This window comes from Osmerus eperlanus, chromosome 17 (genome assembly GCF_963692335.1).
Source record: "Osmerus eperlanus chromosome 17, fOsmEpe2.1, whole genome shotgun sequence".
Taxonomy (NCBI): domain Eukaryota; kingdom Metazoa; phylum Chordata; class Actinopteri; order Osmeriformes; family Osmeridae; genus Osmerus; species Osmerus eperlanus.
Window position 1 is genome coordinate 203,034 of NC_085034.1, and position 137,156 is coordinate 340,189.

Consider the following 137,156-nt stretch of genomic DNA (forward strand, 5'->3'; position numbering starts at 1 on the left):
ACTCATCCCCAGACTCATCCCCAGACTCATCCCCAGACTCATCTCCAGACTCATCTCCAGACTCATCTCCAGACTCATCCCCAGACTCATCCCCAGCAATAACTCCATCCCCACTCCCATCCCCAGACTCATCTCCAGACTCATCCCCAGACTCATCCCCAGACTCATCTCCAGACTCATCCCCAGACTCATCCCCAGAACTAACTCCATCCCCAGCCTCATCCCCAGCCTCATCCCCAGCCTCATCCCCAGCCTCATCCCCAGACTCATCCCCAGACTCACCCCCAGACTCATCCTCGTCCCCAGCACTAACTCCATCCCCACTCCCATCTCAGCCCATCCCCTCCAGTCTCTCTGATATTATCTATCTATCCATCAGTCTATCTGTGTGTGACAGTGTCCTTGTTGCAGACTCCACAGGACCAGAGAGACAACACAGGCCAGGCCAGGCCAGAGGAACTGGACATACAGGCCAGGCCAGAGGAACTGGACATACAGGCCAGGCCAGAGGAACTGGACATAGATGTAAGATGTCCTCTGTTCTCTACAGCTCCTCTACAGCTCCTCTACTCTAAAGTATGTTTGTGTTTAATCTAATCCTTATGTGTGTGTGTGTGTATCAGACCAAGCTCAGCAGACTGTGTGAGCAGGACAAAGCAGTGAGAACACAAGAGGACAAACTACAGCAACTCCACAGAGAGAAGGTAGGAGACCTTACCCACTCTCCTCTTCCTCCCTCTCCTCCTCCTCTTCCTCCCTCTCCTCTTTCTCCTCCTTTTCCTCTTTCTCCTCCTCCTCCATCTCCTCCTCTCTCCTCTTCCTCCTCCTCCTCTTCCTCCTCCTCCCTCTCCTCCTCCCTCTCCTCCTCCTCTTCCTCCCTCTCCTCCTCCCTCTCCTCCTCTTCCTCCTCCTTTTCCTCTTCCTCCTCCTCCCTCTCCTCCTCTCTCCTCTTCCTCCTCCTCCTCTTCCTCCTCCTCCCTCTCCTCCTCCTCTTCCTCCTCCCTCTCCTCCTCTTTCTCCTCCTTCCTCTCATCCTCCTCTTCCTCCTCCTCCCTCTCCTCCTCCTCTTCCTCCTCCTCCCTCTCCTCTCTCCTCTTCCTCCTCCTCCTCTTCCTCCTCCTCCCTCTCCTCCTCCTCTTCCTCCTCCCTCTCCTCCTCTTTCTCCTCCTTCCTCTCATCCTCCTCTTCCTCCTCCTCCCTCTCCTCCTCCTCTTCCTCTCTCCTCCTCCACCTTAACTGGCTCCTACCTCCCCTCTCTCCCCCCTCCTCCCTCCTGTCTCTGCAGCACACCCTGGAGACGGCCCTGCTTTCGGCCAGCCTGGAGCTGGAGCAGCACTCCCCAGGGCAGAGCGGCCCGGGGCAGAGCGGCCCGGGGCAGAGCGACCCGGGGCAGAGGGCCCTGGTCCAGCAGAGGGATGTGCTACAGAGCGGCCTTCTTGGAACCTGTAGAGAGCTGTCGAGAGTCACCGCTGTGAGGCTCTCTCTCACACACACACACACCTGCCTCACACACACACACATGTATACACACGCACACTCCCTGCCTCTGACGAGCGTGTGTGTGTGCAGGAATTGGAGCGCTCCAGGAGGGAGCATGACAGGCTGCAGGCTGCTGTCTGTCTGGCCAAGACCAGCCTGCTCAGCCAGCTGGAGACCCTGGGCAGCCCACAGGTACCACACACCTCACACCAGACACCTCACACCACACACCAGACACCTCACACCACACACCTCACACCAGACACCTCACACCTGACACCTCACACCAGACACCACACACCTCACACCACACACCAGACACCACACACCAGACACCTCACACCACACACCTCACACCACACACCAGACACCACACACCAGACACCTCACACCACACACCTCACACCAGACACCTCACACCACACACCAGACACCTCACACCACACACCAGACACCACACACCTCACACCAGACACCTCACACCACACACCACACACCTCACACCACACACCAGACACCACACACCACACACCAGACACCTCACACCTCACACCACACACCTCACACCACACACCACACACCACACACCTCACACCACACACCTCACACCTCACACCACACACCAGACACCTCACACCACACACCACACACCACACACCTCACACCACACACCAGACACCTCACACCACACACCTCACACCACACACCACACACCTCACACCACACACCTCACACCTCACACCACACACCACACACCACACACCTCACACCACACACCTCACACCACACACCAGACACCTCACACCACACACCAGACACCACACACCACACACCACACACCTCACACCACACACCAGACACCACACACCACACACCACACACCAGACACCTCACACCACACACCTCACACCACACACCAGACACCACACACCAGACACCTCACACCACACACCACACACCTCACACCACACACCTCACACCACACACCTCACACCACACACCCGACACCAGACACCTCACACCACACACCACACACCTCACACCACACACCTCACACCACACACCACACACCACACACCTCACACCACACACCTCACACCACACACCACACACCAGACACCTCACACCACACACCACACACCAGACACCTCACACCTCACACCACACACCACACACCTCACACCAGACACCTCACACCACACACCACACACCACACACCTCACACCACACACCACACACCACACACCACACACCACACACCTCACACCAGACACCACACACCAGACACCTCACACCACACACCTCACACCACACACCAGACACCTCACACCCCACACCACACACCAGACACCTCACACCACACACCACACACCTCACACCACACACCTCACACCACACACCAGACACCACACACCAGACACCTCACACCACACACCACACACCACACACCAGACACCTCACACCACACACCTCACAAACACATACCCATGCACTCATGATAAGTTGTGTGTGTGTGTGCAGACAGAGCCTCCCAGCCAGCAGCATGTTCAGATCCAGAGGGAGCTGTGGAGGATCCAGGACGTGATGGAGGCTCTGGCTAAGAACAAGAAGAGCAGTGACACTGGTGACCTCACATGCACACACACTGGTGACCTCACATGCTCACACACTGGTGACCTCACATGCTCACACACACACTGGTGACCTCACATGCACACACACTGGTGACCTCACATGCTCACACACTGGTGACCTCACATGCTCACACACACACTGGTGACCTCACATGCACACACACACTGGTGACCTCACATGCTCACACACTGGTGACCTCACATGCACACACACTGGTGACCTCACATGCTCACACACTGGTGACCTCACATGCACACACACACACTGGTGACCTCACATGCTCACACACTGGTGACCTCACATGCACACACACACACTGGTGACCTCACATGCTCACACACACACTGGTGACCTCACATGCACACACACACTGGTGACCTCACATGCTCACACACACACTGGTGACCTCACATGCACACACACACTGGTGACCTCACATGCACACACACTGGTGACCTCACATGCTCACACACTGGTGACCTCACATGCTCACACACTGGTGACCTCACATGCACACACACACTGGTGACCTCACATGCACACACACTGGTGACCTCACATGCTCACACACTGGTGACCTCACATGCTCACACACTGGTGACCTCACATGCACACACACACACTGGTGACCTCACATGCTCACACACTGGTGACCTCACATGCACACACACACACTGGTGACCTCACATGCTCACACACACACTGGTGACCTCACATGCACACACACTGGTGACCTCACATGCACACACACTGGTGACCTCACATGCTCACACACACACTGGTGACCTCACATGCACACACACTGGTGACCTCACATGCACACACACTGGTGACCTCACATGCTCACACACACACTGGTGACCTCACATGCACACACACTGGTGACCTCACATGCACACACACTGGTGATCTTACATGCACACACACTGGTGATCTTACATCAGGGGTGGGGAACCTTTTTTCTGCCAAGGGCCATTTGGATATTTATTAAATCATTCGGGGCCGTACATAATTATCAACTTAAAAATGTGCCTGCTATATTTGGTCAAACATTTAATTAACTCACCCCTAATGTGATGGTTGGAACTGCTTCTCTTTGGTGAGGTTTGTGATGTTAGCTGGCACGGATGCAGCCTGCTTTGACTAGGGGTGCATCGAACATTTCTTGGGGGGTATCATGGAAAGGGATCGTATTATTTTTTATATTGCTACCATTTTTGAGACTGCTTATCGATCTGAGTGTTAATCAGGCGCGGAGCCATACGTTGTAAACATTCGGGGCTTAGCCCAAACCAACAACGTATTCTGGGTTTGATTCGCTAGAAAGGAATTCCACACTTACCTTAATACGTGCAGAGCGCGCGAGCGACATTTTTTGGTACATTGGTACGCAACGCTGCGCGCCTCCACGGTCCTCTTCCACATATTAAAATAGTGCTGCTGCCAACGAATAATGCCCCTAATAACATGGTTCCTGCAGTGCCATGGCGGGCCGGACCAAATGATTTCGGGCCGGACGTTCCCCACCCCTGCCTTACATGCACACACACACACACACACACACACCCACACACACTGGTGACCTCACATGTTCACATGCACACACACTGAGGTCTCTGTCAGTGGTATGTATCTAACATCCTCTCTCTCTGGACAGGAGTCCTGGTCTCCAGCCTCAACAACAACAAGGTGAGTTCAACTCTCAGCCTCAGTCTGTGTGTGTGTCCACCTCTCTCAGAGCAGTAAGAGGTTGTGTGGTTAGGGTTATTAGGGTGTGGGTTATTAGGGTGAGGGTTATTAGGGTGAGGGTGGGTGATGTTTAGGGTTATTAGGGTGCGGGTTATTAGGGTTAGGGTTATTAGGGTGAGGGTTATTAGGGTTAGGGTGGGTGAGGGTGGTTAGGGTGAGGGGTTAGGGTTATTGTGGGTGATGTTTAGGGTTATTAGGGTGTGGGTTATTAGGGTTAGGGTGGGTGATGTTTAGGGTTATTAGGGTGAGGGTTAATAGGGTGAGGGTTAGGGTGGGTGAGGGTTATTAGGGTGAGGGTTAGGGTGAGGGGTTAGGGTTAGGGTGAGGGTTATTAGGGTGAGGATTAGGGTGGGTTAGGGTGAGGGGTTAGGGTGAGGGTTAGGGTTAGGGGTTAGGGTTAGGGTGAGGGTTATTAGGGTGAGGATTAGGGTGAGGGGTTAGGGTGAGGGGTTAGGGTTAGGGTGAGGGTTATTAGGGTGAGGATTAGGGTGGGTTAGGGTGAGGGGTGAGGGTGAGGGTTAGGGTGAGGGTTAGGGTGAGGGGTTAGTTAGGGTTAGGGTTATTAGGGTGAGGATTAGGGTGGGTTAGGGTGAGGGGTTAGGGTGAGGGTTAGGGTGGGTTAGGGTGAGGGGTTAGGGTGAGGGTTAGGGTGAGGATTAGGGTGGGTGAGGGGTTAGGGTGAGGGTTAGGGTGAGGATTAGGGTGAGGGGTTAGGGTGAGGGGTTAGGGTGAGGGGTTAGGGTGAGGGTTAGGGTTAGGGTGAGGGTGAGGGGTTAGGGTGAGGGGTTAGGGTTAGGGTGAGGGTTAGGGTGAGGGGTTAGTAGGGGGTTAGGGTGAGGGGTTAGGGTGAGGGTGAGGGTTAGGGTGAGGGTTAGGGTGAGGGGTTAGTAGGGGGTTAGGGTTAGGGTGAGGGTTAGGGTGAGGGTGAGGGTGAGGGTTAGGGTGAGGGGTTAGTAGGGGGTTAGGGTTAGGGTGAGGGTTAGGGTGAGGGTGAGGGTTAGGGTGAGGGGTTAGTAGGGGGTTAGGGTTAGGGTGAGGGTTAGGGTGAGGGGTTAGTAGGGGGTTCAGCTTCTCTAATCGCATTGTTGTTGTTGTTGTTGTTGATAGCCGGTGCTGTTACCGTGCCCCAGCCTACTCCGGGAGGGGGAAACCCCCGCACCCCCCCGGCCCCCCCTCCCCCAGTCCTATGACTCCTCCCAGCGCCCCCTCCCCCAGTCCTATGACTCCTCCCAGCCCCCCCTCCCCCAGTCCTATGACTCCTCCCAGCCCCCCCTCCCCCAGTCCTATGACTCCTCCCAGCGCCCCCTCCCCCAGTCCTATGACTCCTCCCAGCGCCCCCTCCCCCAGTCCTATGACTCCTCCCAGCGCCCCCTCCCCCAGTCCTATGACTCCTCCCAGCGCCCCCTCCCCCAGTCCTATGACTCCTCCCAGCCCCCCCTCCCCCAGTCCTATGACTCCTCCCAGCGCCCCCTCCCCCAGTCCTATGACTCCTCCCAGCGCCCCCTCCCCCAGTCCTATGACTCCTCCCAGCGCCCCCTCCCCCAGTCCTATGACTCCTCCCAGCGCCCCCTCCCCCAGTCCTATGACTCCTCCCAGCCCCCCCTCCCCCAGTCCTATGACTCCTCCCAGCCCCCCCTCCCCCAGTCCTATGACTCCTCCCAGCGCCCCCTCCCCCAGTCCTATGACTCCTCCCAGCGCCCCCCTCCCCTGGCCCCGCCCCTGGCTCCGCCCCTTGGTCCCTGCCCGGCCCCTCTCTGGTCAGACGACCGCAAGCCCAGCGCCAGGAATGGGACGCACAGCGTAAGACGCCGCAACCTTTCACCACTCAGCCTCTCCCCCAGCCTCCTCCCATTGGCTCATCATCCCCGCCGATGTGCCCCGCCTCCATCTGCAACCAATCATTTCATCCCAGAGCCTGTCCTTTAGCTCCTCCCTCTCTCCATCGCTGTTGGAGTAAGATGATGATGATGCTTATAGTGACGGTGATGATGGTGTTGATGAAGATGATGAAGAACATGATAATAGTGATGATAGTGACAGTTCCCTCATCTTCACTTGCCTCTGCTCGCTGTCATGTGACTCATCAGTCCTTGCGTCAGTCCACCTCTCGTGTGTGTGTGTGTGAGGATGTGTGTGTGAGGATGTGTGTGTGTGTGAGAGGATGTGTGTGTGAGAGGATGTGTGTGTGTGTGTGAGGATGTGTGTGAGGATGTGTGTGTGTGTGAGAGGATGTGTGTGTGTGTGTGTGTGTGAGAGGATGTGTGTGTGTGAGGATGTGTGTGTGTGTGTGAAGATGTGTGTGTGTGTGTGAAGATGTGTGTGTGTTCCAAGGTGTATCGTAACCCCCCCCCCTTCTTGCCCCCAGGGTACAGATTACCGCCTGTGTAAGAGTGAGCCAGAACTGACCACGGTGAAGGAGGAGGCAGGAGAGAACACGGGAGAGGACAGGAGAAACTCTAACCCCCCCACCGAGAGACAGGCCCCAGCCTCTAACGACCTCAGCCTCACAGCCTCTAAAGGTACTGACCTCACAGCATCTAATGACCCCAGCCTCACAGCCTCTAAAGGATCATGTATGTGAGGGTGTGTAGTGTTCAAGTATGAACTGTGTGCTGCCCCCAGCAGGACCCCCCCTCCACCCCGTGGGTGTGGTGCCCCCCAGGACGAGGTCCCCCCCGTCCCCCCCACAGGACCTTGTCTCCTCCTACGTCACTCTGAGGAAGAAGCCTGAAACTCATCACGCCAACGTGAGTCATAAAACCCCCCCTCTCTCCAACACCCCAGACCCCCTCATCTGAGTGAGTGATGCTAGCTAGCCCTGATGTAGTGAGTGATGCTAGCTAGCCCTGGTGCAGTGAGTGATGCTAGCTAGCCCTGGTGCAGTGAGTCATGCTAGCTAGCCCTGGTGCAGTGAGTGATGCTAGCTAGCCCTGGTGCAGTGAGTGATGCTAGCTAGCCCTGGTGCAGTGAGTGATGCTAGCTAGCCCTGGTCTAGTGAGTGATGCTAGCTGGCCCTGGTGCAGTGAGTGATGCTAGCTAGCCCTGGTGCAGTGAGTGATGCTAGCTAGCCCTGGTCTAGTGAGTGATGCTAGCTAGCCCTGGTGCAGTGAGTGATGCTAGCTAGCCCTGGTGCAGTGAGTGATGCTAGCTAGCCCTGGTCTAGTGAGTGATGCTAGCTAGCCCTGGTGCAGTGAGGGATGCTAGCTAGCCCTGGTGCAGTGAGTCATGCTAGCTAGCCCTGGTGCAGTGAGTGATGCTAGCTAGCCCTGGTGCAGTGAGTGATGCTAGCTAGCCCTGGTGCAGTGAGGGATGCTAGCTAGCCCTGGTGCAGTGAGTGATTCTAGCTAGCCCTGGTGCAGTGAGTGATGCTAGCTAGCCCTGGTGCAGTGAGTGATGCTAGCTAGCCCTGGTGCAGTGAGGGATGCTAGCTAGTAGTGGTGACCTGGTGCAGTGAGTGATGCTAGCTAGCCCTGGTGCAGTGAGTGATGCTAGCTAGCCCTGGTGCAGTGAGTGATGCTAGCTAGACCTGGTGCAGTGAGTGATGCTAGCTAGCCCTGGTGCAGTGAGTGATACTAGCTAGTAGTGGTGACCTGGTGCTCTACCTGGTGTGTGTAGGGGCACCCTAACCCGCGCAGCGTGGTGGAGCAGGCGAGCGCAGGAGAGAGGGAGAGAGAGAGTGGTAGGGCACGAATGAGCGTTGAGGAGCAACTGGAGCGCATCAGGAGACACCAGCAGGCCACAATGAGAGACAAGAGGAGAGACCCCTCCCCCCCTCCCCCCTCTACCTCGACACAGGTACTCCCCCCTCCACCTCAACGTGTGTGTGTGCAGGCTGGGTGTGTTGAGGAGTGTGTGTGTGTGCAGGCTGGGTTTGTTGAGGAGTGTGTGTGTGTGCAGGCTGGGTTTGTTGAGGAGTGTGTGTGTGTGCAGGCTGGGTTTGTTGAGGAGTGTGTGTGTGTGCAGGCTGGGTTTGTTGAGGAGTGTGTGTGTGTGCAGGCTGGGTTTGTTGAGGAGTGTGTGTGTGTGCAGGCTGGGTTTGTTGAGGAGTGTGTGTGTGTGCAGGCTGGGTTTGTTGAGGAGTGTGTGTGTGTGCAGGCTGGGTTTGTTGAGGAGTGTGTGTGCAGGCTGGGTTTGTTGAGGAGTGTGTGTGTGTGCAGGCTGGGTTTGTTGAGGAGTGTGTGTGTGTGTGCAGGCTGGGTTTGTTGAGGAGTGTGTGTGTGTGCAGGCTGGGTTTGTTGAGGAGTGTGTGTGTGTGTGCAGGTGTGCAGGCTGGGTTTGTTGAGGAGTGTGTGTGTGTGCAGGCTGGGTTTGTTGAGGAGTGTGTGTGTCTCGGTCTTTAGGATCTGGACGCTGCTCTGAGGGAGCTGGAAAAGATCAGAGACCAGACCAGCCTGGACCTCTCCACCCTGGACCAGGGTCCTGGGGCCGGGGCTGGGGCCGGGGCCGGGGCTGGGGCTGGGGCTGGGGCCGGGGCCGGGGCTGGGGAGATGAAGGTAGAGGAGGAAGAGCAGACTGAAGAGGGGAAGCTGCCATGTGGGGAGGAGGTCCAGTCTGAAGCCACCGAGAGCTTTATGTCCCACTCAGAGGTACACACACTCACTCACACACACACACACACACACACACACACACACACTCTCACACACACACACACACACTCTCACACACACACACACACACTCACACACACACACACACTCACTCACTCACTCACTCACTCACTCACACTCGTTGATAGGTATATATACCAAATATCAAATAAGGATCAGCAGGTGTTGCCATCCCATAGTTAACACATCTTCCATGAACATACTAGCTACCTAGCCATGAACAAACTGTCTAGGCTTTTCATAATAATACAAAAATAAAAACATAAAATGTAGAGTTGGGGGTTATCTGAGGGATTTAACCCAGGATCAGCCACCCTGGCCTGCACAGCCAGCCAACATCAACCCCTGAGATTCACTGACCTCCGGCACTATATGTTCTGAGATTAACAAATGTGTGTGTGTGGTGTGTGTGGTGTGTGTGTGGTGTGTGTGTGGTGTGTGTGTGGTGTGTGTGTGGTGTGTGTGTGGTGTGTGTGTGGTGTGTGTGTGTGTGTGTGTGTGTGTGTGTGTGGTGTGTGTGTGTGTGGTGTGTGTGTGGTGTGTGTGTGGTGTGTGTGTGGTGTGTGTGTGGTGTGTGTGTGTGTGTGTGTGTGTGTGGTGTGTGTGTGGTGTGTGTGTGGTGTGTGTGTGTGTGTGTGGTGTGTGTGTGGTGTGTGTGTGGTGTGTGTGTGGTGTGTGTGTGTTGTAGCAGACAGCGCCGCCCCAGGATGTGGAAATCCTCAGGCCTCAAACAGATCTCCAAAACTCTGCACACACCTCGACCAGGTAGGCTACACACACACACACACCCCTACCAGGTAGGCTACACACACACACACACACACACACACACCCCTACCAGGTAGGCTACACACACACACACACCCCTACCAGGTAGGCTACACACACACACACACACACACACACACCCCTACCAGGTAGGCTACACACACACACACACACACACCCCTACCAGGTAGGCTACACACACACACACCCCTACCAGGTAGGCTACACACACACACACCGCTACCAGGTAGGCTACACACACACACACACACACACCGCTACCAGGTAGGCTACACACACACACACACACACCCCTACCAGGTAGGCTACACACACACACACCACTACCAGGTAGGCTACACACACACACACACACCGCTACCAGGTAGACTACACACACACACACACACCGCTACCAGGTAGGCTACACACACACACACACACCGCTACCAGGTAGGCTACACACACACACACCGCTACCAGGTAGGCTACACACACACACACACCTCGACCAGGTAGGCTACACACACACACACACACACACACCCCTACCAGGTAGGCTACACACACACACACACCCCTACCAGGTAGGCTACACACACACACACACACACCCCTACCAGGTAGGCTACACACACACACACACCCCTACCAGGTAGGCTACACACACACACACACACACACACACACACACCCCTACCAGGTAGGCTACACACACACACACACACACACCCCTACCAGGTAGGCTACACACACACACACCCCTACCAGGTAGGCTACACACACACACACCGCTACCAGGTAGGCTACACACACACACACACACCGCTACCAGGTAGGCTACACACACACACACACACACCCCTACCAGGTAGGCTACACACACACACACCACTACCAGGTAGGCTACACACACACACACACACCGCTACCAGGTAGACTACACACACACACACACCGCTACCAGGTAGGCTACACACACACACACACACCGCTACCAGGTAGGCTACACACACACACACCGCTACCAGGTAGGCTACACACACACACCTCGACCAGGTAGGCTACACACACACACACACACACACACCCCTACCAGGTAGGCTACACACACACACACACCCCTACCAGGTAGGCTACACACACACACACACACACCCCTACCAGGTAGGCTACACACACACACACACACACACCCCTACCAGGTAGGCTACACACACACACACCCCTACCAGGTAGGCTACACACACACACACCGCTACCAGGTAGGCTACACACACACACACACCGCTACCAGGTAGGCTACACACACACACACACACACCCCTACCAGGTAGGCTACACACACACACACCACTACCAGGTAGGCTACACACACACACACACCGCTACCAGGTAGACTACACACACACACACACACCGCTACCAGGTAGGCTACACACACACACACACACCGCTACCAGGTAGGCTACACACACACACACCGCTACCAGGTAGGCTACACACACACACACACCTCGACCAGGTAGGCTACACACACACACACCCCTACCAGGTAGGCTACACACACACACACACCTCGACCAGGTAGGCTACACACACACACACACCTCGACCAGGTAGGCTACACACACACACACACACACCCCTACCAGGTAGGCTACACACACACACACACCTCGACAAGGTAGGCTACACACACACACACACCTCGACCAGGTAGGCTACACACACACACACCTCGACCAGGTAGGCTACACACACACACACCCCTACCAGGTAGGCTACACACACACACACACACACACCCCTACCAGGTAGGCTACACACACACACACCCCTACCAGGTAGGCTACACACACACACACACACCCCTACCAGGTAGGCTACACACACACCTCGACCAGGTAGGCTACACACACACACACCTCGACCAGGTAGGCTACACACACACCTCGACCAGGTAGCCTACACACACACACACACACACCCCTACCAGGTAGGCTACACACACACACACACACACCTACCAGGTAGCCTACACACACACACACACACACCCCTACCAGGTAGGCTACACACACACACACCCCTACCAGGTAGGCTACACACACACACACACACCCCTACCAGGTAGGCTACACACACACCTCGACCAGGTAGGCTACACACACACACACACACCCCTACCAGGTAGGCTACACACACACACACCTCGACCAGGTAGGCTACTTTGGTCCTCTCTGTTCCAGACAACCTTCTCTCTGTTCCAGACAACCTTCTGCAAATGAGGTCCTAGAGGAGAAACAGGAGGAGGTGGAGGAGGAAGAGGAGGAGAAACAGGAGGAGGTGGAGGAGGAAGAGGAGGAGAAACAGGAGGAGGTGGAGGAGGAAGAGGAGGAGAAACAGGAAGAGGTGGAGGAGGAGAACATTACAGTCTCTTATGACGACAGCAAACACAACAATAACATCCTGGTGTCTGGTGAGAGAACACACCTCACACACCACACACACACCTCACACACACCACACACACACACCTCAGACCCAGTCTAACGCACACAGCTCAATGACATTGTGAAATATGTAGAACCTAGCAGGCATCATTAAACCATGCTGCACTTAAATAAACTTAATAGGGGAATACCACCTGAGTGTTAATGATTGTATGTGTGTGTGTCCAGTGAAAGGCCAGCCCCCCTCCTCCAGTCCCACACAGCTCCCAGATGGGTCACACTTCATGTGTGTTTAGACGGTGAGACGTCCACATCATTTAGCAGATGTCTCTATCTAAAGCAGCAAACACCTAAACTGCAGATAGAGTAAAGCTGTGAATCTACCCCCACAGAGTGTTGACCTTGCTGACCAATGAGATGGGACTTTGGCAACAACATCCAAGATGGCTCTTACAGAACCAAGATGGCGTCTGCTCTCTGGGCTCCGTGTTTACACTCCTACAGAGTGACAACACATGCCTATATATCGTATACCATATTATACCAGACCATAGACCAAACCAGACTGAGAGACAGACAGACAGACCAGACAGACATGCAGACAGACAACATATTTTTACTGTGATGCCAATATCTTACCCACACAGATATAGAAAGATATAGAAAATTAATTATTATTATTGTTATTATTATTACTACTACTGCACCTGTTATTACAGGGTTATTGTTTCCAGTTGGTGTGTATATGTTAGGTGTTTGAAGCACTGAGGAGGACTGTACAGGGTTAGGGTTATAAGCATTTAGAGGCTCCTCTCCACACATGCAGCGCTCCAGCCTCTCCCATGCAGCGCTCCAGCCTCTCCCATGCAGCGCTCCAGCCTCTCCCATGCAGCGCTCCAGCCTCTCCCATGCAGCACTCTAGCCTCTCCCATGCAGCACTCCAGCCTCTCCACACATGCAGCGCTCCAGCCTCTCCCATGCAGCGCTCAAGCCTCTCCCATGCAGCGCTCCAGCCTCTCCCATGCAGCGCTCCAGCCTCTCCCATGCAGCGCTCCAGCCTCTCCCATGCAGCGCTCCAGCCTCTCCCATGCAGCGCTCCAGCCTCTCCCATGCAGCGCTCCAGCCTCTCCCATGCAGCACTCCAGCCTCTCCCATGCAGCACTCCAGCCTCTCCACACATGCAGCACCCCAGCCTCTCCCATGCAGCGCTCCAGCCTCTCCCATGCAGCACTCCAGCCTCTCCCATGCAGCGCCCCAGCCTCTCCCATGCAGCGCTCCAGCCTCTCCCATGCAGCGCTCCAGCCTCTCCCATGCAGCACTCCAGCCTCTCCACACATGCAGCGCACTCCGTGTGGTGACACTAGTGACTATCGGTGCTTCCTGCAGCTGAGGGCAGAACTTGAACCCTTTTCTATATTTTCACATATTTGCACCTCGCTGTTCCTTCACAGTTTGTAAGCTATCATCGAACATATTTTTTAATATTCCTGATATTATAAAGAAGTATTCCGTGGGCTGGTGCTTCCAGTAGGTGCCACTCGTTGCTTAAGGAGAGAGTTTTATATTTGAGTAAGACTGGGTTTATTTATCTGATGGTCAGTGACAGGGAGTATGCCAGTGGAGTGCTCAACTGCTAGTTAACGTATAGACGGACGTGTATGAAACGTAGGGTTGTGTTTTGTTCTGTCTAGTTTGAAGTTGTTGATCAGACTGCAGACTATAGAATATAAAAAGCAATAAGATGGATTTTTGTTACACCAGGACTTAGAAACATGTACAAATTGTAAAAAAAAGTTTGTTGTGTAAATGATGTACACCATAGCCTGACAAGAGCTGATATTATAACATTATAAAAGTTATTATTAGAGTCAATATGCAAATGTTCCTATCATCTGTTTTATATCATGAGAAATAAATTAAATGTTGACGTTCTTTATCCATTGTGTATTGGAAATGTGTCATGATGACAAAATACATACACACATCCCTTCTAAAGCACTAGGCTGAACAAGGTAAATTTCAGCTATTACACATGTCACTGCACTGTAGAGATGGTTCTTTACACCGTGTTGCAGTAAAATAGTTTTGTTTTTTGTTTAATTTACAAAAGTAGAAATATGTTTCACATGTCAAAAGGTTCAGCTTAACACGGTGATCAATACTATCACCGGACAATCCTCTCCAGTCGCCGAACCAACACGCTCTTTCTCTACCGTGTTTAAAAATCTAAATGAGGAACGAGTTGATTGTTTTTAAATAATCTTATAGTGAATGCCTGCTGTGAAAAAAGGCCAGGCTTGGCGCCTCTTCCGCCGGAATAAATAGTGCTTTTTCAGCATTCTGGATCAGTTTTCTGTTTGTTAGACCACGTGGAGAGGCGACAATGCGGACAGTCACGTCACGTTTCTCCTCCCCTTTCGTTCTCCCAGCCCGGTGGTGAGTGGTAGGCAGAGAGAGAGAGGAGAGAGAGGGGGGACGAACCACATTAACAACTTCTCTAAACAGCTACATTTGGTGCTAAAATTATGGCTGCGGCAACAACCGACGGAACCGATCAAGATAGTCCATATACTAGTGACCATAACGGTACCGGGGACACCGGGGAAGACGGTGAGAAGACACGGGGCCTCCCAGATTCGAAACAGGAACCGGGTGACAACGAGAATGGTTTAGAAATGGACGTTAACGACGGACACGGCGGCGGAGAGGAGCACGAGAAACCGTCTCCAGATTCCTACGCCTCTAAAGAAACGGTTTTGAGAAACGGAGAACTGGAAATGGGCTGTGAACTCTCTGTACCGGGGAACAGTCCCGAGCATGAGCGTCCATCGAGCAGCTCTGATCCCGTGGAGAGCTGGAGGGGGCTGAAAGAAGAACAAAGAGAGGAGAGCGTGCCCTCGCCTCCCTCGAGCGTGCCCTCGCCTCCCAGCGACCTGAAGACTAGAGACGATTGTACCGAGAAAAGCGATCACGGAATCAAGAGACGGGCCAGTTTGGAGATCTCGTCCTCGGATGGGGAACCACTGAGCCGAATGGATTCCGAGGACAGGTCGGTGGATTATTGATAAACCTAGAGAACGGTCAGCGGTTAGACCCCCCGCGGGAGGTTGCTTATGTTTACATTACGTTTTATTTTCCTTTTTCCAGTAGGATATCCCTTAATCGTCTCTAAATTACAACCCAAGTGTGGTTGCGAGCTTTCCAGTTCCGCGCAAGCAGCATGTATTGGTTTCCAGCGTCTTGATAAGAGTTTGTTCCGTTACAAAGCATCTGCACCCGGAGCTCAGCGGTGCGCTCGAGGTCTTTTGTTGTTCCGTAGAGATTTGACAAAAGTAGGGAATGGAAAACTCCCGGTGTCCTGACGTCGGTAGCTGCTATTCGGTGTGAAGTCTCAGTCTGTAGTCACGTTAAGGACGAAGAAGCCAGTTTCCCAGAAGGCAACAGCACAGTCATCAGCGTGTCTGATCAACTGAAGATTACATCCGTTCACACACATGCACGCATACACACACTAACAGGTAGTGCCTTTGTGGTCAGCTACGTGTTGGAAATGGATTGGGGAGTCGAAACATGCTAAAATTCTTACACACACACTCATAAATTGTCACATTGTGAGTCATACACAATGTGACAGATCAGATAGGAGGCTCCTGTGTGGCTGTCTGTCACCCCATCAGCACCTACACCCCCCCACTGACACAAGGAGGGAGGGGTAGAGGAGGGAGGAGGGAGGGGTAGAGGAGGGAGGAGTAGAGGAGGGAGGAGGGAGGGGTAGATGAGGGAGGAGGGAGGGGTAGAGGAGGGAGGAGGGAGGGGTAGAGCAGCTGCAGGGTTTCAATGTAACTGTTGTTCCCCTTCTGGCACCCAGCACCGAAGCAGCTGGAGACCTGGGAGGTGTGTGTGTGTTGGTGAGAGTGTGTGTGTGTTTAAGCAGACTAACACCCCCCTCCCCCCCAGTATCAGCAGCCCCCTGGTGGACCAGGAGAGCACCCTGTCCAGCGGGCGCTCCACCCCGGCCATGATGCACGGTGGAGCGGGGATTTCTGGGGGCAGCAAGGGCTACGCCTGCCTCTGGGACGGCTGCTTGCAGGGCTTCCTCTCCAGCCCCGACCTGGCGGAGCACCTGAGGGCTGCCCACGGACACACCCAGACAGGAGGGGTCAGTTCTGCTCCTGGCTCTCCTCCTCTCCCTCTCCTCCTCTCTCCTTTTCCCCAGTGCTCTCCTCCTTTCTCTCCTTATTTCTCCTCTCTCCCTCCCTCTCTCTTTCTGTCTCCTCTCTCCCTCCCTCTCTCTTTCTGTCTCCTCTCTCTCTCTCTCTCTCTCTCTCTCTCTCTCTCTCTCTCTCTCTCTCTCTCTCTCTCAATCTCTCTCAATCTCTCTCCTTTCTATCCTTTCTCTTTCACCTCACACAGACCCACACTGAGCAGTGTGTTTAACCTAGGTGTGTGTGTGTGCTACAGGTGTTTGTGTGTCTGTGGAAGGGCTGTAAGGTGTTCAACACGCCATCCACCAGTCAGAGCTGGCTCCAGAGACACATGCTGTCACACAGCGGAGACAAGCCCTTCAAGGTGACCCCCCACCTCTCGCTCTCTCTCTCTCTCTCTCTCTCTCTCTCTCTCTCTCTCTCTCTCTCTCTCTCTCTCTCTCTCTCTCTCTCTCTCTCTCTCTCTCTCTGTCTCTCAGGTTCATGAGTAGCACACTCTCACACGTTCCTACAATAATAAGTTTGAAGAAGTTGTGTTTAATACACAGTGTGTGTGTGCGCAGTGTGTGGTGGGGGGCTGCAGTGCCACCTTTGCCTCCCAGGGGGGACTAGCGCGCCATGTGCCCACTCACTTCAGCGCCCAGAGTTCCAAGCTTGCCAATCAGAGCAGGGGGAAGGAGGAATCTCCCTCGAAGGCGGGGCTTAACAAGAGGAGGAAGCTGAAGAACAAACGGAGGAGGTCCTTACGTATGTAGATACACACACGCACACACTAAACGCATGCACACACTATACACACGCACACACTATACACACACGCACACACTATACACATGCACACACACACTATACACATGCACACACACACTATACACATGCACACACACACACACACTATACACATGCACACACACACACACTATACACATGCACACACACACTATACACATGCACACACACACACGCACACACTATACACATGCACTCACACACTATACGCACACACACACACACTATACACATGCACACACACACACTATACACACACGCACACACTATACACATGCACACACTATACACATGCACACACACACTATACACATGCACACACACACTATACACATGCACACACACACTATACACATGCACACACACACACACTATACACATGCACACACACACTATACACATGCACACACGCACACACTACACACACGCACACACTATACACATGCACTCACACACTATACGCACACACACACACACACTATACACATGCACACACACACACTATACACACACGCACACACTATACACATGCACACACTATACACATGCACACACACACTATACACATGCACACACACACTATACACATGCACACACACACTATACGCACGCACACACACACTATACACATGCACACGCACACACTATACACACACGCACACACTATACACGCACACACTATACACACACGCACACACTATACACATGCACACACACACACACTACACACACACGCACACACTATACACGCACACACTATATACACACACACACACTATACACATGAACACACACTATACGTACGCACGCACACACAAAGACACACACACAGACGCACACACACATACTATACACATACACACACACACACCTGATTGGCTTCCCTCTGACATGTGACCCTGGTTGACCTGTGACCCTGGTTGACCTCTGACCTCCTCTCTCACCCCAGTCTGCTCTCTCGCTCCAGCGCGCCCGCACGACTTCTTCGACGCCATGACGATGGACGCCATCCGGCACCGGGCTATCTGCCTGAACCTGGCCACACACATCGAGAGCCAGGGACACGGACACAGCGTGGTGTTCCACAGCACGGTACACACACACACACATCGAGAGCCAGGGACACGGACACAGCGTGGTGTTCCACAGCACGGTACACACACACACACATCGAGAGCCAGGGACACGGACACAGCGTGGTGTTCCACAGCACGGTACACACACACACACACTCTCTCTCTCTCACACACTCATACACACTCCTGCTCCCGCAGACTTGTGTTTCATCCCTCTCTCCTCCTCCCTCATCCCTCTCTCCTCCTCCCTCATCCCTCTCTTCTCCTCTCTCATCCCTTATCCCTCTCTCATCCCTCTCCTCCCTCATCCCTCTCTCCTCTCCTCCCTCATCCTTCTCTCCTCTCCTCCTCCCTCATCCTTCTCTCCTCTCCTCATCCCTCTCTCCTCCCTCATCCCTCTCTTCTCTCCTCCCTCTCTTCTCTCCTCCTCCCTCATCCCTCTCTCCTCTCCTCCTCTTTCATCCCTCTCTCCTCTCATCCCTCTCTCCTCCCTCATCCTTCTCTCCTCCTCCCTCATCCCTCTCCTCCCTCATCCTTCTCTCCTCCCTCATCCCTCTCTTCTCCTCCCTCATCCCTCTCTCCTCTCCTCCTCCTCATCCCTCTCCTCCCTCTCCTCATCCCTCCTCCCTCTCTCCTCTCCTTCTCCCTCTCTTCATCACTCACCCCTTTCTCCTCATCCCTCTCTCCTCATCCCTCTCTCCTCTCCTCATCCCTCTCTCCTCATCCCTCTCTCCTCTCCTCACCCTTCTCTCCTCATCCCTCTCTCCTCTCCTCATCCCCCTCTCCTCATCCCTCTCTCCTCTCCTCACCCCTCTCTCCTCATCCCTCTCTCCTCTCCTCATCCCTCTCCCCGTGCAGGTGATAGCCAGGAGGAAGGAGGACAGTGGGAAGGTGAAGGTTCTGCTGCACTGGACACCTGAGGACATGTGAGAAACCCTCTCCATCATCCTCCTCCTCCACCCTCTCCCCTCCTCTCCTCCTCCACCCTCCTCCTCCTCCCTCTCCCCTCCTCCTCCACCCTCTCCATCCCTCCTCCTCCTCCCTCTCCCCTCCTCCTCCACCCTCTCCATCCCTCCCCTCCTCCTCCACCCTCTCTTCTCCCCTCCTCCTCCACCCTCTCCCCTCCTCCGCCACCCTCTCTTCTCCCCTCCTCTCCTCCTCCACCCTCTCCCCTCCCCTCCCCTCCTCCGCCACCCTCTCCCCTCCCCTCCTCCTCCACCCTCTCTTCTCCCCTCCTCTCCTCCTCCACCCTCTCTTCTCCCCTCCTCTCCTCCTCCACCCTCTCTTCTCCCCTCCCCTCCTCCGCCACCCTCTTTTCTCCCCTCCTCTCCTCCTCCACCCTCTCTTCTCCCCTCCTCTCCTCCTCCACCCTCTCTTCTCCCCTCCCCTCCTCGTCCACCCTCTCCCCTCCTCCACCCTCTCTTCTCCTCCTCTCCTCCAGCTCTCTTCCTCCACCTCTCCTCTCTTCAGGCTTGTTTAGTGTTGAAGTTGTATGTCCTTGTCCTCATATGGTGTGTCTACCTGCCCCCCCCCAGCCTGGCTGATGTGTGGGTGAGTGAGAGCGAGCGGCCCCAGCAGAAGACCAAGGTGGTCCACCTGTCCCAGCTGCCCCCAGACACAGCTGTGCAGCTAGCCCCCAGCATCTACAGGTATGCAGCTAGCCCCCAGCATCTACAGGTATGCAGCTAGCCCCCAGCATCTACAGGTATGCAGCTAGCCCCCAGCATCTACAGGTATGCAGCTAGCCCCCAGCATCTACAGGTATGCAGCTAGCCCCCAGCATCTTTAGGTATGCAGCTAGCCCCCAGCATCTACAGGTATGCAGCTAGCCCACAGCATCTAAAGGTATGCAGCTAGCCCCCAGCATCTAAAGTTATCGCAACCAGGTCCAGCGTTGGCCGACCGACGACCAGGCAGGTGCTGACAACTCAAACCCCCCACACCACAAGGGATGTGTGTGGGGGGGGACAGAGAGAGGAGAGCAGGGATTAGAGAATGCCAGGAGCAGCTAACAGTTACAGTCATAATAGAATGAGATCCCCACCGGTCAAGTGTGGACTGGTGCAGCAATTTAACAGAGCAAAAAAGGGGAATTTGATGCAACCCCACACACCAAGACAGCGACAGCCCCCCTCGTTTGGAACATGAAATCTGTTCCAGGGGAAGAGAACTCTAAAATAAGTTATACTTATAGAATAAGGATGGAAACAACCCGTCCCCCGTTGCCTCCAACTAGTAACATACTTACCTTTAACAGTCGTAGAATTGACTAAACAATAACGTTTTTAACCTAATTTTAAATGTAGAAACAGTATCAGGTATGCAGCTAGCCCCCAGCATCTACAGGTATGCAGCTAGCCCCCAGCATCTACAGGTATGCAGCTAGCCCCCAGCATCTACAGGTATGCAGCTAGCCCCCAGCATCTACAGGTATGCAGCTAGCCCCCAGCATCTACAGGTATGCAGCTAGCCCCCAGCATCTACAGGTATGCAGCTAGCCCCCAGCATCTACAGGTATGCAGCTATCCCCCAGCATCTACAGGTATGCAGCTAGCCCCCAGCATCTACAGGTATGCAGCTAGCCCCCAGCATCTACAGGTATGCAGCTAGCCCCCAGCATCTACAGGTATGCAGCTAGCCCCCAGCATCTACAGGTATGCAGCTAGCCCACAGCATCTACAGGTATGCAGCTAGCCCCCAGCATCTACAGGTATGCAGCTAGCCCCCAGCATCTACAGGTAACCCTGGGAGGCAGCCACTGGGTGTGTGTATGAGGGTGTGTTAGTGTGTGTATGAGGGTGTGTGACCTGAGACCAGCTGACCTCCTCTTCCGCTTCACAGGATGTTCTTCTAGAGACAAGAAGTGTCACATCCTGCTGCCCTGCCAGGAGAGAACATGAGCTGTCAAGCAACTCAACATTTTCCTTCTGCAATCCTTCACCCCTCCTTCCTTCATCTCTCCTTCCTCCACCCCTCCTTCCTTCATCTCTCCTTCCTCCACCCCTCCATCCTTCCAGCCTCTCAGGGTTCATGCCCTCAGGGGGGGTCACATCTCTCCTGGGGGTCAGAGGTCATTAGCCTGTCCACGGGCATCCTGATCTCTACGTAGAGAAAACTGTAAATACCTCTGAAGATTTGTAATATATTTTTATACCTGCAGATTTAACTGTAGATACGTTTGTATTTTCTCTGCTCTATTGTGTTTTTAATATAGATGTTTTAAAAGATTGCAATTGTACATTGTGATAGAATTATAGTTTTTGAATGTTTTTTTTAAATGTCACAGTGCCTGTGTACCATCAGATGATGATGATGATGGTGCAGAAGGGTTAGGGTTAGAAGAAGGCCAGTCTTCGTGTCTTTATGTGTGTGTGCAGGAAGTGTCAGTAATAAGGGTCCCAGAGCTGAGTGTGTGTTCTAGACCAGCATGTTGTAACAGAAGATGGACTGTACTGCAGAGCTGTGTGTGTGTGTGTGTGTGGTGTGTGTGTGTGTGTGTGTGTGCCGGTTTATTAACATTAACTTGACTTTTTAATAAAACAGAAAACAAGATGAAGATAATGGTGGTTGTGTCTGTCTCAGGTGCTGAAGCCTTACTGCAGGGGACAGGGTTTGAATCTGGCCTGGGCGTTTGCTGCATGTCTTCCCTGGCTCCCCCTGTCCTCCCCTGTCTCCCCTCTCCTCCCCTGTCTCCCCTCTCCTCCCCTGTCTCCCCTCTCCTCCCCTGTCTCCCCTCTCCTCCCCTGTCTCCCCCTGTCCTCCCCTGTCTCCCCTCTCCTCCCCTGTCTCCCCTCTCCTCCCCTGTCCTCCCACCCTCCTGTCTCTCCTCCACTGTCTCCCCTCTCCTCCACTGTCTCCCCTCCACTGTCTCCCCTCTCCTCCACTGTCTCCCCTCTCCTCCCCTGTCTCCCCTGTCGTCCATGATAATGCTGCAGAGCACCCGATGATCCACAGATCTGGGGTTTCCGCCTGGCCAGACTGCCTCCAACAAGCCCAGACACAAGCTCATCATCTCTCCTCTCCTAGGTTGGGCTGGGCTTGGTGTGTGTATATTTGTGTCTACCTGTATGTGGTGTGAAGAGTTTACAGCTTAATGACCACAGGTGATGAAGTGTTGTGACCCTCTCAGCATAATGCTGCTGGATGAGAGGGGGGAGCGGCTTGTTGTGGGGGGTGGGGGGGTGTTGTCATGATGATAACCATGTCCATGTTCTATTGATCCTCAACATTCTGAAGTGGTATTTACATTCCCCCCTGCAGGAACAAAAAGCTTCGACACAACAACCTTAATGCCTTCCTGACCTCTTTGCTATTCTGCAAAATATCCTAGGGGATTTAAGGTCTTGTCCTGTATTATTATTTAAAAATCCATCCCTGGCTGATTTGAGTTCATGTCAGCTTAAACAGCCAACACAGAAACAGCTAAATGTCAGAGAGATATGCACACATACACACACAAACACACACTGCTGTAGATCCCTGATGCATGGGTATAAGGAGGGTCAGGTGGTGTTGTCCAGTGTGTTTGGCAGGGACAGATCAGAGTGAATAATCAGCCATGCTTCAGCAGGCAGAACACCCTGAAGAGCTCCAGGGTTAGACACAATACTGAGTCTTCACAGGTCCAAACCTCCACAGTCTCAGACACAATACTGAGTCTTCACAGGTCTAAACCAGCACTTCTGTTAAATATGCTCTTTCCTTTTCTCTTTCTTCTCTCTCCACCCATCACCCCTTTCTCTCTCTCCGCTTTTCTCTCTCTCATTTTATTTGGGAGGGAGTGTGTTAGGGTTAACTCTAATCCCCCCTCCCCTACAGTAGACTGGGCTGGTCAGGGATCTAATCCCCCCTCCCCTACAGTAGACTGGGCTGGTCAGGGATCTAATCCCCCTCCCCTACAGTAGACTGGGCTGGTCAGGGATCTAATCCCCCTCCCCTACAGTAGACTGGGCTGGGCAGGGATCTCAAACCCTGCCTTGAAGATGTTTAATCATAATCTCCATAGTGGATAATTTTTTATAATTAAAGTTATTTATTTTATTTTTTTATGATGCTGAAATTTGGACATGGTTAATTTCAACCCAATTTTTTTTTTTGATTCCTCTGGTAGCAGGAACCCTATTGGTTTTGTTAGTAGGCCTATTATGATTCTAGTTCCTCTCTAACCCTATGGCAGAGAGGACACATCATTACTCCTTTTCCTCTTCCAGGATCAGATTTATGTCTGTTGATGTTCCAGTAGTCAGAACAGACACACCCCCATCCCCCCTTCACACCCCCATCCCCCCTTCACACCCCCACCACCCCCATCCCCCCTTCACACCCCCATCCCCCCCATCCCCCCTTCACACCCCCACCACCCCCATCCCCCCTTCACACCCCCATCCCCCCCATCCCCCCTTCACACCCCCACCACCCCCATCCCCCCTTCACACCCCCATCCCCCCCATCCCCCCTTCACACCCCCATCCCCCCTTCACACCCCCACCACCCCCATCCCCCCTTCACACCCCCATCCCCCCCATCCCCCCTTCACACCCCCACCACCCCCATCCCCCCTTCACACCCCCACCCCCCCCTCACACCCCCTTCACACCCCCATCCCCCCTTCACACCCCCATCCCCCCTTCACACCCCCACCACCCCCATACCCCCTTCACACCCCCACCCCCCCCATCCCCCCTTCACACCCCCACCACCCCCATCCCCCCTTCACACCCCCACCACCCCCATCCCCCCTTCACACCCCCACCACCCCCATCCCCCCTTCACACCCCCACCCCCCCTTCACACCCCCATCCCCCCTTCACACCCCCTTCACACCCCCATCCCCCCTTCACACCCCCATCCCCCCTTCACACCCCCACCATCCCCATCCCCCCTTCACACCCCCACCACCCCCACCCCCCCTTCACACCCCCATCCCCCCTTCACACCCCCACCACCCCCACCCCCCCTTCACACCCCCACCCCCCCTTCACACCCCCATCCCCCCTTCACACCCCCACCACCCCCATCCCCCCTTCACACCCCCACCACCCCCATCCCCCCTTCACACCCCCATCCCCCCTTCACACCCCCATCCCCCCTTCACCCCCCCACCCCCCCTTCACACCCCCATCCCCCCTTCACACCCCCACCATCCCCCCTTCACACCCCCACCACCCCCATCCCCCCTTCACACCCCCATCCCCCCTTCACACCCCCACCACACTCCCCACTGGATTCGACTCGGGGAGATCTGGAGTTCCCACGGAGTATTTTCCGCGGTGCTCGTGGGGTCTCTGTCGGTTATCCTCGCGCTGCTTGTCAGATTGGTTGACTGGTATGCGGAGCGGGGCGGAAGCTCGAGCAGCGAGTTCGACTCTCTTCTTCATTTGGCGGCAATCCGCGGTTTGGATGTGTTGTTGACAGCCTGGTGCGCGCTCTCTTCAGTTGTTACTCTCATATGTGCCTTCTCCTGGGCCGGGCTGTTCCTCCTCCTCGGCGGGGTGCTGCTCCGGAGCGCCTTGCTGCTCAGGCGAGCTGTCACTTGGCCAAAGCCGCTGCACAGCCTCTTCTGCACGGCGCAGACGAGCAGCTGCTGTCGTTCACCGCCACGGTGGTAGTCCTCGCCTGCCTTACCGGGGCGATTCTTGGTCCTCAGGCTCGGGCGCGGAGTCTCCATCATCATCTTCATCAGCATCATCAGGACCGTCTCTCTCGTATCTCTGAGGGAAGTTCGGACCGACTGGAGACCGTTCCTGGCCTACTCGGTGGGGGTCCAGGGGTTTTTGCTAGCGAGGTATGCTGACCGGCTTCTGCCGGTGTCCAGGCGGTACGGGACGGGGTGCTGCAAGTCCGTAGCGGGGGCGAAGGAGGAGGATATCCCCGTGTGCAGGAGGCGGAGGTCGGTCTCGGAGGTGTCCTCGGACATGGCCCAGAGTCTCAGCAGCAAGTCTCAGCGCAGCAGCTCGCTACCATGCATCGCCAAGGATCAGGTAGGATGTCCGTTAACAGTCCGGTAAAGCGCTTCTCGTGTGTGCTTTATCCGGGATATGTTTTTAGGTGGGTAATCATTGGCAAAGAAGGGACACATTTACTACGCACCAGAAAACGAACACTATTGGGACACGCGTTAAATGAATAGTTAGGCTGACTATTAATGTTTTTTAAACAATTAAATAATTCCTAATATGAATGAATTTGCGTTTAGATATTCAATTTGTACAGTGGAGCCTAGGTAGCCTGGCCATCTATATATAGTGCATCTTTTATTGTGAGGACTATTTCTCAACGCATCACAAAGACAACCACGACATTCCAAACCGGGCCGTTGTTCGTGTTTGTTCTCCGCCGTTGTTAACGGTGAAATAGGTCACTGTGCATTCGCGTGCTCGTGTTTTTGATAAGCAAATGTAGACCTCCTAAGCTCAGCCAATCAGAGGACACGCTAGACTGTTCGATGCGGAAGAGAAATGAGGCAGCGGGAACCGGCCCCGGGGCGGTGTGTGGAACACCGGTGTACACGCGTGAGAAATGACCCCATCCTTCAGGTAGTCTACGAACTCACCTGAGACACGCGCACCGTGCTCGTGCCGGGCTGCACCGACTCAAACTCGGTTATCCCCTCGCGAACGGTTGTCTTTCTGCTTCTGTTTACACAGTGTTTCTGGACCGCAGATTAAATGTGCACGCGCTGTACAGTAGTCCTCTGAGTAGTGAAGCGGAGGAAATAAATGACTGTTCCGATGACTGTATGTGTGTGCAAGCATGTGCGCGAGCGTTTGTGTGCTTGGTTTGCGTGTGTGTGACTGCATGTGCCTGCGAGTGTTTGTGACTGTGTGTGTGTGTGTGAGTGAGTGAGTGCTGGTCCACTAGGCTGTGTTGAGTGTGTACAGCTCCTCCTGGACCAGGTCTGCAGGGACATCTCTAGCTGGACCAGGTCTGCAGGGACATCTCTAGCTGGACCAGGTCTGCAGGGACATCTCAAGCTGGGGTCTAGGGTGGATGCCCACAAGGGACACACACATAGCCTTTATTTATCTGCATGAACCATCAAACATGTTCTCACACTAGCCACACTGCATATCTATCTCCACCTCTATCTACAGAAACATAGTTAGTCTGCCTGTGCTGATTGTGTTCTTCCCAGTGATGCAGTCTACTATGAAGTAGTGTTGGAAGATGTTGCGGTACGGTCTAGTATGCAGAGTAATCTCAGACTCACAGCAGTGTAGATATCTGTAAAATAATACTAGTAAATACTCGACAGGAAGTACTGGTGGGCATGCAGGAAGTGCTGTAGCATGTGTGTCAGGTTAGTGAAGGCATGTAGCATGTGTGTCAGATTAGTGAAGGCATGTTGCATGTGTGTCAGGTTAGTGAAGGCATGTAGCATGTGTGTCAGACTAGTGAAGGCATGTAGCATGTGTGTCAGACTAGTGAAGGCATGTAGCATGTGTGTCAGACTAGTGAAGGCATGTAGCATGTGTGTCAGACTAGTGAAGGCATGTAGCATGTGTGTCAGACTAGTGAAGGCATGTTGCATGTGTGTCAGACTAGTGAAGGCATGTTGCATGTGTGTCAGACTAGTGAAGGCATGTAGCATGTGTGTCAGACTAGTGAAGGCATGTTGCATGTGTGTCAGACTAGTGAAGGCATGTTGCATGTGTGTCAGACTAGTGAAGGCATGTAGCATGTGTGTCAGACTAGTGAAGGCATGTTGCATGTGTGTCAGACTAGTGAAGGCATGTTGCATGTGTGTCAGACTAGTGAAGGCATGTAGCATGTGTGTCAGACTAGTGAAGGCATGTTGCATGTGTGTCAGACTAGTGAAGGCATGTTGTATGTGTGTCAGACTAGTGAAGGCATGTTGCATGTGTGTCAGACTAGTGAAGGCATGTTCCCAGCCATGGTCTCGTCCACGAGAGGACGACCAGCTCAGCAGGGAGAGGAGGTGTTAGGAAGTCTGGAGAACACAGGTCAGGACTGATGTAGCATCTGCTGAGCTATCCCTGCTGAGCTAGAGAGGAACTTTGGAACGACAGATGGAGACAGACCGACAGACGACAGACAGACAGACCAACAGACAGACCGACAGACAGACAGACCAACAGACAGACCGACAGATCGATTTTGTGTTTTAGGGTCAGGTTCCAACCAAACCCAGAAGGACGTCAGATTCCTTATTGATCTTTAACCAGGTCACGGTTTAGGTGACAGACAGTGCACAAACCACACACACATACTGTCTCCTCCCCTAACCCTAACACACACACACACACACATACACACTCAACCTGATACATGGGTCAATATATTCCACTACACAGCTGCTGAAGGGAGGGCGATTTTATCATTGTTCCTCCATTGTGTAACTGTCTATTATCGACCTGTGTCACAGGGAAAGAGAGAGTAAGAGAGAGAGAAAAAGAGGGAGAACGAGAGGAAGAGGTTAAAGATGCTGTAAAGTTGAATTGAAAATGAGTTTTAAGTTCATCACACCACAGAAGAATGTGTTGTTAACTACCCATCCAAATTCGAATGAAAAACAAACAGACAAGTATTTTAAATTAGGCTTTGAAATCATGAGAAAATCAGCAGTCTTCTCTGCTTGAGACTGGGTGGGCGTGTCACCTGAAGGAGCTGAAGCTCCGCCCCCTCAAATGTATTGAATTTAGCAACAACAGCAACGCTAGCTAAATCAGATATCAGAACAGACCTACCTGCAGTCTCTGAGTGTTTTATGTGTTAATTACTTTGTCTTTGCATCGTACCAGCTGAGTAACAGAATGCAACCGTCTGTGATCTGACGTAGATAGGTTGCTGTGACGTAGATCGGTTGGGTTTTTGCCCCGCCTATACAAAACCTGAGCTAAAAATGGGAGAGAAACTGTTCAACAGTCTAACTCCACATTTCAGTGCAATTTTCATTTGCACATGCTTTCAGGAACTCACGTATATAATGTACTGAGAAGCAAATCATGGAATTTGCTTTACAGCATCTTTAAGTTGTGAAGGAGAAAGCTATTTGAGCAAAGCCTCTATTCTCTGATTGACGCATGTTTCCCTGAGAGAAACAGATGCTCTCCCTCCTGGCTGGTGAGGCAGAGAGGGTTAGGGTTAGGGTTAGGGTTAGGGTTAGCCTGTGTTCACTAATACTGTACAGGGTTAGGGTTAGGGTTAGCCTGTGTTCACTAATACTGTACAGGGTTAGGGTTAGCCTGTGTTCACTAATACTGTACAGGGTTAGGGTTAGGGTTAGCCTGTGTTCACTAATACTGTACAGGGTTAGGGTTAGGGTTAGCCTGTGTTCACTAATACTGTACAGGATTGACCTGTCACACTCACTGTGTGTTAGCATTTACATTTTACATTTAGTCATTTAGCAGACGCTCTTATCCAGAGCGACTTACAGTAAGTACAGGGACATTCCCCCCGAGGCAAGTAGGGTGAAGTGCCTTGCCCAAGGACACAACGTCATTTGGCACGGCTGGGAATCGAACTGGCAACCTTCAGATTACTAGCCTGACTCCCTCACCGCTCAGCCACCTGACTGCCTGGTGTTAGCAGGGTGTGTGTGTGTGTGAGCAGTGTGTGTGTGTGTGAGAGTGAGTGTGAGAGAGATGAGCTCAACCTTTCTTCTCCGGGGCGCCAGGTTTGCCGGACGCCCCAGGTTCGGAGTCTGTACTTTTTTGTAGCTTTTTCTCCGATATGGTGGTACGGTCATTTGCCATTTGCCAAACGAAATGGCATGAATTGTAATTTGTTTTGGGTTTGTGTCATTTCTTTCCAGTGGATGATACATCTTTCTTTTAGCTGTTTGGCTCTCTCTCTCACTCTCTTTCTCTGTCTCTCTCTCCATCTATTTTAATCTATCTTTCATACACCAGATGCCAGTGTAATCTGTAAGAAGCCTGTGGTGTGTGTGTGGGATGAATTGCCCAATCCAGTCTGGGACCCAATGAGTCCTGTTGGCCTGCCTACCCTACCCTGTAGTGGCCACGATGAATAGGAGGAGACAGGAGGAGACAGGAGGAGGTAGGAGGAGGTAGGAGGAGACAGGAGGAGGTAGGAGACAGGAGGAGACAGGAGGAGGTAGGAGGAGACAGGAGGAGGTAGGAGACAGGAGGAGGTAGGAGGAGGTAGGAGACAGGAGGAAACAGGAGGAGGTAAGAGGAGACAGGAGGAGACAGGAGGAGGTAGGAGGAGGTAGGAGGAGGTAGGAGGAGACAGGAGGAGACAGGAGGAGGAGACATGAGGTAGGAGGAGACAGGAGGAGACAGGAGGAGATAGGAGGAGGTAGGAGGAGACAGGAGGAGACAGGAGGAGGAGACATGAGGTAGGAGGAGACAGGAGGAGGTAGGAGGAGACATGAGGTAGGAGACATGAGGTAGGAGACATGAGGTAGGAGGAGACGGGAGGAGGTAGGAGGAGACAGGAGGAGACATGAGGAGGTAGGAGGAGACAGGAGGAGGTAGGAGGAGACAGGAGGAGACATGAGGTAGGAGGAGACAGGAGGTAGGAGGAGACAGGAGGAGGTAGGAGGAGACATGAGGAGGTAGGAGGAGACATGAGGAGGTAGGAGGAGACAGGAGGAGGTAGGAGGAGGTAGGAGGAGGTAGGAGGAGGTAGGAGACAGGAGGAAACAGGAGGAGACGAGGAGGTAGGAGGAGGTAGGAGGAGACAGGAGGAGGAGACATGAGGTAGGAGGAGACAGGAGGAGATAGGAGGAGGTAGGAGGAGGTAGGAGGAGACAGGAGGAGACAGGAGGAGGAGACATGAGGTAGGAGGAGACAGGAGGAGACAGGAGGAGGTAGGAGGAGACATGAGGTAGGAGGAGACGGGAGGAGGTAGGAAGAGACAGGAGGAGACATGAGGAGGTAGGAGGAGACAGGAGGAGGTAGGAGGAGACAGGAGGAGACATGAGGTAGGAGGAGACAGGAGGAGGAGACAGGAGGTAGGAGGAGACAGGAGGAGACAGGAGGAGGTAGGAGGAGACAGGAGGAGGTAGGAGGAGACATGAGGAGGTAGGAGGAGACAGGAGGAGGTAGGACGAGACAGGAGGAGACATGAGGTAGGAGGAGACATGAGGTAGGAGGAGACAGGAGGAGGTAGGAGGAGGTAGGAGGAGACAGGAGGAGACAGGAGGAGACATGAGGTAGGAGGAGACAGGAGGAGGTAGGAGGAGACAGGAGGAGGTAGGAGGAGGTAAGAGGAGACAGGAGGAGACATGGATAGGTATGGAGCCACCATAGAAGCTTCTCAAAGAGAACTAGTTTCCATTTTCTTAATGTTCTCATTTCACTAAACACTCAACGAGTTAACGCTAACATCAATACAACGTCAGTCATCCGTGTGTGTTTGTGTGTGTGTTTGTGTGTGTGTACGACTAACAGGCAGTGTTAGGAAGATGACGTGATGTGATGGTTTATGGCAGTAATGGGGGTAAAGAGCCACACAACAGTGTGTGTGTGTGTGTGTGTCGGGGGGGGGGGGGGGGCAGAAACTTAAGACGGGCCTGCCATTATCACGGAAAAGCACTTCACTTATCAAATGAGCTGTGTATGTGTAGTGTGAATGTGTGTGTACTGTGTGTAAGCATGCATGACATGCATTTGTGCTTTGAGGCACACATGCATACAACCACCCGAATGGTTGGAGGAACAGGAGGAGAGGAGGAGGAGGAGGAAGAGAGGAGGAGGAGGAGGAAGAGGAAGAGAGGAGGAGGAGGAGGAAGAGAGGAGGAGGAGGAGGAGGAAGAGATGAGGAGGAGGAGGAGGAGGAGGAGGAAGAGGAAGAGAGGAGGAGGAAGAGAGGAGGAGGAAGATATGAGGAGGAAGAGGAGGAGGAGGAAGAGAGGAGGAGGAGGAAGAGGAAGAGAGGAGGAGGAAGAGGAAGAGAGGAGGAGGAGGAGGAAGAGAGGAGGAGGAGGAGGAGGAAGAGATGAGGAGGAGGAGGAGGAGGAGGAAGAGGAAGAGAGGAGGAGGAAGATATGAGGAGGAGGAGGAGGAAGAGAGGAGGAGGAGGAGGAGGAGGAGGAGGAAGAGAGGAGGAGGAGGAGGAGGAGGAGGAGGAGGAGGAAGAGAGGAGGAGGAGGAGGAAGAGAGGAGGAGAGGAGGAGGAGGAGGAAGAGAGGAGGAGGAGGAAGAAGAGGAAGAGAGGAGGAGGAAGAGAGGAGGAGGAGGAAGAGAGGAGGAGGAGAGGGGAAAGAAACACACATCTCTGAATGTCATGATGGGTCATGATGAATCAGCTCTAGCTGGGATGCCTGTCTGCCTGCCTGCCTGCCTGCCTGCCTGTCTGCCTGTCTGCCTGTCGGTCTGTCGGTCTGTCATCCACCACACTTGTAGACCCAGAAATACACACTTCACACACTCACACAGACACACACACACACACATGTACTCTATACTGGGACTAGTTAGCATTAATGATGGTGTGTGTGTGTATGACTCATCCTACTGTCCCAGTGGTCACTATGACATTACATTTACATTTATGCATTTAGCAGACGCTTTTATCCAAAGCGACTTCCAAGAGAGAAACAAATACTGTAGAAATACTGTACATAATGTACCCTACTTTCGCTGTCATCATGTTCCCAACCATCGTGTCCTCACCTAGCCTGGAGAGAGAGCACGAGAGAGAGGGGAGGAGGAGGAGGAGAGATAGAGAGGGAGGGGGGAGGGAGGGAGCAGGAGGGAGGGTGTGGGGGGGTGAGCAATCTCTTTCATGGTGAAATACACTCCAGCATCCTCTCTCCTAGTGTTTAGACCAAGTCACCTGACCCAGCTGATCGGCGCTGTGTTCTAACCCCTGACCTCTCTCTGAATCATGGAAACTTGGATGGACGTCACACACATGTCTATCACTCTTTCACCCCCCCCCTGCACACACACACCCCACACACACCTATCACTGTCTCATGCTCACGCACCACACATGCGCACTCCCTTCTCTTTCTGAACCCTCCCGTTCAGAAAGAGAAGGTGGAGAGATGGATGAAGAGTGTGACTGGTCTGATGCACATGGATGAATAAAAGATGGTATCTTCCCAGTAACTCCCCCTGGGTAGTGATTGTGTGGGTGTGGTTGTGTATTTGTAGTCTGGGAGGGACTCCTGGACAGATGAGATGAGAGCAGAAGAAGTAGTGAGGAGTATAGAAAGGAAATTAGAGGAGGAGAGTTTTGCCAGACAGAGCTGTGGTGCTCTGGTCTGGGCAGGGAGGCTGTGGTGGTCTGGTCTGGGCAGGCAGGCAGGCTGTGGTGGTCTGGTCTGGGCAGGCAGGCTGTGGTAGTCTGGTCTGGGCAGGGAGGTTGTGGTGGTCTGGTCTGGGCAGGCAGGCTGTGGTGGTCTGGTCTGGGCAGGCAGGCTGTGGTAGTCTGGTCTGGGCAGGGAGGTTGTGGTGGTCTGGTCTGGGCAGGCAGGCTGTGGTGGTCTGGTCTGGGCAGGCAGGCTGTGGTAGTCTGGTCTGGGCAGGGAGGTTGTGGTGGTCTGGTCTGGGCAGGGAGGCTGTGGTAGTCTGGTCTGGGCAGGGAGGTTGTGGTGGTCTTGGCAGGGAGGTTGTGGTGGTCTGGGCAGGCAGGCTGTGGTGGTCTGGTCTGGGCAGGCAGGCTGTGGTGGTCTGGTCTGGGCAGGGAGGTTGTGGTGGTCTGGTCTGGGCAGGCAGGCTGTGGTAGTCTGGTCTGGGCAGGGAGGTTGTGGGCAGGAGGAGGGGTGAGGAGGTAGTGAGGAGACAGTATGGGACACATACTACCACACTACTAGTATTATTGGGACAAACTAATAGAATGGTTGTATGGGTGTTCTTCTTCTGTGGTTCTGACCACCAGGCCACAAAACTTCCAGAACTTCTTGAATCTGCAAAACTCCAGAACCTGTAGAACATGCAGAACTTCTAGAACCTGTAGAACCTGCCTCTGCAGGGGAGAATGAAGAACACCATACAGCTGTGCCCACTTCAACCCAAACCAACAATGTGTTTATTGTGCCAGACGGCCTTTGCTCTTTGACCGAGCGTATCCTAGAAACAAACTATGTTCAATATCAACACTTCCTGTCCTGCCCTCCTCTACAACACCTGGCAGCATCGAGGCAGGGGATTGGCTGAGGCTGCCTGGGTAGCAGGGCAGGAAGAGAGGAGAAGACAGGGGCGAGGAGAGGTGGAGGAGAGACAGAGATGGAGAGAGGAGGAGAGACAGAGTGGAGGAGGAGAGACAGAGAGTCAGAGAGAGGAGGAGAGACAGAGTGGAGGAGGAGAGACAGAGAGTCAGAGAGAGGAGGAGAGACAGAGTGGAGGAGGAGAGACAGAGAGTCAGAGAGAGGAGGAGAGACCAGGAGCATCATGACACTTCAGAGAAACAGTTCCAACCAGGTAGGGTCCTCGCAGCCTGGCTGTGTGTGTGTGTGGTGTGTTTTCTATGTGTGTGTATATGTTCTTTTATTGTGGTTCAAATGAGGTTGAAACCCATCGATCGTGTTTGGGGGGAGGTTGAACAAATGTGTCTAGATGATGGAGGGATGGATGATGGAGGGATGGATGATGTAGGGATGGATGATGGAGGGATGGATGATGTAGGGATGGATGATGGAGGGATGGATGATGTAGGGATGGATGATGGAGGGATGGATGATGGAGGGATGGATGATGGAGGGATGGAGGGATGGATGATGGAGGGATGGATGATGTAGGGATGAGATCAGGTGAGGAACATTCCCAAGGTTAGAAATACTGTAGATAGATATTTAACCTCCTTCGTCTATCTTTTTCTCTGTAGAACAATAGAACTATAACCCTAACCTTAACCCTATCTACAGAAACAGAGAGAAGAAAGAGCGAGAGAGGAACAAAGAGACAGGGAGAGGGAGGAACCGTGAGACTGTATGATCAGATGGCTGAGCGGTTAGGGAAATGGGCTATTAATCAGAAGGTTGCCAGTTCGATTCCCGGCTGTGAAAAATGACGTTGTGTCCTTGGGCAAGGCACTTCACCCTACTTGCCTCGGGGAGAATGTCCCTGTACTTACTGTAAGTCGCTCTGGATAAGAGCGTCTGCTAAAATGACTAAATTTAAATGTATGACTATGTTAAGCCTGTGTTCTGCACCTCTCTTTCACCAACCATCTCTGGAGGAGGGGGCCCCTCACTGAATTGCTCTTCCCAAGGTTTCTTAAATTTTTCTTCTCTAGTGAGTTTTTCCTTGTCTTCCTTGAGGGTTTAGGTTGGTTGAGGGCTAGTTCTATGGGTGTATGTAAAGACCTCTGTGACATTGCTTGTAAAAAGGGCTATACAAATATATTTTTATTTTATTTGATTTGATATAGAGAGGAACAGTGAGACAGAGGGAGAGAGAGAAAGAGAGGGATGAGCGTGTCTGTAGTGAAGGAGGTATGAAGGGCGATGAGGTTATGGTGTTCTGGCTGTGAAGAGGCTCTGCATTAAGATGCTTCTGTTGTCAGGAAAGCTTTCACCCCTAACCTGCCACACTCACAACATCACTGGGAGATGGTGGTTATGGTGGCGATGATAAAGATGATGGTGATGATGATGGTGGTGATGATGATGGTGAGCAGGGCAGGGGGGGCATGGGAGAGGAGGGGAGGGGAGAGGAGAGGAGGGCAGGGGAGGGGAGAGGAGGGCAGGGGAGGGGAGGGGAGGGCAGGGGAGAGGAGGGCAGGGGAGGGGAGGGGAGGGGAGGGGAGGGGAGGGGAGAGGAGGGGAGGGGAGAGGAGGGCAGGGGAGGGGAGGGGAGGGGAGGGGAGGGGAGAGGAGGGGAGGGCAGGGGAGAGGAGGGGAGGGGAGGGGAGGGGAGGGGAGGGGAGGGGAGAGGAGAGGAGAGGAGAGGAGGGCAGGGGAGGGGAGGGGAGGGGAGGGGAGAGGAGAGGAGGGGAGGGGAGAGGAGGGGAGGGCAGGGGAGAGGAGGGCATGGGAGAGGAGGGCATGGGAGGGGAGGGGAGGGGAGAGGAGAGGAGGGGAGGGCAGGGGAGAGGGGGGGAGAGCAGGGGAGAGGAGGGGAGAGCAGCTGGAGGGTGTGTGCAGATGGGACAGAGTTCGGTTGAGAGTGATCACGTGATCTCATTAGCACACTGAGTAAGCACAGCAGGGAGTGTGTGTGAGTATGCATGTACGTGTATGTGTGTGTGTGTGTGAGTGCTTGTACGTGTGTGTGTGAGTATGCATGTACGTGTGTGTGTGTTGATGTGTAGAGGGATGGTCTGCCTGCTTGGTTAATTTTATCAGTCTGGATATCTGAGAGCTATAGAGGGTCTGTTTACTGACATCAATGACATCATACTTCTATGCTGCACACATACAGTCAACATGCACACACAAACACACACACACACACACAAACACACAGAAGTAGTGTGTGGTTCAGAGCAGTGTGACGTAAACTAACATTGCACCGTCCTCGCTTCATGCCAACTTGACTCTGTTTAACCCTCTCCCCCCCCCTCCCTCCCTCTCCCCCCCCTCCCTCCCTCTCCCCCCCTCCCCTCCCTCCCTCTCCCTCTCCCCCCCCTCCCTCTCTCCCCCCCCTCCCTCCCTCTCCCCCCCTCCCTCCCTCCCTCCCTCCCTCTCCCTCTCCCCCCCTCCTCCCTCTCCCTCTCCCCTCCTCCCCCCCTCCTCCCTCTCCCTCTCCCCCCTCCCTCCCTCTCCTCTCCCCCCCTCCCTCCCTCCCCCCCTCCTCCCTCCTCCCTCTCCTCTCCCCCCCTCCCTCCCTCCCCCCCTCCCTCTCCCTCTCCCCCCTTCCTCCCTCCCTCCCTCCCTCTCCCTCTCCCCCCCTTCCTCCTCTCCCCCCCCTCCCCCCCTCCCTCCCTCTCCCCCCCTCCTCTCCCCTCCCTCCCTCTCTCTCTCCCCCCTCCCTCCCTCTCCCTCTCCCCCCCTCCCTCCCTCCCTCTCCCTCTCCCCCCCCTCCCTCCCTCTCTCTCTCCCCAGTCTCCAGGCACCAGTGTGATGGTGGATATCTCTGTGATGGGGGAGGCCCATGGTCTGGTCTCAGATCTGCTGGCTGATCCCTCGCTCCCCCCCCAGGGCCTGGGGCTCCCTGAGGGTTGTGAGCACCCTGCTGAGCACCCAGGTCCTCCAGCCCCCTGCCGGCCCCCTGGGCCCCCTGCCCCCCCGGTCCTTGGCTGCGACATGCGCTCCTGCCTCTGAGGAGGTGGAGGGGGGAGACAGGGCGGAGAAGTTGGCCCTGCCGAAGGTACAGCAGCAATGCACGCACACACACATGGCACACACGCACACTCTCTCTGTCTCTCTAACACACGCGCACACTCTCTCTGTCTCTCTAACACACGCACGCTCTCACTGTCTCTCTATCTCACACGCGCACACTCTCTCTGTCTCTCTAACACACACGCACACTCTCTCTGTCTCTCTAACATACACGCACACTCTCTCTGTCTCTCTAACACACACGCATACTCTCTCTGTCTCTCTAACCAACACTCACGCCTTCTCTTTCTCTCAAACACACACACAATCATAAACAATATCAGTCTGAAATATTGATGTTGGCGTGTGTATGTGTGCATGTGCACGTGTGTGTGTGTGCATGTCTGTGTGTGCACATGTGTGTGCATGTGTGTGCGTGCACGTGTGTGTCTCTGTGTGTGTGTGTTGCAGCGACTGAGGCGGAGCTTGCCTCCAGGGTTGCTAAGGAGAATCTCATCGTCGTGGACAACCACCACCTCAGCAACAGGCCTGCCCACTCTGGAGCCTGGTACAATCAGACGAGACCACTGCAGCCCCAAAGACATCCCTTCCTGCAGGTAACACACTCACACACCCTCACACACACATCTTTAACCAGACCCAAACTACTGTGTGTATGTGTGTGTATATGTATGTGTGCTTGTGCTTGTGCCAGTACTAACAGTGATCTGTGGAGCAGCTCAGGGAAGACACGCCCCCTGGCTTCAGGGAAGACACGCCCCCTGTCTTCCTCCTACTCTGGCTCCGCCTCCAAACACATCTACAACAGACGGCACGCAAGAGCAGGTGTGTGGGTGTTAGTGTGTGTGTGTTTGTTTGTGTGTGTGTTTGTGTGTGTTACGGCTTTAAGATCAATTCACAGTTTGAAAGCACATGTGCACAGTTTGAAAGCACATGTGCACAGTTTGAAAGCACATGTGCACAGTTTGAAAGCACATGTGCACAGTTTGAAAGCACATGTGCACAGTTTGAAAGCACATGTGTATCCCATGAACACATTTTCTCTCTCCAGGTCACCCTCCCTGCCTGTTCTCCCCCCTGGCCTCCCCCTGCTCCGCCCGCCCCCTACAGGGGACCCCAGTGTCCAGCCCCACAGCCAGGAGCTCTGTGGAGCTCCCTGGCCCCCCTGCTCGGGCCCCCAGGCCCCCCCGCAGGCCCCTCACGCACAGCCTGAGCGCCCCCAGCTCCACCACACCTCCCTGGAGCCCCCCACCTCTCTGTAGCAGGTACACACACACACACACACAGAGACACACCTACACACACTCTGTGTTTGGAGTACAGATGAGATGTCCTGACTGGTGTGCGTGTGCGTGTGTGTTGCAGCTGTGGTCGTCCCTTCATCCAGCAGGGAGAAGGGCATGAGGAGACTCCACTCAAAGGTGGGGAGTACATCCCCCCACATCCCCCCACACACCCCACATCCCCCCACCTCACCCCACACACCCCACATCACCCCACACACCCCACACACCCCACATCCCCCCACCTCACCCCACATCCCCCCACATCCCCCCACACACCCCACATCCCCCCACACACCCCACATCCCCCCACCTCACCCCACACACCCCACATCCCCCCACACACCCCACATCCCCCCACATCCCCCCACACACCCCACATCCCCCCACCTCACCCCACACACCCCACATCCCCCCACCTCACCCCACACACCCCACATCCCCCCACATCCCCCCACACCCCCCCACATCCCCCCACCTCACCCCACACACACCCCACATCCCCCCACACAACCCACACACACCCCACATCCCCCAACCTCACCCCACACACCCCACACACCCCACAACACCCCACACACCCCACAACCCCCCACACACCCCACACCCCCCCCACACACGCCACACACCCCACATCCCCCCACACACCCCACAACCCCCCACACACCCCACACACCCCACAACCCCCCCACACACCCCACACACCCGACAACCCCCCACACACCCTACATCCCCCCACATCCCCCCACACACCCCACACACCCCACATCCCCCCACACACCCCACATCCCCCCACATCACCTCACACACCCCACATCCCCCCACACACCCCACATCCCCCCACACACCCCACACACCCCACATCCCCCCACATCACCTCACACACCCCACACACCCCCACATCCCCCCACATCACCCCACATACCCCACACACCCCACATCACCCCACACACCCCACATCACCCTGGGTCCCTCAACTAAAAGGATCCGTAGGATTTTGGAATCTTGCAATAAGATGTGCAATCAGTGATAATCTGCCTCCCCTCCCCCCATCCAGACGACCCTGTCCTGGCCTCCTCGGACTACGACAGCACCTACGAGACCAACCACAGCGACAGCAGCGACTTTGCACTGACCGAGGAGGAGGGGGGCAGGCAGGCCCCCAGGGACCCCGAGGGGGGCAGGGAGGCCCCCAGGGACCCCGAGGGGGGCAGGGAGTTCCAACCCGAGGCCCTGCTGGGCCCCCCGCTGCCCTCCCAAGAGGTAGGTGTACTGGGGCTGTGTTGTTAATTGTAGATAGGGAACCACATTTCCCCTCACTCCTACACCTCCCTCCTCCTCACCCCCCAGGACCCTCCCCTCTTGGCCCCGGAGCTCCTGGTGATGTCAGAGCTGGAGCCCCTGATGAGCCAGCTGACCCGCTGGAACTTCCCCATCTTCACCCTGGCGGAGAAGACTCACGGCAGGACTGGACACATCCTCTCTCAGGTTAGCATTAGCCAGTTAGCAAGGAACATTTTTGCCACTCAGCATTAGCAATGATAGCATTAGCTAGGATAGCCCTTTTTGTTTTTGTTTTTACTTTACAGGTGATTTTTTTTCATGTCAGCTAAGTAGCAATGAATCCAATGAGAACAATTCTTGTTTTGACAGATGTGTGTGCGTGTGTGTGTGTCTTGCAGGTTTCATACAGGCTGTTTGAGGACACAGGTTTGTTTGAGATATTTCAGATCCCTGTGAGAGAGTTCATGAACTACTTCACCGCACTGGAGAACGGATACAGAGACATTCCCTGTGAGTCACACACACACACGCACACGCACACCTCCAAGCCTCCACATAGACACACGCAGAGGGATACACACTAAATGTATAGAATTCCTTATCCATCCACCAGGGGTCTGTACAGCACAGCAGCATCCTCCCTCCTCTCCCACCTGACTGTTCTGTGCATGGGCGCTCTCAGCTGGTGTGTGGTGGTACTGCAGCGTGTGCATGGGCGCTCTCAGCTGGTGTGTGGTGGTACTGCAGCGTGTGCATGGGCGCTCTCAGCTGGTGTGTGGTGGTACTGCAGCGTGTGCATGGGCGCTCTCAGCTGGTGTGTGGTGGTACTGCAGCGTGTGCTCTCATTCCCAGACCATAACCGTATCCACGCCACTGATGTGCTCCATGCAGTGTGGTACCTCACCACCCAGGCTGTGCCAGGACTGCCTTCCCTGCCCCAACACACACCCTGCTCTGGTGAGGAATCACACCACACACACAAGAACTGGAGGACTGTCTGTCTGAAGATGTCAGTTCATCTGTGTAAACTCACCCCCCCCCCTTTTTTTTACTTCCAGATGGTGAGCCGGCCTTGATCTCCCCCTTCCATGGGGGCTACCTGGTGTCCAGGATGACGTGTGGTGGCCCTGGCCCCGGCTGCCCCGGCCCCGGCCCTGGCCCCGGCCCTGGCCCCGGCCCTGGCCCCGGCTTCCCCGGCCCCGGCTCCAGGGGCCTCTCAGGTCTCATTCCGGCGCTGGAGCTCATGGCGCTGTACGTAGCGGCCGCCATGCACGACTACGACCACCCTGGTAGGACCAACGCCTTCCTGGTCACCACCGGCGCTCCCCAGGTGAGGGGAAGAGACGGGAAGAGACATGTCTTCCTATTTTTATATATCTATTTTATATTTTTATATGATACATATTGTTTAGTTGTTTAGTTTAGTTGTTTAGAATTAGTTCCCCCCACAATTACTTAGACTATTGTACATTTCTACTCTTATTTAAGATCCGTATATGTTTATTGTGTGCACCTGCTTGCCACAGTAAACTCCTTGTTTGTGTGAACTCACATGGCAAAAAAAAAAAATTGTGATTCTTGTTGTGAACTAACATTTCTATCTCCCCAGGCCGTTCTGTACAACGACCGATCGGTCCTGGAGAATCACCACGCCGCCTCCGCCTGGAGCCTCTTCCTGTCTAGGCCAGAGTACAACTTCCTGTCCAGCCTGAGCCACGTGGAGTTCAAGCGCTTCCGCTTCCTGGTGATCGAGGCCATCCTGGCCACCGACCTGAAGAAGCACTTTGACTTCCTGGCAGAGTTCAACGCCAAGGTATTAATATAGTGATAATAATGTCTCATTCTACACGAGGGTTAGGTTTAGACGACTGTACACTAGGGATGCAACGATTAGAGATTTTGATGGTACAATTTAGTCTGCGGAATAATCACGATTTCACAATTATTATGCATAATTTTATTTCACAACATTAGGGATGTATAAAATCACAAGAACATTCTTAAATTTGAGGTTTTATTTGACAACATTTCTTTGATGGCTTATGTTTTTAATAGTTGCTTTTCGAAACCGAAATCATAGTTACCAAATAATACAGTACCAAATAAATAAAACATAATTATAATCGTAAATTATTGAATCAACTACTTTTCTAGGTGCGCTTCTCAGGAGTAAATCCTAGTGCGTAATTGAGACGAGGAGCCTAAAATAATAACGCAGACTAGGCTACTTATCGTAGAGTGCATTATAATGTTTGTGTGGTGAGTTTCGAAGTTTAAAACAATATATTTTTGAAAAGTAGCAAACAATAGTTGCAAAAAAAAGGTTGCTAAAAAGGTTTCTAAAAAGGATGACCTTTTGTGTTGTGTGTGTGAAAAAAACAAATCCAAAGGTTTTTAAAAAACAAATCTTACAAAAATCTTCCAAGGGTTGAAAAAATAATTTTGAAAAAAAGTTTCAAAAGGGTGATTTTTTTTCAAAAAGAGTTTTGAAAAGTTAAAACAATATATATATTTTTAAGTTGCAAAAAAGGTTATAAAAAACGATATGATGTGTGTGTGTGTGTGTGTGAAAAACAAGTTTTGAAAGGTTTACTAATGTATCCCAATTGGCTATATGCACACGACAGTGATATGTTTTTCAGGGAAAAATAGGCCAGGTCTAGAACTTCTGGTGAACTTAGAAACATGACTTTTAATAACCAATAAATGTCACAGTTAGACTACTGAGTATTTGATGTCTGGCTCGGGGCTTCCCCTACAGGTGGGGGAGGAGGGCTGCTCGGGGATCGACTGGACCAATGAGAATGACCGTCTGCTCGTGTGTCAGATGTGCATCAAGCTGGCTGACATCGACGGGCCACTGAAGAGCAGGGATCTGCACCTGCAGTGGACCGAGCGCATCGTCAACGAGTTCTACCAGCAGGTACCTCTAGAACCCTCACAGTAGATGAGGTGGCCATGGAGACAGGAGTCCCATTTGTCCTACAGTGTGATGTCATGTTCCTCCACAAATAGCCTGACAAGTAATTCACCGTTACCTGGCAACAGACGCACTCACTCCGAAGTAACAGTGCCTCTGATGCTCATGTTCATGTTGAGGCCTCTGAGTGGCTGGGATGACTTCATGTTGAGGGCCTCTGAGTGGGATGACTTCATGTTGAGGGCCTCTGAGTGGATGACTTCATGTTGAGGGTCTCTGAGTGGCTGGGATGACTTCATGTTGAGGGCCTCTGAGTGGGATGACTTCATGTTGAGGGCCTCTGAGTGGATGACTTCATGTTGAGGGCCTCTGAGTGGGATGACTTCATGTTGAGGGCCTCTGAGTGGGGGGCCTCTGAGTGGGATGACTTCATGTTGAGGGCCTCTGAGTGGGATGACTTCATGTTGAGGGCCTCTGAGTGGGATGACTTCATGTTGAGGGCCCTCTGAGTGGGATGACTTCATGTTGAGGGCCTCTGAGTGGGATGACTTCATGTTGAGGGCCTCTGAGTGGGATGACTTCATGTTGAGGGCCCTCTGAGTGGCTGGGATGACTTCATGTTGAGGGCCTCTGAGTGGGATGACTTCATGTTGAGGGCCTCTGAGTGGGATGACTTCATGTTGAGGGCCTCTGAGTGGGATGATTTCATGTTGAGGGCCTCTGAGTGGGATGACTTCATGTTGAGGGCCTCTGAGTGGGATGACTTCATGTTGAGGGCCTCTTGAGTGGGATGACTTCATGTTGAGGGCCTCTGAGTGGGATGACTTCATGTTGAGGGCCTCTGAGTGGCTGGGGATGACTTCATGTTGAGGGCCTCTGAGTGGGATGACTTCATGTTGAGGGCCTCTGAGTGGGATGACTTCATGTTGAGGGCCTCTTGAGTGGGATGACTTCATGTTGAGGGGCCTCTTGAGTGGGATGACTTCATGTTGAGGGCCCTCTGAGTGGGATGACTTCATGTTGAGGTAGCATGTGAGAGCTACATTAGCATGTTGAGAAACATCTCAACATTTTCTTGTGTATGTGTGCGTGCGTTGTGCAGTAGGTGTCTTGTGTGTGTCTGTGTGTTGGTGTTTGTTTTTTGTAAGTAGGTGTGCATTTATGTGTGACAGAATGTGTTTTTATATATATATATATAAAATTGCTGCTGAAATGTCAATGCTGCAACTAGCTTGTCCATGGAGGAAGAGAGAGAAGGAGGGAGAGAGGAAGATGGTAGAGAGAGAAGGAGAGAGGTGGGGGGAGAGAAGGAGAGAGGGAGGTGGGGAGGAGAGAAGGAGAGAGGGAGGTGGGGGGGAAGAGAAGGAGAGAGGGGAGGTGGGGGGGAGAGAGGGAGGTGGGGGGGAGAGAGGAAGATGGTATAGAGAGAAGGAGAGAGGTGGGGGGAGAGAAGGAGAGAGGGAGGTGGGGGGGAGAGAAGGAGAGAGGGAGGTGGGGGGGGAGAGAAGGAGAGAGGGAGGTGGGGGGGAGAGAGGGAGGTGGGGGGAGAGAAGGAGAGAGGTGAGGTGGGGGGAGAGAGGGAGGTGGGGGGGGAGAGAAGGAGAGAGGGAGGTGGGGGGGAGAGAAGGAGAGAGGGAGGTGGGGGGGAGAGAGAAGGAGAGAGGGAGGTGGGGGGAGAGAAGAGAGGGAGGTGGGGGGGGAGAGAAGGAGGAGAGGGAGGTGGGGGGGGAGAGAAGGAGAGAGGAAGGTGGGGGGGAGAGAAGGAGAGAGGGAGGTGGGGGGAGAGAAAGGAGAGAGGGAGGTGGGGGGGGAGAGAAGGAGAGGGAGGTGGGGGGGGAGAGAAGGAGAGAGGGAGGTGGGGGGGGAGAGAAGGAGAGAGAGAGGTGTTGTTGCTGTGGAGGATATGTCATGTGACATCTTTCATTCATACACAGACACACACAAATGCACACACACACACACAATCACAGACACACAACATGACTGCAAGTCACTCTTCCAAAATGTTTGTCTTACATTTAGCAGACGCTCTTATCCAGAGGCGAACTTACAGTAAGTACAGGGACCCTGAGGCAAGTAGGGTGAAGTGCCTTGCCCAAGGACACAACGTCATTTTTGCACGGCCGGGAATCGAACCAACAACCTTCCGATTAATAGCCCAACTCCTAACGTTCAGCCATCTGACTCCTTTAACTTGTAGATCTCCCAATACTTACACCACTTTCTCTCCATGTGTCTGTCACACACACACACACATGCTCACACATACGCTCTTCCACACACAAATACAAATACACAAATACAGTCCTCCTAACTCATAACCCTAACCCTCCTAACACAGTAGAAACTCACATGCAATCAAACCTTGACACATCTCTCTCTCTCCCTCTCTTCTATCACCCTTATACTAACCCCCCCTCTCTCTCCCTCTTTCACGCTTATTCTCTCTCTCTCTTTTTCCTCTCACTCTATTCATCTCCCTCCCTCCCTGTCATCCTTCACTCCCTCCCTCCCCCTCCCCCCTCCCCCCTTCCTCCCTCTTCCTAAATAATGAAGCTTCAAAGTGGGTCAGCAGTCTGATGAGAGGAGAGGAGGAGGAGGAGAGGAAGGAGGAGAGGAGGAAGAGAGAAGGAGAGGAGGAGGAAGAGAGGAGGAGAGGAGACTTATAACTGCAGGAGTGGGTGCTCAGTAAAACAACTCTGATCTACACAGGCTTCACTGTGTGTGTGATATGCACCATGCGTCAAGAACTCTGGTAGTGCAGCAACATTGATCTAAACCCAGCCTCTAAAGTGTGTGTATTCATGTCTACAGTATGCGTGTATGTCGTGAGTGTGTGTGTGTGACTGTGCATGTGTGAGTGTGCATGTGCATTTGTGAGTGTGTGTGAGTATGTGTGTGTGTGTGTGTGGTGGGTGTGAGTGAGTGTGCAGGATCAGGGACAGAACCCTTAGAGATGGGCTGCAGTCAGCAAGGTCTCCAGTTGCCATGGTAACCAGCAGGAATGGCATCAGTAGACTGTACTGAAAGTGAGTGTGTGTGTGTGAGCGTGTGTGTGTTGAGGCCTGCATGAGGAGCAGTATTTTCCTACCAGATGTGTTCTCCCTGGGTCCTGCTGCTGCTGAACATCACACACCTGATTACCCAGGAGCCTTTGCTGCTGTGTAGACGAGCATTCTTCTTCCTGACTGAAGGCATCCCGGTGGATAGCAGAAGTAGATCAATTTGGCCTCAAGTTTGTGACATAAATGGTTGTCATCCTCACCTGTCTTCCCATAATGCACGTCTCCAGGGGGATGAGGAGGCCAGGCTGGGATTACCCATCAGCCCCTTCATGGACGGCTCCGCCCCCCAGCTGGCCCGGCTGCAGGACTCCTTCATCAGCCACATAGTCGCCCCACTCTGCTCCTCCTACCACGCCGCCGCTCTCATGCCTGGACACTGGCTCAGGGAGGAGCAGGAGGAGGAGCAGGAGGAGGAGCAGAAGGAGGAGCAGAAGGAGGAGCAGAAGGAGGAGCAGAAGGAGGAGCAGGAGGAGGAGCAGCAGGAGGAGGGCACGTCAGAGCACGATGCTTCCACAAGCTCAGACAGCTCTCGTGAGTTCTACTTCCTTAAAATCCAACCTCTCTAACATCCAACCTCTAACATCCAACCTCTCTAACATCCAACTTCTCTAACATCCAACCTCTCCAACATCCAAACTCTCTAACATCCAACCTCTAACATCCAGCCTCTGACGCGTGTGTGTTGTCCTACAGAGGCAGGAGCAGGTGTGAGCAGGAGGAGGAAGAGGAGAGGGAGAAGGGGCAGGAGGGTGTTCTGTCCAATTACCCAGCAGCTCCTGCAGAACCACCAGATGTGGAAGAGTGTCATCGCCATGGAAACAAAGGAGAAGGCGGCGAAGGGGGAGGAGCTTAGCTGCATCAGCAGTCCTGCCGAGCCAATCACAGCCATCCGTGAGGAGGAGGAACCAACCAGCAAAGAGGAGCCAATAGATAATGAGAGTGAGAAGGGGGGGCTTTTGAAGGAGGCGGAAGTGACCGACCAATCAGAGACCTCGGGGAGAAAAGAGGAGTGAGAGTTTGCCCTTTGACCCTCCTGAAACAGGAGGACATTGCCTCAATGGCCTGACCTCAGTCGCCAGCACATCACTTAGACACAACACTATAGAAACAAGGGAGAAATGTGCCTATAAATACCTGGGGGGGCACATTAAATACCTGGGGGGGCTAACCCTAACCACAGGATTGTGTGATGGAAGGAAGGAAGGAGGGAATGGTATTTATTCTATCAGGTCTTTTTTAGATGCTCTTTCTGTTCCAAGGAGTAATACTGCAATATGGCTCACAACACCCCCCCCCCCCCCCCACACACACACACACACACACACATTCTTACACATAAACACAGCATTTTCACACACACAAGACACACACATGCTTACTACACACAAACACGTATTTGTCATCTCACACAATGTTTGCTCATGAACCCATGTTTTGTGTTTGCCTCTACAACACGCCTCTACGCCCCTCTCCTCTACTCTCTTCTTCCCTCTCCTCTCCCCATTTTATTGCTGGTTATTGTTTTGTCATTTTGTACAGAATATATGCTTTACATGTACTTTTTATTATTATTATAATTGTAACAACTACAACAGAAGTCTTTTAGATAAACTTTATTTGACTGTTTTGTAATTTGAACACAAATACTGTAGCCAGTTCACATCTTGACCAGCAGGAAGTGCCTGCTAGTCTAGCAGTACTGATAGGATGTTCTGAGATCATTAGAAAGTGTCATACAATGTTGTTGTTGTAATATGTGAAAAACATGAGTTATCAATCCTAATGCCTCTTTTTTTGGTTTGATTGTCTACTCTGCTCGTTAACCACCCCTGAGGGACTGGATGTACGGGGCGTTACTCCATGAAGGATGAGGTCGTGTGGCGTCACCCTACACTCTCCTGGGAAGTAATCTGATGGATCAGAAAGAGGGTGAGAGTAAGGGTGAGGGTGACAGAGTGAGGGTGAGAGAGCGAGGGTGAGAGTAAGGGTGAGAGAGTGAGGGTGATAGTAAGGGTGAGAGAGTGAGGGTGTGAGGGTGAGAGTAAGGGTGAGGGTGCTGAATGAATGCAAGTGAAAGGGACAAAGACTAACCCTAACCCTAACGGAACACCAGATTTAATCAACTGAACTGTTACAAAAAAGAAAGTATTTATTATCGGCAATTCACATTCAACCATATGTAAATAAAAGCTGCAATGTGATGTGAAAAAGAAAAAAAGACATTGATATAAAATATTCATCGTTTTTTTGTGTGGAAACTCTTGAGGAGTGGTCTACAGTAGACTCCTGCTCCAGACCCCAGGGTACAAGTTTGTGCCCCCTTTGTACAGGTTCAAGCGTGTTGGTGGCATAGACAAACACAGCATTACACATGGAAGTGCTCACAGCAGTATTGTATGGGCCTTTCTAATTACAGCACACACACACGCCGGTCACATGCTGCAATTACATACACATTCACAGACCCAAATTCCTCATACACACATACATATTACAAGCCACACGCACACTATAAGCCAGGTGAGGGGAGGGGTCTCCAGAGAACCCCCCGTGTGATGCCATGCAGTAAGGATGGGTGGTGTGGCTTGGTTCTGATTGGTGGTGAACCCAGAACTACAGATCCTTCTTGTCTCCTCCTTCCTCCTGGAGAATCTAGAGGAGGGAGGGAGAAGGAGAGAGAGATATTTATGAAAGAGATGAAGACCAGTTTAAATAAAATACAACTGCACCTGCAGAGCCTGGAGTAAGAAAGAGACAGACAGAGGAAAGAAAGGGAGATGAGAGAGGGAGGTAGAGAGTCACCTGCAGCTTGTGGTGTTCCTTCATCAGTGAGTCGTACTCCAGGGCCAGACCCTCCTGCTGCTCCTTCAGGGCCTGCAGCTCCGCCTCAGACCTCCTCAACACTGGGGACACACGGCATCCTGGCTGAGTGTGTGTGTGTATATGTGAGTGTATACATATGCGTATGTGCGCCCGATGTGTGTACCCACCTTCTTCAGAGCCTTTCAGCTCAGCCTTCAGCTTCTCCACCTCCTTCCTCAGCATCTGGTTTCCTTCCCTTGTGGCCTCATCTCCTCTCCTCTCCAGCAGAGTCTGCAACAGGCTCAACCTTTACCTGGTTGTGCTGCAGCTCAGATGCAGTGATAGAGACACTGTATTCTAGGCTAACTGGACTATGCTATTCAGAGCTACTTGGCCAGTTACATTAGTCAGATAGCTAAGTACAGTGGCCTGGTACATTTACATTTATTCATTTAGCAGACGCTTTTATCCAAAGCGACTTCCAAGAGAGCTTTACAAAAGTGCATAGGTCAATAATCATGAACAACGAGATAGCCTCGTAGGAAGTGGTAGCTAGGTGAGGTACAGCACAGCAGCCTGATAGCTAGGTGAGGTACAGCACAGCAGCTTGATAGCTAGGTGAGGTACAGCACAGCAGCTTGATAGCTAGGTGAGGTACAGCACAGCAGCCTGATAGCTAGGTGAGGTACAGCACAGCAGCCTGATAGCTAGGTGAGGTACAGCACAGCAGCTTGATAGCTAGGTGAGGTACAGCACAGCAGCTTGATAGCTAGGTGAGGTACAGCACAGCAGCCTGATAGCTAGGTGAGGTACAGCACAGCAGCCTGATAGCTAGGTGAGGTACAGCACAGCAGCCTGATAGCTAGGTGAGCTAAAGCTAGCTAGCAAATGCTAAGAGCTAACCTGTTTCAGGAGCTCGTTGTATTTCATGTATTGCTTGGCGACCTGGTTAGCGCTGTCTGCCTGTGTCTGCAGCGAGGCGGTGGAGCTCTCAGCGCTGGCCAGCTGGCTGATCAGGGTGGTCACCCTCCTCATCACCCTGCAGGTCACAGGGGTCACCAAGTCACTCGTCAGCACTCACACACACATACTAACACTACCGATGTAGTGTTACCAAACTACTGAGTTTGACCGATTTAACTAGGAGGAGACTTGTTCAGGAAGTGATGTAAGATTCAGGAAGTGTCCAGGAAGTGATGTAAGACTCACAGCCAAAGGAAGAGAGAGAAGCCAGAGATGTAGAGGTTCCTCTGGGCTCTGAACAGCTTCATGTGAAGGTGGTCAAACATGTTGGGATGCAGCTTGGGGTCTTTGCTCTGCTCCGACCCAGAGTACTTCCTCACCTCTCGCACAGCATCTGAGTGACAACACACACCTCATTCTGATTCTAAACTCAATGAACTAAGACAACTTCCTGTGTTTTCTGTATCTTATGAGAAGAATGGCAGAGTTCATTTTATGCTAATTTAAGCTATATGCTAAGACTTACTAATAATGTATTAATTGGGTATTTGAACCTGCAACCTCTTGATCTGTAATGAAATCCTCTAACCACTGAGCTACATCTCATATACGCTTGTATCGTATCTAGTGTGTACTAGCATACTACTACTGCACACAGCTGTGATGGACTGCTGTCACTAACCGAGGAAGAGGACAACCAGAACAATGATCATGGTGAGGAAAAACTTGTTCCCAAATCGGGCCACCCGGTTCCAAATACTCAACTGGAATATATTCTGCCATCTGCAGAGAGAGACAGAGAGACAGAGGGAGAGGAAGAACAGAGGGAGAGAGGAGAGAGAGGTACAGGAGAGAGTCAGAGAGACAGAGGGAGAGAGGAGAGACAGGAGAGTCAGAGAGGCAGAGGAGAGACAGAGGGAGAGAGGAGAGACAGGGAGAGAGAGAGGTACAGGAGAGAGTCAGAGGGAGAGAGGAGAGACAGGAGAGACAGAGGGAGAGGAAGAACAGAGGGAGAGAGGAGAGACAGAGGTACAGGACAGAGTCAGAGGGAGAGAGGAGACAGAGGGAGAGGAAGAACAGGGAGAGAGCAGAGACAGAGGTACATGAGAGAGTCAGAGAGCATAGGAGAGTAGGAAAGTGAAGCACTGTTAGTAGCTCCATCATGGTTTCCCGAGCTTATAAAACGAAAGAAAGGCCTTAAAAGGCACATACCTCCTTGCTGAAATGAAGGGCAGGCAGAAGATGAGGAGGATTCCAATCTCCACGTACAGGAAAAGAGCTACTGCAGTCCACTGTAGCGTCATCTCCAGAGATCGGGTCTGGACGAGATGGAACATTAAGACCAGTTCAATAAACCAACAAGCGAATTTTGTTGGGCAGCAACAAACCTTTGCATGCGAACTACCAGCGATACAATCACTCAACAATGCGAACCTTGTTTTCAATGATAAGCTTCTAAACGAGAGATTCTGTTCAAAGTTCACATGTCACAAGTAGAGGCTAATACCAACACATGTATACACATGCACCTAATGTAATGTACTATAAAGTCAAAAATAGTATCAGCAATGTTGGCAAGCTAGCTGGCGAACAGGTACTGGAAACAAAGTAAGTCTTACATATGTCTTGCAAATAGTTTACCTTGCCAGTCAGTTACGAGAACTTTCAGCAGAAGTCTGCTCAGTCGGCACACAACTCACAAGCCAGATAACAAGCTGGCTAGCTCACGACATCTAACCGATATTAAGCTAAGCAATGCGGTAAACGAAGATTACTTTTTTAATTATTAAGAATGCTATAAACCATACTAAATCACTTTCTCAAACTCACAAATGGATTTCTGCCCCTCAGACGGCTTGGAAAGTTTTAACAAGTGTGGACACAAAACTTGGTCCCCAGCCCACTTCCTGAAAGCACCAACATTCAACGTAGCGTTTTCCACCAGTCAACTTTCCTTCATTACTTCCGCACTACTCAAAATCTGCATTTACGTCGCCAGGCGCGCTCTCGACACCAACAAAAATGAGATTATTTTGCTTAAGGAAATACTATTGAGTTGTCCAATTTCAAATCAACTTTATTTCTGCTTCTTTTTTTGGTGGCACGCTTTGGGTTTCACATAATCAAACAATAATTTGACGTCCAGAGCTAAACATGATCTATTCCTCCTCTAATAACATGAAGAAGAACGTCCGGAAACGACCGGATGTGACGTACATTAAAATAAAGCATCCAAGCTAGCTAGAAGAGATGGAGGCTAGGCAAAGCCACTATTGACAGCCTTTCCCCTCCTACCAATAACTATTTAGAGTTCCTTTAACACGGACGTCTTCGTGACAAAGGTGAGCAATGAATAACAATTTTTCACACACAGAGACGCGACGCAGCTCATCAAACATGTATGAATCAATGACGTCTTACTAAGCAAACTACGTTGGCTTTCAGCTAGCTAGCTAGCTAGCTAGCTAGCTTTCCCAGGTTGAGGTAGCAAGCTAGACAACTAACAAAAACATCAGCCAGCCAGTCAGCAAGGTGAGGCCCCAACAGGTTTTGCGAGCCAGGTTTTCAGCATTTTAAATAGAGAACGTCAGAGTAAGGTTGAGTTCACTTCGTAGTCACCACCAGACATACAAGCCAGTGCTAACGCTCGCTAGCTAAATCGTGCTACGTACACAGCAATCGTGGCTTAAATGACATATCTTTAGTTTCACAATAGCTTTTCGGTATCAATTTTAGCGGTATTATACCACTGAATTGTGTTGTTTGTTCTCATGTAGGCAAACAAGACGGCATTTTTTGATTTTCAGTAAGTTGTGAGCTGAGAGTGCAATGTATATCTAAGTAAGTAAATCTAACGCAAACGTATTTGGGTTTTGTCAGCTAGCTATCTAAACATAGTATGTTTCGTAGAGGTCTCGTCCGTATCAGCAGGTGTGTTTTCGGAGCAACTGGTCCAACAGTTTAAGTAACAACGTTAGGCCCAACCTAGGCGATCTCCTATGTATACTAGACTAGGGACTTGTTACAAGTATTTGTGAGTGATCTGGTCCTAAATTTGGTTCTTATTTTATGGGGATCTAAATTAGGTAGTTCTACATCGGACTACATCCTGTATGTACGGTATATTAGTCTCTGTCTCGCTGATACTGCGCTGTTAGCACTCAAACGAGACGGAGATGTAATGACGCTTTACGCCAGACAGGTGTGGGAAAAGGAAGCTGAGACCAAGTTTGCTCACTTGAATACCGTTTTTTAGCTGACAGTTTGCTACGTCACGTTGTTACATCGCTGTGCTTTCTGAGAGGAGCAGAGTGAGCTGGCTCTAAGTGTTGGGGTGAGGGAGGGACAGCAGGGGGGCTGACATGTCTGTGACATCACAGAAGCAGGTGTGTTCATGGTACCTGACTCAGCTGTACCTGACAGAGACACCACAATGGGGATGTTTGTGTGTTTCTGTGTATTGCTCTGAATCCATTACTGAAACACCCACTGAAACACACCTGAACCCATCTAATCATGCTACCCCCCCACCCCCTAACTAGAGTCATGGAGTCCATGCTGAACAAGCTGAAGAGCACCGTTACCAAGGTGACGGCTGATGTCACCAGTGCCGTCATGGGCAACCCGGTGACGCGGGAGTTTGAGGTGGGGCGCCACATTGCCAGCGGGGGGCCCGGGATGAGCTGGAGGATCTACAACGGGACCAAGAAGTCCACCAAGCAGGTGTGTGTGTGTACATGTCTGTGTTGGAACTGCCAGTGTGTGATGTTGTTGTGGTGTGTGTTGGAACAGCCAGTGTGTGAGGTTGTTGTGGTGTGTGTTGGAACAGCCAGTGTGTGAGGTTGTTGTGGTGTGTGTTGGAACAGTCAGTGTGTGATGTTGTTGCGGTGTGTGTTGGAACTGCCAGTGTGTGATGTTGTTGTGGTGTGTGTTGGAACAGCCAGTGTGTGAGGTTGTTGTGGTGTGTGTTGGAACAGTCAGTGTGTGATGTTGTTGTGGTGTGTGTTGGAACAGGAAGTGTGTGATGTTGTTGCGGTGTGTGTTGGAACAGGAAGTGTGTGATGTTGTTGTGGTGTGTGTTGGAACAGGAAGTGGCAGTGTTTGTGTTGGATAAGAAGATGCTGGAGAAGCATCAGAGGTTTGATAAGGAGCAGGTCCTGGAGTCTCTGAAGAGAGGAGTTCAGCAGCTGACCAGGCTACGCCACCCTCGCCTGCTCACCGTCCAGCACCCCCTGGAGGAGTCACGGTACACACACATATACATGCATGAATACACACACACACACCTATGATGCCATGAGCAGCATCCTCTCAGAGCTGGGCCTCAGACAGGCTCTGACTTTGTCTCTCGTTGGTTCATACAGAAGTGTGTTTTTTAAATCCAGTTCTGATCAAAGCCAGCTCTGCAGACCATGTTGTGAATTATACATGTCCTGTCAGAGGAATCTAGACTCCTACTGTCCTTCATCTGTCTCTCCATCACTCTCTCTCTTTCACACTCTCTCATTTACTCTCTCCCTTGTCCTCTCTCTCATTCATCTCTGTCTCTCCTCTCATCCCTCCCTGTAGGGATTCTCTGGCGTTCTGTACAGAGCCTGTGTTTGCCAGTCTGGCCAACGTGCTGGGCCAGACTGACAACCTGCCCAGCCCTGTCCCCCCCGACATCAGGGACTACAGCCTGTACGCTGTGGAGACCAAGTATGGACTGCTGCAGGTACACACACGCACACACACACACAGGGATGTAGCGATTAACCAATGTTACTATTAATTCCAATTTACTCATAAAAGGGACATTATGGTTCATAATGTTTCTATGAACTAAGTTACACTGTGCGTAAAATTAAGCAAACACTGCTGGAATTTGCAAACAGTTTTTTTTGTACAAACATTATTTTATTTATTCTCAAAATGTTTTTCAACCTTAAAAAAACGTTTTCACCCCCCAAAAATATGAAAATATTTTTTTGTAAAAAAAAGTATATATTTTTGAATGTTTTAGAAAACATTCTATTTTATACCTAGCGTACCATCAAAATCTATAATCGTTGCATCCCCACACACACCCCACGCATACACACCACACACACCCCACACATACACACCACACACACCCCACACATACACACCACACACACCCCCACGGTGACCAGAGTGTTCCTGTGGTGCAGGTGTCAGAGGGTCTGGCGTTCCTCCACAGCGGGGTGAAGATGGTCCATGGGAACCTGTGTCCTGAAAACATCATCCTGAACAAGAGCGGAGCCTGGAAGATCATGGGCTTCGACTTCAGCATCTCCTCCACCAACCCCTCAGACACCGAGGTGACAGACACACACACCACACACACACCACACCTACACACACCACACACACCACACACACCACACACACACCACACACACACACACAGGTACATGCATGGATACAGACACATGGGAAAACGGACACAATAATACTTTAATACTGTCTTAATACTGTCTTAATACTGTCTTTTTTGAACTAGCAGGATCATTTTAGCTTGTGTGCTGGGGTCTTGCCCCTACACACACACACACACTCACCTACTCCCCCCCCCCCTCCCCCCCCCCCCCCCTCCCCCCCCAGCCTAAGTTCTCGTGTCGGGAATGGGAGCCCAACCTGCCCCCCTTGTGCCTCCCCAACCCCTCGTACCTTGCCCCAGAGTACATCCTGTCTGTGAGCTGTGACACGGCATCAGACATGTACTCTCTGGGGGTGCTGGTCCACGCCATCTTCAACCAGGGAGCCCCTGTCCTGCAGGTCAACCAGAATGACATCTTCAAAAGCTTCAGCAGGCAGCTGGACCAGGTACAGACACACACACACAGGCTCACACACACACAGGCTCGCTCACCCACACACACAGTGACAGTGTTGTCCTCCAGCTGAGCAGGCTGGGGCCGTCCATGCTGACTGTCCCAGAGGAGGTGAGGGAGCACGTCAAGATGCTGCTCAGTATCACACCCACCGTCAGACCAGATGCTGACCAGATGACCAAGGTGACTCCTCACCCTGACCCCTCACCCTGATCCCTGACCCCTCACCCTGACCCCTCACCCTGACCCCTCACCTTGACCCCTCACCCTGACTCCTCTCTCTCTCCCTCCAGATCCCCTTCTTTGATGATGTGGGGGCAGTGACGCTGCAGTATTTTGACTCCCTGTTCCAGAGAGATAACCTGCAGAAGTCTCAGTTCTACAAAGGACTGCCCAAAGTACTGCCCAAGCTACCCAAGGTGAGGGGAGAAGAGGCCAGTCATGTTTTTAGTTCTATTTCTGTCATGTTTCCTCACAACTCTCCTACTTTCTCCCTGTCTCCTCCTCCCTCCATCTCTCCTCCTCCCTCCATCTCTCCTCCTCCCTCCATCTCTCCTCCTCCCTCCATCTCTCCTCCTCCCTCCATCTCTCCTCCCTCCATCTCTCCTCCTCCCTCCATCTCTCCTCCCTCCATATCTCCTCCCTCCATCTTTCCTCCTCCCTCCATCTCTCCTCCCTCCATCTCTCCTCCTCCCTCCATCTCTCCTCCTCCCTCCATCTCTCCTCCCTCCATCTCTCCTCCTCCCTCCATCTCTCCTCCTCCCTCCATCTCTCCTCCTCCCTCCATCTCTCCTCCTCCCTCCATCTCCTCCTCCCTCCAGAGGGTGGTGGTGTATCGTATCCTGCCAGCTCTCACCTCTGAGTTTGTGAACCCAGACATGGTTCCCTTCATCCTCCCCAACGTGCTGCTCATAGCGGAGGAGTGCAGCAAGGAGGAGTACGTCAGACTCATTCTCCCAGACCTCACCCCTGTCTTCAAACAGCAGGAGCCTGTGCAGGTACACACGCGCACGCCCGCTCGCACACATGCATGCACACACATCAGTTTGCTAGCACAAACGTGTCAATGATTATGCGTGAAGAACTCATCATAATTAGCGATGGCCTAACCTGGGTTAAGGGGCTTGACTGTAGGTGTCGGTCTCTCGCTCTCTCTCGCTCTCTCTCGCTCTCTCTCCCCTTCTTTCCATGCTGCAGGCGAGCAACATGGTAAGTGGTATGCCTGTAGCTGTTTGTCTGAAGTGTTACTCTAACATTACACACAGCTTCCTATACCCACTACTACTTCATTCACCTCAGTAAAAGTCATATTTAGTTGAACTCTCTCTGTGTGTGTGTCTTCCATGTTGACGGTGTGTGTCGCCCTGTCCTCCATGTTGACCGTGTGTGCGTGTCTCCAGATCCTGCTGATCTTCCTCCAGAAGATGGATCTGCTTCTGACCAAGACCCCAGCAGAGGATATCAAGAACAGTGTGCTGCCGATGGTGTATCGGGCCCTGGAGGCTCCGTCCATACAGATACAGGTGCCTAGCCTAGCCTAGCTACACTTATGCCTAGCCTAGCCTAGCTACACTTATGCCTAGCCTAGCCTAGCTACACTTATGCCTAGCCTAGCCTAGCTACACTTATGCCTAGCCTAGCCTAGCTACACTTATGCCTAGCCTAGCCTAGCTACACTTATGCCTAGCCCAGCTACACTTATGCCTAGCCTAGTTACACTTATGCCTAGCCTAGTTACACTTATGCCTAGCCTAGTTACACTTATGCCTAGCCTAGTTACACTTATGCCTAGCCTAGTTACACTTATGCCTAGCCTAGTTACACTTATGCCTAGCCTAGCTACACTTATGCCTAGCCTAGCTACACTTATGCCTAGCCTAGCCTAGTTACACTTATGCCATACCTACACCTAGTTTGACCAGCTATGCCTACACCTAGCCTAGCTATGCCTAGCCTAGCAAAGCTACACATTTTATAATAACCCAAACCCCCGTAACCCCGTCCGAGCCCGCTGGCAGCTGTGCTCCCCGGGCTGATCTGATGCGTGTTCCCTCTCCAGGAGCTTTGTCTCAACATCATCCCCACCTTCGCCAACCTGATCGACTACCCCTCCATGAAGAACTCTCTCATTCCTCGGATCAAATCAGCCTGCCTGCAGACGTCCTCCCTGGCCGTCAGTCGCCCTCCTCCTGAGCACATTCTCTGATCATTCTGTTCTTGCATGTCGTAAACCAGGTGCAGGCTGTCTTTAATGGTGTGTGTGTGTGTATAATTATCCCATGTGTGTAGGTGCGTGTCAACTCCCTGGTGTGCCTGGGGAAGATTCTGGAGTATCTGGATAAGTGGTTTGTGATAGACGAGGTGCTCCCCTTCCTGCAGCAGATCCCCTCCAGGGAGCCTGCCGTGCTCATGGGGATCCTGGGTACGTAGGCCGGGCAGGCACACCGTGGTGGACTGTGTGAACTTTGAGAAGCTGATTGGTCTGGACTGTGTGAACTTTGAGAAGCTGATTGGTCTGGACTGTGTGAACTTTGAGAAGCTGGTTGGTCTGGACTGTGTGAACTTTGAGAAGCTGGTTGGTCTGGACTGTGTGAACTTTGAGAAGCTGATTGGTCTGGACTGTGTGAACTTTGAGAAGCTGGTTGGTCTGGACTGTGTGAACTTTGAGAAGCTGATTGGTCTGGACTGTGTGAACTTTGAGAAGCTGGTTGGTCTGGACTGTGTGAACTTTGAGAAGCTGGTTGGTCTGGACTGTGTGAACTTTGAGAAGCTGGTTGGTCTGGACTGTGTGAACTTTGAGAAGCTGATTGGTCTGGACTGTGTGAACTTTGAGAAGCTGGTAGGTCTGGACTGTGTGAACTTTGAGAAGCTGGTTGGTCTGGACTGTGTGAACTTTGAGAAGCTGATTGGTCTGGACTGTGTGAACTTTGAGAAGCTGATTGGTCTGGACTGTGTGAACTTTGAGAAGCTGGTTGGTCTGGACTGTGAACTTTGAGAAGCTGGTTGGTCTGGACTGTGTGAACTTTGAGAAGCTGGTTGGTCTGGACTGTGTGAACTTTGAGAAGCTGGTTGGTCTGGACTGTGTGAACTTTGAGAAGCTGGTTGGTCTGGACTGTGTGAACTTTGAGAAGCTGGTTGGTCTGGACTGTGTGAACTTTGAGAAGCTGATTGGTCTGGACTGTGTGAACTTTGAGAAGCTGATTGGTCTGGACTGTGTGAACTTTGAGAAGCTGGTTGGTCTGGACTGTGTGAACTTTGAGAAGCTGGTTGGTCTGGACTGTGTGAACTTTGAGAAGCTGGTTGGTCTGGACTGTGTGAACTTTGAGAAGCTGATTGGTCTGGACTGTGTGAACTTTGAGAAGCTGGTTGGTCTGGACTGTGTGAACTTTGAGAAGCTGGTTGGTCTGGACTGTGTGAACTTTGAGAAGCTGATTGGTCTGGACTGTGTGAACTTTGAGAAGCTGATTGGTCTGGACTGTGTGAACTTTGAGAAGCTGGTTGGTCTGGACTGTGTGAACTTTGAGAAGCTGGTTGGTCTGGACTGTGTGAACTTTGAGAAGCTGGTTGGTCTGGACTGTGTGAACTTTGAGAAGCTGATTGGTCTGGACTGTGTGAACTTTGAGAAGCTGGTTGGTCTGGACTGTGTGAACTTTGAGAAGCTGGTTGGTCTGGACTGTGTGAACTTTGAGAAGCTGATTGGTCTGGACTGTGTGAACTTTGAGAAGCTGGTTGGTCTGGACTGTGTGAACTTTGAGAAGCTGATTGGTCTGGACTGTGTGAACTTTGAGAAGCTGGTTGGTCTGGACTGTGAACTTTGAGAAGCTGATTGGTCTGGACTGTGTGAACTTTGAGAAGCTGATTGGTCTGGACTGTGTGAACTTTGAGAAGCTGATTGGTCTGGACTGTGTGAACTTTGAGAAGCTGGTTGGTCTGGACTGTGTGAACTTTGAGAAGCTGGTTGGTCTGGACTGTGTGAACTTTGAGAAGCTGATTGGTCTGGACTGTGTGAACTTTGAGAAGCTGGTTGGTCTGGACTGTGTGAACTTTGAGAAGCTGGTTGGTCTGGACTGTGTGAACTTTGAGAAGCTGGTTGGTCTGGACTGTGTGAACTTTGAGAAGCTGGTTGGTCTGGACTGTGTGAACTTTGAGAAGCTGATTGGTCTGGACTGTGTGAACTTTGAGAAGCTGGTTGGTCTGGACTGTGTGAACTTTGAGAAGCTGGTTGGTCTGGACTGTGTGAACTTTGAGAAGCTGGTTGGTCTGGACTGTGTGAACTTTGAGAAGCTGATTGGTCTGGACTGTGTGAACTTTGAGAAGCTGGTTGGTCTGGACTGTGTGAACTTTGAGAAGCTGGTTGGTCTGGACTGTGTGAACTTTGAGAAGCTGATTGGTCTGGACTGTGTGAACTTTGAGAAGCTGATTGGTCTGGACTGTGTGAACTTTGAGAAGCTGGTTGGTCTGGACTGTGTGAACTTTGAGAAGCTGGTTGGTCTGGACTGTGTGAACTTTGAGAAGCTGGTTGGTCTGGACTGTGTGAACTTTGAGAAGCTGATTGGTCTGGACTGTGTGAACTTTGAGAAGCTGGTTGGTCTGGACTGTGTGAACTTTGAGAAGCTGGTTGGTCTGGACTGTGTGAACTTTGAGAAGCTGGTTGGTCTGGACTGTGTGAACATTGAGAATCTGGTTGGTCTGGACTGTGTGAACATTGAGAATCTAGTTGGTCTGGACTGTGTGAACTTTGAGAATCTGGTTGGTCTGGACTGTGTGAACTTTCAGAAGCTGATTGGTCTGGACTGTGTGAACTTTGAGAAGCTGGTTGGTCTGGACTGTGTGAACATTGAGAATCTGGTTGGTCTGGACTGTGTGAACATTGAGAATCTAGTTGGTCTGGACTGTGTGAACATTGAGAATCTAGTTGGTCTGGACTGTTCCCTCCAGGTATCTACAAGTGCACCTTCACACACAAGAAACTGGGGATTCCCAAAGAGCACCTTGCTGCCAAGAGTCTCCCTCATCTGGTGTCCCTCAGCATCGACAACAACCTCAACCTCAGCCAGGTAGCTAACCTCCACCTCAGCCAGGTAGCTAACCTCCACCTCAGCCAGGTAGCTAACCTCCACCTCAGCCAGGTAGCTAACCTCCACCTCAGCCAGGTAGCTAACCTCCACCTCAGCCAGGTAGCTAACCTCCACCTCAGCCAGGTAGCTAACCTCCACCTCAGCCAGGTAGCTAACCTCCACCTCAGCCAGGTAGCTAACCTCCACCTCAGCCAGGTAGCTAACCTCCACCTCAGCCAGGTAGCTAACCTCCACCTCCTCTGTGTTCAGTTCAACTCGTTCATGCTGGTGATCAGGGAGATGCTGAGTCGTATGGAGGCGGAGCATAAGACCAAGCTGGAGCAGCTGCACGCCATGCAGGAGCAGCAGAGGTACCAACACCTCACACACAACTTAGCAACACTGTCTGTGTGTGCAGGCCAGGTGTGTGTGTGTGTGTGTGCAGGCCAGGTGTGTGTGTGTGTGTGTGTGCAGGTCAGGTGTGTGTGTGCAGGTCAGGTGTGTGTGTGTGCAGGTCAGGTGTGTGTGTGTGCAGGCCAGGTGTGTGTGTGTGTGTGTGTGTGTGTGTGTGTGTGCAGGTCAGGTGTGTGTGTGTGTGCAGGTCAGGTGTGTGTGTGTGTGTGCAGGTCAGGTGTGTGTGTGTGTGTGCAGGCCAGGTGTGTGTGTGTGTGTGTGCAGGTCAGGTGTGTGTGTGTGTGCAGGCCAGGTGTGTGTGTGTGTGTGCAGGTCAGGTGTGTGTGTGCAGGTCAGGTGTGTGTGTGTGTGTGTGCAGGCCAGGTGTGTGTGTGCAGGTCAGGTGTGTGTGTGTGTGTGCAGGTCAGGTGTGTGTGTGTGTGCAGGCCAGGTGTGTGTCTGTGCAGGTCAGGTGTGTGTGTTGACACCTGTGTCCTATCATCCTCAGGAGTCTGAATATCTCCAACCAGGGGAACCAATCAGAACAGACCAAGAGCACTCCAAACCCTGGCAACCAGGTGAGAGGCTGTTGCCATGACAACATAAGCAGCCCTTATGTGTGTTCCATGGGTATGTGTGTGGTGTAAAGTGTGCGCTGATAGGCCCATTTGTTGCTCAGATGGACGACATCTTTGGAGCAGCGGGGGTCAACGGCCGCGAGAACGGCTCTTCTGCTCCAGCGTCACAGCCCAACAGAGTAAGACTATTCTGCCTAACACTAACCCTGCCTGGCCCTAACCCTCACAGCCCTACCCCCTCCTGTACTCGAGCCCAAAACTGCATGGACCCTATACTGCTCCAATACCTGCTCTGTCTAGGTTACTAAACCTCTCTCACCCCCCTCACCCCAGATGTCTCTGACCCTGGAGGAGAAGCAGCGTCTGGCTAAGGAGCAGGAGCAGGCAGCCAAGCTGAGGAGCCAGAAGCCCCTCAACCCCCAGACCGTCACCCCAGACACCCCCACCCCACAGGTACCACACACACCCCCACCCCACAGGTACCACACACACCCCCACCCCACAGGTACCACACACACCCCCACCCCACAGGTACCACACACAACCCCACCCCACAGGTACCACACACACCCCCACCCCACAGGTACCACACACACCCCAGACACCCCCACCTCACAGGTACCACACACACATGTGATACAGATGTGCCTCCCTGCCCTGTGTTTCCCGCAGGCTAAAGACCTGAGCAGCAGCTTGCTGGCCAGCATGCCCTCCCTGGGCAGCCTGTCCCTGTCCCCCTGCCCCCGGCCGGGCCCCCTGCAGGCCAGCCCCATGCCGGCCTTCCCCTCCTCCAGGCCCCCCTCCATCACCAACGGATTCAACCCTGCTGTGGCCTTCCCAGCTGGGGGCCTGGGCCTGGCCATGCGGCCCCCTGGACCCAGCCTGTACGGAGGAATGGCCACCACCACCAGCACCCCCAACTTCAGCTCCCTAACCCAGCCCCCCTCTGGGCCCCCCGGGAGGACCCCGGACATGTCTGCCCTGGACTCCCTCTTCACACCCAACAAGCCCAAAGTCAGCCTCAACCAAATGGGGCCCAAGCCCGCCCCTGTGGCCGGCACCCCCTGGCTGGGCCAGTTTGGTACGGTCCAGCCCTCTCCCGCCCCCATGCAGCCTGCGCCACCTGCCATGGGGGGGGGCAGCGGCTTTGGCATGCAGGCCAACCCTTTCTTCAGCCCCCAGAACTTTGCCCCACCCTCGGCTGCCCCCTCCGGGATGCAAGGTGGATTGAAACAAAGCACCTCTGTCAACAACGATCTGAAAGACCTGTTTGGATAGAATCACATCCCTGCATCCCTCCATCCAATCATAGAACAATGTCCTCCAGGGAACACATGCTGTTTGAGCCCCAGGTGGACCCAGGAGGAAGAAATAACAATCTGGATGTAACCATGACAACATCCAACAAAGGAAGTTACTGATTGTGTCTTTAATCCAGATTTTTTGGAACTGTGGTAGTGTCTTTAATCTTGATTGGCTGGAACTGCTGGAACTTTAAAACTATTTTCTTACTGAAGACATATGGGTGTGGCCAGGGAGTAGGATCAGTTACTACTGGGCACAGTCAAAGCAGGAAGTGAAAACAAACCAATTTAAAACATTTATTGACTCATAGATGATCTGAGTTTACATAGTATGCTCTCTGGGGTGGGATTCATTCCAGACAGTCTGTACAGCAGACTGTCAGTGATGCCAGAGCAACATGGTGGGGTTGAGTGGATCTCTTCCTGAGTTCTTCCTGTGTGGGTCCTGATCCTTCCTTCTCCCTGTATCCCTCACTTTCTTTCTCTTTCTATCCCACTCTCTTTCTATATCTCCATCCCTCTCTCTCTCTTTCTTTCTCCCTATCTCTTCTCCCTCGGTCCTGGGTGTGAGTCCTGCTTCTCATTGAGTTGGTTGTGTTGTCATTCCAGATACGCAGGCGGAGGTGTGTGTGTGAAGCCAGAGAGGGTGTGTGTGAGACAGTTGGGAACAGAACCAGATCTCCTGTTGATGAACTAAGTGGAAATAGAATATGTAGCTCCTCTTAGATCTTCTTCCTGTTCCTCTCCCTCTCCCTGTTCTTCTCCCTCTTCCTGTCCCTCTTCCTGTTCCTCTCCCTCTTCCTGTCCCTCTTCCTGTTCCTCTCCCTCTTCCTGTCCCTCTTCCTGTTCCTCTCCCTCTTCCTGTTCCTCTCCCTCTTCCTGTTAGATGGCTGACAAGAGAGGATCGACTACAGTTCTTATGTGCAGTTCTCTATGTTACTTACAAACCATGTATCAAATAACTTATTGACTTACAATGATTTTATTCCAAGCATCGACCCTACCTGCGCTGTCGAAACAAACAATGCTTTTTAACCTGTTCACTATTTGTCTGAAATCATTTAATACTATTAAGGTTGCTCTTTTTCTGTACTGAGGTTGGATTTTTTTTTTTGTCTAAAAGGGACCAAACATTCTTGGTGACATGAGTAAACAAAAAATATTTTTTATATATAAATAACTGTTTCTAAAGGGAGTGTCTCTGGCAGGGTTTAGAGAGCTAGGTATCCCTCTGTTGGGGGGTAAACGCCAGGTGTGTCTGGGTGTATGTCTGCTGCTAGCAGCCTGCTCATGTCTCATCTGGGATGTTACCTGAGGTGATGAAGGGGAACCTGCCTGGTGTTCTAGGGTGATGAAGGGGAACCTGCCTGGTGTTCTAGGATGATAGTGAGGCCTTAGAGGAGGGGTGTGCAATATTCCCTGAGGGGGGGGGCACAGGGCTGTGACCCTATGGAGGTGTTCTCTACCCCTGGAGAGAGGAGGGGTTCAACAAGTGGATTGTCTGGTGTGTGTTTTTACTGTATTGTCTTACCCACCTGTTTGAGTTCAAATGAAGGAAAGCGTTTTAGATAATTTTTTCGATGCACCTTTAGTTTGCCTCTGAATGTTATCAGCTGTTTCACGAGCTGGGGGGGTGTGACCTATGACCCTGAGCTGGGGGGGGGTGACCTACGACCCTGAGCTGGGGGGGGGTGTGACCTACGACCCTGAGCTGGGATTCTGGCTCATGAGTGTTGACGTCCTGCTGGCTACTCCAGGTCTGCTGTCTCTGTGTCACTGGGTGTTCTCAGCTCGTCACATGACAAATCTGTAAATATATATATGAAAATACAGTCTAATATTCTATGTGATGTGTGTGTGTTTGTTTCAGTTTTTAGAAGATCAGAGAGAGACACATGTCTCCAGACAGGACACTCATGTCCACCTCCCCTGTGTTCAGAAGGTGGGGAGGAGCTCTAACTACAACATCAGTCCATTCAAAATATTATGTAAACAATTTTATTTTGTATTGATGGTATTTCCAGTCTTGGAGAACCATGTCAGATTCAAGGTAAACATTAAACATAATAATTGGGAGGTTCTCAGTTGTCGGCAGTTTGGGATTCTCCCTTCAGTGACCGGTCAGTATCGGATGCAGTCATTGGTCAAGACGTTGAACAGCTCTGGTGGTATTGGTGGAAAGGTTCCTCTGGGTCATGGCTGTGGAAGACAAAATACGTGTTCCTGAGATGCAGAGCTGGCAAGCAGAGGTGACCTACCAGAGGAGGTGACCTTACCTGAGGAGGTGACCTTACCTGAGGAGGTGACCTACCAGAGGAGGTGACCTACCTGAGGAGGTGACCTACCTGAGGAGGTGACCTACCTGAGGAGGTGACCTACCTGAGGAGGTGACCTTACCTGAGGAGGTGACCTTACCTGAGGAGGTGACCTACATGAGGAGGTGACCTTACCTGAGGAGGTGACCTACCTGAGGAGGTGACCTACCTGAGGAGGTGACCTACCTGAGGAGGTGACCTACCTGAGGAGGTGACCTTACCTGAGGAGGTGACCTTACCTGAGGAGGTGACCTACCTGAGAAGCAGAGCTTCCAGTACGTTGTTACTGTACTTAACCCTTGTGTTATCTTCGGGTCATTCTGACCCATCAGTCATTGTGACCCACCGTCGTATTGCGACAACTTTACCGCATACAAAAACAAAGTGAAGCATTTTCTTTTAACCGTTGGGCTGTCTCAGACCCCCCACATTGCGACGGTTAAAAGAAAATTATTTTTATTTGTTTTTGTATTGGGTACAATTGGGTAAACACAACGATGGTTCGTTATGAACCTTTGGGTCATGTGACCCGAAGGCAGCACAAGGGTTAACTAGATTTCTCGTATCAGTACTTTACTTCACCATTTTTTCTTCTTACATTTTCAAACCAGGCATGTTACTTAAATGTTTATATTTGGTGGCATGATCAATATTATTCATTGTCATTGCGTGCCTTTTTTCATTTCCTGGCTATCACGCACAACAAACATAAGCTAGACTGCAAAGCTACCATGGAGCAAGGCAGAAGGCAACAAGAAGAATAATTTCCCCAAAAAGGTTTGCATCATTGATAATTTACATTTACATTTTACATAAAACAGAGTAATAATTACTTGATAAATACTCTATTGTGCTATGCTTTACTCTGTTTTAGGCTTCTCTGCTCTCCTTTCTCCTCTCCTTTCATTGTGTGTGATAAGAAAAAGACAGGTAAAAAGAAAAAAGGGTGGCAAAAGGTCAAAAATATAAATAAAAAGGTAAAAAATGTGGAGGTGACCTACCTGAGAAGCAGAGCTGGTATGTGAAGGTCCTGGTGGTGAAGGTGAGGGTGCCTCCAGAATCCTGCTGGTAGCTGATCTCTATGTCCTGGCTGGACACACTGCAGCCTCCACTCTGCACCACACACGCATACTTTTTTCATTTAGCTTTCATCCAAACCAGTACACAGTGCATATAGAAGTACACCAGATAATTAAATATCAGAAATGTATCATATTTCAATATTCAGAGCCATGGAACAGGCTGTATTTACCAGACACAGTGTAAAGTAACCACATCTCAGCTACCAGGCATGGTGCGATCAGTAACACACCTCTCATCATGCCCTGCCTGCCCTACCACAGGTAGGAGGTAGATCTCACCTTGCTATACTCGCGCCATGTTCCATCCATGTCTCTGAAGTGCCATCGAGGACCGGCCCTGTGGAACAATAGCTCTCAGCCACCAGCTCAGCACAGCTTTTTGGGACCCTGTCTTGTAAAAGGTCCTTAAAGACCTGTGTTTAGTTTAGACCTTTCTAGCCTGTCCCACCAACACATACAGTAACCATGGCTACAGTGTTACCAATGGACGTGTTGGTATTATTATGAGATGTTGACTACCAGGTGGTTTGCAGGGGTCCTTGGGTCCTCCTCACCGCTCTGCACGTCCTGGTGGAGGCGTTGGTCTGGAACATTCCTAAGCCACACAGACCAGAGGAACACAAGATCTTTCATTCAAAGGAAGAAACCTCTGGATTACCAACGTCTATTGCCCATGTGAGTACCACCAAACAGGACCCTGACATTCATAGATATTTGTTGTACATACAGTTTGTGTGTGTCCTCTTCCATGTGTGCTGTGTGTACCTGTGAAGTCCAGAGTGTAGCTGAATCTCCCAGCTCTGAAGCTGAGCTGACCCTGGGGGTTGTGTTGGTAATGTGTTTCAATAGTAGCACTGTCATAGGAGCAAGTCTGCAAAGGCACACACACACACAAATCAAATCAAATGAAATGTATTTGTATTTACAAGCATGTCACAGAAGGCTTCACATACGCCCATAGAACTGCATTTGAACCAACCTAAACCCTCAAGGAAGACCAGGAGAAACTCTCAGGAAACACACACACACACCACATGGTCCTAACCCTACACACCACACACACACCACATGGTCCTAAGCCTAACCCACATGGTCGAGAGCATCTCATCCCACCCTGTGCAGACTCGTAGAATGACCCCACGATCTGAACCAGGTGCAGCAGACTCACGTAAGCTTGGTATTCCATCCACACTCCCTCTTCACCCATATACTCCCACATGACACCAGCAGGGGGCGTTAGCAGGGCAGGGGCGGGACTGGGAAGAGAACCAGAGGCTATATTACTGAGGCAGGACAGTCTGTTCTTTGCCAAGCTCCTTTATAACTGAGAATGGACATGGGAGGAAGGAAGGAGACAGGAAGGAGAAAGTAGACAGGAAGGAGGAAGTAGACAGGAAGGAGGAAGTAGACAGGAGTACCTGATGTTCACTGAGATGAGGGGGTTGAACTTGGGCCGCCGGCGTACCTTCCTCTGCACATGGGTGGTCTGGTTGGTCTGGGTCATTGCTGAGGGGGGAGGAGGAGGGGGGAGGATGGGGATGGGGGGGGAGGGAGGAGGCGGAGGGGGGAGGATGGGGAGGGGGGAGAAGGAGGGGGGGGAAGGTTGGAGGAGGGGGGAGGATGGGGGGAGGTTGGAGGATGGGGGAGGATGGGGGAGGATGGGGGAGCACATGTAACAACAACGCTGTAGAAAAACACTGAGGCCAGAGCAAGATTAAAGGGGTCATAGAATGATTTTATAGGGTACTTCACACTGTTCCTTAAGGTCTCCGAAATAGGGTATGTAACATTGGTTGGGCTGAAAATGGCCGGGGTGCTGTTCTATGCGCCCTAATGCAACCCTGTGAAATAGCTCTAGAATGAAACCAGAGGTTTTCTCCCTTTTATGCTATGCTCATATATTCCGATGAGCTGCGCGCTGATTGGTTGGTTTACAACGAGCGATGCTGCGGAGAAGACGCAACATGGCCAACAGCACCCGTTAGCTGTAATACTAGTGTAATACTCGCACTTCAGTGCCGTAGCCTAAGCATAACTTTGTATTAGGTTTGTTTTTAGCCTTGTAAGCCGCTGGTTAGCCAGGGGGTCCGCGAAATAATTTGCCATAAATGATAAAAATTTAGAATTGTGCTGTATCATTAAAAAGTGAAAAAATATATAATAATTTACAGATGGGTGACCATTTGCACCAATAAAATAAGCATATTGTGTCCATTTAAGAGCACAAAGGCAGGGCTCAACAGTGCGCCCATGTGTGCGAGCATGGAAAAGTATTTGGGCGCCCGGGTGCGAGCGAGTTTTAAACATAGACTGTATGTCTATGTTTTTAACATATTGCAGCTGTCAGTTACGTTAAAAGAAATTATAGAACCCGAAAATGCTCAAACCATTATTTGCAACGGGAAACATTTATTCATTTTTTCTGAGATTTCAACTACTAATAATTGCGACTCGGATAAACCTCATCAAATCAAATCAAATTTATTTGTATAGCCCTTTTTACACGCAAGCATGTCACAGAGGGCTTCACATACGCCCATAGAACTGCCCCTCAACCAACCTAAACCCTCAAGGAAGACAAGGAAAAACTCCCAAAAAAACTCTCAACAGGAGAAAAAATTGAAGAAACCTTGGGAGGAGCAATTCAGAGAGGGATCCCCTCCTCCAGAGACGGTTGGTGAGAGAGAGGAGCAGAACACAGGCTAAACATAGTCATACAGTGTCGATGGGTTTTGAAACACCAAAATCCATCGTTCAACTTTATAGATATATAGGCTGCTCATAGGCTGCGTTCTGCGATAACCTACTGAACCTACTGTTCTCCCCTGTAAGGGGTCCCTGGCCCCAACAAATTTGAGAACCCCTGTTGTAAGCAACATAAGTTATTAATTTGCTGTATGTACATTTTGGGGCGTGTCAAAAGTACAGACCAGAGCCAAATAAGGTACAGCCACCGAGTTGACTCGGTGCTTCTTTGGGAATCGCCCGTTTTACAGAGGCAGTTTCAAATGGTAAGATTTGCATAGGAAAGAGGTGTCAATGGGACTTGAGGTTCACTGTATGTTCATTTTACCCACCGAACTGTCGTTATGCAACTATGACAAGGTAAACTCTGTTTTGCATTGTATGACCCCTTTAAGACTTCTGGTAGAGTAGTGCTGCCCTGACCCTGATAACCCTGACATTCACCTGACCCCAATCCTCACCTGACCATGACCTCCATCTGACCCCCCCCCCCACACACACACACACACACACCTGACCCCAATCCTCACCTGACCATGACCTCCATCTGACCCCAACCCTCACCCGACCCTCACCTGAGAAGTCGAGGCAGTAGGACTGGTGCCTCACTTTGAACTGGAAGCTTCCCAGAGGATTCTGGATGAACTGCTGCTCCAAATCCCTACTACTAACTGGGGCTCCCTGGAGGGGGAAGTAGGGAGAGAGAGAGAGGAAGGGAGGAGAGGGAGAGGGGGGGGGGAGTGATCAGAATTAAGGCCAAATGAAGACCTTGTGTGGGTTGGTATATGGATATGCAAATATAGATTTGGAGCATAACCCTTTCTTACTAACCCTCCAAAGTGACTCACCTTTGACCCATATTCACACCACAACCTGTCATCTCTGAAGTACCAGCCCACATCCTCTGATTGGCCAGCAGGCAGGATGTTGAGTCTCCTGACCCGTAGGGCCGTGCTCCGGGTGGTCATCCTGTCGAAGTCGATGTACACCGGTCTGAACCACACACACACACACAGCTTCAGTACAGGGGAGGAGGACAGGAGAGGAGGAGAGGAGGTGAGGACAGGAGAGGAGGAGAGGAGGACAGATGAGGAGGAGAGGAGGACAGGAGAGGAGGACAGGAGAGGAGGTGAGGAGGAGGAGGAGAGGAGGACAGGAGAGGAGGACAGGAGAGGAGGAGAGGAGGACAGGACAGGAGAGGAGAGGAGGTGAGGACAGGAGAGGAGGACAGGAGGAGAGGAGGACAGATGAGGAGGAGAGGAGGACAGGAGAGGAGGACAGGAGGAGAGGTAGACGTTAAGCATCACACCGACCTGCTGGCGGTATTGAGGGTGATCCCAGCAGCTCCAGGCTGGCAGTAGTGCGTCTCGATCACATGCTGGTTGGCGATACGAAGCCAGCTCTGGTCTTCAAACAGCTGCCACTCACAATGGCTCCCATTTACTAGCAGGTTACATTTAGTCATTTTTAGGTTAACAGTGAAAGGTTGGATCCAGTGGATGGTATTGTTGTAAACAGAACAAACCAGTCATTTGACACTTCATAAAAGGATAAGGGTTGATGTGATAGTGTCTCTCTAACAGAATGTGATCTCACCTGGGGCAGTGTAACTAGGAGTGGCCAGGGGGAAATGCACCTCTTCCTCTTCGTCATACTGCCATTTAAAAACTCAATATTATCTATTGCACTGCCTAGTAATTTATTCTGTGGCATGTAACTTTAAAGAGTCTTATAAAAGTAAATTCAAATATAAATGTATGTATATAGCCCTACTTAGTTTCGGTGTTTTGTAAAGTAAAAATAAAAATGTCCGGAGAGAGCTGACAGACAGTCTGCGGACCAGAAAGCAGACTTACCATGTGTGTATGCTTGACACTGTGGAATAACCTATTCACTGTAATGCAATACATAATCATTAATTTCATATAAAACCACTACGATAGTACATGTAAATAAAACTACTCGTCAGTATTTATAATAAGCCAATAATAAGCCAATAATAAGCACTAATTTCTTACTGATCGCTAATTCTTACTTTCAAACTGAATGTGATCACGTTGAAAAATTAAAACATAGGCTACTTACTTCTTGAAATCAAACAGCAGTCAAAGTTTTACGGCGTAAACAGAAAGTGTCACAATTTTCATAGACCACTTTCATTTTCCATTCTGCTAGTCATGTGTTTACGGAATCTACCACGGATTCCTCCGGGGTTGTTTGTTTAACCCTTGAAGCACAAGCTCAAAACAGAGCAGCTTTGGCGGGATAACCAGTCTTTCTCCTTCTTTGTTGTATTGTTCGGGTAGGTGTTGATAACCTAACGCTAGCCAACAACCAAGACCAACCACGAACCATCACATTTGTTTAGTCAAATATTTATTATTAACAATAAAACATGATTTCAAACTGCCACTGTAAAAAATTGCTATCTGCCTAAATAGCAGGCTCATGGCACGTTAAAGGCTGGAGTTATTTTGGCTTTGGAGATCCCATCACAAATCACAACAGATGGCAGTTTCAAGTAGTACACGATTAAGGCCAGTTCAATAACATTTAGGCTAGTAGCACTTAAGTTATGATGTTCAATAAAAACTGGTGTTGAGTCTGATCATGTTCAAGCTGTAAACATTTGACAGTCATTTTCAACACCTGATTGTTTTTTCCACGTAAACATCTTCTGTTACAACTACATTTCCTCAAGTCTACATTTACATTTAGTCATTTAGCAGACGCTCTTATCCAGAGCGACTTACATTAAGTACAGGGACATTCCCCCCGAAGCAACTAGGGTGAAGTGCCTCGCCCAAGGACACAGCGTCAGTTTGCACGGCCGGGAATCGAACTGGCAACCTTCGGATTACTAGCCCGATTCCCTCACCGCTCAGCCACCTGACTCCTGTCTAACCTCTCTCTATATTCCCCTGACACCTGGGGATTTTTATAGTTTACTAAGTTTACATTGTACACAACATAGGAAAACATATTGCCCTATGTGTTATAGTTATGCAACTAGAATTACATAACTATTATTTGGGTTATTTACATTTGAGCAATCCATAGAAAGCCCAGAATGTCCTCTCAACTGGACTTGTAAGCAGTAGGCTATGGTTACAAAGCTATAAAACTTGATGCCCACAAACAGAACCTAAATGCAATTGCAGCAATATATAATTGACAGACTGTGACTTCATTTGTTACAGTCGGCTGGGGACAGGAGACGGGGTGCCGGTCTAGAACCTCCTGACGGCTCTCTTCTGCTTGGTGGTGAGATTTATCTGCTTCATGGCTGTAGAGACAGAGAGCTGTTCGTGACCCTGCACTGTATATCCTACACTCATATGGATTTTGTGTACCAAAAATCTAGAGCTAACTAATCATAATACAGTACACCTAGCTAACTACCACAGTACGAGTAGCTAGCTACCTCAATACGAATAGCTAACTAGCGAACAGACCTGAGAAGTCCAGCATGAAGGGTTTCCCATTAGCAGTGAAGTTCATGGAGCCTGTGGAGTTGATCTGGTACTGAGCCTCAATATCAGCGCTGGACACAGAGCTCTCCTGAGGGTCAAAACAAAGGTGAGACTTCCACCTCCAGCCCTCTAACCCTGACCCTAACATAATGACTTCCACCTCCATCCTAGGGTTAGAGTTATCCCTGACATGTTTGATTCATTTATCTGGAGATTCAGGAGCGTATGCAGGAGCTACACACCTCTTTTTTGAACTTGTGCCACTTTCCACTCTTCCCTTCAAACTTCCACTCAGGTGATTGGCTGGCTGCAGGAGCCACGCCCACATTATGGAAGGCCGCCACCCCTAACGGAGATCTGTCCAATCAAGAGAAGCCATGCTGTCACAACATTCAGCCTGCTAAAGATGTCTGCCTCCGGATCGCGTGCTTCTCTGTTGTACTTTCATAAGGAACTGCAGCTGCCTTCACAGAGTAGGTACTCTAACATGCAGTATGATTACAACTGGCTCACAGACCACTGCATTCTGGCTCACAGACCGCTGCATGCTGGCTCACAGACCGCATGCTGGCTCACAGACCGCTGCATGCTGGCTCACAGACCGCTGCATGCTGGCTCACAGACCGCTGCATGCTGGCTCACAGACCGCTGCATGCTGGCTCACAGACCGCTGCATGCTGGCTCACAGACCGCTGCATGCTGGCTCACAGACCGCTGCATGCTGGCTCATAGAGTGGGACCTCCTGGTACTTCTAGCATGTTGTATTCAAAATGTTTTTCTTGGATAGTCAATGCAATAGTACTGTAGAATGGGTATTGAGACACAGCCACTGTGGCCAAAGAGCTTTGCTTCGAAGAGAAACACATTGAAACATTCTTTTAGTTTTTATACTCAAGCGCTTGTAGAGTAAAAACAAGCTCCACTCACCCTTGAGACGGTTTCTGTTGGTACTCCGGGCGACGCCTCACCCTCCTGCTCCTTCTACCCACCTGCTGCTTCTCTGAACAAACACACACAAAGAACCGTGTTTAAGAACACACCACTGAAACACATACACAACCATGTTTGCAAGAGACGGGTGTAGATTCTGTGATCATTTGTACCTTTGAACTTTATCTCATACTGATCTGAGTTGATGTGGAATGTGAGGGAACCCTTTGGGTTCTGCTGGTACTGCTGCTCAATTTCAGAGCTCTTCACAGGGCCTGGCTTTCCTGTGGAATCCTCAAGGTTTAAAAAACAACTCCCGTTATTGAAAATATATTGATTTAAATTTTTGCTTCAGGAACATAGAGACCATTCAGGAGCGATTTCTGGGAATAAACGAACAGAACTAGCCTGCCAGAAAGATCAAAATATCAATAATTTCAGATGTTTTTTTATTTCATATTTGCTCAGTGCTTGTCTTTTGCAAGCGGTGCATCTCAGGCTGTGCCACCTGTATCCTCTACCTTCCTGTCATAAGAGACCCAGCCACGGCCGCTGCTGCTGTAGAACCAGACCCAGGTCGTCTTCCTCCCATCCAGACGCCTCACTCGGATGTCCTTCTCAAGAACCCTCATCCGCTTGAAGTCGATGTTCACCCTCCTGAGACCAGAAGGAGAGGAGGATGGAGGAAGAGAGAGAGTGAGACGAAGAGAGGAGAAGAAGGACGGAGAGAGGAGGAGGGAGACGGCAGTTCAGGGATAAGTCCTCCAGAACCAGGTGCTGACACAGAAGTGCAGACCAACGAGACATTAAGAATAGAAATAAAAAGACAAATGGCGCCGTCAGGTGCTCCTCAAGGGGCAGTTCCGGGACCTACCCATAGGGGGTGTTAAAGATGCATATGACGGAGGTGTTGGGCAGGCTGTACTGTGCCTCTATGATGTGGTCATTGGCCACGTCCACCCAGCCCTGCCCAACGTTCAGCTGCCACTGGTACGCTCGCTCATCACTCAGCCTCCCCTCTGACAGCAGCAAACAAAACAGATAACAGGTTAGGAGGAGGAGAAGAGGAGGAAGAGGAGAGGAGGGGAAGAGGAGGAGGAGAAGTGGTTAGGTTGGAGAGGAAGAGGGGAGGACGAGAGGAGATTAGGAGAAAGAAGAGAGGAGGAGAAAGAGGAAGAGGAGACGCAGCACGCCCCCTCACCTCTTGACTGAGATCTCTGACCCCGTGCACTCCTGTCTCCACGGTGATCTCCAGAGGGGTGTATGGGTGCCCCTGGGTGAGCGAGGGAGCAGCGGGTCCCCTTCCGGCACATCCCCCCCACGGCGTACTTACACAGGTGGAGGAAGAGACACTCAGCCCCTCTCCTGCAGCCGCCACGGCTGTTGTAGTACCTGCAGGGCTCCGTCTGCACACAGCACAGCACGGCTGAGACAGCACACACACACACACACACACACACTAGGAACAACTAGTTATTATACTAGTAAATGACTAGTAATCAAAGTAACCATCATGAAAGGAAATTAGTCTTTTTTTATATAAATAAACTAGGTTAGGGGTAGCCAAGTTCAGAAGAGCCTAACATGCAGGTTGAGGATCTACAGTATAGTGATTGGGTCATTTCACTTAATTTGGATCTTGGAATCTCGTCCAGCAAAATTTGAAAATGACCGAATCTAGTTGCTACTCCTGAGTCTTATGAAAGATTTTTTTTACAATGAACAAATCGCTGATGAGTGACCCATCACTGGTGTATCTCCACCTGCAGCCCCCAGGGGGCGTCTCCCAGCCGAGGCCCAGGGAACTGACCTGCTGGTGGGCAGGGACCAGGGACCTGTCTGCCTCCACCTCTGGGTCGCTCATGGAGGAGACCTCATCATCACTGCTGCTGGAGTACTCCTCCTTGACGCTGGAAGCTGCACGGGAAGAGCTCAAGGTCAGCACGTTAAGGTCTCACAGGGTCAATCAATCAATCATGTATATTATACCATCCAGTTGTACAAATGCAAAACATTTTTTTGTGTTGAATCGTCCCGACAGTACAGTTGAAGATGAAATTAGATTCGGTCAAATAAAATAAATACTTGAAATATAAGTAAATAAATGATAAATAGAAAAGTGGAGCGGGGTCAGTGAAGAATCCTTCTATGCTTCCAAGGTCTATCTCCTTCCTCGGCACAGACACGGATTCCTACACCCGGCTTCCTAACAGTAAAGCCCACACTGCTCACTTGAACGTGTGAAAATATTATAGTTTTGCTAATTTCAATAACAAAAAATAACAAACCGTGATTCAAACTAAACAAAAATGACATTGACGCTAAACGAAAGTGAAACGTAAATAAACAAACGAATTATGCATGAAAATACAAATATTCGTTCTCTCAAGACAATCATTATGTAAACTATCACTGAATAAGAAGTTGTAATAAATCTTGGTAGCTTTAAATAAGCAAGTCGACGCTTCTCATTGCTTACCGTACAACCCGCTTGACGCCATGGTTAGAAATTAGGATTATATAGTTTCATTTTCTTGTAATCACTTCGTCTGCAACGTTCAGTTTGGTGAATAACCCTGTCAGATAGACATTCCCGTCCACTAGGGGTGGTAGAAAGACTGTCGTGTAGAGACATAACAGAAGAAGAAACGAGGCGCCCTCTGAAGGGCGGAAAACAAGCTCCCTACGAAGTGTGTACTTGGTCGGAGGAGCTTGACTGGGTCTGAAATGGAGAACATTTTGGATCACATGTATACTTCCACGCCATATGACACCCAAAACTCAGTAGAATTCACCTACAAAAGTAAGTAATTCACCCATCAGAAGGGACTGTGTTCCTGGGGTTTAGTAAGGCTGCGTTTCTGTAGCTGGAGTTCCTGGAGAAACAAAATCGCGTGTTAATGTTCAGGGAACACGCGCACGCTCCGCAGCAGTTAACCAGGCATCAACCAGGATCAAAACTATTTCATCATACAATGACATTTTGATATTCCAATACATCTACAAATAAAATAAAAAATTTCAACAGGCATCAAACCCAAGATTGGTTATGTACAGTGAATGTGTAGGCCTATGTACAGTGTACACTAGCCTCTCTGGTCCTAGCACTATACCTTACTTCCTAAACGCTGAAATGTAATAATTGTATTTTAGCATCATTCCATTACTACTAAACTATTGTATAACCTTCCTGTAATGTTTGTGTTCAGTGAGTGGAAAGGAAACTGAGGACTTGGTGAAGCTGCGTGTGTCCAATCAGCATCTGTTCTCAGGGAAGAGGAATGCTGCCAAGTATGCATGGAGGTACAGCACTCCTACATTATAGATGTATTTATTGATATGATAATGTGAAGATGAAGTCAGATCCCGTTGCTGTGCGATCGCAGGTCCATTCTGAAGCACATGGGACTGCAGGGGACTGTGACACACTGCCAGGCCAGCAAGAAATGGGACAACCTCAAAAAGAAGTACAAGGTCAATATTTACCAGCTGATGGCTGGCAGATTTAGCTCAGTGTGATGCTGTTGACTGTAGACCAAGAGGTTTGATTCCCCTTTGGGTAACAGCATCTGCTAAATGTACACATTCTTCTTATCTTATTAAAGATTTTAAAGTTAGACTTCCTAATCGCCCCGCTCTTTGAAGAGAGGATGTGACTTCACTGTCACAACCTTCTGACCATGTCACATCCTGTAAGGGCCCAGGATGAGGAAGTAGAGGTTTGACATCATCTTCTCCTTTTTAATTCTTCCTCTTCTTCTTCTGTGGTGCCAGGAGCTAAAGCACCCTCCGGGGTGTGTGAAGGTGTCCCCGGACCAGTGGCCGTTCTTCAGCCTGATGAGTGAAGCTCTGGGGGGGCGTCTGGCAGGCAGCGCCCCCCTGCTGCTCCCCCAGACCTCAGCCAACACAGAGGAGGACTTCCTGCCCAGCAGGAAGAGGAAGCGGACGTCCCCGCCACGCCCCACGCAGCGCCGGGGCCCCACGGAGGTGGAGGTTCTGCTCAACGAGGAGGAGGAGGAGGGGAGGAGCAGGGATATGGAGCTGGATATGGAGGAGGAGGTGGAGAAGGAGCGAGCGACACTGGAGAGAGGCAGAGCGACACTGGAGGGCGACAGAGCTCTGCTGGAGAGGGAGATGCAGGCACTGCAGAGAGAGAAAGCAGGGATGGAGAGAGAGATGGCCGCCTTGGAGAGAGAGAGGGCCGTGATGGAGAGAGAGAGGGCCGTGATGGAGAGAGAGAGGGCCGTGATGGAGAGAGAGAGAAGGATGATGGAGAAGGACAGGGCCATGTTGATCCGGGACAAACGTGTCCTGGACAGAGACCGCAAGGCTGTGGAGAGACGTGGGTCTGTGTGGGATGGAGAGACGAGAGCGGAGGGAGGAGGGGAGGAAGAGAGAGACTCAGCGCTGCAGGAGAGAAGGGAACGTTTCCTCAACCTGTTTGAGAAGCTGATCGAAGCTCTCTGAGGTGGGATGGTCATTCTTTTTACGTTAATTTATTGATTCATTATTGAAACTTGAGTATACACTACTGTATACATATTCTATGTATACAATATACATACATATATATATATGTATGTATATTGTATATATATACATACATATATATATATAAATAGAATACGCAATGCTTTTATGAAAAAGTACCTGTGAAGCAGTACTAGAGCATCTCTTCATGAATGTTTATTAGAACGTTTCTGTTTGTTGTTCATGTTAAAAGTTTATGTTTGTTGGTCATGTTAAAAGTTTGTAGTGTTACGAGTTTCAAAGACAACGGTGAGCCACTCCCAGGTCGGAGAGGTCATCAATACATCTTTATTCACTTGTGGTATTTCCATACAAAGCACACAATAGCAAGCTATTATGGTTGTTACCCCCCTCCCCCCACACCCATACCCCCACCACTCATACAATACGCTTAGATTATTTATGAATAAGCTATTGTGCATGGTCAAAACATCACTTTGAAATGTATCATACCAAATATTGCAGTTCATGTAAAAAAAAAATAAAAAAAAAAATGAAAAAAAAAAAAAAACGTTTTCTGAATATATATATTTTTATATTACAGTACAGATTTTACAACAAATGCTTGTGTTTAAATGCTTCTTTTATTGCATTAGAACCTCAGTTCACCTTCACTCAGCTCCTGCTTCCATTAGTATAAATGAACATTTCCAAATGTGTTAGATTTGTCATTAATATTAATATTATTTTTTTCTTTACAAAACAAACATATTTAAACAATATTACTGGTGGTCTTTGCCAGGCGAGCCCATTCAAACCAAACCAACACGTGATCACTTGTTTGCTGGCGATCAATAAAATGTATTTATGAGAGTAGAATGTTCTCCATTTCATCAAGTTGTGGAACAGTTTGGATGTTGACAAAGTTCTCTGTACGTGTGTGTGTGTAAGTGGGACCAATAGCCTTAAATAGTGTTTACACTAGGTAGATGATGGTATGTGCAGATTGCTGTTGATCATTGGCATGATTTTATTGTTTGTTGGGTTGTTGTGTGTGTGTGTGTCTATTTTCAGGCCCCATGTTATGTGTGTTTTTTGTTTCAGTGTAGTGTGTGTGTGTGTGTGTGTATATATGTATATATAAAAGTGGGAGCATGTATGAGTATGTGCTTATGTGTATGAGTGTGTATGTGCTTATGTGTGTGTTTATATGTGTATGTGTGTGTCTAGATGAGGTCTCCCACAGGCACGCGAGGCAGGCACACGTACGCCTGCGGGGTTCTGCTGAGGTTGATGGGGTTCCCGTCCAGGCGGATGTCCTCCAGGGCGTTCCTGATGTAGTTGAAGTCCTTCAGGTTGCAGAACGTGTCCTCGTGCATCATCTGGATGTTGTTACGCTGGAACCGCAAAACATGGGATCAGAGGCCGACAGGATCAGCTAATGAGCTGTCTAGATGGCAGGGCCTAGATGGAATCTCTTGTCATGTGATACAACTGTATGTTTTTAAAACTAGATGATATACTATTCCTCTGTCTAATTGTGTACTTATATAGGCTGAAGTAGAAGCTAGGAGAGCAGAAAAGCAGGAAGAGAAGAAGGAAGGGAGTTAAAGGGAGTTGTATCCAGGACATAGATGCACCCCAGCTTGATCTAAGTGCAGGAAGGTAGTAAGGGACATATGGAGGCTGCAGTCCCTCTCGTCAAACTACAGCTGCAGGTACCTGTAGGTGCAGTGAGCGCAGGCTGTCGGGGAGGGGCACAGGGATGTGGTCGATGTGGTTATCTGTGAGGTACAGGTACAGCAGACCCGCCATGTCCTGGAAACAAGGACAAAAAAGTTACTGAACAACCAACATGGCTCCGCTTTGCAGTAGACCCCTCTCAGATTAGTCTGTGTTGTCTTGGTTACAAACAGTATATGTAGCATAAATTCCAGTTGATCCAGGATGTGATGGAACATGACAGGATGTGACCCACCTTGAAAGCCTCCTTGTGGATGCCGGTGGCACCTATGTTGTTGTGGCTGGCGTCCACCAGCGTCATGGTGACGGGCAGCGCAGGCAGCTGAGCCACAGCGTTCTCTCTGATGACCAGCTCCTCCAGCGCCAGCAGCCCACTCAGAGCCCCGTCCGCCACGGACGAGATCTCGTTAGCCGTCAGGTCGATCCTCCTCAGCTTGTCTGCCCGGGACAGGAGAGCACGAAGGGTGGTCAGGTATGAAGACATATTAGAGCATACAGACCTCTTCAGGTACCAGGTAGGAGGACTGGGGGGTTTAGTTTTACTAAAGACCTCCACTGGAGGTTTCATTTGTCTGATGTGACACATTCCATCTGGTTTTGTTTATACAGTAGATGCTTCAGTTCTCGTTAAAAAAAAGGTGACGTATTTAAGTGAAAAAGTAATTGTGTGACGTCATATTTAAACATATTGGTGGTGTCTGTTTAACCAGGCTGAAGCAACACGTATGACGTCAGTGATGCCGTTCATGTTTCAGTCCTGGCAGAGTTGTTTCAGTAAACTCACTCATCTGAGCGAAGTCAGACTTGTTGATGTTGGTGATCTTGTTGTAGCGAGCGTAGAAGTGAGTGGTCTCTTTAGGGAGCGGGGGCACGTGGGCCAGCTTCAGGTCGTCACAGTAAACAGACCCGCCCAGACAGGTACACAACAGACAGGTGGGCATACCTGGGAGGGGGAGGGGGAGAGGTGAATAAAAGTTAGATAAAGTATTATTCACTTGGGATCCTGGTTAAAAGTGAGTGTCTGAAGGCTTGTCTGGCCTGATCATCACAGAGAGCTGTGTGGTTACATGTGGAGTCAGAGTGACTATCTGTCTAGTGCTAGCTAAATTGGCTAGGTAGCTACATCTTTTATGTGATTAGATGCAATGATGAGTACTTCACAAACCATGGCCTTAACAATAACACTCGTAGCTCAACTTACCACGTGAAAAGTTTTTTTTTGTGTCCGACTACCTGGACACAATGTAATGTGTTCATTTAGCAGACTCCTTTATCCAGATACACAAAGGGGATTGGATCCAACAACCACTTGATCTGCAGTCAGATGCTCCACCACTGAGCTTTACCCAGAGGAGGGATTTCCTAATATGTATTTGTGCCAGACAGTTATTTGTTGGTAACATCTATGTGTTTGTAGTGGTTATTTGTCGTAACCAGTAACTGTTCTTGAGGACAGTGCGGTCAATAGGCCCTAACCCTCCCACCCCGGAGGATGAAGGGAACAGTGTAGACAACACTCGTAGATCAACTCTCCACATCAAAAGCAGCTTTTCAGTTTTTAACATTCACACAACTTAGTAAACCACCTCCTTGTCTGACTTGAGGACCCTGCATGTGGGCGATCGTAACAGGGTCCGCCGCTGTGCGCTGCTGGCAGCCTGACAGGTACTAACCTTGTGTGACAACGTCTGGCTCTAACCCAGAGCCCCCAGACACTATCTCCCCCTCCGACTCCTCTGGGAGGGGCGTGGCAGGAAGCAGCTCTTCCTCTTGTTAGAGACAAGGTGAGGCGTTAGGGAGACACAGGTTAGAGCAGCAAGGACAATACGCCAGTTATAAATGACGTACTGATGAGCAATGTTAACACAGATGATGGACACATTTAACCAGGATGAAATAGTTAAATGGGAGTAGTAGGATTACTTTTTTGTTTATTAGATAAATACTGCAAAACCCAGCTTCAGCCTTACCCATGTTCCTACCAGTCACCCATGTTCCTACCAGTCGCCCATGTTCTTACCAGTCGCCCATGTTCCTACCAGTCGCCCATGTTCCTACCAGTCGCCCATGTTCCTACCAGTCGCCCATGTTCCTACCAGTCGCCCATGTTCCTACCAGTCGCCCATGTTCTTACCAGTCGCCCATGTTCCTACCAGTCGCCCATGTTCCTACCAGTCGCCCATGTTCCTACCAGTCACCCATGTTCTTACCAGTCGCCCATGTTCCTACCAGTCGCCCATGTTCCTACCAGTCGCCCATGTTCCTACCAGTCACCCATGTTCCTACCAGTCGCCCATGTTCCTACCAGTCACCCATGTTCCTACCAGTCGCCCATGTTCCTACCAGTCGCCCATGTTCCTACCAGTCACCCATGTTCCTACCAGTCGCCCATGTTCCTACCAGTCGCCCATGTTCCTACCAGTCGCCCATGTTCCTACCAGTCGCCCATGTTCCTACCAGTCGCCCATGTTCCTACCAGTCACCCATGTTCCTACCAGTCACCCATGTTCCTACCAGTCACCCATGTTCCTACCAGTCACCCATGTTTCTACCAGTCGCCAATTATTCTACCAGAATTCCCCAGCGTTCCCTAACATTCCCAGATTCAATCTTCCTGTTGATACTGACCTTTTTGAATGACAGGGATTATCGGTTCCCCTGACTCACCAGAGGCCCCTGACTCACCAGAGGCCCCTGACTCACCAGAGGCCCCTGACTCTCCTGACTCTCCTGATGCCCCAGAGGCACCTGCCTCGCCCGAGGCACTAGACTCTCCTGCCTCACCCGAGGCACCTGACTCTCCTGACTCGCCAGAGGCCCCAGAGGAACCTGACTCCCCTGAATCGCCAGAGGCCTCCTGAGGGATCTTCTCAAGGATGAACTCCTCCTCTTGTTAGAGCCAGGGGGCGGGGTTAGGAGACAGGTTAGTGCTTCTCAGAGGTGGGATGGACAGTCAGTCAACTCAACAACCAATCAAACAAACACTTGCAGATGAGACAGCAGGTTAAGGTGACACAAATGCAAAGACATGGTAGGACGATGAATGGAACAATGACAGTAATAGCAATGATTCCAACAAATCACGCATGGCAGTTAGGATTAAAACAACACATTTAACCAGCAGGAAATGGGTAAATGGAAACATAAAAGTCTTAAATGATAAAAACATGGATATGCAGAAGGTCTTTAACATTGACAAAATCTGGTAGGAAGCAATGTTCTGTAAAAGCTCTACTAAGGTACCAACATCTGCCTACTCTAGTGTTCTGTCCCTCTGGTCCAGGGTGCACCTCTACCTGTATTAGTACAGGGTGATACCAGGAGCGGATTCTAGCATACACACTGGTCACCCTGGAACAGGGGTGATGAACACCAGGCTACTCTACTGAACCAGTGTGGATACTAACCTCCAGAGATCATTGTTATCCCAGAGCCCCCGGAACCCCCAGAAGCTCCGGAACCCCCGGAGCCCAGGAGATCCCCCGATCCCCCGGAGCCCAGGAGATCCCCCGATCCCCCGGAGCCCAGGAGATCCCCCGATCCCCCGGAGCCAAGGAGGTCTCCAGAACCCCCGGAGCCAAGGAGGTCTCCAGAACCCCCGGAGCCAAGGAGGTCTCCAGAACCCCCGGATCCTCCAGAACCCCCAGAGCCCAGCAGGTCCCCAGAGCCCAGCAGGTCCCCAGAACCCAGCAGGTCCCCAGAACCCAGCAGGTCCCCGGAACCCAGCAGGTCCCCAGAACCACCGAAGGCTCCGGAACCCACAGAGCCCCCAAAGTCCCCGGAGACGTGAAGGATGTCAATGGGAGCCAGGCGCAGCTCCTCCTCTTGTTAGAGACAAGATGAGGGGTTAGTACAACGCCCCAGGACAGAGACCAGTGAGATGCCAGCTCACAATTATGATTAGGATGAAGTTAGGAGACAAATGGTTTAGCAGTTAAATACACATTTAACCAATAACAGGTAGTTAAATGGAACACATGCACTGAAACAGGAGGATGGTTGGAAGAGGCTGAATCACTGTGGGCGTCTGGAGGAGAGGTGGTGGACCTCTGGTTGTGTGTGTGTATATATATACTGTATGTGTGTGTGTGTATATATACTGTAGGTGTGTGTGTGTGTGTGTGTTCAGACCTTTCTGTGTGTCAGGTCCCATGAGGATCCCAGAGCCTCCTGAGCCCTGAGGAGCCAGTTTCGGTCTCAGCTCCACCTCCTCCTCCACCTCTAGCTGAACCTCCTCCTGCTCCTCCTCCACCTCTAGCTGCTCCTCCTCCTGCTCCTCCTCCTGCTCCTCCTCCTGCTCCTCCTCCTGCTCCTCCTCCTGCTCCTCCTCCTGCCCCTCCTCCTCCTCCTCCTCCAAAGATGCCCCAGGGGCTGGGTAGTTGTAGTCAGGTGGAGCCAATGTTCCTATCTCTATCTGAGGGAAAGACACAAACACAGGGAGTCAACAGGAGCGTGTAGCTTGTTTTTGTGTGTGTGTGTGTGTGTGCGTGTGCGTGTGAACCCAAAGAAAGACTCTACATTTACATGTAGTCATTTAGCAGACGCTCTTATCCAGAGAGACTTACAGTAAGTACAGGGACATTCTCCTCTCAGACTGGAGCCCCAGATGACAGACATAACGAGAGTTAGCTACTGTTAGCTTTGAGCACGCTTCAGTGACGAGTTACTGTTTAGTCCCATGAAATAACCCTAACCCTAATAACCCTAACCCTAACCATGAAATACTGACTTCCACGTTGTGATGATGTCGTTGTCTCAACTTTGATGTTGTCTACCTAGTTACAGGTATCCCTGGTCGTCATGGAGAAGGAGCAGGCCATGCATCTGGACACTTCCGAAGGAGGAGTAGGAGTGACAACTTCAGCCAGCACGGACCCTCTGACCGCTAAGCAGTCATTGAACCGGGAACTCAGGTACCCAGTCCCACCACAAGGGGGAGCTAGAGGCCTAGGCCAGATGGATGGATGGATATTTATTGTAAAAACGTCATCTTATAGCACCCAGGTGTCAATAATAAATCGCCCAAAATCTAATGAATCCAATCGACTCATACAGTAGTACTCAATGAGAGCCTGTCAGTGCTCTACGTCACAACATATAAAGGTTAATAAATTAATACAATGTGGGCTTTAATCTGCAGTGGTATAAAGTCAGTGGGTTGTTGAGGTTGTGTAACTACCAGATACAGCCAACACAGCTACAGAATTTGACACAATATAATAAAATAGAAATAGAAAAGGAATTAACATGTAAACCTGTCTGCTGTGAACATCTTAACATGTACACATATGAACAGGAAGTTGCTCCTGTACACCTGTGTCTGGGGAACAGGAAGTTGCTCCTGTACACCTGTGTCTGGGGAACAGGAAGTTGCTTCTGTACACCTGTGTTTGGGGAACAGGAAGTTGCTCCTGTACACCTGTGTCTGGTGAACAGGAAGATGCTCCTGTACACCTGTGTCTGGGGAACAGGAAGTTGCTCCTGTACACCTGTGTCTGGGGAACAGGAAGATGCTCCTGTACACCTGTGTTTGTGGAACAGGAAGTTGCTCCTGTACACCTGTGTCTGGGGAACAGGAAGTTGCTCCTGTACACCTGTGTCTGGGGAACAGGAAGTTGCTCCTGTACACCTGTGTTTGGGGAACAGGAAGTTGCTCCTGTACACCTGTGTCTGGTACACCTGTGTCTGGGGAACAGGAAGTTGCTCCTGTACACCTGTGTTTGGGGAACAGGAAGTTGCTCCTGTACACCTGTGTTTGGGGAACAGGAAGTTGCTCCTGTACACCTGTGTCTGGGGAACAGGAAGTTGCTCCTGTACACCTGTGTCTGGTACACCTGTGTCTGGGGAAGGTGCCTGGAGGGTTAGTCATTACCTCACAGGTGGACATGGTAAACCTCTGCCACACATTCTGGCTTATGAGGACATTTTGGACATCTTCACCATGGCAACTTGCACTCAATCATCCTTCCTCTCTTGTTTCCACTTCTCTCTTCTCCCTCTATATCACTGCCTTCCTCTATATCACTTCCTCCCTCTACGTCACTTCCTCCCTCTACATCACTTCCTCCCTCTACATCACTTCCTGGACCTTTAACACTGTGACTGTGTTCTAACTATACATTCTCACTGTTGCAGACATTGTGGAGTGTTTCATTGTCTTTCCAATGTACGAGTGCATCTGACTACATGCATTTTAAAATGTCTGCAAGCATATTTCAATAGAAAAGCTAAACTTTTGAGTCTGTATGGATGCTTTGAACCAATCAGAGGACGGGTGTTTCCTCCTCCTGCACAGTAGCCTATCAGGACGTGGCACAAACATTTGGAGCACGCCCACTCTGTGGATCCAGTTCTGTAGCGAGAACGTAGTCTCCCAAACCAAACCCTGTAGTTTTATTATCCGCCACATGGGGTCGCTGATCGCTAGTCTGATGCGCTACCTGGCCTTTTCACTCACCATAAAGGCAGAGTCTATCTCTCCCAGCGAATGGTCCTTGTGGAACCAAGACACACATGGTAGCTACACAAACCCACCAGTCATCTCTCTGCTCTCTACCTGCAGTCTGGGAGGCTGATGAACTCTCTGCTCTCAGTATTTTACAAAGGCAAGAACAGACGAATATTGTGGGAATATTACCTAACATAAGATATTCAATACAACCGGCTAAGCTGATGTGCTGAGTAGATTCAGTTGATAATTATAGCCATGAACAGATTACATTTTTGTCAGAAACAGAGTTTGGAAGACTACAAGGTAGGCCTTTGACTAGTCTTGCACAGAGTCTGCTAGCTGCCTTCACACTCTCCGTTAAAGTAAACACACTCTCTCCCACGCACACACTCACTCTCTCCCACACACACACTCACTCTCTCACACACACACACTCACTCTCACACACACTCACTCTCTCCCACACACACACTCACTCTCTCCCCCCCCCCCACATACACTTTCCCCCTCCCTCACACACACACACACTTTCTCTCACACACACTCACTCTCTCCCACACACACACTCACTCTCCCCCCCCCCACATACACTTTCCCCCTCCCTCACACACACACACTTTCTCTCTTACAAACACACACACACCCTGGAGAACGACAAGCAAAAACTTGGCAGAAATCTCAGGGCAAAGAACTGGGAATCAACATGGAAATACTAAATGGAGAAAGAGAGAGAGCAAGAGGGAGTGAGAGGGAGGCAGATATGTGGAGAAGGAAAGACAGAGGAGAGATTGAGTGAAGACAGAGAGAAAGTGAGAGAGAAAGTCAGAGAGACAGGCAGAGAGAGAAAGATGCAGAGAGAGAGACAGGCATAGAGAGAGACAGAGAGACAGCCAGAGAGAGAGAGACAGAGAGAGAGACAGGCATAGAGAGAGACAGAGAGATAGCCAGAGAGAGAGAGACAGAGAGAGAGACAGGCATAGAGAGAGACAGAGAGACAGCCAGAGAGAGACAGCCAGAGAGAGAGAGACAGAGAGAGAGACAGGCATAGAGAGAGAGACAGAGAGACAGCCAGAGAGAGAGTTTCCATCTGAATAGCAGAAACAGTGACAGCATAGAAGAGTTCAGCTGGCTTCTCCCACCCCAAGGATCTTTCTCCTGGATCTCCCCCAGAACCAGGCCTACCTGCAGCTCTGGAACTGCACATCTACAGCCTGCTAGGAAGATAAAAAGACTAAAAGAATAACGTATTTATTTAGCAGCCACTTTTATCCAAATGAACACACAGGAGATTTGAACCTGAGACTTCTTTATCTGCAGTGAAATGCTCTACCGCAGAGCTATGCACTTTCCCACATATACCTAACACCCTATCCTTCATTCATCATCAGATCCAGTCTACATCTTAGGGAAAAATCACAAACAGCTTCATTCGCCAAGTTTACACAAACAAGGAACTTACTATGGCAGGAAGGTGCAGACGTTAAACATACGAGTTTTAAATATAAAATATAAAAAGTAGAAAACTAACAACATTATCTAAATAATTCTAGCAAATACTATACAATGTAAATAATTTAATATAAAAATATAAAATAAAATATAAAGAAGAGTGCAACATGGTTCGTGCAAAAATTGTGCAATGTGCAGTAAAGTGACGAATGTGTGCTTGCCAAACTATCCAAACCCATTCTAAGCCTGATTCATGTGTGTTTGGGTTCATCAGCAGGGTAACGTCTGCAGGAACCCAGGGAGAGAAGCTCATCTGGTTCTGTGTCTCCTTCAGACCCCTGAGGAAACTGCTCTTATCAGAAAAACTGAAGAATATGTCCCAATGCCTCTACCAAGCAACAGCACGTCTGAGGTCGGCTGTTATGTTTACACAAGGAATAATCCACAATTGTTGACATGGGATTATCTTTTGAAACTCTGCCAAGAATGTCTCAGAACACCATCCATCAACACTACTCCATTTAAACACCAGCAAGATGCTGATGGAGCCCCTCACATAGAACCCTCTACATAGAACCCTCTACATAGAACCCTCTACATAGAACCCTCTAGATAGACCCCCCTTCACATAGAACCCTCTACATAGAACCCTCTACATAGAACCCTCTAGATAGACCCCTTCACATAGAACCCTCTACATAGAACCCTCTAGATAGACCCCTTCACATAGAACCCTCTACATAGAACCCTCTAGATAGAACCCTTACATAGAACCCTCTAGATAGACCCCTTCACATAGAACCCTCTACATAGAACCCTCTAGATAGAACCCTCTACATAGAACCCTCTAGATAGACCCCCCTTCACATAGAACCCTCTACATAGAACCCTCTATAGACCCCTTCACATAGAACCCTCTACATAAAATCCTCTACATAGAACCCTCTAGATAGAACCCTCTACATAGAACCCTCTAGATAGACCCCTTCACATAGAACCCTCTAGATAGACCCCTTCACATAGAACCCTCTAGATATAACCCTCTACATAGAACCCTCTAGATAGAACCCTCTACATACAGCCCTCCAGATAGAACCCTCTACATAGAGCCTGATGGATCATGGAGAGATGATCTGGCAGGTTGCAGCTCTGTTAACTGGATCTCTTTGGTGTCTGTCTACCAAGTCACAGAGGTCAGGTGACCTACTGTAGTTTTAGTGCAAAGCATTGTAGGATATTGAGTTTTACTTTCCCAGTCAAACCTCTGTAAACTTCTGCTCCTTCAGAGAACCAGCATGACAGGGCAGAGGTGTGTGTGTGTGGAGGGGAGGTGTGTGAGTGTGTGTGGAGGGGAGGTGTGTGTGTGTGTGTGTGGAGGGGAGGTGTGTGTGTGTGGAGGGGAGGTGTGTGTGTGTGGAGGGGAGGTGTGTGTGTGTGGAGGGGAGGTGTGTGTGTAATTGGGGGCATGGGGGGTGGGGGGGTGGAGGGGAGGTGTGTGTGTGTGGAGGGGAGGTGTGTGTGTAATTGGGGGCATGGGGGGTGGGGGGGTGGAGGGGAGGTGTGTGTGTGTGGAGGGGAGGTGTGTGTGTAATTGGGGGCATGGGGGGGGGTATGTGTGTGAATGTGTGTTTAACAGGGACAGTAGAGGACTACAGAGCTATCATTTCATCATCTCAGTTTATTTTCATCGCTTGACATGGGAAACCCAGTCACTAGGAACCTGCCTTACACACACACACACACACACACACACACACACACTCTGTTTCTTTCTCTTTCACATCTGACTTTCTCTTTACCATACACTCTCACTCTCTCACTCTCTCAGACTCACACTACAGTATCTCTCTAACTCACACACTCTAAATAATACAGCTCTCTCACACACACACCGCCTCTGACAAACACACCCACTCTCTCACACACTCAGTCTCCAATGCACACACTCAATCTCTCTCTCAAGAGGAAACCCTGACACAGTCTCGCAAATATGACATCACTCATCACTGTGATCACTTCCTGTCCACACACACACACGTTTTGAATCATGGACCAACAGCGTCAACACCATCTCCCTGTCACCATGCCAACTACCATCTCCCTGTCACCATGCCAACTACCATCTCCCTGTCACCATGCCAACTACCATCTTCCTGGTCATGCCATAATCATGCCATCTCCCATCATATCATAAAGACCCACAGAATAACCACATCACATCATAAACATGTAATATAGGGTGTGTAACATCATAAATCCTGCCTGATAACTCCATCATGGTGGCTTCTCCTGCCTCCCCTGGACCAGAAACAACCACAACAGACCTGTTCTCTCTGACAGGGGGTTGGCTGCATTTCTGTTACAAAATGCGAACATTTTGGGTAAAAACCCCCCCAAAAAACAATTTTCCCCACAATCCAACCCTGCCGAGCAGGCATATCACACCCAGCTGGGCTGAGCGGAGGGCTGTCTTGACATGGCCTCTCTGTCTCATTTACTACCAAATTATCACAAATTGCAAAGATTTGTTGGGATCAGATGAAGACTTGAATTGACGAGTTTAGCTATGTCTATTAACAATAAGGGATTAACTCAAGAAATGCTTTCCTCCAAAGCATGTTCTGGCTGTGTTCTGCGAACACAGGGGATGCCTACAGACACCTGGCTGGTCCTTCTTCCTGTGGACGTGGCCAGAGATCACGCTGCCAAGACTAACCCTTAACCCTAAAGTAAAGAATGTGGGTCGTTCGTCAGAGCAGGGCTGGAGAGCAGGCTGCAGAACCTGATGAAGCTGAACTCCAGCATCACAACCCTCAGACATTTCTCTGCTCGTACAGATCACACGTAGCAGACGCTGTTATTCTCAGTGATGTACAGGGGTATTCAAACCTGCACTCCTTGATCTGCAGTCAACTACTCTGCCACTGAGCTAAGCCCAGTATCTTAGTAGGGCCGTCAAATCAACCGAGAGGACTCAGGTAAACTTTACTCAGGTAAAGTTCTGGAAGAACTAGAAGTATTTATATATACATGTACGTGTGAGAGATATGACCCCTTGTTATCTGTCATGCAGAGCCCAGCCCCCTCCCAACACAGCAGCTACAGCATGGTAGCTATGGCAGCATGGTAGCTATGGCAGCATGGTAGCTATGGCAGCATGGTAGCTATGGCAGCATGGTAGCTATGGCAGCATGGTAGCTATGGCAGCATGATGGTGCCACAGTACAGCATGCCCAGCCCCTCCCAGCCCCGCCCATTCATCCTTACCTGAGGTTCATCAATGGTCAGTCCATCTTCATAATCATAGATATCCTGGTTTTCCGGGTTCAAGTTTTCTAGATCCACATCGTAGTTGGCGCTATCATACGTGTCCAACTCCACCTGCCGGGCGAAGCGGGGACTCGCTGCCGCCTGGAGAACCAGGAACCCCAACACCATCAGCTCCATCAGCATCCTCATCATACACCTGGAGACACACACACCATCATCATCCACCTGGAGACACACACACCATCATCATCCACCTGGAGACACACACACCATCATCATCCACCTGGAGACACACACACCATCATCATCCACCTGGAGACACACACACCATCATCATCCACCTGGAGACACACACACCATCATCATCCACCTGGAGACACACACACCATCATCATTCACCTGGAGACACACACACCATCATCATACACCTGGAGACACACACACCATCATCATTCACCTGGAGACACACACACCATCATCATCCACCTGGAGACACACACACCATCATCATCCACCTGGAGACACACACACCATCATCATTCACCTGGAGACACACACACCATCATCATTCACCTGGAGACACACACACCATCATCATACACCTGGAGACACACACACACCATCATCATTCACCTGGACACACACTCCATCATCATACACCTGGAGACACACACACCATCATCATACACCTGGAGACACACACACACCTCAATTCCTCAACACAGAAACAAAAACAAACTGCTCTACTTAGTTCAGGAGTTCTACTTGATTAGGTATGGTTCACACTATCGAGACGATGGCTTGTTGAGAGGCTAATGATGCTATGCATATGTTCTGTGTTGGCCTTGGTCCAGCTTGTCATTGAAGGACTGAATTAGCTGTCCAAGTCGTAGTCACATTAGCCATCCTCTTTTGAATCCAGTGATGGTGGAGGGGGGCAGGGGTCACATTTCTGAGGTCAGTGGATCTGGTTTCATTACCAAGGTGCAGACAGTCAAGAGGATGAAGTATGCCCCCCCCCCCACGCCTCAAAGCCCCCAACCGTCCTGCTCACTGTTCGCAGGGCAGCCATCTTGGACTGTCACGGTCAAATGTTAGAGGTCAAAGTTGATCTCTTGAGGATCGCTGAGGGAATATCTGGAGACCTTTCTCCCTCCTATCTATCTCTTTATATTATCTCTATTTCTCTTAAATGCTCTAATATTCTGTATTTAGCTAATTTTCTGTCTCTCTTTGACCAGTTATATATCTTGACCCTAGACATAGTTATATAACCTGATCCCAGATTTAATGACCAGGCCGTTTCACAGCTGAGCTGTGAGAATCTGACCACAGAGTCTGAAAAGCCGCAGAGAGTCCTGCAGGAGGACAGGTACACGGAGAGCGAGGGAGGAGAGCGAGGGAGGAGAGCGAGGGAGGAGGGGAGGACGACACGCTGGCCCTCAGGGTTAGATGGAGAGAATGAGAGAGAGAGACAAGGGAGAAAGTGTGGGAGAGGGGAGAGGGAGAGAGGGGAGAGAGGAGAGGGAGAGAGGGGATGTGTGTGTTTTTGTGTGTGTGTGTGAGAGAGGGAGAGGGATAGACAGCCTATCGGACGTGCCCCAGCGGTCTGTACAGAGGGTCTTTATGAGGGCCTGCCTGTCTCACTCACTCTTGAAATTCCACCGAGGCTTGTGGACAGTACGGCAGTGAGTTACGACTGCAAGGAAAAGCTTCTTTCAGCACCGAGGTTGCTCCCACACACACACACACACACACACACACACACACACACACACACAAAGATTGAACTTTCAAAGACAAAACTTTCACACACACACTCAACACACATCTGTCAAAGGGAAAATTGTGAAATTTAAGTATATTTCTGGGATAAGGACATATATATATATATATATATATATAATTATAATTTAAAAGAAGGTATATTTTTACATCATAAATCAGATCTTTGTTGATACGGGCTTCAGGAGGGAGTTACCATCTGTCAGGACATTCAGCAACACTGAGAGCTCTTCATGGATATATCATATGCAGTAGATATATTGACATAGGTCAGATGACGGCTTGGCATCGTTCGTTTTCATAATGCCATGAAAACCAGCGTGCTCATGCTGAAAGGTGGACTATGTACCAAGACAGAGGTGTGCTTTTATACACGCCGTGACAGCGTACAGTGTGTGTAAAGTGTGTGTGTGTGTGTGTGAGAGAGAAAGCGTACAGACTGCCACTGTATGTGGCTTGGCTCTGTGCTGGACATTCCTGATGTCCTGTGAATGTTTTTCTTTCTTAACCCTTGTGTTATCTTCGGGTCATTCTGACCCATCAGTCATTGTGACCCACCGTTGTATTGCGACAACTTTACCGCATACAAAAACAAAGTGAATCATTTTCTTTTAACCGTTGGGCTGTCTCAGACCCCCCACATTGCGATAGTTAAAATAAATTATTTGTATTTGTTTTTGTATTGGGTAAAATTGGGTAAACACAACGATGGTTCGTTATGAACCGTTGGGTCATGTGACCCGAAGGCAGCACAAGGGTTAAAATCTGGAAGCAAAACTGATGTGTGTTTTTCTGAATTATCCATAATTAGTTTGCACGAGTAAATGTAATCCATTGAACAAAACGTTACAAAATATGAATCTCCCTGTCATCAATGACTGCAGATACAAACTAAATTGTCATTACTCAAGTCTTCTTGTCAGGATATTTGACCAACACACTTGACAATGCTGTCCATCACCCTACATCACTGTCAGCCTGTCAGGTTCAGACCAGACCAATGCAAAGTCAATCCGATAGTTTTCAAGTGTGAACCTCGACACCAAACAAAAGCAAAAAGATGAAAATACAGAAAAGTCCTGATCAGTGATGTTTCAACTGCCGTCAGACTTCCAGAAAGTCCTTGGTTTCTGCACACTCAGAAGCCCACAATCCCCAAACCAAGAGAGCTCCACAGTAAGAAACACAGCAGCCCCCAACATTTCAAATCATCATAATCAATGATCCCAACACCTTTCAATTAGCATCTCATCCCCAACACACGCAATCACAATCAACCAGCCCTTCAATGACCATATTTCTGGAGGCTGCCTCAGCCTGTGAAGCCATGGCACCATGGAGCATGAAGAAGCATGAAGAAGCATGAAGGCTTACCTGTGTGTCCTGCCTTCCCAAATGGCCCCTGCAGCTGAGCTGGAGGTGCAGAGCTCCAGTATACCTGCGATACCTAGCCAATGGTGAGGGGTCGCACAGGGTGCCTGGGAGTGGGAGGGTGTGTGAGTGTGTGTAGGTGTGTGTGTGTGTTGGTGTGAATGTGTGTTGGTGTGTGTGTGTGTGTGTGTGTAGGGTCTGGATCAGACCTAGTGTCCTGCTGAGGGTGTGTGAAGGCAGGCACTGAGACTGTTTAGAGGGGAGCGGATTGCTTTTGGTCACTCTGCAACCCCCCCCCATGCTATGAACACCACACACACACACACACACAACCACAGAACTCAAGACTCCAGACACACAGAGAGTGAAAGACACACAGAGAACCCCCCTCCACCCCCCAAAAGTAAAAAAAAAAAAACTAACAAGAGTATCCTTTATTTTTATAGAGAAGGCTTAATCAGTCTGAAATATGTGTCTGTCTTTCCTGAGGTGAGGCGGAGGCATGTGCAGTGTTCATATGTGGAGGAGCTGGAGGCCCCTGGCCACAATGCCTCTTCTGTGAGGAGCAGCTACCAGGGAGCAGAGAGGAAGTCCCAGCCAGCCCTGGCCTCTCCACAGACCTGGGGTCAGTTCATGCTTCTCAAACGCTGCGATGCTCATGGTAAAAGTGGTGAGGAAACTGGACTGGGATCTGTGGTTTACTTAGATCCATTACAGGTCTTTTTATATCAGGCTGTTCCTCAGAACTGATCTTGAAACAATTTCTTATTTAATCTGCAAAGGAAAACATATAGGTAGGGAATACATGATACCCCCAAAAATCTAAGATTACTATTTTATTTTTTACAATTTCAATTAAGCTGCCCCTCAGATCTGATCTTAGAACAGTTTGTTCCTTTATGATCTACAGAGGAAAATATTAAGGAGGGGAAATCCTGTAATGAGATACAGAAGTGAACAGCTGTTCACTGTGAAGCTATACTTTTTGCACTTCTGGTCAGAGGCTAACTGCATTTCATTGGCTTTGTACTTGTACTGTGCACAGCGACAATAAAGTTGTATCCAAACATATCTAAAAGTGGGTCTGCTATGTTTCCTGTGGTCTCAAGCAGGAAGCAGGCGATGCAGGAAGCTTTCCTGTGGTCTCAAGCAGGAAGCAGGCGATGCAGGAAGCTTTCCTGTGGTCTCAAGCAGGAAGCAGGCGATGCAGGAAGCTTTCCTGTGGTCTCAAGCAGGAAGCAGGCGATGCAGGAAGCTTTCCTGTGTCTTTAGGGTTAGACTCTTGTCCACGTTTGAGCTTAGCTCTGCCTTCCCTCTTTGTACGACCCCCACTCTCACTCTCTCCTTTCTCTTACTCTCCTTTCTCTCACTCTCTCTCCTTTCTCTTACTTTCTCTCCCTTCTCTCTCTCTCTCCTTTCTCCTTTCTCTCACTCTCTCTCCTTTCTCTTACTCTCTCCTTTCTCTTACTCTCTCTCTACTTTCTCTCACTCTCTCTCTCCTTTCTCTCTCCCTCTCTCCTTACTCTCACTCTCTCCTTTCTCTCTCCCTCTCTCCTTTCTCTCACTCTCTCTCCTTTCTCTCACTCTCACTCTCTCTCTCCTTTCTCTCTCCTTTCTCTCTCCCTCTCTCTCCTTTCTCTCACTCTCTCTCCTTTCTCTCTCTCCCTCTCCCTCTCTCCCCCTCCCTCTCTCTCTCCTTTCTCTCTCTCCCTCTCCCTCTCTCTCCCCCTCCCTCTCCCTCTCTCTCTCCTTTCTCCTTTCTCTCACTCTCTCTCCTTTCTCTTACTCTCTCCTTTCTCTTACTCTCTCTCTACTTTCTCTCACTCTCTCTCTCCTTTCTCTCTCCCTCTCTCCTTTCTCTCACTCTCTCCTTTCTCTCTCCCTCTCTCCTTTCTCTCACTCTCTCTCCTTTCTCTCACTCTCTCTCTCCTTTCTCTCTCCTTTCTCTCTCCCTCTCTCTCCTTTCTCTCACTCTCTCTCCTTTCTCTCTCTCCCTCTCCCTCTCTCCCCCTCCCTCTCTCTCTCCTTTCTCTCTCTCCCTCTCCCTCTCTCTCCCCCTCCCTCTCCCTCTCTCTCTCCTTTCTCTCTCTCCCTCTCCCTCTCCTCGAGGAAACTCTAGAGTGTGTGCTGAGTGAGGGGAAAAGTGGTGGAATGTTAGTAATTGTTCTGCACCTGCTTTTGGCTAGAATCTCCCCTCAGTCTCCACTTAGTTGTAGTAAAGTCGTGGTTTATAGGTGTCCCGTTATAGGTAAGAAAGGTTCTTAGGTTTGGGTAGGAAATCCTGTAGGTCCTTTAAATATTAGAATAAATATAACTATCAGAATACATATGAATGCTAGGAAACATATTAATCCTCGGATTGTGGGTCTCATTTTGTTCGTTTGTAATGTGGATAAAATTCCGTTGTGGGTGCTGTGCATGACTAACAGCTGCATCTTTAACGCTTGAGCAGTAAATCATAAACGTCATCATCACCACGTTCACCCGGCAACATGTCTGCTCGGTCTTGGAGTCGTTCAAAACTTGACTCAAGAGTGTTTCAAACCTGTCAAAGCATTGAGACAAACATGTTGCAATTCTGTATTTAAAGGATTGGATTATTGAAACCGGGCTTAAATTGTAAATGTCAATTAACATTCACAGATGGCATTCGTTTTCCCCAAACATTTGTATTTATTTAAAAGCACACAGTCTACAAGAAATACACTATCTAAGATAATCACAAAACAAATGGTTGGAATATACCAAAATATGTTTTCGAAACAGAATCTTGTGTACAAAATGTGTTTTCATAGTCCAGTAAAAAGAAGAAAGATACTGTCATTTTAAATTAAATAAATTACCTAAATGAACTGACCCAAATGAATGCACTTGTAGATTTATTTTCTAAATATAGCCAAGCATAGTTATACCTAACAAAAACAATAATTCATATCAGAACAAATCTGTCACACAAACCCAAACATATTCTTATTAAGAGCAGTAAAAAAAGTGTTTTGGCTAAGCATCCAGGAGCAGTTTTTTCTTGTCAAATAAGAATAAGGAGTTGTCATTAAATTCAACATACTTTGTCTTATCCTGTTCTAATCCTATTGTGTCTGTAAATAATATGATATTATAGATTCACTATTTGAGCAGGTTGCCAGTCTTCCCTTTCCAGAAATGAATTGAAAGTAAGGCACAGCTAGTGGTTGTAAATGGTACTGCACCCCAACCAAGTACAGCGACAAAGAAAACTTGAAGCTGAAGTTGAATGACCTCAATTCAGGATAAACATTTACAAAAGGTTTCTATTTCACAATTGCTTTTGTCTGACCCAGTTAGAATGGAATTTACCTTTTACTTTATCTTATAATTTTATAACTCATTATCATCTTTCCATCCGGGTGTCTGGTGTTGAACACCTTGACCTGTGAAGAAGGGCCTGGGAGGTTTAGAAGCTGAAGTAAACAACCTAAATAACGATGGACTGGAGGAGGCGGAAGCAGGTGATGACATCTCTGGGGAGGGGAGGCTTGATCTGGTTGCCGTCCAGGCGAAGGTAGCGCAGCCGAGGAACACTGTCGTTGACGTCGTCCTCCAGCACCTCAGCCGACACCGGGCATATTTCAGACCCGTTGACACCTGGAGGTGGTAAAGAACACTTTAGTGACTTCCTGGTTCAGTCTACCTGTGTTAGTATCTGACTCCAGCAGATTCTGCCATGTACAGTAGGAATTTTATTAGTTCATTGAATGTAAATTCATTGAATGTAAATTACTTGAACTGCAGCAATGTTGTACTACACAGAGGCTTTCTGAAACAAGCATAGCAAATGAAGCCTGACAAACATACTTCAGTACATACTACAAACCCATATACAGTACACACTACAACCCCTGTACATAGTACACAGTCCTGACATACATACTCTTAATCCTGTTGTGGTCCAGGTGCAGGTGTTCCAGACCTGACGGGATGAGAGGCACCTCAGTCAGCTGGTTGTGTGAAAGCTGCAGGTCCAGCATGCTGGAGATGTTGAAGACGTTCTTTGGAAGGCCGCTGTTGCCCAGCTTGTTGCGGTTCAGCCTGAGGAACGCCACCTTGGGCAGCCCCTTGAAGTACTCTGCGGGGATCTTCTCGATGTTGTTCCCATCCAGGAAGATCTGAGCGGTGCTGGGGGGCAGGTTGGGCGGCATGCTGCTCAGCTGGTTCTTGGCCAGGTTGATCTGGACCAGGCTGCTCAGTCCCTTCAGGCTCACCTCTGTCACGGCGTCGTCCTGGAGCTTGTTCCCCTGCAGGTCCAGCAGGGTGAGGCGGCTCATGCCGGAGAACACGCCAGCGGGGATCTTGGAGATGCGGTTCCTGGAGAGGCGGAGCTGCTCCAGGTTGGAGGGTAGGCCAGACGGCACCGAGGCCAGAAGGTTGTCGTCCATGAAGAGGTGCACTAGGCGGGGCATGTCTGCCAACACGCCCTCCTCCACGCCCTTGCTGGTCAGCTTGTTGCGGTTGAGGTTGAGCCAGCGGAGCTGGGTGGCATTGCGCAGCGCGTCCTTGGAGATCACGTCTATCAGGTTGTTCTGGAGATAAAGGTACCAGGTGTGTGGAGGGATGTTGGGGATGTGCTTCAGGCCCTTGTTGTCGCAGTAGACTGCATTCGGGAAGTTAGGAGGGCAGCGACATTCTCTGGGGCAACCCTGCAGCTGGGTCAGGACCTCCTCATAGGTCATGTCCTGGCCCAGAGCTGGACCAACCAGGAGAAGGGAGGTGAGAAGGGTCAGAAGAAACGTCATCTTGCCACTTAATCTGCAACAGAGACAAGAAACAGATGTTGAGAACAGTCACACACACATAAACACACACAACTAAAATCCTAATCTTAGAGCGCTCCCGGCCGGGCTTGGCAGGTTTAGAGCACAGAAATCCGAAGTAGGAAAGCTTTTGTCAAACACGTATCCACGCACAGGAAGGGTAATCACAGAGAGTAGACATTTCTGCAGACAATGCAGGTGACTTCAGTTTGTTCCAGATGCACCAGAAACTCCCAGAAAAAAAGAATCAAAGCCGATAACCACCGGCGGGATTAAGGACTCTAAACATTCACACTGTTTCTTTACTCCACATTTAGATCAACGTCTGTCACAGACACTAATGTGTAAAAACCTATCAGAATCAGAATTGTGTTTAATCGCCAAGTAAGTGGTCACAAACAAGTAATTTACTTTGGTGGGCAGGTGCATACAGTAAACAAAATGGTAAAATGTAACAAAATGTACAACAAAATACTTGGTTAGGGTTAGGGTCTTAGGTCTTAACAAAAGTAGGTGGGCAGGAAAGTGTTAGCCTTATCGTTGGATTTATTTAGAGTCATTAATGTCCTCGGATTAGCAGAGTCTAACCCAATTTAGCCTAAATCGTGTTTGATGATGAGGTCATTAGCATTAAAGATGGGCAATTATTCCCAAAACCTTTCCTGTCCTTCCTGTGGTGTTCTTGAGGTAGGTTTTTTCTAGGTAAACTGTTGATAGATGTGTCAGTTTAAGGACTACTCTGGGCCAGGTCACCTTTAATCCCTTTAGTCATGGATGGGGGATAATCTGTCATATGCACGACTGACAGCATGTGGTCAGTGTCTGGTTCACATGGTCAACCATGAGTGCCGGCCATGAATCAAACCTCTTTTTGTCACCCTTGTAAATTAAGCACATGACCAGGTAATGAAATCCAGCCATGTACACTCTACCACCCTGCCCCAAACTCTACCACCCTGCCCCTAACTCTACCACCCTGCCCCTAACTCTACCACCCTGCCCCAAACTCTACCACCCTGCCCCAAACTCTACCACCCTGCCCCTAACTCTACCACCCTGCCCCTAACTCTACCACCCTGCCCCTAACTCTACCACCCTGCCCCTAACTCTACCACCCTGCCCCTAACTCTACCACCCTGCCCCTAACTCTACCACCCTGCCCCTAACTCTACCACCCTGCCCCTAACTCTACCACCCTGCCCCTAACTCTACCACCCTGCCCCAAACTCTACCACCCTGCCCCAAACTCTACCACCCTGCCCCTAACTCTACCACCCTGCCCCTAACTCTACCACCCTGCCCCTAACTCTACCACCCTGCCCCTAACTCTACCACCCTGCCCCTAACTCTACCACCCTGCCCCTAACTCTACCACCCTGCCCCTAACTCTACCACCCTGCCCCTAACTCTACCACCCTGCCCCTAACTCTACCACCCTGCCCCTAACTCTACCACCCTGCCCCTAACTCTACCACCCTGCCCCTAACTCTACCACCCTGCCCCTAACTCTACCACCCTGCCCCTAACTCTACCACCCTGCCCCTAACTCTACCACCCTGCCCCTAACTCTACCACCCTGCCCCTAACTCTACCACCCTGCCCCTAACTCTACCACCCTGCCCCTAACTCTACCACCCTGCCCCTAACTCTACCACCCTGCCCCAAACTCTACCACCCTGCCCCTAACTCTACCACCCTGCCCCTAACTCTACCACCCTGCCCCTAACTCTACCACCCTGCCCCTAACTCTACCACCCTGCCCCAAACTCTACCACCTCCTCTCATCCTCCTGCTCTTCAATTGTCACAGCTGTTGCTGGTTAACATTCTTGCGAGACATGTTTTTGTCTGGAACTGATTTGCATGCCTAGCTGTTCCAGGCTGGGCTCACTTCAAAGACAAGACTACACCACCTGGTTCTGGTGCTGTGGGGCTGAAGCTTCACATCTCACTGGAGGTGAGTTACTGAAACCATCCATACATTGGAGGTGAGAGTCAGGTCAACACAATCGCCTTTGCTTGGAATCCAGAATTCGGAGTCCCAAGTTTCCCCTGAAAATCTACTCAAACATATTCTGCATGAGCCTTATTGCCTTGATGCGGCCAAGTGCATCCAAACGTAGAAGCGATGGCTGGGTATTTCTATATTGCTTGATTCTGTGGTTTACAACATGCCTTGAAGCTAAACTAAGAGTTTATGCAGATGATCTGGATACTCCTGTATGAACAAAGATATCGATGCTAAATCCAGATCTACACAGCAGCACCTTGTACATGTATAACTCCCTCTTGCTTTTAGTTCTAGTTTCACAAAACGTAAAAGGCTGAATGCTGGCAACCCCACACCTACCTGAGATTCAAGGCAACTTGTCGTGTCGTCGTCCTGGAGTCCTGTCTCTACCCTGCTCCTCCGACCCTCATCACCCTGTATTTGTACCATCGGCTCCTTTCATTTAGCGGGCAGGAACCCTTCATTGACAGCCACCTCTCAGCCAATCACAAGCTCTGGAGATCAGAGGTCATGATCTTGGGATGCTATGCTCGCTAATCTGTTGTCCAAGTTGGTGACCACAGACAGTAGACTTGACCTATATACAACCAGGTTAATGCTCCAGGTTAGGGTTAATGCTCTCAGCTGTCCCTATGCTTACTCACACACTCCCCCCCCTCCCACTCCCAGCCTTGGCTCCTGTTTTGTTTCAATGCATGTCTCCTGTGCCCTAAGCACATTGTCTGATGTGATTAATCTCTTTAAGACAAACCAGCCCTCATTTTGTGCTCCACTTACATGTGGTTCTAATCACACTGGTTTGGCGCTTAAACATGGCAGTGTTTTGAAATGGGGGTGATCTGGTAAATGTGGTTGAGCTGACTGGTTCAGCTCACGAAGCCTGGCGGACCTGGCTCTCGAAGGCTGGGAGAGGAAACCTTTATTCATCTCGTCCTTTCTGACAACAGCTCAAACTAAACAGTTGAAACTAGATGACTCAGTATATAGTGAATCCATTTAAGATTATGAAATCAGTTCAACAAGTTCTTCAATCATTCTTAAAATCTATTTGACGGTTTGTCCTATTCCAAAGGGAACTCATCTTATTTTCATGACAATTTCCCACTAGCCACTAATCAGAACGTGGTGTTACCCTATCTTGAAAGTATCGTTAATCACCCAATACTCTGCAAAGGCACGAGATTGTGGAGGGTAGTTATGGGGAGGGTAGTTATGGGGAGGGTAGTTATGGGGAGGGTAGTTAAATGAGTGGATTGAACAGCGAGTGCTTCATTTGAGATGATCTTGTTTCCATTGATGCTCTGCATCCCCCTGGATAATCCCTCCTGATCCGGTTCAGCCAAGGTAGGAGACAATCCTGATCCCCGATTATCCCAGCGGATCCTCTGAGGGAGCGTCTTGTGTCTGAGAAGATGCCTTCGACGCAGAGTGTACCTCAGCCAGAGGCGTCAAACCCTGATCTCAGGTTTCCCTGGAGGGCGCCTCACACAACCAGAAGACTGAATAGGCTGAGCGTCAAGCAGCACATCTCAACAGCTTCCAGTAAACACAGCAGCTCATTTGATTTCCAAGTCAATAATAAGAATGTATCAATCTACCACACTCTTTTACCCAAAGTACTAGGGGGCATTTGAGCCTGCTACTTCTAGATCTGTAAGCAATGACTGGGCTGTAGCCCTCCCTGAGTTATAAGGCCCAGAGATAATGTCTTTATGCTTTAGTTCCCCCTGGATCACCTCAGACGCTGATCAGTACAGTGTTTTTACACTTGAAGGACCAGGACCCAGGCCCAGAACAACACCTGTCTCTCTTTAGGGGATGCTGGCATACCCATCACTCACCTGACAGGAGAGGTGCTGGAGGTATCCTCAGGTTACAGGTTGAAGGTCTCTGGGTGAAGTTAATGAGTCATGTTAATGCTGCTTGATTACCTTCACTGAATGACTGATGCAAGCTCTTTTACCAGATAAACAGGACAAACTGCTGACTCACTATCAAAATGTTGAACTGAGAACAATTGTGGGCCCTTCCTGGATGACAGTCGAACAGGAAACACATGTGGAGAAATATTATAATATGAAAATATTCACTTCCTGTAAGGAGCTTTGAGTTGGCAGATCTGTTGGTTAGTCAGAGAGGTCCTGTTGGGTCCCATATTCTGTTCCAGCTGGCGACTGCTCTAGTCTTGAGTCCTCTACGAGCAGAGAAGTCATCGCTTATGTAAAACTGATAAACCTTCTATAAAGATTTGCCTGGCAGTAGGATGAGAATAGCTCTTTTTTTTTTTAAATCTAAACATCTATGCATATTCTCTCCATGAAAATATAGATTTTAAACCCTGATTCAACCCAAGACTTCTGGCATCAAAACTAAATTGTTACATTATTTCTTTGCTTTTACAAATCTATCTGGCAGCAAGCAAAGAACAAAAGAACTGAAGAGGATTTAAAAAGTTACTGTGTCTTGTGATACGAGCAAGACTGCAGGAGCTGACAGCTCTCCTAGCCAGCCGTGACAGCACAGCCACGCTTCTACATGGCTCCAGCGTCTCTGCAGCAGGAACGCCAGGATCTTCAATCATGAAGGGGCCGCTTTCAGTCAACCTGAACTCACCGCTGGAAAAGCTGTCTACTTGGAACAGTTGATCAAAGCTAAAACCGCTGCATGTTTAAATACCAATCCCTCCCAGATGTAGATGATCCAAACAGCCCCTATCAAAAGCATCCACCCCTCCGAACCGCCTTCAGTAAAAGAACAAGACAAACATACCTTCCTCCCGTGTGTGTCCAGGTGAGGTTCGTCTTTGCGGTGCTGGTCCTGAGGTGCTGAGGTTCTGCAGATGAGCAGTGTCAGAGCTTGTCATAAGGAGAGATCTCCAGCACATCAGTATTACTGATGATATTATCTCCTCCTGGCTCTACCTTTCCCATCAGCTGGTTCACTTGAGAGAGGGGTGTGTGTGTTTCTGCATGTGTGCACGTGTTTTGGGGGTGGGGGTGTGGGGCTGTTGTGTGTGTATGTGTGAGAGAATCCTTTCAGAGATTGCATTGGCTACTTTTTTCCGGACCATCAGTTCCCCTCCTCCTCCTCCCCCTCCTCCTCCTCCTCTGTACCTACAGATTCTGTCATGGCTGAGGCATGCTGGGAGTGCAGGGGGCAAGCACCTGAGGGAGAGGTGGCCAGGTCACAGTTAACTTGTCGCCCCGGTAACCCTACCCAGGTTAACCTTACCCCATCACCCAGGTAACCCTACCCCATCACCCAGGTAACCCTACACCATCACCCAGGTAACCCTACACCATCACCCAGGTAACCCTACCCCATCACCCAGGTAACCCTACCCCATCACCCAGGTAACCCTACACCATCACCCAGGTAACCCTACACCATCTCCCAGGTAACCCTACACCATCACCCAGGTCACGCTGTCCGGAATGGTTACTGCCTTCTCTGTTGCTTGTTTGAGCACAGTTACCAGCAAAGATGGCAAAAGTACGCACATCTTTCACTCAGATATACAGATACTCATGTTTTTAAAGACTCTGGTAAAAGTAGAAGTGCTGTCTACACTTTTTCACTCAAGTTAAAGTCAAGAAGTATGGGACATATACTTAAGTATGTGTCTTTTTGTAATGATGTATTCATATGATGAGCGCTCCAACAGGTAGTAGTAATGGAAGTAGTAATTTTCAAAACTTATTTTCAAATAAAAAGGATAGAGAGACGATAGAGGGAGGATAGAGGGATAGAGAGAGGAATAGAAAGAGAGATAGAGGGATACAGAGAGGGATAGAGGGATAGAGAGAGGGATGGATAGAGGGATAGAGAGAGGGAGGATAGAGGGATAGAGAGAGGGATAGAGAGAGGAATAGAAAGAGAGATAGAGGGATACGGAGAGGGATAGAGGGATAGAGAGAGGGATAGAGAGAGGGATAGAGAGAGAGGATAGAGAGGGAGGGAGGATAGAGGGATAGAGAGGGAGGATAGAGAGGGAGGATAGAGGGAGGATAGAGGGAGGATAGAGAGAGGATAGAAAGAGGATAGAGAGAGGATAGAGGGATAGAGAGAGGATGGAGAGAGGGATAGAGGCATAGAGAGAGGATGGAGAGAGGGATGGAGAGAGGATGGAGAGAGGGATAGAGAGAAGATAGATAGGGGGCACATCTGGACTCTACATCTGGATCCTGCTCTTCAATGGGAGGGGTATTATGTAAGGGAAATTTGGAAATAGTATTGTCCGGAGGGAGAGGGAGAGGGAGAGAAAGGGAGAGAGAGGGGGGGAAAGGGGGAGAGAGAGAAAGAGAGGGAAAGAGAACAAAAAGACAAATGATGAATGGAACAGGAAAGATACAGAGATAAAAGCTGGAAGAGATCCCTCTCTCTGAGCTCGCTGACCCGGCTCTCTCTAACCCTAACCCTCTCTAACCCTAACCCCAGCAGCAGAGCAGCCTGAAAGACCGTTCTGTCCAGATGGAGCCAGCATGTCCCACCCAGCCCCCCGGAGAGGAAGAGGAGGAAATCAGGCTGGATTAAAGATCAGTCAGAACGCTGTGCTGAGCCCTGCTGTAAAGACAAGAGGGTGAGATGGTGGGAGAGAGGTAGGAGAGGTGTTCACCTAATCTGACTGCTTCTCCTGTTTTGGTTCAGACTGTGCCTGCTGGAGGGGAATGCTGGCTTAAACACTCACACACAGCTACACACCTCTGCACACACGCATACTTACACAAACACCTCGGCAAACACACACACCTACACACCTCTTTAGGCTGTGTAGTTACAGGTAATTATGGACATATTGCTGACCATCGACATATAATACAAATAACAACTATATGCTAGATGAAGGAACTCTTTTAGAGACTCTCTGTGTTTAACTGGAACAGCAGGAACTAATTAAGACGAGTCTGGAAGGGAAACGGGAACATCTGGAAGTTCTTAAAGAGAGAGTTACTGTAGATCCAGACCTAATTAGCTGACTGGAAACGCCTACCCTTAATTTACCCATACTGCAAAGGGAACCAACCCAGGGAGCCATGCTTTCTGGTTGGTACAACGTACAAGCAGGATCTGAACCTACGACCTCTAGATCTGCAGTCAGAAACTCCACCATTAAGCTGAGCCCGTTCTGCTCTCACATGTTATGAGCCTGTAGGTTGTAATTTATGGTCCAGTTGTGATCTGAGTATCAGTGGCCTCCTATAGGCCATACATCTGGACGGCTTCTGGAATGCGCCAAGAGAATCCCTTGCTGTCTTCTGTGGCTGAGTGAGGAGAGTTGCTGCCTGTGATGCCACGGTCTGTTAGAGCTGCACACGCTGTTCCTACAGAGCAGGGCACATATAGTAGGGACTGAAACTAACTCAAATAAAACTGCACTTTATTGTCCTTCCAGGATGGAAATATGTCCTTGGCATCACCTTCCAATAAGATTACACATGCATTAATCACAAAATACACTCGCTAAGTATTTTCTACATTAATTCCATACATTCACTAAAACCTTGAAAAGTTATAATTCATCCCATCCCCCTTACACACACTCTCTGCACCTCCCCTTCCCTACACACACACTCTGCACCCCCCCTCCCCTTCCCTACACACACTCTGCACCCCCCCTCCCCTTCCCTACACACACACACTCTGCACCCCCCCTCCCCTTCCCTACACACACTCTCTGCACCCCCCCTCCCCTTCCCTACACACACTCTGCACCCCCCCTCCCCTTCCCTACACACACTCTCTGCACCCCCCCTCCCCTTCCCTACACACACACTCTGCACCCCCCCTCCCCTTCCCTACACACACTCTCTGCACCCCCCCTCCCCTTCCCTACACACACTCTGCACCCCCCCTCCCCTTCCCTACACACACTCTCTGCACCCCCCCTCCCCTTCCCTACACACACACTCTCTGCACCCCCCCTCCCCTTCCCTACACACACACACTCTGCACCCCCCCTCCCCTTCCCTACACACACACTCTGCACCCCCCCTCCCCTTCCCTACACACACTCTGCACCCCCCCTCCCTTCCCTACACACACACTCTGCACCCCCCCTCCCCTTCCCTACACACACACTCTGCACCCCCCCTCCCCTTCCCTACACACACACTCTGCACCCCCACTCCCCCTCCCTACACTCACTCTCTGCACCCCCCCTCCCCTTCCCTACACACACTCTGCACCCCCCCTCCCCTTCCCTACACACACACTCTGCACCCCCCCTCCCCTTCCCTACAAGCACACTCTGCACCCCCCCTCCCCTTCCCTACACACACACTCTGCACCCCCCCTCCCCTTCCCTACACACACTCTCTGCACCCCCCCTCCCCTTCCCTACACTCACTCTCTGCACCCCCCCTCCCCCTCCCTACACACACAGTGCGGTTGGTCTTCAGCTAGAAGCTCATGACCTGTCCCAGTCATCTGCTCTCGCACAGACAGCAGTGGAGGACTCCAGCTTGGTGAAACATGAGAAACACATTGGTCACATGATGCTTCTGCACTTCCATCAAACTCGCCCCCTCCTCTAACCCCCCCCCCCCCTGGAGAGTCTGAAAGGGTTTTAAGGAAGAAAAAATGCATGAAGAAATGTTAGATCAGATTCCATCATGATGGGGTGAGACAGTCACTGTTCACGAGTGTCTGTCTTCCCTTTCCAGAAATGAATTGAAAGTAAGGCACAGCTAGTGGTTGGAAATGGTACTGCACCCCAACCAAGTACAGCGACAAAGAAAACTTGAAGCTGAAGTTGAATGACCTCAATTCAGGATAAACATTTACAAAAGGTTTCTATTTCACAATTGCTTTTGTCTGACCCAGTTAGAATGGAATTTACCTTTTACTTTATCTTATAATTTTATAACTCATTATCATCTTTCCATCCGGGTGTCTGGTGTTGAACACCTTGACCTGTGAAGAAGGGCCTGGGAGGTTTAGAAGCTGAAGTAAACAACCTAAATAACGATGGACTGGAGGAGGCGGAAGCAGGTGATGACATCTCTGGGGAGGGGAGGCTTGATCTGGTTGCCGTCCAGGCGAAGGTAGCGCAGCCGAGGAACACTGTCGTTGACGTCGTCCTCCAGCACCTCAGCCGACACCGGGCATATTTCAGACCCGTTGACACCTGGAGGTGGTAAAGAACACTTTAGTGACTTCCTGGTTCAGTCTACCTGTGTTAGTATCTGACTCCAGCAGATTCTGCCATGTACAGTAGGAATTTTATTAGTTCATTGAATGTAAATTCATTGAATGTAAATTACTTGAACTGCAGCAATGTTGTACTACACAGAGGCTTTCTGAAACAAGCATAGCAAATGAAGCCTGACAAACATACTTCAGTACATACTACAAACCCATATACAGTACACACTACAACCCCTGTACATAGTACACAGTCCTGACATACATACTCTTAATCCTGTTGTGGTCCAGGTGCAGGTGTTCCAGACCTGACGGGATGAGAGGCACCTCAGTCAGCTGGTTGTGTGAAAGCTGCAGGTCCAGCATGCTGGAGATGTTGAAGACGTTCTTTGGAAGGCCGCTGTTGCCCAGCTTGTTGCGGTTCAGCCTGAGGAACGCCACCTTGGGCAGCCCCTTGAAGTACTCTGCGGGGATCTTCTCGATGTTGTTCCCATCCAGGAAGATCTGAGCGGTGCTGGGGGGCAGGCCGGGCGGCATGCTGCTCAGCTGGTTCTTGGCCAGGTTGATCTGGACCAGGCTGCTCAGTCCCTTCAGGCTCACCTCTGTCACGGCGTCGTCCTGGAGCTTGTTCCCCTGCAGGTCCAGCAGGGTGAGGCGGCTCATGCCGGAGAACACGCCAGCGGGGATCTTGGAGATGCGGTTCCTGGAGAGGCGGAGCTGCTCCAGGTTGGAGGGTAGGCCAGACGGCACCGAGGCCAGAAGGTTGTCGTCCATGAAGAGGTGCACTAGGCGGGGCATGTCTGCCAACACGCCCTCCTCCACGCCCTTGCTGGTCAGCTTGTTGCGGTTGAGGTTGAGCCAGCGGAGCTGGGTGGCATTGCGCAGCGCGTCCTTGGAGATCACGTCTATCAGGTTGTTCTGGAGATAAAGGTACCAGGTGTGTGGAGGGATGTTGGGGATGTGCTTCAGGCCCTTGTTGTCGCAGTAGACTGCATTCGGGAAGTTAGGAGGGCAGCGACATTCTCTGGGGCAACCCTGCAGCTGGGTCAGGACCTCCTCATAGGTCATGTCCTGGCCCAGAGCTGGACCAACCAGGAGAAGGGAGGTGAGAAGGGTCAGAAGAAACGTCATCTTGCCACTTAATCTGCAACGGAGACAAGAAACAGATGTTGAGAACAGTCACACACACATAAACACACACAACTAAAATCCTAATCTTAGAGCGCTCCCGGCCGGGCTTGGCAGGTTTAGAGCACAGAAATCCGAAGTAGGAAAGCTTTTGTCAAACACGTATCCACGCACAGGAAGGGTAATCACCCAGAGTAGACATTTCTGCAGACAATGCAGGTGACTTCAGTTTGTTCCAGATGCACCAGAAACTCCCAGAGAAAAAGAATCAAAGCCGATAACCACCGGCGGGATTAAGGACTCTAAACATTCACACTGTTTCTTTACTCCACATTTAGATCAACGTCTGTCACAGACACTAATGTGTAAAAACCTATCAGAATCAGAATTGTGTTTAATCGCCAAGTAAGTGGTCACAAACAAGTAATTTACTTTGGTGGGCAGGTGCATACAGTAAACAAAATGGTAAAATGTAACAAAATGTACAACAAAATACTTGGTTAGGGTCTTAGGTCTTAACAAAAGTAGGTGGGCAGGAAAGTGTTAGCCTTATCGTTGGATTTATTTAGAGTCATTAATGTCCTCGGATTAGCAGAGTCTAACCCAATTTAGCCTAAATCGTGTTTGATGATGAGGTCATTAGCATTAAAGATGGGCAATTATTCCCAAAACCTTTCCTGTCCTTCCTGTGGTGTTCTTGAGGTAGGTTTTTTCTAGGTAAACTGTTGATAGATGTGTCAGTTTAAGGACTACTCTGGGCCAGGTCACCTTTAATCCCTTTAGTCATGGATGGGGGATAATCTGTCATATGCACGACTGACAGCATGTGGTCAGTGTCTGGTTCACATGGTCAACCATGAGTGCCGGCCATGAATCAAACCTCTTTTTGTCACCCTTGTAAATTAAGCACATGACCAGGTAATGAAATCCAGCCATGTACACTCTACCACCCTGCCCCTAACTCTACCACCCTGCCCCAGACAGTCACTGTTCTCTCTTCTGATTCTTTCTCTTCTTTATTTTCATCCCTCTCTCCCCCCGCCCCTCTCCACCCACCCCACCCACCCCACCCCACCCCAGACAGTCACTGTTCTCTCTTCTGATTCTTTCTCTTCTTTATTTTCATCCCTCTCTCCCCCCGCCCCTCACCCCGCCCCTCTCCCCCCACCCCTCCCCCCTCTCCCCCCACCCACAATGTACACACAAGAACAAACAGAAACTGCAGAAGCCAGAGTTTATTTCCTCACTGAGACCAGGAGCTGCATGCATGTCATGAAACTGTTATATAGTTGGTTGTGTGCTGTTACGGTTTATATCGTCACAATACATGGAATCATACTTCATAACTCAGACATTATGTGACAACAAAACAAAAACAAAAATAGTTTACAAAAAACTGTTATTAACTCCACCTCAGGTGACAGTGTTAAGTGATAAGAAATGTAGGATTGAGTGTGATTAACAAGAACGTAGCTGAATGCAGTTTTCCATTAATTGTTGGCAGTTTTATTTTTCATTAATGGCATTTGAAGATTGATGAAGGAAATACTGTGTAGTATGGGAACTCCATCACTGTCGTGTCCAGTTTAGTCTTAAGCTAACATGTATACTATTGTTCTTTTCTTGCAGATCTTACACACTGATGGGATTTTACGAGTTTGTCAACCAAATATAAAACTATAAAACATCTTTCAACATAATAGAACATAAAAACAACAAGTATAGCATTGAGAGATGCAAATGTTTAAATCTCTGGTTAGCAGACCAACATCAGCTTCTGCTCAGGAATGTTTGAAGTGAGTAGCACTTCCAGGGCGTCGATGTACCTGATTCCTTCATGTTGTAACGCAACATCTTACTAAAGACTGAGAGAATATTTGCAAAGTTGGTCTTTACTACATTTTGTAAAAAAAATTACGTACTTTGAAGTTTGATTTAAAAAAACAACATTATATTCACCTTGGCTTTCTACTGAGAGCAGATCCTTGTTCTCCAGAGAACAAACAACATACGAGCTATGTACACCATGGGGAAGAGACACGTAGGAACAGTGAAGACAGCACTATGTCCCAACGTACTGGGGACACCCAAACCTGCACACTATTTCACATGACATAATGTGCAAGGCCATGCATGCTGATTAGTAGGCTGGTCACAGCGTTTGGAGAGGGGGTGGGGTAAGGTGGTGGGGTGGTTGTGTAAAGGTGGGGTGGGGTAGTGTGGGGTAGGGTAGGATAGGTAGAGGGGCAGTGTGGGGTAGGGAGAGGGGCAGTGTGGGATAGGTAGAGGGGCAGTGTGGGATAGGTAGAGGGGCAGTGTGGGGTAGGTAGAGGGGCAGTGTGGGGTAGGGAGAGGGGCAGTGTGGGGTAGGTAGAGGGGGTGGTGTGGGGTAGGTAGAGGGGTGGAGTGGGGTAGGTAGAGGAGGTGGAGTGGGGTAGGTATAGGGGTGGTGTGGGGTAGGTAGAGGGGGTAGTGTGGGGTAGGTAGAGGGGTGGTGTGGGGTAGGTAGAGGGGGTGGAGTGGGGTAGGTAGAGGGGTGGTGTGGGGTAGGTAGAGGGGGTAGTGTGGGGTAGGTAGAGGGGTGGTGTGGGGTAGGTAGAGGGGGTAGTGTGGGGTAGGTAGAGGGGTGGTGTGGGGTAGGTAGAGGGGGTAGTGTGGGGTAGGTAGAGGGGGTGGAGTGGGGTAGGTAGAGGGGGTAGTGTGGGGTAGGTAGAGGGGTGGTGTGGGGTTAAGAATGGGAGGAGGTGGGGTCAGACTGGGGGGTTGTGGACGCTGGATGGAGGGTCATCATTCGAAGACGATCTCGGAGGCCTGGCGCAGGCAGTTGGCCGTGTCGTCGGGCATGCTGGTGTGGGTGACGTTGTTCCCGTCCAGACGCAGGTGTTTCAGACGAGAGTAGTTGAGTGGGCCGCTGAACTTACAGAAGCTCTCCAAGTCAAACTCTGGAAAGAGAGGATCAAGGAGAAGACGCTGGTTAGAGGACAAGAGGGCTTGGATGTGGGTGTAGCTCAGTGGTTAGAGCATCTTACTGCAGATAAAGAGATCCCAGGTTCAAATTTCCCCTCCTGTTTGTCTCTGGGGGTAAAATACATTACATTAACGGTTCATTTGAACATATCAAAACCAATTTGCATTTCTTTATATACATTTCCCAAGTCACCAAGGTCAGAGAAGAGGGGTGAAGGCAACCTTGGTTTCCCTCCCATCCCTCGAATCCGACCGCCTAAATACTGTTGGACCCAAACACTTTTGATCCTTGATTCTCTGCCCTACCTGCATGTGACTTAAATCATCTGCTAAATGATTAAAATGTAGATACTAGACCACGTCTAGTCAGGGAGATCACTCTGACTCTAAAATATGAAAATGTCTGATCAGTGGTGTGCTCAGTGACAGAGCGGTGCGGGATGTGAGGGTGAGGTGAGGGTGAAGTGAGGGTGAGGTGAGGGTGAGGTGAGGGTGAGGTGAGGGTGAAGTGAGGGTGGGGTGAGGGTGAGGTGAGGGTGAGGTGAGGGTGAAGTGAGGGTGAAGTGAGGGTGGGGTGAGGGTGAGGTGAGGGTGAGGTGAGGGTGAAGTGAGGGTGGGGTGAGGGTGAGGTGAGGGTGAGGTGAGGGTGAAGTGAGGGTGAAGTGAGGGTGAAGTGAGGGTGAAGTGAGGGTGGGGTGAGGGTGAGGTGAGGGTGAGGTGAGGGTGAAGTGAAGTGAGGGTGAGGTGAGGGTGAAGTGAGGGTGAGGTGAGGGTGAAGTGAGGGTGGGGTGAGGGTGAGGTGAGGGTGGGGTGAGGGTGAAGTGAGGGTGGGGTGGGGTGAGGTGAGGGTGAGGTGAGGGTAAGGGTGAGGTGAGGGTGGGGTAAGGGTGAAGTGAGGGTAAAGTGAGGTGAGGGTGAGGTGAGTGTGAGGGTAAGGGTGAAGTGAGGTGAGGGTGAGGTGATGTGAGGGTGATGTGAGGGTGAGGGTGAAGTGAGGGTGAAGTGAGGGTGGGGTGAGGGTGAGGTGAGGGTGGGGTGGGGTGAGGTGAGGGTGGGGTGGGGTGAGGGTGAGGGTAAGGGTGAAGTGAAGTGAAGTGAGGGTGAAGTGAGGTGAGGGTGAGGTGATGTGAGGGTGAGGTGAGGGTGAGGTGACTGACTATTGATCTGGTTGGCCTGCAGGTATAGCTGCTCCAGCATCTCGTTGACCTCGGGGATCTTCTGCAGCTTGTTGAAGGACAGGTCCAGCTCCAGCAGGGTGGACACGTTGAACACGCCGGCTGGAATGCCTGAGTTCACCAGCTTGTTGTTGGAGACCCTCAGGTACTTGAGGGACGGCAGCTTGTTCAGGTACCTGGAGATTGGATGCGGATCAGTGGTTGAGTGTCACAAGTTTAAGTCCACCCTGGACGCCATTACAGTAAAAGTACTACATTGTAACATCACACACATTATACACTCACACACACACTTTACACTCACGCACACATGACCGAACACAGTATAACATCACACACACTATACACACACAAACACGTCATTAACACATTCTGACATAGTGTTTACCCGGCGGCGATGCTGTCAATGTCGTTGTGGTCGGCGTAGAGGACTTCCAGAGAGCTGGGTGGGCCCGCTGGAAGCTTCTTCAGCTTGTTCCTGCTGACGTCCAGGAGCAGCAGCTTCTTCAGGCTCTTGAAGGCCCCAGCAATGCTCTCCGAGGTCAGCTTGTTGTCCTGGAGATGCACGGCCGTCAGGTTCTCCCTGTCCGTCAGCGCCGGGAACTTGGACAGCTGGTTGCTTATCATCTTCAGCTCCTCCAGGACTCTGGACGGCGGCAGGACAGGCTCGGACAGCTGGTTGTGGCTGAAGAAAAGCTTCTCCAGACCCACCAGTTTGTCGATGGTGCCTTTGGCCACCTTGTCGGTGGTGATCATGTTGTGGTCCAGCACCAACCAGCGCAGGTCAGTGACGTTGTCAAACACACCTGCCTTGATCTCCTCGATCTGGTTGTTCTGCAGGTACAGGTACTTGATGCCCGTGGGGACCACAGGGACGAACTTGAGCTTGCGTCCATCGCAGTACATGGCGCTTGGGAAGTTGATGGGGCAGTCGCACTCCTGGGCACAGTTGGGTCCGGAGGGTCCAAGCTGGGAGGCCGGCTGGTAGTCGTAGTCGTCGTACTGACCCAGGGTCAGGCTAACCAGTGCTGCCAGCAGCACAACACGCAGGGGAAACATGGCCGCTGAGACAGGGGAACGGGTCAGACAGGAAAAGGGTTGAGGACAAAAAGACAGTACAAATATATATATCTCATCCAAAATCTTTTCAAATGTTATCTTGGGGAGTGAATAGCCACACTTTGAACCCTTATCCCAGGTTATGGTTATGAAAGGGTTAGGGTTATGGAAAAAGTTTTTTTATGATAGGAAATTCCCTCTTGAAAAGATGAACAACATGCTGTATTTGTTTCAGAGTTCTGTCACACACACTGCAAGTGAAAATCCTCTCAGAACAATTCACACACAGCCCACTTTCCCACAAAACCTCAATCTTGGTTCCAATATTACTAGACTTTCTGCAGAAACTGGGTTCAACAAGTTTAGTCAGAGGTTTTCTTACCAAAAGCAACACGATGTTCACAACATGTTTGAGAAAGTAATTCAAACCAAATGAAAGTCAAGCTGTGAAAACAACCACCTTCAGGATGAGTGTGAGCGTGTGGCATCTAAATCTATCAAGACCACAAAGCATGACTGCTCCCTTCTGCCACAATAGTCATTAAAACATGTTCTAATACATACGAACAATACAAACTTCAATTCTCAGAATCTGTTGTACTACCTCACAAACAATTACTCAGTTTCTAAATGAATGTCATGTCGATTAGAAAACATAAACACACACACACAGAGACTCACACAGAGACTCACACAGAGACCGACACACAGAGACCGACACAGAGACTCACACAGAGACTCACACACAGAGACTCACACAGAGACTCACACACAGAGACTCACACACAGAGACTCACACACAGAGACTCACACACAGAGACAGACACACAGAGACCCTCTCTCATCACACCACACACTTCCTAACATCACAGCACATGCCTGTAGGATCATATCAAGGTCCAGTGAAGCGAGAGAGACTCTGAGAGATCAGGACTGTCTGTCAGTGTGCTGGTCATGGCCAGCCCTCAGGACCACACTCCTGTCCCCGTCGTCACCCCAAAGTCCCCAGCTTCAAGCCCCCGCAGGGGAAGACAAAAACACACCAGCAGTCTCCTGTTCCCCTCCCAGGTGCACACTTACCTTTCTCTCTCGCTGTGTGTGTGTGGGGTGATGGGTCAGCAGGTAGAAGACTGTGAAGAACGAGAACCTGAAGAAGTCTCTGGAGAGAAAGAGAGGGAGGGGGGAAGAGAGAGACAGAGAGAGAGAGAGACAGAGAGAGAGGGGGAGAGACACAGAGATAGAGGGGGAGACAGAGAGAGAGAGAGATGGGGGAGGTTTCTTCAGATGTCTGTGGTGTTGTGGAGAGCTCAGGCAGTATGAGCTGACGATGTCATCAGAGCTCGTTATGATCACATCCAGGAGTTATGGTCTGTTTCTAATGAGGAGCAGTTGTAGTCGTGGATACCAGGTCTGTCCTGGTGTATACTAGAGCGTAAAGGCATACATACCTGCCAGAGCCCTATCTCTCTCCCTCTCCCTCTCTCCCTCTGTCTCTCTCTGTCTCTCTTTCCCTCTCTCTCTCTCTCTCCCTCTATCTCTGTCTCTCTCTGTCTCTCTTTCCCTATCTCCCTCTATCTCTGTCTCTCTCTGTCTCTCTCCCTCTATCTCTGTCTCTCTGTCTCTCTCTGTCTCTCTGTCTGTCTCTCTATCCTTGCTTCTTAACTTCTCCACCTCCAAACAAACAATATTGTGTGTATTTAGGGCACTGTAGGTTTTTACAGTAGTCTTGGTTAAATCCCAACTTGTAAAACAAACAAGACACACAGACTCCAGGAACAGATTAGTGAAGTTAAGATGTGGAACCCTCCTCTCACTCCCAGGATGTTGAGATTAGTGAAGGTGTGGAACCTCCTCTCACTCCCAGGATGTTGAGATTTCTGGCTGTGGATCTTCTTACCAGCTGACAGTGATTAAGCAGTGGCACTCCTGCTGGAAAATAAAACGCTGGAAAAACTGACACACAATCTTTGGCAAATCTCATCTCATCCAGAAGCCGTGCGATGCTCCAACCCTGCTGCTGGGGGGTGGGGGGTGAGGGTAGGGGAGAGGGTGAGGGTAGGGGAGAGGGTGAGGGTAGGGGAGAGGGTGAGGGTAGGGGAGAGGGTGAGGGTAGGGTAGGGGAGAGGGTGAGGGTTGGGAAGAGTGAGGGGGCTAGGTCAAGGTTAGATGGGAGAGCGTGCAGTCAGAGCCATATGGAGGTGATTGGTCGTAGTCCCATCTGGGATTCCACTTGCTCAGCATTCTGGAAGCCATTTTAATGTCTCAGCGCTCAGGAATGTCTCACTGGAGAAGCTGCTGGGAAACTCAACCAGAATTGAAGAAAGATTTATATTTTTTACTTCATTCCTCAAAAGTCTTTGATTTGGATCATTTGAAAAAGCAATGCTTGAGGTGACCTGGGTTTATAAACGACAATGTTTTATACGCACATATATACAGTTGGGTCCAAAAGTATGAGACCATGTTGAACATTTAAAGGGGGGACCTGGAAACTGAGAGAACCAGTTCTAAGATAGGGTTAGGGTTAGTTAAGGTTAGCGTGTGAGCTCTGGGTTAGGGTTAGGGTTAGTTAAGGTTAGCGTGTGAGCTCTGGGTTAGGGTTAGGGTTAGTTAAGGTTAGCGTGTGAGCTTTGGGTTAGGGTTAGTTAAGGTTAGCGTGTGAGCTCTGGACTGGGTGTGGCAGACCAGACTGGCACTGAGCTGCCTGTCTGACTGTCTGTCTGTCTGTCGCTGGCCTGCCTGTCTGCCTGTCTGTCTGTCGCTGGCCTGCCTGTCTGCCTGTCTGACTGTCTGCCTGCCTGTCTGCCTGTCTGCCGCTGGCCTGCCTGTCTGCCTGTCTGTCTGTCTGCCTGCCGCTGGCCTGCCTGTCTGACTGTCTGCCTGCCACTGGCCTGCCTGTCTGCCTGTCTGTCTGCCGCTGGCCTGCCTGTCTGTCTGTCTGCCGCTGGCCTGCCTGTCTGCCTGCCTATCCTGCCTGTCTGTCTGCCTGCCTGTCTGGTGCTCTGCTCACCCATCTGTTCTCTTCTTCTGAAGACAAAACCTGGCCTAAGTGGAAAAAGTCATAAAGTTTCGAAACAGGAAAGAATGTTTATGAAATGAAGTATTTTCCTTTGGTCTTCCCAGGCCTATGTGATGTGTCTCACTAGCCAATGAAAGTGTTTATTTACTAGCGCTGATGTGGTTTAAATTATGTCATTTAATCTCTTCTGAAGTAGTCTAGTCAGGTAAACAGTCCTCCAACTTCCTCTTTCTAGATGATTCCCCATGACCTCACTTCCTGTCCATGTCCCAGAATGCCCCAAAATACAATTTTAATACACTTTTTAGTTGACGTGTTTCCTGTAACTGTTCCTACCATCATAAAATAAGTATTTATCTATTTTCAGTAACAGACTGAAGGCGTTGTCCTTAGTCCTTAGAGTTGATTCCACCATAAGGGGGCCAGACAGGAGAAGAGCTTGTGTTGGGACCGGGCGCTCTTGAGTGGTGGGACCACCAGACGGTTGTCAGAAGAAGACCGTAGGTGGCGGGGGGGGGGGGGGGGTGTAAGGCTGGAGGAGAGACTTGATGTAGTCGGGTGCAGTCCCGTTCTCGCTCGGAAAGTCAGTACCAGAGTCTTGAATCTGATACGGGCCGTGATGGGAAGCCAGTGGAGGGAGATGAGGAGCGTCTGGGTAGATTGAAGACCAGACGGGCCGCCGCGTTCTGAATCCTCTGGAGAGGGCGGGTTGCGCATGCTGGGAGACCGGCAATATTATTACAATTATTTGTCCATTGGATCTTATTAAATTATTATTGGCTTCGGCAAATGGTTCCGCTTGTCTCTGCTGCTGAAACACACTTCTCCCACAAGAGGATCAATAGTCTTGTCTCTCTCTGTCTCTCTCTCTCTGTCTTTCATCTCTCTCTTGCTGTGTCTCTCTCTCATCTTTGTCTTGCTGTCTCTTTCATCTCTCTTTCTTTCTCTCTGTCATGAGTCAGAAGAGTAATGATATCAGAAGTTTCACAAAAAAAGTGCTCAGGAAAAATTTCTGGAATGTGCACTCTGCTACCAAGAAGTAAATCAGCAGACAGACAGACAGGCAGACAGGCACCCAGTTCAGGCAGACAGACAGGATGATAAAATAACCTTGTTTGTGACGGTTTATTTCTGCTCCCAGGAAACACAAAGCCTCTTTTCTAACAGTGACGTTTAAAACAGAGCTGCACATCTGAACAAGTCACCTGACCTCAGGCCCCAGCCCTCTCCCCAGCCCCGGCCCTCTGCCCTCACAGACACACGATGCTTTCACATGTGATGTAGGACAGACAAAGAGGATCCACTTAATGTAAGACACACCAAGCTGGATTATCACCCATATATACACGGGGAGTCAGGTGGCTGAGCGGTTAGGGAGTCGGGCTAGTAATCTGAAGGTTACCGGTTCGATTCCCGGCTGTGCAAAATGACGTTGTGTCCTTGGGCAAGGCACTTCACCCTACTTGCCTCGGGGGAATGAGAGAGAGAGAGAGAGAGAGAGATGTTTCTCATGGAGCTGAGCAGGGAGCTTATCTTCTCCTCAGTGATTCAGATGGGCCCTCTACTTCAGAATGGGGTGAGATGTGTGTGTGTGAGGGGGGGAGGGGTCACATGCAGATGCACACCCATACGCACAGACTCCAAAATACACAGATAGGCAGGCAGGCAGACAGACAGGCAGACAGACAGACAGACAGACAGACAGGCAGGCAGGCAGACAGGCAGGCCAAAAAAAACAGATGGACAGGCAGAACACTGAACACACTCACACACACTCACAGACACAACACATACTTAAGCCTAAGTATTCAGGACGGGCACCACCTCCGAGGCTCAGGTTCCTGTTTTTGGAGCGGGCCGTGTGTGTGTGTTAGTGTGTGTTTGTGTGGATTAATGTGCTCGCATGCGTGTGCATGCTGGTCTGTTTGTATATGCACATGTGTGTGTGTGCGCCTGTATATTTGTGCCTGAGCATGTGTGTGTGAGAGAGAAAGAGGGAGAGGAAGAGAGGAGCACAACCATCACCCACCACCAGGGGGTGAAATAGGGGCAGAGAGGGGCAGATTGAGGCAGAGAGAGGCAGAGAGAGGCAGACTGAGGCGCAGAGAGGTGCGAAGAGGCACTGAGCTGGGGCTGCTATTAATAAATATGTATATTAAATATATACATGTATATATCTGTATAGATCTGTATATATCTGTATAGATCTTTATAGATCTGTATAGATCTCTATTTGCCTGCTTTGTGGGTGTGTCTTAGCTGAGCAGAAGTCTCCCATAACCAGAACTGTCTGTGCTGCCTGCTGCTGTATTCCTCACACACAACCCACTGTAGTGTATCATGCCATAAAAAAGTGGAAAAACACTTGGAAACGTGAAGATTAAATATGGGTTAGGGTTACACCACACACATCGTGTTATTAAAAACCTCAGCGTTTTAACCCTCATGGGTTACTTTACTAACCCTCAGTGTCCTGATCCCTGTCAGCTGAACTTACTGTGTCTGTTAAAGCTGCCGTCAAGCAGCAGGTCATTACTGCTCTGTTGTTCCCCAGGAATGGTACACCACAATCACAGACAACAGGGACTTCAGCTGGTTCCAGATACGCAGACAACAGGGACTTCAGCTGGTTCCAGATACGCAGACAACAGGGACTTCAGCTGGTTCCAGATACTCAGACAACAGGGACTTCAGCTGGTTCCAGATACACAGACAACAGGGACTTCAGCTGGTTCCAGATACGCAGACAACAGGGACTTCAGTTGGTTCCAGATATCTTTCATATTGAAGCACCCACAGAAACCCTGGTCATGACTCCTCATTACAGAACATCCTTTTTCTGTTATGAGGAAACTGTGTGAATGTGTGTGTGTTTGTGTAAACACCCTTTCTCCTATTCTGAGGAAACGTTCTGGTCTCTCTGACGTCGCTGGAAAATGTGTCTGGATCCGGGCAGGACTGGAGACTGTTCTGTGAACACCCCATGACCCTACAACCCTACAACCCCATGACCCCAGAGGTGGTCTTCTTTATCCAGTGAGGTCAGTTGGGGTGCGGGGGGGCGGCGGGTCGGGGGGGGGGAAATACTTTCACTTCTTGTTCTTCCAGGGTGTCAGATGGTGCTGATAAATTTCAGTAGAGAGTGTGTACATGAGTGTGTGTATTTCTGGTGTGTTTGCGTCATCTAACTGAAGAACCGAACTCAATAAGAATCTATCCATTTAGCTTTTCATCCAAAGTACTGTGCAGGTTAGGGTGCAGGGGGGCCTCGAACCTGTGACCTCCTGAGGGAAATTCTCTACCACTGAGCTATACCCATCCCCATGCTCTACCACTGAGCTATACCCATCCCCATGCTCTACCACTGAGCTATACCCATCCCCATGCTCTACCACTGAGCTATACCCATCCCCATGCTCTACCACTGAGCTATACCCATCCCCATGCTCTACCACTGAGCCATACCCACCCCTGGGAATGTACCCCAACACACTGATAGACCAAACACAACACACACAACACCAACACACACAATCACGTTCCAAACCCACTCCTGTGACAGAAACCACTGCTGGTCAGTTTGCATATTTATTTGGTTTAGCCCGTCTCACGCGAGGAGAAGAGCAACACCTTTATTGCTGATATATTAAGTCTGAACTACAGGGAGTGCTTTTAAGCAATGAAAGATTTGTTTTATACAGCTTTTATATACAGCGTCTTTATGAACTACGTTCACACAACACAGTGCCTCCTGCTCCGTCCGTTCTCCTCAGACAAGAACACAAAGAAGGAGGGAAAATAGGGAGGAGATAACAGCAACGTGTACAAAGGACGTTTCAGAAACCACAACCTGCTGTTAGTCAAGAGGGCAGTGAAGCATGCATATACGTAAATCAGACATCTTTTTTTCTGGACAAGTAAAATGTTTATTCTATGTCTTTAGGGGACGTTTTCACTTTAGCTCTAATCTAGCATTGTGTAACACAGGAAGTGCTGGGGGGGGGTCTACAGATCAATGTAAACTGCCGTCATATTTTTGAGAAAGAAAAACAGAAAGAAAAAAAAGTAACTGAAGCAAGCCGTAGACAGCGCCCTGTGAAAGAATAAACAATGTGTTTTTTTCCCAATCTACTTCAGTTGACTACAATATGAAAAGAAAATCAGACTTCTTTCAGAGTACAAAGTTATTGTAACAGCACACTTTCAACACTAATACTACTATACATGTCATACGATCTAGAACATTCTAGTATAGCGGTTGTTAACGGTGTTTACGACAAGTCAACCCTCGCTGCCTGCTCCACAGGTCAGATCATCTCGGTTAAACAGGATTGTGAAAACGATGGCTTCTGCTCCTCAACCCTACAGTGATCTTGTTTCCCACCAGGCGCCACAACAGACGGTTAACGAGTTGACAGTGGACATCTTCCGTCTTTCCTACTTCTTTATTAAACAACAATCCAGGAATGTTGAAGGTGCAGACTGACAGGTACCAGACTGACGAGTTAAGTATTAAGATGATTTAGTCATTAACAGCATTTTGTCAATTTGGTGACTTTGTGGTTTAATGTTCAGGGAGGCGATGTGTTGGAGTGGTGCCCAGGCATCAGCCTGAGCTCTCTCTTCATGGTAAAAAAACTATTATTAGAGTTTAAACTGTATTAGAAGGTAAATATTTAGTTGTGGTGTGAGTCACTGTTCAGATGGGGGAGTGAACCTGGATGGTGGTGGAGGCTGGTAGGGCTGGACGATGCTGCTGTTGGTTGTGGATCAAACACATTCACACACACACACACACACACACACACACTTGCACCCACACACTCTGGTACACCCTACGTCTACTTCTTCCTGTAGTTGCCCAGCTGGATGGCGGAGCGGTCGAACACACAGCGGAAGGTGATGGGCTGGATCTCCCAGTAGGACACAGGGTTGCTGAACAGGCTGATACCGGAGTACATGGCCTTCTTGGTGTTGTAGCCGGGGGGGCAGAAATCTTCTGTTCCCACCTGAGAAATCTTGTTGCTATGCAGATAGATCACCTGGTGAAAACAGGAGAGAGTGGAGGGGAAAGGAGGGGGGGAAATGAGGGGGGGAAAGGAGGGGGGGACAGGAGGAGGGGACAGGAGGGGGGGACAGGAGGAGGGGACAGGAGGAGGGGACAGGAGGGGGGGACAGGAGGGGGGGACAGGAGGGGGGGACAGGAGGAGGGGACAGGAGGGGGGGACAGGAGGGGGGGACAGGAGGGGGGGACAGGAGGGGGGGTAGTGGTCGGGGAGGGTTACTGAGACCTGGTGTGTGTTGTGTGTGTATTGTGTGTGGAATGTGTTGTGTGGAGGCTGTGTGGTGTGGTGTGTGTGTGTGTGGTGTATGTGGTGTGTGGAGGGTGTGTGTGTGTGTGGGGGGGGGGGTGTGGTGTGTGTGAAGGCTGTGGAGACCCACCTGGATGTACTTGTGGTCGGGCAGGCCAGAGGGGACGGAGGAGAGGGCGTTGTTGTCCAGGTGAAGCTCCCTCAGGTGAGGCACCGCGGCCAGGGAGCCGTTCTCCACCACGCTGATCTGGTTGTAGCTCAGACCCAGCCTGGAGGGAACAACAGCCAATAGGAACAACCAGGGGAGGTGTGAGAACCAATGGGATGAAGAGGTGTAATGTGTGAGAGCCAATAGGAGCAGGGCCCTGGACAGGGGAGGGGTGTGGGCTCGGAGAGTTTGGGCTGGGGAATGAGGAAACGGTGGAAGGAGAAAGAAGTACCAAAATGCTACAGAAATATGACTTTACACATTTTCATATTTCTGAATATATGTAAATCTATCGCACACATGCAACAATCTAATGACAGGATCCTTAAGTGATTGTTTGAGCCAGAGAAAGGACAGTCCTAGCGGGGCAGTTTGTTCTCCAACATAAACTGTTAACATTTCAGAAAAGTATTTTAGTTCCTGTTTAGTCTTCATGCCTAGTCTTGCCTTCCAAATCCTGATCCTCATAATCACACTGGTGTCTTGTATTGTAAAGAATTATAGTCATTTGGGATTTCATATAAATACTGCTTTTGTAGTCCCATGAGATATCTCATGTCCCATGAGATATACATGAGTCCCATGAGATATCTCATGTCCCATGAGATATACACACCATGAGTGGTGTGTATAGATTCCAGTGTATCAATGCAATGAAGAGAAGAGGAAAGGCTACTGTAAAATGTTTCTGTGAGGTTTCTCAGAAAATAGAAAAGTCGTTACTTTGCCAGGTTCTTCAGACCCTTCAGGTTGTCAGCCTGAACTTTGGTGATCTTGTTGCCATCCAAGTGCAACTCAGAGAGGGAGCTTGGCAAACCTGGCAACCCACAAAAAACAGTGATGAGGAGTCAGAGCAAGCTGCAGTTACACATCTAACAGCTAATGTCTGCCCCCATAGCCACACCTGCAGCTGCACAGACTAACACCTACAGAAGGTTACAGGAAGTTTCACACGTCCACACTCTTGGGTTTAAATACTCGTGTGGGAATGTCCTGTATTTTATTACAAAAACATTTCGACAATATAATCTACAGTTTTCCCTCATTTCCAGAAAAAGACAACGTCTTCCCACCCTGTAAAGAGAGTTTTGAGTTACTAAGATCCTTTTGTTTCACAATGGCTCCATTGTTCTGCTGGAGTCTGGCGCTCCTGGCTGCTGCTTGGATGGGGCTCTGCTGGGGAAATCCCTTAACTTAACTAACCCTAATGTAATGTAACTTCTACACTTTCTCATCCTGATCTTATTAGGCTGGAATGAAAACACCTGAAACAAAAATATGAGAGAGAGAGAGAGATACCTTTGGGGATGTCTGTGAGGCCGGTGTCAGCAATGCGGATGTACGAGACTTTCTTCAGGTCAGCGAACGCTCCGGCCTCAATCCCTGCTGCCTTCAGAGGGTTTGAGCCCAGCTCTGATGACATCATCAGGGAGGGAGAGGGAGGGAGAGTCAGTGAGAGACTCCTAACCCAACACTAACCCAACAATAACCCCTAACCCACCATAGCCCTACCCCAACCATAACCCTAACCCAACCCTACCCCCAAACCAAACCTCAACCTTCATGGATTGATCCTAGCTGCGAACCAGGAAGTGCTTATCCCGTACCCATGACGATGATCTGAGTCATGCCCTGCAGGGAGGCCTTCTTGATCTTGCTGATGCTGTTCTCGTGGATCCGCAGCTCCTGCAGGCTCCTGGGCATGTTGGCCGGCAGCTCCTTCAGCTGGTTCTTGGACAGGTAGAGGCGCTGCAGCTTGCCCAGTGGGGCCAGGGCCTTGGCGTGGATGCTGCTGATCTGGTTGTTCACCAGAATCAGAGCCTGAAGGAGAGATGGACTTGGGTCTGATGACGATAATGATAATCTGGTTGTTCACCAGGAAGTCTGACTCAGCTTCACCAGAGAGTCGACCCTGACTCAGCTTCACCAGAGAGTCGACTCTGACTCAGCTTCACCAGAGAGTCGACCCTGACTCAGCTTCACCAGAGAGTCGACCCTGACTCAGCTTCACCAGAGAGTCGACTCTGACTCAGCTTCACCAGAGTCGACCCTGACTCAGCTTCACCAGAGAGTCGACTCCCAGGCCCAGCCTCAGTTCCTCTCTCTCATCTGCAGACGTGAGCAGCAGCAAGATAGAGACACACACCTTTACCACACACTCACCCTCACCACACACACACACACACATACACCTTTACCACACACTCACCCTCACCACACACACACACCTTTACCACACACACATGTACATACTCACCACATACACAACAAACACTCACACGCTCGGCCCGTTGTGGTATTTAACAGAGGGCAGATGGCTGACTGAGACCAGAGCCTGGAGGAACATAGTTTCGATGCACCTGGGATCTAGAGAGCTACTCCCCTCTCTCTCTCTCTCTCTCTCCCTCTCTCTCTCTCCCCCACCCTCTCTCTCTCTCTCCCTCTCTCTCTCTCCCCCACCCTCTCTCCCTCCCTCTCTCTCTCTCTCTCTGGAGAGAGACACACTGTCTCACACACACACATACTCTCTTGTTTTGAGATGCATCCCATCTCCCTGTGTTGCTCCAGTGTACTTGAGGATGTTTCCTGTTCAAGACAACACTGGGAGTCTAAACTTCCCATCTGGTGTAAAGCAGTCAACTTTTTACACAATTTTAAACATTCTTTGGAATTTACATTTGTGCTCAAGAGTGTTTACAGTATGACAGATTGGACCCAGTGGTCATATGTGGAGTAAAGCACTTAGAGAAAGTAAGACTTTCAGACAGGACCCTAACGCAGTGTCTGTTGTACAAGGTTCTTTCACAACAAATTTTAACCAAAATGCTTTTCAGTTTTTCTGAAGTGTTTTTTAAACAAACCCCTTGGTTAAAACATGTATGTATGGTGAAGATAACACTGGACTGGGATTTTATGTGAAATCTTGAGGAGACGGTCTTACATGCAACTCTCTTAGGTTCTTGAAGTCGTTCTCCTTGATCTCGGTGATCTTGTTGTTCTGCAGATCCAGCAGAGACGTGTCTGCAGGGAGGTCGTCTGGGATACCAGTCAGCCCTGGAGAGGAAGAGGAGGGAGGAGGTCAGGATTGACATCTTTTATTATTCCTGTGGTTCTTTTACAATGTCTTGGCATGCCTGGAGTGTTTTAGTGGATTCGATCTATGAAGGAATCTAGATATTTCAAGCCAAATCCAGTTTTCTCAGGAACGACACCAGTTCAAACTCTACTCTGTGTCACATCTGCAGATGTGTGTGCATGTGTGTGTGCGTGCATGTGTGCGTGCATGTGTGTGTGGCTGTGTGAGAAAGAAACGGTGTTTTCATATAACAGTGCGGCATGTTTTTTCAGGAGACGGGAGACTTGCTGTTGTTACGTTTCGTCTGTGCTGATGGGAAATTGATTTTTTTTTCTGCGTGACTCTGACCACGGAAACACTGTTAGAACTATGCATCGCTGATCCTTGCTCTTTTGCTGTACTGAATCTATGCACTATTTGTATGCCACTTTGTTAAATGGATAAAAGGCTGAATGTAAATACACCTTACTGTGTCTCTGTTGGGGTGATTACCCCTGAACACCTGCACGAGGCTGAGCCTCACCTTTCCTCATCCCACGAGGCTGAGCCTCACCTTTCCTCATCCCACGAGGCTGAGAGGAGGAATGTCCTCCCAGCGCTCCCTCTTTGAGGGGGACCTGACCCCTGACCCCCTGATGAACGACCTGACTCGACCACAGACCACAGGAAATGTGCTGCAGCACCCTGACCTTTGACCTCCAGATACCAGAAAGAATTGAGGGATTGTTTGACGTCTGGGAGGTTTATAATGATTTCTGCTCTCCTGTCCTCCCAAGTTGACAGGTTGTAGCTGCTGTCTGTTGGAACTGAAGAACATGGCTTCACGGTGTTTCTTCTGTTGGAACTGAGAAACATGGCTTCACGGTGTTTCTTCTGTTGGGACTGAGAAACATGGCTTCACGGTGTTTCTTCTGTTGGAACTGAGAAACATGGCTTCACGGTGTTTCTTCTCTCGGCTGAAGCAGGACTCCAAGGAACAGCGTGGAAACAGGCCTTGAAATTAATTTCCTGATTTTCTTGGAGCATCAGAGACTGCATGCTTTGGCCCTGAGATCATCGCAGCCTCAACGCTCCAGGCTCTCCAACACGCTGTGTATCAGAAACTAAAAACTGTGTTTCATGTGGTGAGTTATGGTTTTTTTAGCCTCAAAAGAAAGGAGATTCAAATGACCTCCACAATCCTAACTGTACCAATGCACAAACAAGGTGATTAGTGATGTATGATGTAATACAATAGACCAACACCCACATACACACCTCATAACTCACCACCATCATAATATTTTGTTTTTGATTTTAATATAACACTGTGCATTAAATTCCTGTTGTTGCACTATAAAGCCAGACAGTCCGATATGTGTTTGACTCTATGAACCCAAGCACATGTTCACGATAGCCCTAACCCTCTCCATCACATGTTCACGATAACCCTAACCCTCTCCATCACATGTTCACGATAACCCTAACTCTCCACCACATGTTCATGATAACCCTAACCCTAACTCTCCACCACATGTTCACGATAGCCCTAACCCTCTCCACCACATGTTCACGATAACCCTAACCCTCTCCACCACATGTTCACGATAACCCTAACCCTCTCCACCACATGTTCACGATAACCCTAACCCTCTCCACCACATGTTCACGATAACCCTAACCCTCTCCACCACATGTTCACGATAACCCTAACTCTCCACCACATGTTCACGATAACCCTAACCCTCTCCACCACATGTTCACGATAACCCTAACTCTCCACCACATGTTCACGATAACCCTAACCCTCTCCACCACAAGTTCACGATAACCCTAACCCTCTCCACCACATGTTCACGATAACCCTAACCCTCTCCACCACATGTTCACGATAACCCTAACCCTCTCCACCACATGTTCACGATAACCCTAACCCTCTCCACCACATGTTCACGATAACCCTAACCCTCTCCACCACATGTTCACGATAACCCTAACCCTCTCCACCACATGTTCACGATAACCCTAACCCTCTCCACCACATGTTCACGATAACCCTAACCCTCTCCACCACATGTTCACGATAACCCTAACTCTCCACCACATGTTCACGATAACCCTAACCCTCTCCACCACATGTTCACGATAACCCTAACTCTCCACCACATGTTCACGATAACCCTAACCCTCTCCACCACAAGTTCACGATAACCCTAACCCTCTCCACCACATGTTCACGATAACCCTAACCCTCTCCACCACATGTTCACGATAACCCTAACCCTCTCCACCACATGTTCACGATAACCCTAACCCTCTCCACCACATGTTCACGATAACCCTAACTCTCCACCACATGTTCACGATAACCCTAACCCTCTCCACCACATGGTCTCTCTGTCTCAACTCTAGCATAATACACGTAGCACTGTTACTACTATGCTAGTGTTACTTGTTAGCCCTCTCATCAGTACATTTTGAAGCCATAATATAGCGTTTGTCATATAGTTTTTGTGTATCTGAAAATATTCAGTTGGAATGTTTGAAATCACATATGTGCAACGCTACGCTGTAGCACCTGCATTCGAACGATCACATATGTGCAACGCTACTCCTTAACGGGTTAAATAGCGAAATAACAGAATGATGTTTAATAAGAGGATGTTTGGACTGAGCTGTTGAGGCACAGGCTTACTGTAACTTACTGACTTGCTGTCATGAGAGTGTGTGTGTGTGTGTGTGTGAGAGTGTGTGTGTGTGTGTGAGAGAGTGTGTGTGTGTATAAGCATACACACTGTGGCTTAAAAGCTTTTGTGTTCTTGCTCACACAGGCTCGTAGGCTCTGGCCCCTCACAGGCTCGTAGGCTCTGGCCCCTCACAGCTGTGGGAGGTGAAGACATGCGGTGGGTCTTGCTCTCCTTTTCATTACTCATCTCTTACACTTTTCCCTTCGTTTTCCCCTCTCCTCTCTATGTGTATGTGTGAGTATGTGTGTTGGACAAACAGCCTGTGGCTCAGGTTGTGTGTGTGTCTGAGGTGTGTGTGTTTCAGCTGTTTAGTCTGCAGGCTTCTTCCTTCAACAGTCAGACTGGCGCAAGATGGTCGTATTCTGCTTAAACCTTTTAGAAGGCCCTCTCCCCCCTCCCTCCCCTCCCCCCTCCCCTCCCCTCCCCCCTCCCCTCCTCCCCCTCCCCCCCCTCTCCCCCCATCCTCCTCTCCTCTCCCCCTCCCCCCCTCTCCTCTCCTCCCTCTCCCCCCTCTTCTCCCCCCTTCCCCTCTCCTCCCTCTCCCCCCCCTCTTCTCTCCCCCCTCTTCTCCTCTCCTCCCTCTACCCCCCTCTCCCCCCACTCCCCCTCCCACCCCTCTTCTCCTCCCCTCTCCTCTCCCCCCTCTTCTCCTCTCCTCTCCACCCAGCCTCCCCTCTCCCCCCCTCTCCTCTCCCCCCTCTCTCCCTCCCACCCCTCTTCTCCTCTCCTCTCCACCCAGCCTCCCCTCTCCCCCCCTCTCCTCTCCCCCCTCTTCTCCTCCCTCTCCCCCCACTCCCCCTCCCACCCCTCTTCTCCTCTCCACCCCGCCCCGCCTCCCCTCTCCCCCCCTCTCCTCTCCTCTCCCCCCTCTTCTCCTCTCCTCCCTCTCCCCCCACTCCCCCTCCCACCCCTCTTCTCCTCTCCACCCCGCCCCGCCTCCCCTTTCCCCCCCTCTCCTCTCCTCTCCTCCCTCTCCCCCCACTCCCCCTCCCACCCCTCTTCTCCTCTCCACCCCGCCTCCCCTCCCCTCTTCTCCCCCTCCCACCCCTCTTCCCTGGTGTGAGTGTGTATGTGGCAGTGTGTCTGTCCATCTCTGTCTGTAGTTCTACTAACCCTTCCTCTGACTGTTGGTGACCAAGGTCAACCTCACATGACTGGCAGAATGACAGCAAAATACCTTGATGACAGTTTATACCACTCAACAGTCAACATAAAAAAATAAAATAAACAATGATCTCCAGACTAATTAAAAGGTTCAAGTAAATCTTTTTAATCACTTGGAAACCTTGAGAGCTGCTAAATGTATTCCAGACCACGTGGTCCCCAGCTGAGGAAGAGACGAGCCTCTAGAGGAACTTGTTAAAACAGGAAGAGCTCTGAACCTCCCTGTCTTCAGCCCTGGAGACAGTTAGGCTCTGGTGAGCACAACTCCATGTTGTGGTGCACAATGTCATCGAGACGGAAGTGAATTAAGTTCACGCCATCTGCAAGTGTTTAAAGTGGCATGTTCTGGGGCGGTGTGTGTGTGTTCTGGGGTGGTGTGTGTGTCTGTTCTGGGGTGATGTGTGTGTGTGTTCCGGGGTGGTGTGTGTGTGTTCTGGGGCGGTGTGTGTGTTCTGGGGTGGTGTGTGTGCTTTGAGGCTGTGTGTGTGTCTGGGGCAATGTTCTGTTTTGAGTTAACAAGCTGGTGATGTGTAGATCAAACACCAGATAGTCTCTGAACATTCCTGTTGTTCATGCCTGCTATATGCAGACCTTACCCTGACCCTGGTGGAGGGATGAGAGGAGGAGGGATGAAGGATGAGGGGTGGAGGGATACGGCATGAGGGGTGGAGGGATACGGCAGTGCGTGGTGGAGGGATACGGCGTGAGGGGTGGAGGGATACGGCAGTGCGTGGTGCGTCTCACCCAGGTCGGAGCATTGGACGACACGTCGGCTGCACTGGCATCTGAAGGGGCACCGGGGGCCATCAGGCAGGCCTAGGCGGGGGCTTCCAGGGGGGGCTCCAGCGGGGCCCTCAGGGGCAAGGGCATCGGGGTCCCCGGAGCCCGCCTCGTCCTCCATCATGAAGTCCATGAAGCCGGACTGGCGGAAGGGCAGAGCCCAGCACACCGTCACCAGGAGCAGGGACACACACAGCGACCGCATGGCACCTCTGTCAGAGAGTCTGGAGGGCAGAGGACACAGGTGAGGGCTGGGTCTATGTGTGTCTGAGAGTGTGTGTGCATGTTTGTGTGTGTCTTTACTCATGCCAGGCCAGTAAAACACCAAGAGATTGCACCTCCACCTCTTCTCTTTCACCAAAAGGGTCAAAGGTGAACGAGTACTGACCAGCAGACACCTTTACAGCAGGGTCAGAGGTACCCCCCCGAGGCGTCTCCAACACTGTATCATCCCCCTCCTCCCTCTCCCCTCCTCCCTCTCCCTCTCCCCTCCTCCCTCTCCCCCTCCTTCCTCTCCCCCTCCTCCCTCTCCCCTCCTCCCTCTCCCCCTCCTCCCTCTCCCCCTCCTCCCTCTCCCTCTCCCCTCCTCCCTCTCCCTCTCCCCTCCTCCCTCTCCCTCCTCCCCCTCCTCCCTCTCCCCTCCTCCCTCCTCCCTCTCCCCTCCTCCCTCTCCCTTCACTATCATGGGAGAAGGATTCTTCACTCAAGTAGAAGTACAGATACTCGTGTTTAAAAAGAGGATAGTAGAGTATAGTAAAAAGTGGCCACTACTAAATGTAAATGACTAAATGTAAATGTACTAGCCACTGCTTTAGTATCACGCTGGTAACTGGACCTTACATCATATTAATACATGAATACAAAAAGACACTATAGACACACAGCCCATTCGCCAGGAATCCTTTTTGACACCGACAATTCTCATCAACATTTCCCTTATATGTGGCATCATATATCAGCTCTCTATGTCTCTATTCTCAGCAATGTTCACATTGCTAATTCCCTCTGTTTCATCCATAACGTACCTTTTTTTCTAACACACAGTTAAAGGAGAGGAGAACAGATAAGCCTAAAACAGAGTTGAGTAAAGCAGAGCAGAGTACAGTAGAGCACAGTAGAGTATAATAGAGTCCTCATCAAGTACTAGTATTTGTACTTCGTATCTCTGTTTGTGATTGTGTGTGTGTGTGTGTGTTTGTCACTGTGTGTGTGTGTGTATGTGTGTGTCGACTGTGTGCCTGCCTACCTGTCTACCTTCCTGTGTTTCCACGCCTATCATCCTACCTGTCTTTATGCATGCCTCAGTCTCCAGGCTAGCAGCCCCCAGCAGGAGCAGTCAGTCTGGGTGTCACCTTCTAACACCTTTTAGCACCTTCCAGAATCTTCCAGCACTTTTCAGAACCTTCCGGCACCTTTCAGACAAGCTAGACTGGTTCTTCCTCAACTTCATCATGTCACCTGTCTGGCTTAATGACCACAACACTGACCTGTCTGTGTCTGTCTGTGCTCTGTCAGTAAAGTCAGGACAGACATCTCTGTTTCCATACACTGAGCAGATTCACAAAAAAAATGACTTCACCACACTCACTTCCCCTTTGTTTGCCGGTAAGAGAGATTCAGGCAACGTTTCTTTAGGTGAGGTCAGAGGTCACGGTTAGCGTGAGGTGATTGAGAACCTATGGACCCCTTCACGGAAAAACCAGCAGCATGGAAAGTTGTTTAAGCTCTGGCCAGTTTCCATCTGCGCAGCAGAGCCAAACACATGTGCCTGATCTCCCAGAAGAGCTGACTCACGTTCCTGGCTTCAGAGCTGGTGACATTAGATCTTTCTCATGGTCCTCCAGTTGGTTGAAGTCATGGAGATGACAACTTTGACTCCCTTCTCACTGATCCTCACCTCCTCTATCTTACTCCAACACGCACACAAACACACACAAACACACACAAGCAAAGCCAATTGACAGATTTTAAGAAATTCTTATTAAAAGGCTGACTCCGATTTAACCTGCTATTAAACGGGGACCGTGAACATTCCTGAGTTTTTATTACGGAACTGGAGGATGTCCCCAGTCTCCATCAGTCCTGATCTCTGCCACAGCCCAGACAGTTACGAAAAAGAGGAAGAGGAGGAGAATGAGGAAGAGGAGGAAGAGGAGGAAGAGGAGGAGGAAATGTGGTCTGGAAACACAACCAACCAGCTGGTGGTGTATTTGCTCGGACAGAGGGGTGAGGGATATCGAACATGGACTGACAGGTTCCAGACTGATACACATGCGTGCTGCCCGGGGGCTGGAACATGGACTGGTCTGAGAGCAGCAGAGAAACTGGTCTGAGAGCAGCAGAGAAACTGGTCTGAGAGCAGCAGAGAAACTGGTCTGAGAGCAGCAGAGAAACTGGTCTGAGAGCAGCAGAGAAACTGGTTTGAACCAGCTGCTTCATGGGCCTTGTGAAAGTGAACAGCTCTGTGATCAGCGCTGCACCAGCCTTTAAAAAGATTCAGTTAAAAAGACAGCAGAGCCTGTAGTTCTGTTACAGGATGTGATGCGTGATTGTATGTGTGAGAGAGTGAGAGAACACATTTATGAGCATCCTTCAAATGGCTAATTTGCTTTCTCTTTTCCCCCTCACCTCCCCTCCCCCCCTCTCCTCACCCCCTCCCCTCTCTCGTGTCTGTGGCCTGAGGCCTGTGATGTGTCAGTGCAGGCCTGGCCTCTCTCTTCAAGCAAAGGGGTGGAGTTTTACACTTCCCTTCCTGGCAGTGGCCACGTTCTCCCCACTCCCTCACCCCCCTACTCCCTCCCTCCTCTGTCCCCTCTCCTCCCTCTCTCCTCACTCTCCTCCCTCTCGTTTTCAATGGCCTGGCTCCACTACTAACAGATACCAGACAGGAAACAGATTACAGAAAAGACATGCAGCAACTCTGATTCACTGTTGCTCTTCGTCTCATCCCTCCCTCCTAACCCTTACGTCAGTCAGCAGACACAGGGAGACAATGCAGAGATATCTCTCAGGTCTCCTGTTGTCATCTGACGACCGGTCTCCATCCCTCCCTGATGTCGTACCTGTTCACCCTCTACCCCAACTACACCCTACTACCCAAACTACCCCCAATTACCCATCTAATCCCTTTAGCCCCCAGATACCCCCTACTACCATCAACTACCCCAAACGAAACCCTGCTCCCCATCTTTCATCCCACATCCCCTCTGTGGAAACTCCCTCTCCCCCCACACTCCCTGCCTCCCCCTCTCTCCCCCCACCTCCCTGCCTCCCCCTCTCTCCCCCCACACTCCCTGCCTCCCCCTCTCTCCCCCTCTCTCCCCCTCTCTCCCCCCACACTCCCTGCCTCCCCCTCTCTCCCCCTCTCTCCCCCCACCTCCCTGCCTCCCCCTCTCTCCCCCCACACTCCCCACCTCCCCCTCTCTCCCCATCTCTTCCCCACCTCCCCCTCTCTCCCCATCTCTTCCCCACCTCCCTGCCTCCCCCTCTCTCCCCCACCTCCCCCTCTCTCCCCATCTCTTCCCCACCTCCCTGCCTCCCCCTCTCTCCCCATCTCTTCCCCACCTCCCCCTCTCTCCCCATCTCTTCCCCACCTCCCTGCCTCCCCCTCTCTCCCCCACCTCCCCCTCTCTCCCCATCTCTTCCCCACCTCCCTGCCTCCCCCTCTCCCATCCAGTGGTGATTCATGGGAGGTCATTTTCTACAAGTGATTCATGCTTCGGGATGTTTACACACATTTCCCCTTAGACCTTATAAACAACTCCACATATTATCCACACACACACAAACATGAAACCCAGACTCACACCAAACCCAGACAATCTTGAAGACTTTTTAAGTGTTCCCAGTCTCAGAGGGTTAACTCCTCTTTAGTGTGTGTGACAGCTTGTTTGGAGATTGGAAACATTTGGGGAGAAAATGAGCAGCTGAAAGGCAGTTTTTCACAGCAGCGCCAACAGAGTTCAAAACTTTTGGAGTAAGTCCATTTTATTAAATTCTGGGAACGCATTAAAACTCTGTCCAACAATCTGTCTACATATGCCAGACCACTCAGTCTGTCATGGGAACTCTGTTGACAAGAAATAAACAACTTAAGAGGTCAACAGGTCTCAGTAGTGAGGTTAAGGTTAGTAGGGTTAGGGTTAAACAGGCTGTTTGTGTGGTGCTGCTAGGAGCTAACTGGCTGTACGGTGATGCCAGGAGCTAGCTGGCTGTGCTGTTACCTGGTAGCTAGGAGCTAGCTGCTGTGCTGTTACCTGGTAGCTAGGAGCTAGCTGGCTGTGCTGTTACCTGGTAGCTAGGAGCTAGCTGCTGTGCTGTTACCTGGTAGCTAGGAGCTAGCTGCTGTGCTGTTACCTGGTAGCTAGGAGCTAGCTGGCTGTGCTGTTATCTGGTAGCTAGGAGCTAGCTGCTGTGCTGTTAGCTTGTAGCTAGGAGCTAGCTGCTGTGCTGTTAGCTGGTAGCTAGGAGCCAGGTTGATGTTTTTCCAACCTCCCCTCCATCTTCTCCTCTCCACTTCAAAGCTTCAAAAACCTTTCCTTTCAGTTGCCTCAGGCCACCTGGGGCCAGTCCAGCATCTACAGGAAGGCAGCTCAGACCAACAGCAGATCTGGAGATAAGAGCTCGGAGGTCAGACTAGGTGTGTTTTTACCAGGAACTCTGTTCACTCTGCCTGGTAGCTGACATGTGGTAAATAAAGGCCATTCCTTGAATCTAGATTTGATGTGTGTATGTTACGTACTGCAAGTCGCTCTGGATAAGAGCGTCTGCTAAATGACTAAATGTAAATGTGGGGGAACTCTTTGTTTAACCTGGGCTCAGTTCTGGAGTCACACAGCCAGGAGGACACTGAGAACATCTTGACCTGAACCGTAAATGGCTGAGTCAGCACAGAGACATCTTTGTTGTTTTTCTTTGTCTGCATTTTCCTACAGGACGCCTGAGAGCCAACCAGAGTACAAAGAAGAGGAAAGCAATGAAGAAAAGCACAACAAAGAGAAGAGAGAAGCGCTCGTAAACTTGACAGCTTTCCAGTGAGGCCAGTAACCCTGGAGCTCCATCTCCTCCAACACAAACACTCTCCTCTCCCTCTCTCTCTTTTCTCCTTCTCCCTCTCTCTCTCTCCTCCTCCCTTGCTCTTCTCTCCCTCTCTCTCCTTTCTCTCCTTCTCCTCTTCCCTCTCTCTCTGGTTCTGCTCACATGGAGACACCACGTCATGGGGCACTCAGGATGTCCTGTATGTCAAACTTTTCCCAACACACTTGGCCGTAGTTAGAAGCAGATGTGAAGCACCTAGCAGCTGTCCCAGATGATCCCAGTCTTCTGGGTGAAACTGTTCTCCAAACCTCAAGGTTTTAGCACTTTAAAGCTAAAGTTGAAAACAGATAACTGCATTTGTCCTGAGCAGAGTGGGATATTTAAGTGTTTGTCAGAGGAATGAGGGTTCAGTATCTCCTAGCTGGCTGGTTCAGATTCCCTAGCCCTAACTATCACGACTAACCCTTACCCTATCAACACTAACCCTAACCCTATCACCACTAACCCTATCACCACTAACCCTATCACCACTAACCCTATCACCACTAACCCTATCACTATTAACCCTAACCTACACTAACACTAACCCTAACACAACTAACCTTAACCTGATGCAAGGCTTATGCTCTTGCAATACATACAAACACACGCACGTGCAGAAACACACACAGGCACATGCATGTGCATGCGCAAAGGTACACACAAAGACACAAACACATACACATGGGAGCACATTCACAGACAGACACATATACACACATAAGAAAATCACTTTCATGACAATAGAGCTATGTTTGTATGTGTAATTCTGCCTTTCTGATCAGTCACAGCAGAAACTGAACCAAAGTCAACTCAAACACAACTTTCCAGGAAGTCAGACACAATAGATTCCATAATGTCATAACCCCACCCATATCTCTCCCAGCATATAACCGATGCTAAAATGTACCATTCAAACCCAACAAGCACAAACCAACCATCAACACCCCACCTTCCACCATATCTCAAAAAGAGATCATCAGTCTCTCTTCAGCCCCCCGACACCCAACACACCTCCACCCAACACACCTCCACCCAACACACCTCCACCCAACACACCTCCACCCAACACACCTCCACCCAACACACCTCCACCCAACACACCTCCACCCAACACACCTGCACCCAACACACCTCCACCCAACACACCTCCACCCAACACACCTCCACCCAACACACCTGCACCCAACACACCTCCACCCAACACACCTCCACCCAACACACCTGCACCCAACACACCTCCACCCAACACACCTCCACCCAACACACCTCCACCCAAACCAACTGTCCTCACAGCCTCCTGCACCCCCTGCCCCTCCACACACACACACACACACACACCCATCAGTCAGAGAGCTACATCCTACCTGTTCTTTCAGCAGAGCAGAGAGAGCTGAACTGGTCCACTAAAATCCAACGGCAGGATGTAAGACAGAGTGTTTGTGGGCTGGGGGATCGCTCTCCTAGACCAACCAAGCAGGTGTGCTCTCTCACAACCAGGGGAGGAGAGAGGGAGGGAGGAGGGGGAGGGGAGGGAGGGAGGGAGAAGGGGCAAAAGGGGAGGGAGAAAAAGGAGAAAGGAACACAGAGAGAGAGAGAGAGAGGAAGAGAGAGAGAGAGGAGGGAGGGAGGAGAGAGGAGAGAAGGAGGGAGTGGCTGAATGTTGAGCTCTTCTTGACAATTGGTGGAGAACTTCTCCAGCTCTACCAGATAGCAACAGAACGCAGAGAACTGCCTCAGAAGAAAGACGGTAGAGGGGTGGAAAGAGAGGGAAGAAAAGAGGGAGAGACAGGGTAGAGAGAGGTAGAGAGACAGGGTAGAGAGACAGGGGAAAGAGAGGAGGGAGGGATAGAGAGAGTTAAGGAAATAAGCAATGACTACTGCTTGCAGGCTTTCATACTGTGTCATCTGGTAATGATAGGTCCTCTGGAGCTACAAACACACACACACATACTGTCCTCCTCTTTCACACACACACACATACATACTGTCCTTCTCTTTCTCTCTCTCACACACACACATACT

At 50.3% G+C, this 137,156-nt stretch overlaps 13 protein-coding genes and 1 long non-coding RNA gene across 27 annotated transcripts in view; 5 read left to right on the top strand and 9 right to left on the bottom strand.

Annotated features, from left to right (window-relative positions):
- The window catches only part of LOC134037955 (pleckstrin homology domain-containing family A member 5-like), a 40,616-nt gene extending 25,979 nt beyond the window's left edge, over positions 1-14,637 (top strand). The window contains exons 19-33 of one of the 4 annotated variants that reach the window (XM_062483527.1): positions 412-525; positions 624-704; positions 1,286-1,471; positions 1,570-1,671; positions 3,001-3,103; positions 4,772-4,803; positions 7,229-7,382; positions 7,486-7,610; positions 8,479-8,658; positions 9,204-9,284; positions 9,333-9,449; positions 10,162-10,238; positions 12,515-12,723; positions 12,926-12,996; positions 13,090-14,637. In XM_062483527.1, the coding sequence (XP_062339511.1) occupies positions 412-525; positions 624-704; positions 1,286-1,471; positions 1,570-1,671; positions 3,001-3,103; positions 4,772-4,803; positions 7,229-7,382; positions 7,486-7,610; positions 8,479-8,658; positions 9,204-9,284; positions 9,333-9,449; positions 10,162-10,238; positions 12,515-12,723; positions 12,926-12,993 (1,629 nt within the window). In that variant the 3' untranslated portion in view covers positions 12,994-12,996; positions 13,090-14,637. Of the gene's footprint in view, positions 1-411; positions 526-623; positions 705-1,285; positions 1,472-1,569; positions 1,672-3,000; positions 3,104-4,771; positions 4,804-7,228; positions 7,383-7,485; positions 7,611-8,478; positions 8,659-9,203; positions 9,285-9,312; positions 9,450-10,161; positions 10,239-12,514; positions 12,724-12,925; positions 12,997-13,089 lie in introns of all 4 variants that reach the window. The other 3 variants (XM_062483528.1, XM_062483526.1, XM_062483529.1) reach the window with 3 other exon arrangements.
- Positions 14,638-15,044: 407 nt separating this feature from the next.
- LOC134037960 (zinc finger protein AEBP2-like) lies at positions 15,045-22,266 on the top strand. 3 transcript variants are annotated; one of them, XR_009932617.1, is made up of 9 exons: positions 15,045-15,746; positions 16,655-16,856; positions 17,159-17,266; positions 17,466-17,649; positions 18,641-18,783; positions 19,626-19,693; positions 20,303-20,416; positions 21,609-21,731; positions 21,770-22,266. XR_009932617.1 is itself a non-coding variant. In XM_062483536.1 (8 exons), exons 1-8 carry the CDS (start codon positions 15,223-15,225, stop codon positions 21,619-21,621), a joined length of 1,356 nt encoding a protein of 451 aa, XP_062339520.1. In that variant the 5' UTR covers positions 15,045-15,222; the 3' UTR covers positions 21,622-22,266. The 3 variants fall into 3 exon arrangements, 2 of the variants coding, with proteins under 2 accessions (XP_062339520.1, XP_062339521.1); XM_062483536.1 differs by having other exon boundaries at positions 21,609-22,266; XM_062483537.1 differs by having other exon boundaries at positions 18,659-18,783; positions 21,609-22,266.
- An 11,830-nt stretch (positions 22,267-34,096) lies between these two features.
- Positions 34,097-46,780, top strand: LOC134038008 (cGMP-inhibited 3',5'-cyclic phosphodiesterase 3A-like). The gene is given in 16 exon segments (XM_062483602.1): positions 34,097-34,126; positions 36,691-36,777; positions 36,779-36,955; positions 37,381-37,516; positions 37,663-37,755; positions 37,976-38,195; positions 38,296-38,351; positions 39,271-39,476; positions 39,564-39,701; positions 39,896-40,007; positions 40,350-40,454; positions 40,556-40,827; positions 41,107-41,310; positions 42,259-42,420; positions 45,710-46,013; positions 46,176-46,780. Coding segments are annotated over 16 exon segments (2,622 nt in total). The 3' UTR covers positions 46,496-46,780.
- Positions 46,781-47,608: 828 nt separating this feature from the next.
- On the bottom strand, positions 47,609-51,423 carry LOC134037970 (B-cell receptor-associated protein 29-like). The gene is made up of 8 exons (XM_062483552.1): positions 51,078-51,423; positions 50,460-50,566; positions 49,930-50,030; positions 49,494-49,641; positions 49,188-49,323; positions 48,473-48,575; positions 48,285-48,385; positions 47,609-48,134 (listed from the first exon to the last, which is right to left on the bottom strand). The coding sequence occupies exons 2-8, from the start codon at positions 50,549-50,551 to the stop codon at positions 48,096-48,098; spliced, it is 720 nt and encodes a 239-aa protein (XP_062339536.1). The 5' UTR covers positions 50,552-50,566; positions 51,078-51,423; the 3' UTR covers positions 47,609-48,095.
- Positions 51,424-51,426: 3 nt separating this feature from the next.
- On the top strand, positions 51,427-64,067 carry scyl2 (SCY1 like pseudokinase 2). 2 transcript variants are annotated; one of them, XM_062483530.1, is made up of 19 exons: positions 51,427-51,589; positions 52,790-52,970; positions 53,336-53,493; positions 53,817-53,961; positions 54,419-54,568; positions 54,852-55,073; positions 55,151-55,264; positions 55,375-55,500; positions 55,903-56,079; positions 56,279-56,290; positions 56,482-56,604; positions 57,141-57,254; positions 57,371-57,503; positions 60,020-60,138; positions 60,409-60,509; positions 61,040-61,109; positions 61,211-61,288; positions 61,443-61,562; positions 61,782-64,067. In XM_062483530.1, exons 2-19 carry the CDS (start codon positions 52,794-52,796, stop codon positions 62,385-62,387), a joined length of 2,745 nt encoding a protein of 914 aa, XP_062339514.1. In that variant the 5' UTR covers positions 51,427-51,589; positions 52,790-52,793; the 3' UTR covers positions 62,388-64,067. The 2 variants fall into 2 exon arrangements, with proteins under 2 accessions (XP_062339514.1, XP_062339515.1); XM_062483531.1 differs by lacking the exon at positions 56,279-56,290.
- A 337-nt stretch (positions 64,068-64,404) lies between these two features.
- On the bottom strand, positions 64,405-70,774 carry si:ch211-244b2.3 (uncharacterized protein LOC557230 homolog). Of its 3 annotated transcripts, XM_062483540.1 has the most exons (13): positions 70,641-70,774; positions 70,412-70,449; positions 70,152-70,209; positions 69,869-69,998; positions 69,404-69,548; positions 69,131-69,236; positions 67,229-67,316; positions 66,979-67,066; positions 66,576-66,681; positions 66,330-66,405; positions 66,090-66,147; positions 65,730-65,841; positions 64,405-64,612 (listed from the first exon to the last, which is right to left on the bottom strand). In XM_062483540.1, coding segments are annotated over exons 1-13 (1,068 nt in total). In that variant the 5' UTR covers positions 70,642-70,774; the 3' UTR covers positions 64,405-64,550. The 3 variants fall into 3 exon arrangements, 2 of the variants coding, with proteins under 2 accessions (XP_062339524.1, XP_062339523.1); XM_062483539.1 differs by having other exon boundaries at positions 70,412-70,774; XR_009932618.1 differs by having other exon boundaries at positions 64,584-64,612; positions 66,090-66,223; positions 70,412-70,774.
- Positions 70,775-70,909: 135 nt separating this feature from the next.
- si:ch211-244b2.4 (uncharacterized protein LOC541512 homolog) lies at positions 70,910-75,620 on the bottom strand. Its single transcript, XM_062483541.1, has 10 exons — positions 75,439-75,620; positions 74,770-74,876; positions 74,161-74,365; positions 73,834-73,978; positions 73,481-73,616; positions 73,133-73,253; positions 72,957-73,029; positions 72,271-72,385; positions 72,011-72,116; positions 70,910-71,841 (listed from the first exon to the last, which is right to left on the bottom strand). Exons 1-10 carry the CDS (start codon positions 75,458-75,460, stop codon positions 71,786-71,788), a joined length of 1,086 nt encoding a protein of 361 aa, XP_062339525.1. The 5' UTR covers positions 75,461-75,620; the 3' UTR covers positions 70,910-71,785.
- Positions 74,363-78,483, top strand: si:dkeyp-38g8.5 (uncharacterized protein LOC568385 homolog). Of its 2 annotated transcripts, none has more exons than XM_062483549.1 (4): positions 74,363-74,896; positions 76,169-76,262; positions 76,346-76,433; positions 76,734-78,483. In XM_062483549.1, the coding sequence occupies exons 3-4, from the start codon at positions 76,362-76,364 to the stop codon at positions 77,424-77,426; spliced, it is 765 nt and encodes a 254-aa protein (XP_062339533.1). In that variant the 5' UTR covers positions 74,363-74,896; positions 76,169-76,262; positions 76,346-76,361; the 3' UTR covers positions 77,427-78,483. The 2 variants fall into 2 exon arrangements, with proteins under 2 accessions (XP_062339533.1, XP_062339532.1); XM_062483548.1 differs by lacking the exon at positions 74,363-74,896 and adding an exon at positions 75,594-75,762.
- LOC134037959 (epiphycan-like) lies at positions 77,631-93,703 on the bottom strand. 3 transcript variants are annotated; one of them, XM_062483534.1, is made up of 11 exons: positions 93,502-93,703; positions 90,340-90,538; positions 83,304-83,586; positions 82,884-82,996; positions 82,580-82,847; positions 81,801-82,061; positions 80,846-80,941; positions 79,957-80,115; positions 79,408-79,610; positions 79,152-79,247; positions 77,631-78,826 (listed from the first exon to the last, which is right to left on the bottom strand). In XM_062483534.1, exons 2-11 carry the CDS (start codon positions 90,532-90,534, stop codon positions 78,656-78,658), a joined length of 1,845 nt encoding a protein of 614 aa, XP_062339518.1. In that variant the 5' UTR covers positions 90,535-90,538; positions 93,502-93,703; the 3' UTR covers positions 77,631-78,655. The 3 variants fall into 3 exon arrangements, with proteins under 3 accessions (XP_062339518.1, XP_062339519.1, XP_062339517.1); XM_062483535.1 differs by having other exon boundaries at positions 82,580-82,632; positions 82,885-82,996; positions 93,502-93,702; XM_062483533.1 differs by having other exon boundaries at positions 82,580-82,996.
- A 2,454-nt stretch (positions 93,704-96,157) lies between these two features.
- On the bottom strand, positions 96,158-103,208 carry LOC134037965 (keratocan-like). Of its 2 annotated transcripts, none has more exons than XM_062483543.1 (3): positions 103,068-103,208; positions 97,409-98,283; positions 96,158-97,122 (listed from the first exon to the last, which is right to left on the bottom strand). In XM_062483543.1, exons 2-3 carry the CDS (start codon positions 98,268-98,270, stop codon positions 96,953-96,955), a joined length of 1,032 nt encoding a protein of 343 aa, XP_062339527.1. In that variant the 5' UTR covers positions 98,271-98,283; positions 103,068-103,208; the 3' UTR covers positions 96,158-96,952. The 2 variants fall into 2 exon arrangements, with proteins under 2 accessions (XP_062339527.1, XP_062339528.1); XM_062483544.1 differs by lacking the exon at positions 103,068-103,208 and adding an exon at positions 102,140-102,230.
- Positions 103,209-106,980: 3,772 nt separating this feature from the next.
- On the bottom strand, positions 106,981-108,579 carry LOC134037966 (keratocan-like). Its single transcript, XM_062483545.1, has 2 exons — positions 107,711-108,579; positions 106,981-107,424 (listed from the first exon to the last, which is right to left on the bottom strand). The coding sequence occupies exons 1-2, from the start codon at positions 108,570-108,572 to the stop codon at positions 107,255-107,257; spliced, it is 1,032 nt and encodes a 343-aa protein (XP_062339529.1). The 5' UTR covers positions 108,573-108,579; the 3' UTR covers positions 106,981-107,254.
- Positions 108,580-109,786: 1,207 nt separating this feature from the next.
- Positions 109,787-111,012, bottom strand: LOC134037973 (uncharacterized). The gene is made up of 2 exons (XR_009932621.1): positions 110,466-111,012; positions 109,787-110,434 (listed from the first exon to the last, which is right to left on the bottom strand). It is a non-coding gene; the product is annotated as an uncharacterized LOC134037973 (long non-coding RNA).
- Positions 111,013-111,144: 132 nt separating this feature from the next.
- Positions 111,145-115,202, bottom strand: lum (lumican). 2 transcript variants are annotated; one of them, XM_062483547.1, is made up of 4 exons: positions 114,153-114,211; positions 113,100-113,775; positions 112,694-112,887; positions 111,145-111,511 (listed from the first exon to the last, which is right to left on the bottom strand). In XM_062483547.1, the coding sequence occupies exons 2-4, from the start codon at positions 113,768-113,770 to the stop codon at positions 111,357-111,359; spliced, it is 1,020 nt and encodes a 339-aa protein (XP_062339531.1). In that variant the 5' UTR covers positions 113,771-113,775; positions 114,153-114,211; the 3' UTR covers positions 111,145-111,356. The 2 variants fall into 2 exon arrangements, with proteins under 2 accessions (XP_062339531.1, XP_062339530.1); XM_062483546.1 differs by lacking the exon at positions 114,153-114,211 and adding an exon at positions 114,851-115,202 and having other exon boundaries at positions 111,147-111,511.
- Positions 115,203-120,364: 5,162 nt separating this feature from the next.
- Positions 120,365-136,658, bottom strand: dcn (decorin). The gene is made up of 8 exons (XM_062483538.1): positions 136,499-136,658; positions 130,020-130,279; positions 125,251-125,363; positions 123,917-124,130; positions 123,609-123,722; positions 123,033-123,126; positions 122,232-122,370; positions 120,365-121,831 (listed from the first exon to the last, which is right to left on the bottom strand). Exons 2-8 carry the CDS (start codon positions 130,258-130,260, stop codon positions 121,631-121,633), a joined length of 1,116 nt encoding a protein of 371 aa, XP_062339522.1. The 5' UTR covers positions 130,261-130,279; positions 136,499-136,658; the 3' UTR covers positions 120,365-121,630.
- Between the last annotated feature and the right edge of the window lie 498 nt (positions 136,659-137,156).

What these genes read in the sequence shown, in the direction of transcription:
- LOC134037960 (XM_062483536.1), top strand. Translation starts at nt 15,223, where the DNA reads ATGGCTGCGGCAACAACCGACGGAACCGATCAAGATAGTCCATATACT. An exon ending in CGAATGGATTCCGAGGACAG is followed by an intron (nt 15,747 to 16,654) that starts GTCGGTGGATTA and finishes CCTCCCCCCCAG; the next exon opens with TATCAGCAGCCCCCTGGTGG. An exon ending in GACACACCCAGACAGGAGGG is followed by an intron (nt 16,857 to 17,158) that starts GTCAGTTCTGCT and finishes TGTGTGCTACAG; the next exon opens with GTGTTTGTGTGTCTGTGGAA.
- LOC134037970 (XM_062483552.1), bottom strand. Translation starts at nt 50,551, where the DNA reads ATGACGCTACAGTGGACTGCAGTAGCTCTTTTCCTGTACGTGGAGATT. An exon ending in TCTGGTTGTCCTCTTCCTCG is followed by an intron (nt 49,642 to 49,929) that starts GTTAGTGACAGC and finishes GTTGTCACTCAG; the next exon opens with ATGCTGTGCGAGAGGTGAGG. An exon ending in GCTGAAAGGCTCTGAAGAAG is followed by an intron (nt 48,386 to 48,472) that starts GTGGGTACACAC and finishes GTGTGTCCCCAG; the next exon opens with TGTTGAGGAGGTCTGAGGCG.
- scyl2 (XM_062483530.1), top strand. Translation starts at nt 52,794, where the DNA reads ATGGAGTCCATGCTGAACAAGCTGAAGAGCACCGTTACCAAGGTGACG. An exon ending in CTCCGTCCATACAGATACAG is followed by an intron (nt 56,605 to 57,140) that starts GTGCCTAGCCTA and finishes TTCCCTCTCCAG; the next exon opens with GAGCTTTGTCTCAACATCAT. An exon ending in CAGCGTCACAGCCCAACAGA is followed by an intron (nt 61,289 to 61,442) that starts GTAAGACTATTC and finishes CCCTCACCCCAG; the next exon opens with ATGTCTCTGACCCTGGAGGA.
- si:ch211-244b2.3 (XM_062483539.1), bottom strand. Translation starts at nt 70,480, where the DNA reads ATGAAATTAATGATTATGTATTGCATTACAGTGAATAGGTTATTCCAC. An exon ending in TCCTAGTTACACTGCCCCAG is followed by an intron (nt 69,999 to 70,151) that starts GTGAGATCACAT and finishes GTAACCTGCTAG; the next exon opens with TAAATGGGAGCCATTGTGAG. An exon ending in GGTGTGAATATGGGTCAAAG is followed by an intron (nt 69,237 to 69,403) that starts GTGAGTCACTTT and finishes TTCCCCCTCCAG; the next exon opens with GGAGCCCCAGTTAGTAGTAG.
- si:ch211-244b2.4 (XM_062483541.1), bottom strand. Translation starts at nt 75,460, where the DNA reads ATGGCGTCAAGCGGGTTGTACG. An exon ending in TGGTCCCTGCCCACCAGCAG is followed by an intron (nt 74,366 to 74,769) that starts GTCAGTTCCCTG and finishes TGCTGTGTGCAG; the next exon opens with ACGGAGCCCTGCAGGTACTA. An exon ending in TCAGAGATCTCAGTCAAGAG is followed by an intron (nt 73,979 to 74,160) that starts GTGAGGGGGCGT and finishes TGCTGCTGTCAG; the next exon opens with AGGGGAGGCTGAGTGATGAG.
- si:dkeyp-38g8.5 (XM_062483548.1), top strand. Translation starts at nt 75,687, where the DNA reads ATGGAGAACATTTTGGATCACATGTATACTTCCACGCCATATGACACC. An exon ending in AGTAGAATTCACCTACAAAA is followed by an intron (nt 75,763 to 76,168) that starts GTAAGTAATTCA and finishes GTTTGTGTTCAG; the next exon opens with TGAGTGGAAAGGAAACTGAG. An exon ending in GCTGCCAAGTATGCATGGAG is followed by an intron (nt 76,263 to 76,345) that starts GTACAGCACTCC and finishes GTGCGATCGCAG; the next exon opens with GTCCATTCTGAAGCACATGG.
- LOC134037959 (XM_062483533.1), bottom strand. Translation starts at nt 90,534, where the DNA reads ATGATGAGGATGCTGATGGAGCTGATGGTGTTGGGGTTCCTGGTTCTC. An exon ending in TGACCATTGATGAACCTCAG is followed by an intron (nt 83,587 to 90,339) that starts GTAAGGATGAAT and finishes TCTTTCCCTCAG; the next exon opens with ATAGAGATAGGAACATTGGC. An exon ending in TCCACAAGGAGGCTTTCAAG is followed by an intron (nt 79,248 to 79,407) that starts GTGGGTCACATC and finishes CCTTGTTTCCAG; the next exon opens with GACATGGCGGGTCTGCTGTA.
- LOC134037965 (XM_062483543.1), bottom strand. Translation starts at nt 98,270, where the DNA reads ATGACGTTTCTTCTGACCCTTCTCACCTCCCTTCTCCTGGTTGGTCCA. An exon ending in GGACCACAACAGGATTAAGA is followed by an intron (nt 97,123 to 97,408) that starts GTATGTATGTCA and finishes TACCACCTCCAG; the next exon opens with GTGTCAACGGGTCTGAAATA.
- LOC134037966 (XM_062483545.1), bottom strand. Translation starts at nt 108,572, where the DNA reads ATGACGTTTCTTCTGACCCTTCTCACCTCCCTTCTCCTGGTTGGTCCA. An exon ending in GGACCACAACAGGATTAAGA is followed by an intron (nt 107,425 to 107,710) that starts GTATGTATGTCA and finishes TACCACCTCCAG; the next exon opens with GTGTCAACGGGTCTGAAATA.
- lum (XM_062483547.1), bottom strand. Translation starts at nt 113,770, where the DNA reads ATGTTTCCCCTGCGTGTTGTGCTGCTGGCAGCACTGGTTAGCCTGACC. An exon ending in ATTGACAGCATCGCCGCCGG is followed by an intron (nt 112,888 to 113,099) that starts GTAAACACTATG and finishes TCCAATCTCCAG; the next exon opens with GTACCTGAACAAGCTGCCGT. An exon ending in GCAGGCCAACCAGATCAATA is followed by an intron (nt 111,512 to 112,693) that starts GTCAGTCACCTC and finishes CTCTCTTTCCAG; the next exon opens with AGTTTGACTTGGAGAGCTTC.
- dcn (XM_062483538.1), bottom strand. Translation starts at nt 130,260, where the DNA reads ATGCGGTCGCTGTGTGTGTCCCTGCTCCTGGTGACGGTGTGCTGGGCT. An exon ending in GGTCTGAAGAACCTGGCAAA is followed by an intron (nt 122,371 to 123,032) that starts GTAACGACTTTT and finishes TGTTCCCTCCAG; the next exon opens with GCTGGGTCTGAGCTACAACC. An exon ending in CCGACCACAAGTACATCCAG is followed by an intron (nt 121,832 to 122,231) that starts GTGGGTCTCCAC and finishes TGTTTTCACCAG; the next exon opens with GTGATCTATCTGCATAGCAA.